We start from the raw sequence: 144,179 nt of genomic DNA, 5'->3' as shown, positions 1-144,179 counted from the left end.
AAAACTATTTAATGGAAATAAAAATATGGAAAATATTGCTCAACTGCAAAACATGCTTCTTTAGATCCATGTTTTGCTCATGTACATTTGAAAAATGCATAAAACACTTGGAGCCCCTAAGAAAAGAATGCCTATGGCCAACTAAGTTGGGGGAGCGGAAGGGGGAATAGTATACTGGAAAAAAACAACATATCAGGGAAAAACAGGGGATTGAGAAGATATTATGCTAATGTAGTTATGTCTATGTTTATGATGTATTCATCCTATTTGACATGTGCTTATATAAGTTTTGTGTTCTATATTGCTGAACGTTGTTTGCATACTAATATTACTCTGGCTCAGATCAACATATTTATCAAGAATATTATGAATGAGCAGCGCCTGGTATGTGAATAATACTGAGAGCAGCATGCTATGGGAAACAGCTGATATGCAGGGTCCTAACACTTGCCAAACAACTGTTTGAAGATACTGTGGTGCTTTTGCGAGCTCCATGATCCTTTCACTATTTACCCCGCAAAGTATCTGTTTTATAATGACCATGCAATGTTTTGCTCCACAATGGCCCCTCACACAGTATTGCAGGCTCCACAGTGGCTCCCATGCGACACCTGGGGCCCTATCACAGGTCCCAGTACTGACGTCTGGTGTGCGTGACCTCAGTCACAGGTCGGAAGAGCCACTTAAAAGATGCTGAGTCCAGATGAGGTGAGTATAAGTATTTTTTTATTTTTAGTCACCTCCCCTGGGCTGACATCTATTGGAGGGGCCTGATGACATGCTGTGCCTCTTTCCATTAACAATATGTATAGAGTTTGGGGAACCGGGCTTTCCCCGATCGCTATCATGGTGGTCCAGGGCTCTGGCCATTTCCAGCTAGCTGTAGGCCCAGTACCCCTCCAGGCCCGGTCTATGCGTCACTGCTCCCTATTGAGTTCCAGCTCACTTATTGCATACTCAACATGGAAGCTTTCCAGTAGAGGCACAAAGCTCTGTGGTGCACAAAGATATGATTGATGGGAGGAGGAGCATGGAGCAATGCCAGTTTTGTCTCTTCAAGTATATAAATACATGCCAATCTGAGGCCACTTTGATTTTTCTCAGGAGCTGAAATCCTGGGGGTATTGGATATAAAAGTAATCTGGTTCCAAGAATCAGCTACACATGGGGAGATTCCTGTCCTATGCCCAAATGCTTCATAACACAAGGTACAGGTAAGGGAGCAGTGTCTCGTCTGTATAGAAAATTACAGCTGACAACATTAGAAAAAAACAAAATCCCAGCTGTTAAAAAAATGGGCAGATGTACTCCAAGACCCAAAATTGTCCATAACAACGAAAGAGGCTTATCGATAAACAATGGAGCGAATTATATTTTCATTTTCTACATAACACTCTCTATGCATTTATCCTTCCTTATCCCAATGCCTGTTTGCTTGACAGCATGGTACAAGTTTTATTTCAGAAAAGCAGAGTTATTACATTGTATTTGGCAATACCAAATAATAAGCAACTTTTGTAATTAAATGGGTAGATTAATTCTGGATATATGGAAAATATAATACCCTTAGTAGATCTGCCATCTACCACAATGATACTCATTGTTACAGTGACTCTACTGGTTGCCAAATGTTGTGTTTTAAAATGGTGGCTCTTGTTCTCTCCTCCAATTTTAATAAGAGGTTCATGGAAAGGAACGACTAACGGTTCTAAAAATAAAGGAACACTTAGTAAAAGTGTTTTTCAAAATGTGGGGTTCCTTCATAACCCATGCTAATAACAGGGAAGAGATCATTAGAATGGTAACATAATTTAAATTGAGTGATATCTGGAGTCTTTCCTATGGGGAGATTTAGGAGACCTTTGGGTATAAGGAGAAATCGAGAGAACGAAAATCCCCCCATTTCTCCTTTATAATGACTCACCTGCTTACACTTAAAGGGGTTATCTAGTTTTTACTATTGATGGTTATCCTTAGACTAGGCCATCAATATAAGAACTCAGGAACTCTGCAGTTCATCTATACTGAGTGTGGTTCTCTGTAATATTTACAATTTGTAAGCTGTACTGCTCACTTGCCATATAAATTGCAGCAATGGCTGTATTACATCTAATCCTGCAAAAAAACAAGCCTTCGTATACCTACATAAGGAAAAAAACTAGCTTGTACATTGTGACAAGAAAAAAAAATTGCTGCATTAGTACAAATCTGGCTGTGGACAGTATATGTACAGTCCCTGACAAAAGTTCTGTCGCTTATCCATGTTGTGGAATCAAAAGCTTATAAACTGACTTTAAATTCATCCATTGGTTTTAGAAATGACGCATATGAAAGCTGAAACCCGCCCAAATGAGTTTTTTTTTGTTAAGAAAATAGATTGGCTTCACCGCTGAAATATTGATCATTTAATGAACACAGAAAGGTCAGATTTTGGCAAGACAAAAGTTTTGTCGCCCACATGAAATAATGTGAAAATCAAACCAATAATTGAGTTCAATTACAAAGATATGTTTCCTAACATTGGAGAATTAAGTTGTGGTGCTATTAGAGCCATATCTAATATTTTGTGTGACTTTCATGAGCTTGAAGGACGGCATCCATGCGTTTCAATAATGATTCATACAATTTATTGATGAAGTCACCAGGAATAGCACAGAATGCAGTCTTACAGCCTCCCAGATGTCTGCCAAGCTTCCTCTTTCAGCCTACCCCAAACATGCTCAATGATGTTCATGTCTGGTGCCTGGGCTGGCCAGTCCTGGAGCACTTTCATCTTCTTTGCCTTGAGGAACTTTAATGTAGAGATGGATGTATGAGATGGAGCACCATCCTGCGGCAAAATGTGACCCCATTTATGATTGGGAATGTAAGAGGAAGCTAATACTTCATGATATTTTAGGCTATTGATATTGCCTTCCACCTTGCAAATGTTTCGCACCCCATACTGAATAACTCCAGACCATGATCTTTCCACCACCCAAAATTAACTGTTTTCTGGGTGCATCTTGGATCCATACGGGCTCCAGTAGGTCTTCTGCAGTATTTGTGGCGGCTGTGGTGTAATTCAACTGAAGATTCATCTGAGAAATCCACCTTCTGCCACTTTTCCAGCGTCCATCCGTTTAGCAGGCTGTGGGTTTTTAATTACCTTTTGTTTAGTGATGGCTTCTGGGCACTGATTCCACCATGGAGGACATTTTGAGACAGAATCCTACAAACTGTTCTAGTTGACACAGGGACTTGAAGTGACCAGGCCTGCTGGAGCTCTGGTGCAGTGGAAGAGGGGCTGGTTTTTGATTTTCTAACCAACAAACGTTCCTCCTGAGCAGTTGTCTTGCAGGGTCTGCTGGACCTGGGCTTGCCAAAAACATTTCTAGTCTTTTCAAATCTTTTTGTAATTCTTTGTACTTGACACTGAGACACATTAAAGGTCCCAGCCACCTCTGCAGTGGATCTGGTCTTCAGCCTCTTGATAATCAAGGCTTTGGTCGCAGGGTTGATTTTTGGCATGTTGTCAGGGGGGAAGTTGCAGTTCAAGTGAAGATCTGGGGTGCTGGAGTTCTTCTTATTCACGCCCACTAATTAACCGATCAATTAGTGAGCACCGGTGAGGCTGTAAACTAGGATTGGGGGCATTATATGACAAGGCGACAAAACTTTTGTCTTGCCAAAATCTGACCTTTCTTTGTTCATTAAATGATTAACCCCTTCCCGACATGCGCCGTAATAGTACGGCGCATGTCGGGTCTGTAACTATGGCGACCGCCCGGGAGCCGGACGGCCGCCATAGCCGCCGGGTGTCTACTGCTTTAAGCAGTAGACAACCGGCTCTAATGCCTCCGATCGGTCCCCGGACCGATCGGAGGCATTAACCCCTCCGGCGCCGCGGTCAAAGGCGCTGGAGGCGCCATTTTCCCGGCGGCGCATGGGCGCCGCCATTTTGCCCGGGATCGCTGGCTCCTGGAGCATGCTCCAGGGCCGACGTCATGTTGCCATGACAGCCGGGAGCCTGTACAAGGCTCCCAGGCTTGTCTGCAAATTCTCTCTTTTGCAGGCTGGTCTATGCAGCCTGCAAAAGAGAGGATGATTTTTTGCAGTGCATTGCATTAGTGATCAGACCCCCTGGGGTTCAACACCCTAGGGGGTCTAATAAATGCAAAAAAATAAATAAAAAAAAAAAAGTAAAAAAAAATATAAAAAGTATTAAAAGTTCAAATCACCCCCCTTTCGTCCGAAATCGCCCGCTCTACAAATCTATAAAAATATTTTTCCTGTTCGGTAAACGCCGTAGCGGGAAAAATAGTCAAAAGTGCCAAACCGCCATTTTTTCACTGTTTTGATTCTGATAAAAATTTGAATAAAAAGTGATCAAAGCAATAACATTTCCCGAAAATGGTAGAACTAAAAAGTACACCCGGCCCCGCAAAAAAAAACGCCCTATGCATCCCCGTACACTTACGTATAAAAAAGTTACGGCCGTCGGAATATGGCGACTTTTAGAAAATAAAATTTTTAACACAGTTTTGGATTTTTTTTAAGGGGTCAAAATGTAAATAAAACCATATAAATTTGGTATCCCTGGAACCGTACCGAAACACAGAATATAGGGGACATGTCATTTTGGCTGCACAGTGAATGCCGTAAAACCAAAGCCCGTAAGAAAGTTGCAGAAATGCATTTTTTCTTCAAATCCACCCCATTCTGAATTTTTTTTCCTGCTTCCCAATACATTATATAGAATAATTAATGGTGGCATCATGAAGAAAAATTTGTCCTGCAAAAATTAAGACCTCATATGGCTCTGGGAGCGGAGAAATAAAAAAGTTATGGGGTTTAGAAGGAGGGGAGTCAAAAACAAAAAACGAAAATCAAAAAATGCCATCAGCGGGAAGGAGTTAATATTTCGTCATTGAAGCCAATTTATTTTCTTAATAAAAAAAACACATTTGGGCGGGTTTCAGCTTTCATATAAGTCATTTCTTAAACCAATATATGACTTTAAAGTCAGTTTATAAGCTTTTGATTCCACAATGTGGATAAGCGACAGAACTTTTGTCAGGGACTGTATGTGCTGTGTGAGCCTGTATCATGGTACACCATATACTTAGAGTTTATGAGAGAAAAGACCACCCAGGATGCCCCTTCCCAGACATAGGAGCTAGCTTATATATTCACTTCTAGGAAACTAATGCTCACTACAGCCCTTTATAAATTCCATAAGGGGTACAGTTTTAAGAATTGGGTTACTTTCTGGAGGATTCCACTTTACTGGCGCTTCCGGCTCAAAAACTCAGACCATCTAAATCCGGCCTCTAAAAGCCTAAGGGTGCATTCACACGGAGGAAAATAGTGAGGAATCTGGTGTGGAATTACAGAAAAAGGAACCCATTGAAGCAATGGGAGGCTTGTTTTTCAGCACTGAAATTCCACACCAAATTCCTCACCATTTTCCTCCATGTGAATGGACAGGTTTCCGTCTCCTGCTCTGTTTTATGCAGGAAACGGAAACCTGTATGAACGGAGACCGGACGCAAATGTGAATAAACCCTTACAGTGAAATCTCTGGACATGTGATCCCAGTTTGCAAACTATATGCCTCATTTTTATCTTCTCCAAGTGTTTCTTTCATTTATTTTCAAGGAATTCAAAGACCAGCTGATGGAGAAAAACAGTGAAAAATACTAATTTTCCAGAAATATGTGATCTTCGTGTGAAATATGTTGTGCCCAGCTTGTGTCAGAGACAAACACTCCAAAAGCTGTTGCACCCGGGATAACCTGCTTATCGTTTTTTTGAGTGTGCGTCTCTGCTGACTAAAACAGAGCACAGCATGCTGCATACTGAAATTGTCTGTGTCTGGAAAATTACAACTTTTCACGACATATTCATTTCTGGAAATTAATATAATAATTGAATGGTAAAAATGCTTGCTAATACCCTTGATTTATTTCTTGGGGAGTTTAGGTTACAAAATGTGGCCACTTCTTAGGGAATTCTACTTTAGACCGGGGTCCCACATGGTCTAAACACCATGGAAAAAACATATGGCATTTTACAGTCACAGCAAAGAATGGAGAAATTTACTTTTTAGCAAATAAAAAAGAACTTCAGCGTGCGTACACATAATATGTACGCACACAGCCACAATATTTTAAAGTGTAACACTAAGCTTTTTAACTTTTGGTTTTCAAGCAGCATATGTGTTATAATAATATAATGTTGAGATTTGGCCCTGAAGGAAACACTGCGGGAAAAAAACTCTAAAGAAATATTTTATTGCAAAAAAATGTATTTTTAATTTTCACTGCCTAATGTTAATACAATTTATGAAAGGGGTATAGTATTCAAAATGGGGTCACTTTCGAGTCTCATGTACCCACACATGATCATGACCACATATAGGGGATTGTGGTGGTCAAAAAGAATTTTATTACAAACATGGGGTACTTATTTCCTAAACCCCTTTTGCAAATGAGAAATTTGGAGCTAAAACAACATATGATTAGTAAAACAATTAACTTTTCGTTTTCAGTCCCAATGGTAATAAATTCTCTGAAACAGCTGTGGGGTCAAAATACAAAATACCCCTTTGAGGGGTGTAGTTTCCAAAACTGGTTCATTTGTGGTACCGCAGGGGTTCTGCAAATGTGACAAGGCAGCTGGAACTAATTCCAGCAATATCTGTGAAAGGCCTGTAGGGATCCTTTAGGGATCTAGTGTCCATAAAGAGATCACCTTTAAGAGGTTTCCACTGTTCCTGGCACCTCAGCGCTCACCTCAGCCCAAATAGTTTTCTTTTCGCATTTGAGCCCTGCCATGTGCCAGTACAGGTTTTCCGACCACATATGAGGTATTGCCATGTTCAGGAGAGATTGTTATGAACTGTGGGATGCTTTTTCTCTTTTCACACCATTTTTAAGATGAAAAATGTGGTAATAGATGTTTTATTGGAAAAAAATGAATTTCTGACTTTCCTATCCTTTAACAATGGTAATAAAATCGGTGAAAAACCTGTTGGCTCAAAATACTCACTATAGCACCATTCCTTGAGGGATTTATTTCCAAAATAGGGTCACTTTTTGGAGGTTTCCACTGTCCAGGCACCTCAGAGGCTCTACCATTACAACATGGTGCCTGAAACTGATTCTAGAAAAATCTGCCCTCCAAAAGGAGGTCATTGTCAGGCCTTTCCCTCTGCATCCTGCTGTGTTTCCATCCATTAGTTATTTCCACATGTGGGGTATTTTAGTAATACATTTTTGGATACATTTTCTCCTTTAGCCGCTCGTAATGTATAAATTCTAGGGCTTATTTAATGTCTTAGAGAGACTAAAGGAAGGAAAAGCTTCACTTGTGTTTGGACCATTTTTACCATTCCTCCTATTTTCAGGCTCGTACAATAATTCCCGGTTTATATTACCTGGTTGTGGGAGTGTCCAGGCAACTCCTAGCAGTTTTTCTTTCATGCCCAGTAGTATACCTACTTACCTTATATATGTATTTATTAATTTATACACTATATATATATATATATATATATATATATATATATATATGTATATGTGTGTGTGTGTGTGTATATGTACATTGCTCAAAAAAATAAAGGGAATACATAAGCAACACAATGTAACTCCAAGCAACACTAACTGACAATCAATTTCACATGCTGTTGTGCAAATGGAATAGACAACGGATGGAAATCATTGGCAATTATCGAGACACACTCAATAAAGGAAGGTTCTGCAGGTGGGGACCACAGACCATATCTCAGTACCAATGCTTTCAGGCAGATGTTTTGGTCACTTTTGAATGTTAGTTGTGCTTTCTCACTTGTGGTAGCATGAGACGGACTCTACAACCCACACACGTGGCTCAGGCAGTGCAGCTCATCCAGGATGGCACATCAATGCTAGCTGCGGCAAGAAGGTTTGCTGTGTCTGTCAGCGTAGTGTACAGAGGCTGGAGGCACTACTAGGAGACAGGCCAGTACACCAGGAGACGTGGAGGCGGCCATAGGAGGGCAACAACCCAGAAGCAGGACTGCTACCTCCACCTTTAGGCAAGGAGGAACAGGAGGAGCACTGCCAGAGCCCTGTGTCTGCACAAACGGTTAGAAATTGACTCCATGAGGATGGTATGAGGGCTCGACGTCCACAGATGAGGGTTGTGCTTACAGCCCAACACCGTGCAGGATGCTTGGCATTTGCCACAGAACACCAGGATTGGCAACTTCGCCACTGGGCCATGTGCTCTCCACAGATGAAAGCAGGCTCACACTGAGCACATGTGACAGATGTGACAGAGTCTGGAGATGCCGTGGAGAGCGATTTGCTGCCTGCAACATCCTTCATCCTGACTGGTTTGGCAGTGGGTCAGTAATGATGTGGGGTGGCATTTCTTTGGAGGTCCACACAGCCCTCCATGTGCTCCCCAGAAGTAGCCTGACTGCCATTAGGTACCAAGATGAAATCCTCAGACCCCTTGTGAGACCATATGCTGGTGCAGGATGATGCCAGACCTCATGTGGCTGGAGTGTGCCAGCAGTCCCTGCAAGATAAAGGCATTGAAGCTATGGACTGGACCGCTTGTTCACCCAGCCCTGAATCCGATTGAGCACACCTGGAACATCATGTCTCTCTTCAGCCACCAACGTCACATTGCACCACAGACTGTCCAGAAGTTGGCAGATGCTTTAGTCGAGGTCTGGGAGGAGATCCCTCAGAAGACCATCCACAACCTCATCAGGGGCATGCCCAGGCATTGTAGGGAGGTCATACAGGCACGTGGAGGCCACACACACTACTGAGCCTCATTTTGACATGTTTTAAGGACATTACATCAAAGTTGGATCAGCCTGTAGTGTGTTTTTCCACTTTAATTTTGGGGGTGACTCCAAATCCAGGCCTCCATTGGTTAATAAATTTGATTTCCATTGATGATTTTTGTGTGATTTTGTTATTGCATTCAACTTTGTACAGAGCAAAGTATTCAATGAGACGATTTCATTCATTCAGAAGTGTTATTTGAGTGTGCCTTTTATTTTTCTTGAGCAATCTATCTGTCTATCTATCTATCTACACTCACCGGCCACTTTATTAGGTACACCTGTCCAACTGCTCGTTAACACTTAATTTCTAATCAGCCAATCACATGGCGGCAACTCAGTGCATTTAGGCATGTAGACATGTCAAGACAATCTCCTGCAGTTCAAACCGAGCATCAGTATGGGGAAGAAAGGTGATTTGAGTGCCTTTGAACGTGGCATGGTTGTTGGTGCCAGAAGGGCTGGTCTGAGTATTTCAGAAACTGCTGAACTACTGGGATTTTCACGCACAACCATCTCTAGGGTTTACAGAGAATGGTCCGAAAAAGAAAAAACATCCAGTGAGCGGCAGTTCTGTGGGCGGAAATGCGTTGTTGATGCCAGAGGTCAGAGGAGAATGGTCAGACTGGTTTGAGCTGATAGAAAGGCAACAGTGACTCAAATAGCCACCCGTTACAACCAAGGTAGCCAGAAGAGCATCTCTGAACGCACAGTACGTCCAACTTTGAGGCAGATGGGCTACAGCAGCAGCAGACCACACCGGGTGCCACTCCTTTCAGCTAAGAACAGGAAACTGAGGCTACAATTTGCACAAGCTGATCGAAATTGGACAACTGAAGATTGGAAAAACGTTGCCTGGTCTGATGAGTCTCGATTTCTGCTGCGACATTCGGATGGTAGGGTCAGAATTTGGCGTCAACAACATGAAAGCATGGATCCATCCTGCCTTGTATCAACGGTTCAGGCTGGTGGTGGTGGTGTCATGGTGTGGGGAATATTTTCTTGGCACTCTTTGGGCCCCTTGGTACCAATTGAGCATCGTTGCAACGCCAAAGCCTACCTGAGTATTGTTGCTGACCATGTCCATCCCTTTATGACCACAATGTACCCAACATCTGATGGCTACTTTCAGCAGGATAATGCGCCATGTCATAAAGCTGGAATCATCTCAGACTGGTTTCTTGAACATGACAATGAGTTCACTGTACTCCAATGGCCTCCACAGTCACCAGATCTCACAGTCACCGCATCTTTGGGATGTGGTGGAACGGGAGATTCGCATCATGGATGTGCAGCCGACAAATCTGCGGCAACTGTGTGATGCCATCATGTCAATATGGACCAAAATCTCTGAGGAATGCTTCCAGCACCTTGTTGAATCTATGCCACGAAGAATTGAGGCAGTTCTGAAGGCAAAAGGGGGTCCAACCCGTTACTAGCATGGTGTACCTAATAAAGTGGCCGGTGAGTGTATATATTTGCAGGAGTACCCGGCTTCGCATGGGTATATTTAATTTTTTGTTTGTGTAGTGGCCCCATAAGAATTGTCCAGTTTTGTACCAGTGTGTTTTGTATATCATTTGTGTGTGTCCATAAGTATCATGTGATCATGTGTATCACATTTCGGATTTCAGTGAAAAACCTGCGATCGGTTGTTATGGAGACCTGGAGTAAAGCTGTGTGTATGTGACCTTGTGTAACAGTGTCATCCACAGCGCTCTGCCCCTTTAAGGCTGACATAAAGTAGTGAAGAAAAATGGCTGGGTTGCTATGGAAACCTGGAGTATAACTCTAATATGTGCAGGGCCGTGTATCTAATCCTCCGGCGTGTGGTACTGTATGCTAACGCACGTATCTATTCCACTGGCATGTGGTACTGTGTGGAGTGGTGCATATCTAATCCTCCCCTGTGTGGTATTGTGTGCATTGGTGCATATCTAATTCTCTGGCGAGTGGTATTGTGTGCAGTGGCGTATCCAATCCTCCGGCGTGTGGTATTGTGGGCAGTGGCGCATATCTAATCCTCTGGCGTGTGGATTTGTGTGAAGATGCGTGCATCTAATCCTCCAGCTTGTGGTACTGTGTGCAGACATGTGTATTTAATCCTCCGGCATGTGGTACTGTGTGCTGACTTGTGTATCTAATTCTCCAGCGAGTGGTACTATGCGCAGACGTGCATATCTAATCTTCCGGCATGTGGTATTGTATGCTGACCTGTGTATCTAATCCTCTGGCATGTGGAACTGTGCAGACGCGCATATCTAATCTTTAGCCATGTGGTACTTTGTACAGTCATGCGTATATAATCTTCCGGCGTGTGGTACTGTGTGAAGACGCACGTATCTAATCCTCTGGTGTGTGATATTGTGTGCTGACCTGTGTATTTAATCCTTCAGCGTGTAGTACTTTGTGCAGATGCGCGTATCTAATCCTCTAGCATTTGGAACTGTGTGCAGACGCACGTATCTAATCTTTCGGCGTGTGGTACTTTGTGCAGATGCGCGTATCTAATCCTCTGGCATGTGGAACTGTGTGCAGAAGTGCGTATCTAATCTTTAGCCATGTGGTACTTTGTGCAGACACGCGTATCTAACCCTTCAGTGTGTGGAATTGTGTGCAGAAGCGCATATTTAATCCTCTGGTGTGTGGGACTGTGTGCAGATGCACGTATCTAATCTTCCTTCGTGTGATACTGTGAGCTGACCTGTGTATCTAATCCTTCGGTGTGTGGTACCATGTGCAGACGTACGGATCTAATCCTTTGGGTTGTGGAACCATGTGCAGACGTGCATATCTAATCCTCTGGCGTGTGACACTGTGTGCTGACCTGTGTATCTAATCCTTCAGCGTGTGGTACTTTCAGCAGACACACGTATCTAATCTTCTGGCATGTGGAACTGTGTGCAAACGCGCATATCTAATCCTCTGGCATGTGGAACTGTGTGCAGATGCGCCTATCTAATCCTTTGGTTTGTGGAACTGTGTGCAGATGCGCCTATCTAATCCTTCGGTTTGTGGAACTGTGTGCAGATGCACATATCTAATCCTCTGGCATGTGATACTAGGTACTTATCTGTATATCTAATCCTCTGATGACTGGGTGTATTGCAGTTGGAATATGAGTGAAAGACTTGCAAGTTTGTATTGGCTAATGGGGGGGTCAGGGTGTTGGGAAAGCTGTATATCCGGAACAGTACGTCCGAGTGAGTTGGGGCCTCATCTTAAACCTTCCCGACACCTGAAGTATCTGTGTGCCAAATTTGGTGAAGATCGATCCAGTCGTTTGATTGTGCACAGAGAACAGACAGACAAGAATTCATTTTTCTCTCTATATTATAAAAATGAATTTCTATCTGTCTGTCTGTCTGTCTGTCCTCAATGCGTGACCAAACGACTGGACCGATCTTCACCAAATTTGGTACAGAGATACTTCAGGTATCCAGGAAGGTGTAAGATGAGACTCCAACTCACTCGGACGTACTGTTGCTGAGATACAGCATTCCCAACACAATGCTCCCCCCTTAGCCAATACAAACCTGCAAGTCTTTCACTTATATTCCAACTGCAATACACATGGTCACTCCACATGTACAATACAACACTGATATCCAAACTGAGATACACGCATCAGAGGATTAAATACACAGATCAGCACACAGTATCACACGAAGGAAGATTAGATACGTGCATCTGCACACAGTCCCACACACCAGAGGATTAAATATGCGCTTCTGCACACAATTCCACACACTGAAGGGTTAGATACGTGTGTCTGCACACAGTTCCACATGCCAAAGGATTAGATACGCGCCTATTCACACAATAACACACAGGGAGAATTAGATACGTGCATCTGCACACAGTTCCACACATCAGAGGATTAGATATGCGCATCTTCACACAGTTCTACACGCCAGAGGATTAGATACACGCGTCTGCACACAGTACCACATGCCGTAGGATTAGATACGTGTGTCTACACACAGTTCCACACGCCATAGGATTAGATACACGCCTCTTCACACAGTACCACACAGGGGAGGATTAGATACGTGCATCTGCACACAGTACCACACGACCGAGGATTAGATATGTGTGTCTGCACACAGTCCCACACTCTGAAGGATTAGATATGGGTGTCTGCACATAGTACCACACAGGGGAGGATTAGATACGCACGTCTGCACACAGTTCAACACACCGGAGGAATAGATACGCGTGTCTACACACAGTTCTACACACCGTAGGATTAGATACACGCCTCTTCACACAATACCACACAGGGGAGGATTAGATACGCGCGTCTGCACACAGTACCACACGACCGAGGATTAGATATGCGGGTCTGCACACAGTCCCACACTCTGAAGAATTAGATATGGGTGTCTGGGCATAGTACCACACGGGGGAGGATTAGATACGCACGTCTGCACACAGATCAACACGCCGGAAGATTAGATACGCACATCTGCACACAGTACCACATGCCGTAGGATTAGATACGCACATCTGCACACAGTTCCACACACCAGAGGATTAGATACGTTCATTTGCACACAGTTCTACACACCAGAGGATTAGATACACGCGTCTGCACACAGTACCACATGCCGTAGGATTAGATACGCGTGTCTACACACAGTTCCACATGCTGTAGGATTAGATACGCACCTCTTCACACAATACCACACAGGGGAGGATTAGATACGTGCATCTGCACACAGTACCACACTTTGGAGGATTAGATTCATGTCTCTGCATACAGTACCACATCCCAGAGAATTAGATACGCATCTCAGCACACAGTACCACACGGGGAGGATTAGATACATGCGTCTGCATGCAGTACCACATGGGGAGGATTAGACATGCGCATCTGCACACAGTACCACACACCAGAGGATTGGATAAGCACATCTTCACACAGTTCGTCACACCAGAAGATTAGAAACGCACGTCTGTTGTAATATTAGATACGCGCGTCTGCACACAGTTTTACATGCGGGAGGATTAGATAATCGCGTCTGCACACAGTATCACATGCCGGAGGATTGGATATGTGCATCTGCACACAGTTCCACACACCAGAGGATTAGATACGCACGTCTGCACACAGTACCACATGCCGTAGGATTAGATATGCGCATCTGCACACAGGTCCACATGCCAGAGGATTAGATACGCGCGTCTGCAAACATAACCACACGCCGGTGGATTGGATACGTGCATCTTCACACAATACCACACACCAGAGGATTAGATACATGCCAATGCACACCATACCATATGGGAGAGGATTAGATATGTGCCTCTGCACACAAAACCACACGCCAGACAATTAGATACGCATCTCAGCACACAGTACCACACGCCAGAGGATTAAATACGCGCGTCTGCACACAGTTTCACTTGCCAGAGGATTAGATATGCGCCTCTTCACACAATAACACATAGGGAGGATTAGATATACACGTCTGCACACAATACCACACGGGGGAGGATTAGATACATGCCTCGGCACACAGTACCACACGCTGTAGGATTAGATACGTGCCTCAGCACAGAGTACCACATGCCGTTGGATTAGATAAACGGCTCTGCACAGAGTACCACACATTAGAGTTTTACTCCAGGTTTCCATAGCAACCCAGTCATTTTACTTCACTGTTGTATGTCAGCTTTAAAGAAGCAGGGCACTGTGGATGACACTGTTACACAAGGTCACATTCACACAACTGATCACAGGCTTTTCACTGATATCCAAAATGAGATACAGAGACAAACAAACATGGCAAAATAAGGGGAAACTAAAACATTAAGTCATCATAAGTTCCCCCGGAAGAAAGCAGTGCGCCGAAACGCGCGTCGGGGACTATCACTTGAATGTACTCTTCTGTCCTGACTTAGTCTGGGAGTCTCTTTCGGCCACAGTGCTTGTTCCTCCACTAGAGGGAGCTGGTGTATCATTATAACACTATACCTTGATGTCTTTTTATTTGCAGTATTGCTATAATTGTACTCTGGCATTTATATGTCTTGTTTTACAGTCCATTCATGACAACTTTGTCAATTTTGCATCTGCTGTGCTAATTTGTATATATTGGCCTATTTCTGAGTCTCCTTGTTTTACATTTCTGATGTAACTTGTCACATTCGTGATATTTTGTGATACTTATTGCAGCGATTTTGCTCATCTAGCACCTTTGTGCCCACTGTCATCTGGTGGTTTTGTGATGTTAGTCACCTTTTAACTTATTATTTAATTATTTATCTATATATGTGTGTTGTTCCTTAATAAAATTTATATTTTGTATCTTTATCCTGTGGTTCGTTTCTTCGGTTTTCTGTCCAAAATGAGATACACATAATCACATGACGCTTATGGACACACACACAAACAACATACAAAATACACCAGTGCAAAATTGGACAATTCTCATGGGGCCACTACACAAACAAAAAATGTAATATACCCATGCGAAGCCAGGTCCTCCTGCTAGTATAATATATCTCTCTATCTTATAAAAATGATTTTCTGTTTGTCTGTCTATATGTCTGTCTGTTCTTTATGCGCGACCAAACGACTGAACCGATCTTCACCAAATTTGGCACACAGATACTTCAGGTGTCCGGGACGGTTCAAGAGGAGAACCCAACTCACTTGGACGTACCGTTCCGAAGATACAGCTTTCCCAAAACCCTGACCCCCCATTAGCCAAAACAAACCTGCAAGTCTTTCACTCATATTCCAGGTTTCACTCATATATACATAGTCACTCCACATGTACAATCCAACACTGATATCCAAACTGAGATACACCCATCAGAGGATTAGATACACAGGTCAGCACACAGTATCACTTGTCAGAGGATTAGATACGCGCGTCTGCATAAAGTTCCACAAGCTGAAAGATTAGATAAGCGCGTCTGCACATATTTCCACAAGGTGAAGGATTAGATACGCACGTCTGCACACAGTTGCACATGCCAGAGGATTAGATACATGCGTCGCAAAGTACCACACGCTGGAGGATTACATACACAGGTCAGCACACAGTATCTCATGGCAGAGGATTAGATACACGCGTCTGCACACAGTTCTACACACTAGCGGATTAGATGCGCGCGTTTGCACAAAGTAACACACGCCAAAAGGTTAGATACGCGTGTCTGCACACAGTTCCAAATGCCAGAGGATTAGATACATACGTCTGCACAAAGTACCACACGCTGGAGGATTAGATACACAGGTCAGCACCAGGGTCGGACTGGCCCACCGGGGAACCGGTGAATCCCCTGGTGGGCCCCGAGCCCTGACTGTTAAGTCCTCATTTTACCAAAGCAGATGTACTGGACAGGGGCCCGATCAGGCTCCTGTCCAATGCATTTGCCTCAACACACAGTGGCCATTAGCTGATGCTGAAGCTGTACATGGTGTCCTCCCGATATATAGGGAAAGTACATATTGGGAGGACGCCATGTGCTCCTTCAGCATCAGCTAATGGCCGCTTGTAATCCTGCTCTTAGCTGCTTCCCTATGAGGACCTGCTGTGCTGCCCGGACTTCCTCCCTCCCTCCGCCTCCTCCTCACAGTGAGTTCTCTCACATCGTAGCATATGGGGAAGACAGGAAGACGTCTGGTTACAATGGTTCAGTGCTGGAAAATGTGAGTATATTCTTTTGGTAAATTCTGTATAATATATATATATATATATATATATATATGTGTGTGCATTTGTGTAAAATATGTGTCTTGTATATTATTTGAGTACTGTATGTTTGTATACAGGTGTATGTGAGTATATACAGTATGCTATAATTATGTGTATGTGTGAGTGTATGTATATATGTGAGTGTATATAGTATTCATACATTCATATAAGTATATATATGACATATATGGTATGTGAATGTATATAAATGTATATGTGTTTATATATGCTTATAAACACATAATTTATATACATTCACATACCATATATGTCATATATATACTTATACGAATGTATGAATACTATATATACTCACATATATACATACACATTAGTATAGCATACAGTATATACTCACATATACCTGTATACAAACATACAGTACTCAAACAATAATAATGTATATGTATGAGTATATATGCTATAATAATCTATATGTGTAATGTGTAATAATTTTATATGTGTGAGTAGATATGGTATATGCATTAGACCTGGTTCACATCTGCGTTCGGTAATCCGTTTGGGGAGTCCGAATGCATTCGCAAACGGTGAGCAGTGAGAGCACATGGACCCCATAGACTATAATGGAGTCCGTTTACTCTCACTGCACATCGCTTGCTAATGCGTTTGGTAGTCCATTTGGGGGGGGGGGTCCCCAGATCGATTATCAAACGCAGATGTAAACAGGCCTGAGTGTGTAGGTAAATGGTGTGTGTAATCCCATCCACACATTGCAGAAAAATACATGCAGCGGACACACTGCAATTTCCAAAACTGTTGCGTTTTTGAAAATCGCAGCATGCCACTTATACCTACAGAAACATCTGCGGTTTCCCTATAGGTATAATGGAAGCAGAGAGTCCTCAGAGGAAACCTCTGTGGAGTTTCTGCAATAAGTACGGTGAGAAAAACTGATGTGTTGCTGCCGGGGTTTTTCCCGCAGCGCTTTTTCCTGTGAGATGCTACATGGGGCCTCATCCTTATAGTGTAGTACACAGTATATTGAGATGATCAGGATGAGACGCAACTCAAAAACCCTGTGGAATAAATAGCAGTGAATCTCAATGTATTTTTTCCACAGTGTTTTTCATTGAGTATTTGATGCATTTTCTCCCGATTGCACAGCTGAAAGTAACCGGCCTTGTTTTTAGAAGAGCTTGCATTTTAGAGGTTGCGACTGTTCCACATTTTTTTTCCTGCAATGTGTGGATGAGGTCAATTCTGGTTCTGTACAACACAAATTTTTTTTGCTGTAGTAGACAAAGATGTGTTTCTGCAATGTGCGGTTTCAGGTATTTCTGGGCTATACTGAGCATAGGCCATAAGAAAGATTAACCCTGGACAACCTCTTTAGTATGCCCCACACAGTTTAACGTCCCCCTTCTGCACAGGATGTTACCCCATCACTGCTCCAACACAATATAATGGCCCCATCACTATTCTCCATACATTATGGGGGACCAGTGAAGAGGCCAGTGTATGGGGGGGACCAGTGGAGTGGCCATAAAAAACTTGGCCCAGACATTCCCTTAAAAGAGGTTAGGGGGATATAGTCACTCCATAGGGAGAGACCACCATTTAGGTGTGTGGACTCTTATTAAGCCATTAGCGCTCCACTGTGCAAGGGAACATGGGAAGAATATGCAAATTTGTTTTCCATGATGTAATTAGCAAGTCAGTGCCTCAGTCATGCAGTCCAATAGAGGGCGCTCCCTGAGGATATGCAAGTCTGTCTTCCATGATGTAATTAGGAAGACAGAGTCTCTTAAAATAGGTTGTTTATAAACTGGAGTGATCACTGTGGTGGCCGCCAGGGAGGTGTAAAAATAAAAAAATAAATAAAAAGTATACTCACCTGTCCCCAGCACCCCGTTGTCCCACACCTGTGTCTGTTCGGTCTCACAGTCTCATTTCTGGAAATCCTATACCTAATTGGTCTCAGCGATCACATGAGGTGCAGGACTCCCAGCAAGGAGACTGAAAGGACACTGGCAGCGGACAACGGTGCGCCGAGGACAGAAGAATATTCTTTTTTATTTATTTGTTTTTTATTTTACACCTCCCGCCCGGAACATGAGTTACTCCAATTCCTGGACAACCGCTACTTCACACGGAGGAAGTTGGCAGCGGATTTTGATGCGGAATCCGCATCAAAATCAGCTGCCAAAAATGGCTCCTATTGACTTCAGTGGGAGCCGCTTGATTTTTTTTAGCTAGTTGCGAAAAAAGAAGCAAGCTGCCCTATCTTGCCACAGACTCTGTGGCTGAATCAGTCGCTGCAGCACGAGGCTTCGGCCCATTCATTTGGGCCTAATCCAGAGCATTCCGCGACATTCATGTAACTCCATGTGAACTAGGCCTAAAGAATTTATCCATCTTTCTACTATTGATGGTATGTCCTCAGGATAGACCATCAATATTACATCTACAATGATACAACAGCCAGGACCTCTGCAGATCAGCTTTTTCCAGGACAGAGCAGCAACAGGTAATAGTATCATTTCTAGGAGCCATGCTGTTCACTTGCCATACAACGTGTAGCAGTAGGTTTAGGTAGTTCGCAAGGTATAGTGGGTGAGCAGCATGGCTCCTGACATGTTATTACCTTTAGCCATCATGTCTCGGACCGCTGATCTGCAGGGTCCTGGTGGTGGGCCCCTAGAAACAATTCCACTGGTGGGCCCTAGACATCCCAGTCCGACACTGGTCAGCACACATTAACACACGCCAGAGGATTAGATACTCATGTCTGCACAAAGTACCACACTACGGAGGATTAAATATGCATGTCTGCACACAGTTCCACATGCCAGAAGATTAGATATGCGTGTGTGCACAAAGAATCACATGCTGGAGGATTAGATGAACAAGTCAGCACACAGTACCACATGTCAGTGGATTAGATACACGTGTCTGCACACAGTTCAACATGCCAAAGGATTAGATACGAGCGTTTGCACACAGTTCCACAAGCCAGAGAATTAGATACGCACGTCTGCACAAAGTACCACACACCAGAGGATTAAATACACAAGTCATTATATACAGGTGACTAAAACACTGGGAATAGTTGCAGTGGGAAAGGGTCCCAATCCGTCTCCGTAAGGTTTAAAAAGATCCCACTGATGTTTGGATGCAATCAAAATTTATTTGAGACAATTGTAGAATTCACAACAGATGGTGTACACCATTGATTGCATCCAAACATCAGTGGGATCTTTTTAAACCTTAAATACACAAGTCAGCACACAGTATCAGACGCCAGAGAATTCGATACACGCATCTTCACACAGTACCATTTGCCGGCAGATGATTAGATATGTACATCTGCATACAGTACCACACGCTGGAGGATTAGATACACATGTCTTCACACAGTACCACATGCCCGAGGATTAGATACGCACCACTGCACACAATACCACATGCAGGAGGATTAGATACGCACATCTGCACACAGTTCCACACGCCACAGGATTAGCTATGCGCAACTGCAGACAATACCACATGCTGGAGGATTGGATACGCGCCAATGCACACAGTGACACACGCCACCGGATTAGATACGCACATCTACACACAATTCTACATGTCGGAGGATTAGATACATGCTTCTTAACACAGTTTTACACACCAGAGGATTAGATTTGTGCATCTAAACACAGTTACACATACCGCAGGATAAGATACGCACGTCTTTACACAATACCACGTGTTGCAGGATTAGATATGCAAGTCTGTGCACAGTTCCACATGCCGCAGGATTAGATACACACGTCTTTACACAATACCACACAATGGAGGATTAGATACACACCTCTGCAAACAATACCACACGGTAGAGGATTAGATACGCACTACTGCACACAATACAACACAGAAAGGGTTAGATACACTTGTCTGCACACAGTACCTCATGCCAGATGATTAGATACGCATGTCAGCACACAGTACCACACACCGGAGGATTAGATACGTGCATCTATACACAGTTACACATGCCAAAGGATTAGATACACACGTCTGTATACACTTCCAAATGCCGGAGGATTAGATACGTATGTCTTTACACAATACCACACGATGGAGGATTAGATACGTGCCACTGTACACAATACCACCCGCCGAAGGATTAGATACACGCTACTGCGCACAATACCGCACGGGAAGGGTTAAATACACGCGTCTTCACACAATTCCACATGCCAGAGGATTAGAAACGCACCACTGCACACAATACCACACACCGGAGGATTAGATACACGGCTCTGCACAGAGTACCACATATTAGAGTTTTACTCCAGGTTTCCATAGCAACCCAGCCATTTTTTTTCACTGCCTTATGTCAGCTTTAAAGGGGCAGGGCACTGTGGATGACACTGTCACACAAGGTCACATACACACAGCTTAACTCCAGTTCTCCATAACAACCAATCGCAGGTTTTTCACTCATAACTGAATTGAGATGCTTATGGAAACACACAAACGATATACAAAATACACCAGTGCAAAACTGGACAATTCTTATGGGGCCACTACACAAAAAAAAATTAAATATACCCGTGCAAAGCCGGGTCCTCCTGCTAGTATATATATACAGCATATGTATGTACAGTATATAAATAGATAAGGAACAGGCAGCACTCCAAATTGATGAATAAAAAGTCATGTATGGATTTATTCCAACTGCAGCGTTTCGGTTCTACATACACAGATCCTTTCTCAAGCAAGTCCATAGTACAAATGCAAACTCCATATAGTGAAACACAGTACAGTTCACATAAATTAGGTAATTACAAAAATGAATGTTTTTTTTTTTATCAGAAAATGAAATGTGTTTTTAAATAATGATTATTTTTGACCCCCCCCCCCCTATTTTTCTTTAAAAAAGATCATAGATTGTTCATAAACGCTTGTAGTTTGCCCTGCATGATGCTAATTATAAAGCATTCACATCTTTTGCACATGTTGCTTATCTCCTTCACTCTCCATATGTGAGTACCATGCTGCAAGTCCTTCAGTATCTATGAAACCCTCTAACCATTCAAGGAAGAATGCCAGTCTGATGGAGACAGGGGAGACGCTAGAAAATGTACTTTACATGCTGTGATCATATGTGTGAACCAAGCACCACCTGCTCCTGGCTGCTCTGGTAGTCAAGAAAGTTTAGTCAAATGCTGCATTCATCAGTAATGACATCACGCTCATGGTGGCTGTGTCTAACAACTGAATACATGTGCACAATGAATGGCACATCATAAAAAACAATAATGAAATCATTTTAACAGAGACTGTTGCTCACACATTTCTTCACAATAGTAAAAAACTTTAATTTGATCTAATTTAGTAAAATTCATGTAGAAATTATATATTTCTTAATGCCCCTTTAAATTTATAAATTTATCCTCTAATTACCATGATATGAAAGAGTTAACAGACTTGGTATGTTGTTTTGACTTAAAGGGGTTTTTAGCTGCACCCAAAAACGTTTAGCAGTGTTTTGAGTGATTTCTGGCTTTCTGTAGGAGCTCCTGGTGTCCTCTGCATCTTGTTTACACAGGTAGCTTCCTGCTGTCTTATCCTACAACTACCTTGATGCATTGCAGTTCACTCAGATCCCCCCTTCTCACTTCCTTCTTCACCACCCCACCATTACCCTAGCTAGCCCGCGGACTACCAGCCCTACCTACCAAGCTAACTAACTCAGTCCCCCTTCCCCCTCCCCACCCCATCATACTTACCTGTCTTGTCCTGGAGATGACTTTCGTTGGTGCCGATGTTCCCTCTTCTTCCCTCACCTGGGAGCTGGAGCCTGCACAATAAAATGCCGAAAGAAGCAAATATAAGCAGAGAGCCTACCATGTATGTGCTTTGGATCTCCTTTAACGGGTGCAGTTTTGAAAATGGGTTTATTCATGTGTCTTTCAAATCTCATTCAGAACTCAATTAGTACCTTGAAAAATGGGTTTTGGAAATGTTTTTGAAAATTTGGAAAAATGTTTAATTTCTAAGCCTTATAATTGCCTGAAAAAAATGACGAAAGGATGTTTAAAGGGGCTCTATCAGCATAATCATGCTGATAGAGCCCCACATATGCGTGAATAGCCTTTAAAAAGGCTATTCAGGCACCGTTATATTAAACTACCCCTCGTTTTAAAATAATACCCTAAAAAAGAATGTGATCTACTTACTCATCGTGCACGCTGGGCGGGCATTCAGGGTGCGCCGTCTTCTTCATCCATGCCTCTTCTTCCTCCGCATGATTTTGCTGATAGAGCCCCTTTAAAGTTTGATGACAAAGTAAGGCAGAGATATAGTACATTACATTTTGAACTAATTTCGGTGCTTTGCCTATCTGTAAGAAAAGCAGATAATTTCAAACATTTTAAGTTGCATATGTTTCTAAATTTTTGTCAATTTTTTTCATAATTAAACACAAAACAAATCCAATAGAATTTAACACAACACTAACACATAGTACAATGTATCACAAATAAATTAACAATCCTTGGAATCTTGTGCTTCTGTCTCCTGCATAGGTTTCAGCTTTCAAAGCTGCCTGGAACAATTAAGTTTAAGATTAAGATTAAGTTTAAGATTAATTGCAGTCAAAAATAACGGATAGACTAGGGATTTTCTGTTTGGAATCGCAATTGGAAATATTTCTGCATATTTCACTACCAGCAAAGTTGATAAAGCTTAAATATATCATCTACACCTTGGAGGAAAAAAAAAATCCACAATAGAAATTGTCCTGTGGGGTTGACTTTAAATTTACAGCATGTCAGCGTATGCTGTGGATCTGAAGCAAAATCCACAATGAAAAAGTAGTCTATGCAGATGTATGTTTGACATCTATAGGCATTTTAATCAAATTGTCTTACTTGCCTATAGCAACCAATCCTAGCAGAAGATGAAATGAAAGCTACTGTGTGATTGGGCGCTTACGCAACAAAGTGTTTTTCTTTTAGTCAATTTGATAAATTTCACTGTATCAAAGTACTATACATTAACAGATGGCTCTAAGGAAACTACCAGCCTTGTATCTTTGTTGTCATACAGCACCATCTGATGGTAAATTATGAAACTGCATATTACCAAAAGGCATTGCATATCGCTTCCAAAACACCATAACAACAATGAGGCTTGGACATGGAAACATCATGGTGTGAGGCTGTTTTTCATCATATGGCACTTGAAAAGTTCATATAACTGAGGGAAGGATGAATGGACAAATGTATAGACACATGCTTGAAAAAATCTGCTGCCAACTACAAGGATAATGATGAATAAGGATGAAACAAGGGTGGACACTTCAGCAAGACAATGATTCCAAACACAGTGTTACGGTTCTGTGTATATATATATATATATATATATATATATATATATATATATATATATATATAATATTCAAAGCAACAGAACCTCTAGTCTGCAAGACACTGCAGCGAGGTCCACAGGCCCAATGGTGAGCGGCTGTATGTCTGATTAGTCCTCTACCAGTTAAGCTGCACTGGCAGATATGTGACACGATACTTAATGTGAACACGCTGCAAGAAAGCCCTGCCAGTTAACCTCACTGGGAAGGTGCAACAGTACAGCTAACACAGCAAGGCTGCCAAGGGTTAACAGTCACCCCAGGTCAGCAACTAAACATGCTCCTGCAACAGCCAGGAGAGTAAAGGAAGTTTGACAGTATAGAGGGGCTATCTGAAAGACCAAACCTGCTGCAACTCTACAGGCTGGAACAATGTCTATTGCTCCTAGCCCTGGGTTAAAGCTGGCAGTTCAGGATTTACTGGTAAAAGAGGATAAGGAAAACCCCACAGAGAGGCCTAGTCTGACACCTGCCTGAATACTGGAGCTAGCCCTAACCTACTGTACTGTACTGAACAAACTTCATTCAATCTGATTCAAAGTGTGAGCGCTGGGCGGGCGTTGGCTCACACTTTTTAAAGGGAAGTCCCCGCCCAGTAGGGGCGGTGGTAATAACCTCACTGCTCATGCCCAGTGGGTGAGAAATGGCACTTAGCCTGTGAGCGGCTCCAATAGGTCTGAGCATGCTCAGTAGGCCGAAAGCTGGACTTACACTCTAGACACCTCACTACATGAGGCCGAGGGTTAGATTGATCCGCAGGTGTTGTGTGCAGAGAGTGAACCCTGCGGGACCCAATCCTAACACACAGCCAAGGAAACTTTCAATTGGTTTCAGAGAAAGAAAATAAAGCTGCTAGAATGGCCCGGACAATCACGTGACCTGAATTCAATAGGTAACACTGGTCAACAGCCAAAATGTTTTGGGCATCAAACCAGTTGTTCTTAACTAATTTTGGGGTGCTCAGATTGAAATTGATGCTAAAATTTTAAAATTGGCTTTACTTTTCATGATATAGACGTGCATTTTATATTTCTATTTATATTTGGTTAAGAAAGCCTACCACCTGTATTTTGGCTGCAAAATAGGCAACCAGGAAACGAGTTGGGCTCCACACATATGCTGTAATACATGTTCTTCAAATCTCAGACAGTGGTTGAACCGAAAGAGACAGTCTATGCCGTTTGCAGTGCCAATGGTCTGGAGAGAGCCATCTGACCATGGTGACAATTGCTACTTTTGCAAGGTGCCTCCAATTGGGAAAGGAATTTCAAAAAGAAAGAAGTGGACTTTACAGTATCCGAATATTCCATCTGCGATACGCCCAGTAGCTCATTCTGAAGAATTGCCAGTTCCAAATGCTCCAGAAACATTCTCGCTCGATTCCACTGACGAGGAAGAAGGAGTTTGTCATGAACCATCTACCTCGTCAGATCCAGACTTTCCTGCATCACTCTCCACTGAACCGCACCTTATATCGCAAAGTGAACTTAACGATCTTGTTAGAGATCTAGACCTGCCCAAGAGTAAGGCCGAGCTCTTAGGTTCCAGACTTCAACAGTGGAATCTGTTGGCAGATGATGTTCGAATTTCTTTCTTTAGGAACCGTCAACAGTCTCTTGTCCAATTCTTCTTCATGGAGGGTGATCTTGTTGTATGCAGTAACGTTTGTAGTTTAATGGATGCTCTCAAAATCAGCTATAACCCCGATGAGTGGAGGCTATTTACCGATTCATCAAAGCTAAGTCTTAAAGCTGTCTTACTTCACAATGGCAATGCACTACCATCAGTTCCAATTGGTTATGCTGTTCACATGAAGGAAACCTATAACAACATGAAAGAGCTCTTGAGATGCATAAACTATGATCAACATCTGCGGTGCCTCTGTGGTGACTTGAAGGTGGTAGCGCTAGTGCTTGGTCTACAGGGAGGATACACCAAGTACTGCTGCTTCCTATGTGAGTGGGACAGTCGTGCAAGATCAGAACACTACAAGAAAAGAGACTGGCCACTCAGAAAGTCACTGCAGCCAGGGACTAAAAATGTGATGCATCCAGCACTTGTTCAAGCAGGAAAGATTCTGTTACCTCCTTTACGTATCAAGCTTGGTCTTATGAAGAATTTTGTAAAGGCAATGGATAGAAATGAAGAGGCATTCAAATATTTCCTCTGTAAGTTTCCAAGGTTGAGTGAAGCGAAGATAAAAGCAGGAGTCTTTATTGGTCCTCAGATTCGTATGCTTCTTCAAGATGACAAGTTTTACCATTTGCTGCGTGGCAAAGAAAAGACTGCATGGGAAGCATTCAAGTTAGTCGTGACTAATTTCTTGGGAAACACCAAAGCAGATAATTATGAAGAGTTGGTTGAAAATCTCCTGAAGGCATATAAAAACCTGGGATATAACATGTCTTTAAAGATTCATTTCTTACACTCTCATCTAGACTTTTTTGCACCAAACTGTGGAGCGGTGAGCGATGAACATGGTGAACGATTTTATCAGGAAATTGCGACTATGGAAAAGAGATATCAGGGTAAATGGAACCCATCAATGCTTGCAGACTACTGCTGGACAATTATCAGAGACAATCCCATGTCTGAATACAAGAGACGTGTGTAAAGGAGCCGAATAGCAATTCAATAAGGATCTATGTTCCAAAGTTCAATAAACATACTTCATTTGTAAAAAAATTCTTAGATATGACTATAAATTATAGTTGATTTTAGATAGAACTAAGTTTCCTAAGAATATATTTCCAAAATTTTAAAAGCAGTAAACTTGCACCTCTATTATTGCAGAAGTAATAAATATGTATCATATTCTATACAATTCACAAAACAGTAAAATGAGAACCCTTCGATATCATAGAAACTAGAGCCAAATGACAGGTTTCCTTGTGATATTTGAATTCAGCACATAAAAATCATTAGGGAATGACTCATTTTATTTCAGAAACAAACAACTTTTGAAAATTTGTTGACCAGTGTAATCTATAGAAGGAACTAAGTCTGTGTTCATAGAAAGAGCCCACTGAACCTTCAGGATTGAAGAGTGTTTGTGTGGAAGAATGGGCTAAAGTGGTAAATAACTTTTAGTCAGTGTGTTGAATACTTTTATCATGTGTCATTTCTCATTATTACACATAACTTAATTTATGGACATCTATGGTTTGATTTCTTTGCCTGTGTCGATTGGATGGGTCGTTACCGTTATCTGGTGAGAATTAGCTCCTTTAGAAAATTGTCAATATGTTCAATACTTATTTTACCCACTGTATGCTACTTTTGGAGAAATACATAGGCTAGGCTTCTAATCCTGGGAGCACTGCCCTTAGGGCTCGTTCACATCTGCGTTGTCCTCTCCGTTCTGCAGGTTTCCGTTTCCTGCATAAAACAGAGCAGGATACAGAAACCTGCAGGAGACTTTCTCACCCATTCATTTGAATGGGTGAGAAAGCTGTCCGGCCGTGAGCAGCGGTGAGCGTTTTATGCTCTCTGCTGCGAAACCGGGTTTTTTAATCTGGACACAGAGTCGGACATGCAGTACTCAGTGTCCGGATTAAAAAATCCGGTTTCGCGGTGGAGAGCGCAAAACGCTCACCGCCGCTCACGGCCGGACCCGGTCTGCGCTTTGCGTCTTCTGGCATGCAGAAGACGGAAAGCACAGAATGGAAGGCTGAACGCAGGTGTGAACCTAGCGTTACTGCTCAAGCTGGATATTTGATGTAGCAGTGAAAGGATCAACTTTTCTTGCATGGGGTAGAGCAGGCAGGAGATGGTAGGGGTCTGAATGGCAAGAGCAGTGTTTCATGTACCTAACAGCCCTCCTTCAGTGCACCAACTGCATTATTTACAAAACACTTCAAATGGGCTGGCACAGACTGTACGCTACCAAACAGCCTTCAGTATTGGACACTGGAAGGCTGGGGGTACATAACATAATCTACTTTAGTGGCCCCTCCAGTATAATGCCCTTCCACACAATATAATGCCCTTTAGTGACCCCACCATACACTATAAAGTCCCACAGTGGCCCTCATACAGTTTAATTTCTCACAGTGGACCCTCCACACAGTATGTCAGACAATGGCCCCCATACAGTATAATATCACATAGTAGCCCCTCTACACTATAATGGATGATTATGTAGATAATCTGTTTTCCCATAGTCCAAACAACAGCACAACAGATGGGGTATTCCTGTCCCTGCGTGCAATCAGGACAGATGGAACTTTTGCTCAATCAAAGAACCTCCCCTATAAGAGGTCACCAGACCTCCCCCCCTTGTGTTAGTTATAAAGTAGAGATTTCCGAAACCCTTCAGAAAATTTAACAAAACAAAAATACAGGGAGGGAGCTTTGTGCTGCTGTTTGGACTATGGGAAAACAGATTATCTACATAATCCTCCATTCCCCATACGTCCAACACAGCAGCACAACAGATGGGGAGATAGCAAGAAACCCCCCCTAGGGTGGGACTTCCTGACAAACTGATGTCAATACCGAGCGCCCGAAGGCAGCCGCCTCCGCGCTAAAATCGTCCAAACTATCATGTCTGACAAAGTTAAGTGAGAACTCCAGGTTGCTGCCGCACAACTCTGGTCCAGGGAGATGGAATATCTCTCCACACATGTCGCAGCAACTGCACAAGTAGAATGTGCCCTTACAAACTCAGGCGGAAGTAGGCCCTCAGTACTGAATGCTTGAGAGATGGCCCCCTTGATCCATCTCGCCAATGTTGCCTTAGAGGCTCTACACCCTTTGTATTTACCGGAAAAACTTACCCGAAGGCTTTCAGCTCTCCTGAACGTTCTAGTGCATTCCAGATAGATTTGTAAGCCCCTTTGGAAAGAATAGTAAATACGGCTCAGAGGCTGCTAAAGCCTGCAGTTCTCCAGTACGCTTAGCTGATGTGACGGCTAAGAGGAATTCCACTTTGCAGAAGAGGAACTATAGTCCTACCTCTTGTAGTGGTTCAAAAGGGGGGCCCACAGAGCCCCTGCAGTACCATAGCTAAATCCCATTGGGGGATTGAGACTTGGATGGTGGGTCGGAGCCTAGCGGCCCCTCTTAAGGATTGACTTACCAACGGATCTTGAGACAATTTTATCCCTAATACGGCTGAAAGGGCAGCTACATGCACTTTTAATGTCACCGGGGTGAGGCCTTTCTCCAGCCCGCTTTACAAAACCTCCAATACCGACCCAATAACCGGTATTGCACGTTGATTCTCCATGCACCATTGCTGGTAAATTCTGCCAATCCTCATGTAGCTTCTATTCATAGAATCTGCCCTTGAGCAGGCCAGTGTTGTCTACATGGCCTGTGACAATCCCCCATGTCCGTATAGGGTGCGGTCAACCTCCAGGCTGTCAGGTTGAACCTCTTCAAGTCCTAGCATAGCCACTTGTTTTGGGTTACCAGGTTGTGAAGAAGTGGAAGCCTCCAGTAATTCCCTCGACTCATCTGTATGAGGTGGGTAAATCATGCCTTTTTCGGCCAGAACGGTACGATGGCAATCGCCAATACCTGGTCTTGTCTGTTCTTGGCCAATACCTTCGAAACCATGGGAAGTGGAGGGAAGATGTATGCCAGCCTGAACCTCCAAGGTATTGATAGGGCATCTACTGCGAAGGGGTTGTCCTCCTGGTAGAGGAAACAGAACCTCTCCACCTTGGCATTGTACTAGGTGGCCATCAGATCCACCTCGGGGAGACCCCACATCCGAGTCAACTGACAAAAGACCTCCTGGTTGAGGGACCACTCGCTCGACATTGCTTCTCCCCTGCTGAGCTGGTCTGCCAGCACGTTCAGATGTCCCCTTATGTGCACCACACTGAGGTGGCTTAGATTTTCCTCCGCCCAGGAAAAAAATCTGATCTGTTAGCTTGAGCAGGGAGGAGGACCTCGTCCCTCCCTGCTTGTTCAGGTAGAGGACCACTGTGACGTTGTCCGTCCTGACTCTGACCGCCTTGCCGCGTAGATCCCGGGTGAAGTATAGTAGGGTTCGATACACTGCACATAACTCACGCCAATTCGATGACTGAGAAGTCTCCAGTTGGCTCCATGTCCCTTGTGCCAGGGTCTCCCCAGATGCGCTCCCCAGCCATGGAGGGAGGCATCCGTTGTCAACAGGGTCCAGTCGGGCTGGACTGTGGACATCCCTTCCTTCAATAGGGACCACCATTGCAGTGATCGACGGGTACTGATGGACAACTGGATAGGCTTCTTCAGCACTGAGGGGCTACAGCTCCAAACCTTGAGGATCTTGCTCTGTAGTGGTCGCATATGCCATTGTGCCCATGGAACTGCATCCGCAGCTGCTGACATTAAATCTAGGACCTTCATTGCGGTTTTTACCCGAACCTCCCGCGTAACCGCCAGATGTTGCAACACCCGACAAATCTTCTCCTTCCAATTGTGAGGAAGAGATATCCACAATGAACCAAAGAACTGGATTCTGGTGATGGGGACGACTGCTGAGTTTTGACAATTGATCAGCCCGCCTAACTCTTCTAGGAAGGCGATAGTGATCCTTAGGTGGGCCGCGAGAACCTCTGTTGAGTGGGCCTTTAACAGCCAATCGTCTAGGTACGGTATGATGAATATACCTTGGAGCCGAAGAGCTGCAACGACCGGGGCCACAACCTTTGTAAAGGTGGGGGGGGGCTGAGGATATTCCGAACGGAAGAGCTGTGAACTGCAGATGACACAGAGTACCGTTCAGCACAACCCCAATCCTCAAGAACCTTCTGTGTGGCGGAAATATCGGGATGTGTAAATATGCGTCCCTTAAATCTAGGGTGACAAACCTGTCTCCTCGGTACCGAAAAGGTATCACTGACCTGATAGTTTCCATCCGGAAACGGCTCTTGAGGACGTATAGGTTGAGAAATCTTAAATCGACCACCATTCTCCAGACTCCTGATGTTTTGGGTGCCAAAAACACTGGAGAGTATATTCCGGTCGATTGCTCTGCCAGAGGAACTGGCTCTAGAGCGCCATTGTCCAGGTATTCCTGAACAGCGTTCTCCAGAAGGATCTGCTTTTGACCACATAAGACGCTGGTTTTCACAAATTGGTCGGGTGGGTGAGACGTGAACTTTATTTTGTAGCCCAAATACACGAGCTGGAGACCCATGGGTCCTGAATGTGATGGCTCCACGCCGCCGAGAAGTGGGAAAGCCGACCTTCCACTGGCAAAAGTATACAACGGTAGGGGGTAGGGGGGTGTAGACGTCAGAAGGTAGTTTTCTCCTTCTCAGGCTCCCAGATGGTGCGTCAATTTATTCCTCTGCCCTGAGCTCCAGGGAGCCTCTGAAAGGAACCTCTTGATCCATATGTTCTGGAGAATCCTCTCCCTCTGTATGACGGACCAGCCCTCCATCTAGAACTCTGGGGAGACCTCTTCCCCTTACTATCCGCTAACCCCTCCATAATGGTATCCAGCTCTTTCCCAAAGAGCCTGCCCGGCTTAAACGGAAGTGTGCCCAAGTTGTATTTGGAAGTATTATCTGCCCTCCAGGGCTTCAGCCACAGGGGGCGTCTTGTGGCTGTGGCTAATGAGATAGCCTTCGCCGCAATCTTCACTTGATACAACGCTGCTTCTGCCAAATAATCCACTGCTACGGAGGTGGAGGATAGGAACACCAGAAGGTCCTCACAGGGAACGCCTGCATCGATATCTCTACGCAGATTAGATATATTACCTCACAGGAACTAAACGACTTCTCCTGTTGAACTCCCCACGGAGGCCTGCGCAGATGCCGCAATATAAATTCGGCGCAGGGAACCCTCTGCGCGCCTGTATATCGCATCCTGGAGATTTGAGCCATCTTCTGATGGCACTACCGTGCGCCTCGATAATTTAGAGACAGCCATATCGACTCTTGGGGGAGGGCCCCAGCAATCAATTTTGTAGTCAAGCCGACACAGTAGGCGTTAGTCAGGCAACCCACAGGCAGATAGCGCAGATGGCAGAAGGCAGATCTAGCCTTCGGGTAGAGTACAAACAGTATAGAACTCTAGACCCGGTGCACTTAACATAAAAGTCTGTTTCCTTACAGACAGCAACACAAAAAACTCCCCAAACTCACTCACAAAAGTAGTCTTGGTGGACCTTCAGCTTACCTCACCAGAGCTGTGGGAGTTGCTGGACATAGGCTGCTGTTCCCATTAGCTGCGCTTTAGGGCAGCGGGTGAAGCCTGGCCAGATAGGTGCGGTAAAGCCATAGCAATCGCACAGGCCATCACAATAGACATGCACAAACTATGCACTAAGCATAAAAGGAGCAGAGGCTGACACACAAATTCCATGCCTGACTGTAACACAGGCAGGTACATACAGTGCATTGCAATAGACATAAGTGCTTAGACTATGCACTAAGCATAAAGGGAAAGGTGGAAGCTCCCACCATTTCCATGCCTGTGCCTGTAACACAGCCAGGCACCTACAGACCACAGTAATAGACATAAGTGCTCACACTATGCACTAAGCATGAAGAGAAGCAAAGGCTCCCACACAAATTCCATGCCTGACTGTAACACAGACAGGCACATACTGGCCACAGCAATAGACATAAGTGCTCACACTATGCACTAATCATGAAGGGAGCTAAGGCTCCCACACAAATTCCAAGCCTGACTGTAACACCCACAGCAATAGACATAACAGAGTGACCATAGCAAAAAGTATCAGTGCTTTTAGTTTGCACTAAACATAGAGGAAAGCTAGGACTCAGCTTACCTTACTGGGCAGTGAATGAGCTGTGCACAGCTGAACAATCAGACACCCTGTAAAGCAGGTAAGACAAAACCTAAATCTTTCTCTCAGAAGGAAAGAAAAGGAAAATAAGAATGGGTTAACAGACACCTTCTTCCAACCCCTGCCGGAGGCCACAGGCCTCCTCACCACCTGTCCGGACACACAGGACAGAAAAAAACACGAGGGTGGGGAAGTCTGGTGACCTCTTATAAGGGAGGTTCTTTGATTGAGCAAAAGTTCCACTTGTCCTGATTGCAGGCAGGGGCAGGAATACCCCATCTGTTGTGCTGCTGTGTTGGACGTATGTGGAATGCTCTATACTGCCCTATAGAGGCCCATTTGTTTTTTAAGAATTTTCCAAAAATTTTTGGTTCGAACTATTATTATACTCTGGGATCTCTTCAGAGACCCAGAGGAGAGGATTAAACATAAAAAACAGTGTTACAGAACTGCTAATTCACAGTTGGTCAATCACCATCTAATCCGTAGAATTCACAGTGAAATGGTGTTTAAAAACACAAGACAATAAAATTTCACTTTTAACCAATAAGCTATAAAATCGTGTCATGTGGACATCAACTAACACATAAAAACAGGTACATGGGTAATCATGTCCCTTAATAAGAAATGTAAGCAATGGGTTCCACTAAACACACTTGTGTTAGGTAGGGTGTGGCACTGACTCTTTGAGTGGGCTTGATTCTACCACCCTGTATCTAATAACTGCTATCACCCTACAGCTATATTGTGGCCTCACCCCAACTGAAATGCCCCAGGATATAGTAATAATCACCATTGGCCTAACAACTCAGTCTCCTAACAATAAATAAGGGCCAAGTAGTGCGGACATATTAGGTTTTCTATATACACACTAACCACTAAATATTGCAGTATCATCAAACATTACAGATACTAAAGTCCGTGAGGGGCTCTCCCATTCAATAATCAAATAAATTGACCATGTAAGATAAAATCATGGTCTTTCTTAAACCAAGTCTACACGTTTCCCCCCTTCAAATTAATGTCAGGGTTCATTAGGAGTAAATAGAATTGTCACTGCCCCTCTCCTCATATTGTGGACGAAAATGATACCAAAGATATTGCAGGCCCTGATAGAGAAAATACAAAGCCTGCAGTTAAAAGACTCCAGTGGTTAGCCCTGGTACTATCAGTTAGAGACTTCAGTCCAGAACCCTGACAAATTAGATTAAGTGAGATGTCTGACATACTTAAAAACAGATGGTATCACACTAAAGTCCTAACACAAACCATTAAAACCTATGACCCAAGTGTCACCACAGATGGTTCTGTCCCAAATCCCTCACCAAATCCCAAGACAATCCTGTTCATTCATCATTCATTCTATCACTGGTCACTGGTGCACAATCGTGCTAAAAATCTAACTGCAATAATGTGAACAGTAGCCTATAAGGAAATCTGCAAAGTCTGAATATATTGCAGTAAAGGCTGGAAGAAGTGCCGGTAGGATATTATGTGTGACCTGAGTATTATCATTCATTCTTTTCCAAACTTGCACAAATTGTCTGAAAGCAGTGGCCAGCACTACTGAGGGCACTCTCAACAGAAGAATTTAAAATGCCCCACTCATTTGCTACAAAAGATACATCAATATAAGGGACAAATTGGTAAAAGACTCCTGAGTATAATAATCGGAGCCCTGGGGGAGGTGAAAGAACATAATAAACAGTGTTACTCACCTCTCCGGGATCCGATGTTAATCCTAGCAGACTTCGGGCCTGTATGGTAATGTGTCAGACATCATGTGGTCTTGGATATTACCATATAGACACAAAGCCTATACCATATAGGCCCAAAGCCTGTGCTAGTAGTAATAGCCTGTTACTGCTAGCACAGGCTTTGGGCCTGAATGGCAACAGGCTGTTACTGCTAGCACAGCCTTTGGGCCTGAATGGCAACAGACTGTTACTGCTAGCACAGGCTTTGGGCTTATATGGTAATATCCCATACCAAATAACATCTGGGACATTATCATATAGGCCCAAAGCCTGCTAGGATTAACATCGGATCCCGGAGAGGTGAGTACAATAAACATTGTTTATTATGTTCCCTCACCTCCCCTGGGGCTCTGATTATTATACTCAGGGGTCTTAAAAGATATAATAATATAATATAATAATAGTTCATGGGTGTGCAACTGTGGGGCATAATAGAGTTTGAAGGGTCCACTGTGGCCCCTGTAACCTCTATTATGCCCCAAACCGCCCCCCCCCCCTTGCAACCTCCATTATGCCCCAGAGTCTATTGTGCCACTCTGGGGCATAATATAGGCTGCAGGGGCCGCTGTGGAGAAGTGAGGAGTCAGACGTGTCTGTGTTGAAACTTTACATAGTCAAGTCACAGCTGGAAGAAGTGGTCATGGCAGTCCAAAGGGAAGAGACGGGAAATATGGGAAGACGTGTCCTGTGAGTACTACTGCACAAAATATTACTGCATTGTATATTTTGTATTGTTACCGCTAGCACCCTCAACCCCCCCCCCGCTGCCTGAGGCAGATGGGGAGGGGGCGTCTTTTGATCGTCTGCCTCAGGCAGCAGAGAGGCTAGGCATATCACTGGCTCCAGTATGTCACATTATGGGCATGGCAATACTTGATATGTCTATTATGTTTTTGGTTAATGCTGCGGTTCAGTGGCCTCTCTGTTTTTACTACCACGTCTTAGTCTAGTGAGTTGAATATCAACTAGAAAAACTAGAAAGTGTGTCACTGGTGCACAATCATGCTAAAAATCTGACTGCAATAATGTGAAAAGTAGCCTATAAAGAAATCTGCTAAGTCTGAATATATTACAGTAAAGGCTGGGAGAAGTGCTAGTAGAGTATTATGTGTGACCTGAGTGTCATAACGCAGTAGTAGCCATTAGAGGTGAATGTTGCAATACTGCAGGCTATAGTGTTTCAATGCAGGGAAAATGCAGTTGTGACCAAGATAGTTAAGAACCTTCTAGGCATGGGCTACTTACTTGTTCTTAGTTTTAGACTGCTTTATTTATCCTAATAGTGAGCAACTGGGAGTTGTTTATACACATCTACCTGTCTGGATTAAGGGTGCAATTTGAGTGTAAATGCTCTAATCATCCCTTTACTGAAATATATTCAGACATAGCAGATTTCTTTATAGGCTCTAATTCACATTATTGTAGTTAGATTTTTAGCACGATTGTGCACCAGTGACACATTTTCTAGTTTGTTCTAATTTAAATGTTAAATTTTAGTCCACTTCAGTTTTTTTGTTTTGATGGTTTTGAGTTTGAAGTGACAGACCTTAAAATATACTACTATTAGAGATGAGCGAACACTAAAATGTTCGAGGTTCGAAATTCGATTCGAACAGCCGCTCACTGTTCGAGTGTTCGAACGGGTTTCGAACCCCATTATAGTCTATGGGGAACATATACTCGTTAAGGGGGAAACCCAAATCCGTTTCTGGAGGGTCACCAAGTCCACTATGACACCCCAGGAAATGATACCAACACCCTGGATTGACACTGGGACAGCAGGGGAAGCATGTCTGGGGGCATAAAAGTCACTTTATTTCATGGAAATCCCTGTCAGCTTGCGATTTTCGCAAGCTAACTTTTCCCCATAGGAATGCATTGGACAGCGCTGATTGGCCAGAGTACGGAATTCGACCAATCAGCGCTGGCTCTACTGGAGGAGGCGGAGTCTAAGATCGCTCCACACCAGTCTCCATTCAGGTCCAACCTTAGACTCCGCCTCCTCCGGCAGAGCCAGCGCTGATTGGCCGAAGGCTGGCCAATGCATTCCTATGGGTATGCACAGACTTAGCAGTTCTGAGTCAGTTCTGCTCAACTACACCGTGTGCCGGTCAGCCCATCTGATATAGCAGAGCCGAGTGTGCATAAGGGTTCTAGTGCACCCTCGGCTCTGCTACATCTGATGTAGCAGAGCCGAGTGTGCATAAGGGTTCTAGTGCACCCTCGGCTCTGCTACATCTGATGTAGCAGAGCCGAGTGTGCACACTCGGCTCTACTATATCAGATGGGCTGACCGGCACATGGTGTAGTTGAGCAGAACTGGCTCAGCACTGCTAAGTCTGTGCATACCCATAGGAATGCATTGGCCAGCCTTCGGCCAATCAGCGCTGGCTCTGCCGGAGGAGGCGGAGTCTAAGGTCGGACCTGAATGGAGACTGGTGTGGAGCGATCTTAGACTCCGCCTCCTCCAGCAGAGCCAGCGCTGATTGGTCGAATTCCGTACTCTGGCCAATCAGCGCTGTCCAATGCATTCCTATGGGAAAAAGTTTATCTCACAAAAATCACAATTACACACCCGATAGAGCCCCAAAAAGTTATTTTTAATAACATTCCTACCTAAATAAAGGTTATCCCTAGCTATCCCTGCCTGTACAGCTATCCCTGTCTCTTAGTCACAAAGTTCACATTCTCATATGACCCGGATTTGAAATCCACTATTCGTCTAAAATGGAGGTCACCTGATTTCGGCAGCCAATGACTTTTTCCGATTTTTTTCGATGCCTCCCGTGTCGTAGTTCCTGTCCCACCTCCCCTGCGCTGTTATTGGTGCAAAAAAAGCGCCAGGGAAGGTGGGAGGGGAATCAAATTTTTTTGGAGTTTGCCACGTGATGTTCGATTCGAATCGAACACATCGAAAAGCCTGATATCTGATCGAACATGTGTTCGATAGAACACTGTTCGCTCATCTCTAACTACTATCTATCTAGTGAGTTAAATAGCACTAAAGATTAACTCCTTCCCGACATCCGCCATAATGGTATTTAAAGGGATTCTACCATTAAACTACCTTTTTTTCTAATGAACACATCAGAATAGCCTTAAGAAAGGCTATTCGTCTCCTACGTTTAGACGTGGTCTCTGCCGCGCTGTTCCGTAGAAATACCGGTTTTAACCGGTATGCAAATGAGCTCTCCGCAGCAATGAGGGCGGGCCCCAGCGCTGAAAGGCCGATAAGCGCATCCCCATTGCTGCCCGAGAGCTCTTTCCTGCGCCGCCTCCTTCTTCTGCAGCAACTCCGCCTCTTCTGGCTTCTCTTGCTCTTGTAGTTCTATACAGGCCATTTTTGGGTAGCCGCTCTTGCAGTTCAATACAGGAGCTGGCCGGCGGCCATTTTGGGGTAGCCGCTCTTGCAGTTCAATACAGGAGCTGGCTGGCGGCCATTTTGGGGTGGCCTCTCTATGCTCCTGTATAGAACTACAAGAGCAAGAGAAGCCAGAAGAGGCGGAGTTGCTGCAGAACAAGGAGGCGGCGCAGGAAAGAGCTCTCGGGCAGCAATGGGGATGCGCTCATAGGTGTTTCAGCACTGGGGCCCGCCCTCATTGCTGCAGAGAGCTCATTTGCATACCGGTTAAAACCGGTTAAAACCGGTATTTCTATGGAACGGCGCGGCGGAGACCACGTCTAAAGGTAGGAGACGAATAGCCTTTCTTAAGGCTATTCTGATGTGTTCATTAGAAAAAAAGGTAGTTTAATGGTAGAATCCCTTTAAATATGTTGTTTCCGCCTGCTTTTTTGGCCCTGCATGGTCGCATTGCTTGCATATAAGTCTTGTTCCCCCCCCTTCCCTATAGTTCCATTATTTTGTGTATCTGTTTTACCCCTTATTGCAAAAAATTTCAATAAAATCTTATTACACCTAAATATGTTGTTTCGCCTCAAATGGAGGGGCGGAGGTACATCAGCAGGTAAGCGTTGCACTGCTGCTGATAACTTTGAAAGAAATGTGGATAAAAGTTTTGAAATTTAAAATCTATCAGCAGCATTGCAACATTTACCTCCTGATGTGCCTCTACCCTTGGGTGAGAGGTGAAATGTGCTGAGGGTTTAGGGTAACATATCACCATTTGGGTTTTTTTTGTTGCATGGTCTGAATAGTATTATCTGACTTTGAGACACCTCACACCATCTCATGATTTTGCTCTTCTTTTCTCTTATATCATAATTACAGAGCATGGAAAATAAATTAAAAGCAGCGTAGTCCTCTCTATGGTAACAGCCATGTTTTTCCTCCTTCCCTCTCCCCTCTAATGCTAAGTGCATGTGAGGTCTAGGAGAAGTGGGCAGGGTTTAGGCTTTTTGTCTATAAAGTAAGTGCTTTTCTATGTCTTTTTTAATCAATAATTTAAGTTTAATGTGATTTTAATTTTTTTTGTATTTTTTTTATTACTTTTTTGTATTTCTAGCAAAAAAAAAAAAAAAGGGGGTGGGGGCAAGATATAATAGCCCAATATGGAGAGGAAATACAGCCTGCAGAGCTGATCTGAGTCTGTTAGGACCTAGCAGCTCCTGCAAATACTCAGTACCAGGCAATCACATGACCACTGGGACCAAGGTAGCAAGCTACATGGCTTCTCATTGAGCACTATGTATACAACAATCAGGAGGATACCGTATACACAGTTGGGAATTTAGCTGTTTCTGATGCTATGAGTAAAGCTATATTAGTGAATAGTGGCCGCATATTTTAACAGATGTTAAAGGGGTTCTCCCACCTCAGTCTTTCAGCGAGGCTGCCTGCAGTATCTGCTTCTCACTTCCTGTATTTCAGCTAATTGCAGCAACCTACAATTAGCTGCACAGATTGTCCTGCCAGCACTGAGTAAGTGACGTCACTTGTCCTTTCTCCCAGGTCCATGGTTATAGCAACCCTGTGTAATCAATGGAAGGAATAAGGTCACATTGCAGGCAAAGAAAGCAGAATTTATAAAGCAATATATTTAGGAAAAGTCTACATAAGCTACCAGTATAGCTAGGATCCTTGAGATGGGACAACCCCTTTCATTCAATGTCTGTGAATGGGGGCTATGTGTACTGTGAAAATATACAGTACAGACCAAAAGTTTGGACACACCTTCTCATTCAAAGACTTTTCTGTATTTTCATGACTATGAAAATTGAAGATTCACACTGAAGGCATCAAGACTATGAAGTAACACATATGGAATTATATACTTAACAAAAAAAGGTGAAACAACTGAAAATATGTCTTATATTCTAGGTTTTTCAAAGTAGCCACCTTTTGCTTTAATTCCTGCTTTGCACACTCTTGGCATTCTCTTGATGAGCTTCAAGAGGTAGTCACCGGAAATGATCTCCCAACAGTCTTGAAGGAGTTCCCAGAGATGCTTAGAGCTTGTTGGCCCTTTTGCCTTCACTCTGCGCTCAAGCTCACCCCAAACCATCTAGATTGGGTTCAGGTCTGTTGACTGTGGAGGCCAAGTCATCTGGTGTAGCACCCCATCATTCTCCTTCTTGGTCAAGTATCCATTACACAGCCTAGAGGTGTGTTTGGGGTCATTGTCCTTTGAAAAATAAATGATGGTCCAACTAAACGCAAAGCGGATGGAATAGCATGCTGGTGCAAGATGCTGTGGAAGCCATGCTGGTTCAGTATGCCTGCAATTTTGGCAAGAAATCCCACTTATTAAACCTGGCAGGGCACACCTGTGAAGTGAAAAACATTTCCGTTGACTACCTCTTGAAGCTTATCAAGAGACTGCCAAGAGTGTGCAAAGCAGGAATCAAAGAAAAAGGTGGCTACTTTAAAAAACCTAGAATACATATTTTCAGTTGTTTCACCCTTTTTTGTTAAGTATATAATTCCACATGTGTTAATTCATAGTTTTGATGCCTTCAGTGTGAATCTACAATTTTTATAGTCATGAAAATACAGAAAACTCTTTGAATGAGAAGGTTTGTCCAAACTTTTGGTCATGTCCTATTTTTGTCTGTTTCCACAGATCTCTCCAAACACTGAAATTTATGGGGGACCCATGAAAACAGTGCTTCTCGGAGGCCATGTTCCCTCTAAGCCCTGGAAGCTGCTGAGCGGAACAGTTAGTGAGCTGGACAAGGTTCCGTCAATGATGGGCGACCTGATGGCCAAACAGTACCACCAGTAGTAAACAAGAAAATGCTAATCTATTGTATAGATAGTATAATGATCCTTCCTTAGTCACCCCCTCACCCACACACAGATTGGTGCTGAGGAAAGTGACGGGCCGACCCGGCACTCAGGAGGACAGACAGCAATATGGCAGGTGCCATATTAAACAACCGTTGGTTGCTGCCTGTCATCCTGAGTGCATACCTCCCAACTTTTGAAAAGTCGAAAGAGGGACAAAATTTATGCCGCGTGCAGCTCGCCGCGGCAAATTTAGCTCCGCCTACTTTTATGTTGACTCCACCCATTCTTATTCATTTTTCACGTGCTCCCTCACAGTATAATCCTCCTACAGTCACCCGTAAATTATATGTCCCCCCTCTATCTCTCCCCCAGTTTCATATACACCCTTCATCTGCCCCTAGTTTCATGTTCCCCCTCCATCTCTGCCCCCAGTTTCATGTCCCCCCATCTCTGCCCCCAGATTCATGTCCCCCATCTCTTCCCCCAGATTCATGCCCCCATCTCTGCCCCTAGATTCATGTTCCCCATCTCTGCCCCCAGATTCATGTCCCCTCCATCTCTGCCCCCAGATTCATGTCCCTCCATCTCTGCCCCCAGATTCATGTCCCCCCATCTCTGCCCCCAGATTCATGTCCCCTCCATCTCTGCCCCCAGATTCATGTCCCTCCATCTCTGCCTCCAGATTCATGTCCCTTCCATCTCTTCCCCCAGATTCATGTCCCCTCCATCTCTACCCCCAGAAACATGTCCCCTCATCTCTGCCCCCAGATTCATGTCCCCCCATCTCTGCCCCCAGATTCATGTCCCCCTCCATCTCTTCCCCCAGAATCATGTCCTCTCCATCTCTGCCCCCAGATGCATGTCCCTCCATCTCTGCCCCCATATTCATGTCCCCCCTCCATCTCTGCCCCCAGATTCATGTCCCCCCTCCATCTCTGCCCCCAGATTCATGTCCCCCTCCATCTCTGTCCCCAGATTCATGTCCTCTCCATCTCTGTCCCCAGATTCATGTCCTCTCCATCTCTGCCCCCAGATTCATGTCCTCTCCATCTCTGCCCCCAGATTCATGTCCTCTCCATCTCTGCCCCCAGTGTCATGCCGTCCCCTTTTCACGTTCTGCCCCCAGTTTCACGTTCTAAACTTACCCCTGCCGCTCTCTCCGCGCCTCTCTCTCGCACACAGTTGTAGGGTCCTTGCTTTAGTCGCATCTGTATTCAACTCAGATCTGCGTCCTCTGGACGCAGATCTGAGTTAAGTGCATGGGCATTAATTCTGGCTGAGCGGGGCGGCTGCAATAGGTGAGTGGCTGCCCATGCGCGCACGCTATTGGGAACAGTGCTTGGGGGCATGAAGGCCATGAAAAACAGAACATATACAACGCAGAGCATATTCCCCCTTACTATACTGTATGTCTAACAATCCACCAGTAACCATTAACCATGAAGTTTGAACATAGACATTTACCTGCAGTCAAATAGGCAACACAAAGCAGTTGTTGAGGTGATAGGGCCCCCTGACCTACTGGGCCCCTATGAAGCTACACAAGCACCAATGGACAAGACATCCATGGTTTGTCTGACTTGAAAAGGGAACAGAATCCAGCAATCAGATATGTTAGGTGACCATCAAAGTTGAGGAAAACTTCTATCATTATCTTGATATTCCCTGATCCAAGGTCTATTCCACTATGCTCTAATGTTGTGTGGGCTCCCTTTAAGCGTACACCCAGAATCTGCAGATAATAAGCCTCTCCATGACAGGAGTGCTGCCACCTTTATAAGAAGGGCATTGGAATGTATGCCACCCTGTTGTAATTGTTCAGAAATGTATTCTAATTTCCTTCCCCTGAATGGACTGGTAAAAATGTATATGGGCTATTCTGACTGCTCTCATCTTCTACTAAGTGTAAGTTCATATGGTTCATATGCTCACAGGCACGGCACAATTTTCAGGCTTTTTCTACTGTCCGGAGAAGTTGGGGACAGTATACTATCCTTTGCAGCCATTGGTATGTCTTATCCGGTCCAAAGTGGGCCCCCTTCTCATGAGCTGCATTCCATTTTCTGCGGTATCGCCACCTGCCATCGCTCCTCTAGATTGGCCGCTAAGTACATTTTCTGATACAACAGCCCCTCTTGCATAGACAACTTCTCCCACTGGCTCAGAATCTGGAGAGTCTTGTGCGTTAATTCTTCCCATACCTTCTTGCTTGGTTTCCTCTGTTGAGTCACCCATTCCCTCACCCTGATTAACTCTGGGTCGGAAGACTGCACTTTGATCCATTCTTCTCTGGATTGGCCCAGTAACCATGAAGATATTCCTGTTGTTATTTCCAAAATCGGAGCCTCTACGACTTTTGAGGTGAACTTGCGGAAATCTGGAATTTCATCTTCTTCCAATTGTTCATCTATTTCCCCCACAGGAACTTCTGATGTGACTCGAGAGAGCGCGTAAGCATCTTGGTTTTCATGTTTTGAATGGTACTGTACATGGTAGTCGTACTTGGATAAACGTGCTGTCCACCTTTGTTCCATGGCCCCCAACTTGGCAGTCGCGATGTGCGCCAGGGGATTGTTGTCTGTGTATACTTCAATCCGGGCTCCTGTTAGGTACTCGGCAAACCTTTTAGTGATTGCCCACACTAACTGTCACGAACTGAATTCACTGGGTCTTGAACCCATGACTTCCTGGCTATGTTCTGCAGCCTTAACCATTGCACTATTTGGAAACCTGTTTTGTTCTGTGCTTTACCTTGTCTGGTCTCTTCTGTTGGAGTAATTGGTTATTAAGATCACCTGTTCTGTGGCCAATCACAGTTTAGTCCGTCCTATATGAACTCACAGCTCACTCCATCCTGTGCCTGATTATTCTGGCTGTCTGCTTCCTGTTGCCCTGAACCTCACCACTACCTTGCCGCTCTTGTGTACCGAACCTTGCTAACGCCTGACTACGATTGATCTGCTCCTCCCGTGTACCGAACCTTGCTAACGCCTGACTACGATTGATCTGCTCCTCCTGTGCACCGAATCTTGCTAACGCCTGACTACGATTGATCTGCTCCTCCTGTGTACCGAACCTTGCTAACGTCTGACCACGGTTTCTTCTACTTCTGAGGTACTTATCCTTCATTTATTACTATTTAAGTACTGTACCATTTGCCCCACCATTTGGACTCCAAATCTGATAACCAGAATCGTTACATAATAATCAGGCCCAACATGGAGGCCGGAGGGGCGGAGTCTGCTTTGTCACAGCATGCCTTCCAGATCTCGGAATTGCATAACCTTGTGTATGGCCTTCAAGGACAATTAAATGAAATTAAAAGTCAAGTCACTGAATTACAACAACAAGTAAATGAATTGCGTGCAAATTCTGCTGCTGTCAGTGCCACTTCTCAAGTTTACCGGATTCCACTACCAGAAAAATTTGGTGGAAAGAGACACTTGTACCGAGGATTCCTTAATCATTGCCGGATGATTTTTTCTACGCATTCCTCACAGTTCCCTACTGATAGGTCCAAAGTTGTGTTCATCATTGCCCTGCTAATAGACGATGCACAAGCATGGGCATCACCTTATTTGGAACAGGATGATGAGATTTTGGACAATCTGAAGGACTTTCTTGCAGCAATGGACTTAGTATTTGATGACCCCAATCGTTGCGCCACTGCTGAGGGGGCTCTGCGGGATCTTCGCCAGGGAAGACGCTCTGTTGCGGAATATGCTGCAGAGTTTCGGCGCTGGGCTTCTGATGTTTCCTGGAACACCTCCGCACTAAAATGGCGGTTCTATGGAGGACTTTCTGAATCTGTTAAAGATGAACTTGTTAAGGTAGAACTTTGAGGAGTATATACGGTTATGCGTCCGTATTGATCAAAGACTCCTGGAAAGGAAGCGAGAAAGACGAGGGTATTATGATGCAGGCACCTTCTCTCATTTACCTGAGGGACGGTTTCTCCCAAAGATGCAGACACCTTCTCAAACAGGTTCGGCCCCAGAACCTATGCAAGTAGATGCCATCCGGGGACCAATTTCAACTGCTGAAAAACGTCGCCGCCTTGCTGAAAGATTATGCCTTTATTGTGGACAACCTGGACATTATGTTCTTGACTGCCCTAAGAAACCTCAACGGGCAGTTGCGGCAACTGAGATTCGACCAAATTTGGAATCTTGTCCCCACTGTGCTTCTCTTAGTCTGGTGACACAGCCTCTGTTTTCCACCACATCTTGTCCTGACAATATGACCTCTAACCGACCTCATTTCACCTTACCAGTTCAGCTTTCATATGGTTCCTACAAGTTGTCCACTACAGCAATGTTGGATTCCGGTGCAGCTGGAAATTTTATGGACATTAAGTTTGCATTTGATAATCATATTGAGCACAGTGCAAGATCTTCACCAGTTGAATTAGTAACTGTTGATGGGTCACCTTTAAATTCTGGTCCGGTTACTCATGAAACTACTGAACTGGAAGTATTGATTGATCCCGGTCATCAGGAGAGGATTAGTTTCCAGTTAATCTCTTCACCAAAATTTCCAGTAATTTTGGGCATACCATGGCTTAGCATCCACAATCCTTCAGTAGACTGGAAGTCAGGAAATGTAACTTTCACTTCTGAATATTGTCAACAAAATTGTCAACTGAAGCAGCCTATTCTTTCCCAGGTGGGAGCTACTGAAAGATCCAGCACTATCGCTGTCGAATTACCTGAACCTAATAAGGAATTTAAAGATGTTTGTGACAAAAGGAATGCCGACCAGCTACCCCCTCACCGCACGTATGATTGTCCTATTGAACTTTTACCAGGTGCATCCATACCTTATGGACGCATCTATCCACTTGCAGAGATGGAGCTGAAGGTCCTGGATGAGTACATCAAAGAAAATCTGGCCAAAGGATTTATACGGCATTCCACTTCTCCGGCAGGAGCACCTATATTCTTTGTACCAAAGAAAGATGGCACATTACGTCCTTGTATTGACTACAGAGAACTAAATCAAATAACTGTTAAAAATCGTTATCCTCTTCCGCTTATTCCAGAGTTACTCGAGAGATTACGGTCAGCAAAGATCTTTACTAAGTTGGATCTACGAGGGGCATACAATCTTGTCCGTATACGACCTGGGGACGAGTGGAAGACAGCATTCCGAACACGCTATGGCCATTTTGAATCCCTTGTTATGCCATTTGGACTTTGCAATGCCCCAGCAACTTTTCAACATTTTATTAATGATGTCTTCCGAGATCTGCTGGATCAATTTGTGGTGGCGTATTTGGATGACATATTAATATACTCTGAGAACCTTGAAGAACATCGTAAGCAGGTTACCATGGTTTTGAGCCGTCTAAGAGAGAACCAACTATATATTAAACTGGAAAAATGTGAATTTGAAAAGACAGAAATTCAGTTTTTGGGGTACATCATTTCTACAGAAGGATTGCGCATGGACCCTAGTAAGATCCAAGCTATTTTAGACTGGCCTTCTCCCAAGAATGTCAAGGAGATCCAAAGATTTGTCGGCTTTGCAAACTTCTACCGCAAATTTATTAGGAATTTCTCAAAAGTTATTAGTCCGATAACAAAATTAACCCAGAAAGGAATTCCTTTTAAATGGTCTTCAAGTGCCAATGAAGCATTTAACCAATTAAAGACACTTTTTACTTCTGCTCCTATCTTAGTTCATCCTAATCCAGACCTCCCATTTATAGTTGAAGTGGATGCTTCAGATTCAGCAGTAGGAGCAGTGTTGTCCCAAAGAGTTGGAGATAAACAGTTGCTTCATCCTTGTGCTTTTTTTTCTTGCCTGATGTCTCCTCCGGAAAGAAACTATGACATTGGGAATAAAGAATTACTTGCAATTAAGAAAGCATTCACAGAATGGAGGCATCTACTTGAAGGAGCATCTCATGTGGTTCAGGTTCTTACAGATCACCGAAATCTAGAATTTATTAGATCAGCCAAGAGACTTTCTGGTAGACAGGCTAGATGGTCTTTATTTTTTTCAAGATTTAATTTCATTATTTCCTACAGACCGGGATCCCGCAATGGAAAAGCAGACGCCCTATCCCGGATGTGTTCTGAAATAACACAAGATGACACATCCGAAACCACCATCTTACCTGCTAAGAATTTTGTAGGGGCAATCATTTCCAAGGATATACTTCAGAAGATCAAAGAAGGTTATAATGGAGATCCCTTCCTTAATCATCCCCCCACAGATATTGATTTGGTGTTTAGAGATGGGGTTTGGACTCTTGATCAGTGTGTATGTGTTCCTGAGACTACTCGATTGGAAATTTTGCGCCTTGTTCACGACTCTAAACCCGCAGGTCACATGGGAGTCGAAAAGACCAAAGAACTTTTGTCTCGTTCATTTTGGTGGCCCAAATATCAAGTGGATGTAAAGAAGTATGTTTCTTCCTGTCAAACCTGTGCTAGGAATAAGACCCCTCGATCCTCACCAGTGGGATTACTTCAACCCCTTCCTATTCCATCTCGTCCTTGGGGTTCTGTTTCCATGGATTTTATTGTTGAACTACCATCTTCAAGAGATATGCGTACAATTCTGGTAGTGGTAGACCGTCTGACCAAAATGGCTCATTTTATACCAACAAAGGGGGTACCCTCTGCTGAAGAGACTGCAGAATTAGTCATCCGAGAAGTTTTCCGCCTACATGGCATACCCGACAATGTAGTTTCTGACCGTGGGGTACAATTTACCTCAAAGTTCTGGAAGAGTTTTTGTGCCACTCTAGGAATTGAAGTAAACTTATCTTCTGCCTTTCATCCACAATCTAATGGGCAAACTGAGCGCACTAACCAAACCCTTGAACAGTATTTGCGGTGTTACACAAGTTATCTCCAGGATGACTGGGTTAATTTCCTTCCTACAGCGGAATTTGCTTATAACAACTCCCAGCATTCTTCTACATCTCAGAGTCCATTTTTTGCCAATATGGGTTTCCATCCTACATTCATTCCCAACCTTCCAATTTCTTCTTCAGTTCCTGCTGTCTCCGACAGACTGTCTACTTTGAAGCAAGTTCAAGAAAAATTGACAAACGCTCTGCATGAAGCTCAAGATCGCTATAAGAAGACTGCTGATAGACATCGCAAGTCTTCTCCTTCCTTTGGTATAGGAGATAAGGTATGGCTCTCTACAAGGAATTTGAAGCTCAAGGTACCTTCAGCCAAGCTAGGTCAGAAATTTATTGGAACATTTGAGATTGTGGCTCAAATTAATCCTGTAGCATTTCGTTTAAAACTCCCAGAATCTATGCGGATTCACCCTGTTTTTCATTCCTCTCTTCTCAAGCCTTTTGTGGAAAATCCATTCCCGGGACGTAACTTGCCTCCACCTGACCCAGTTATTGTTGAGGGAGAAGAGGAATATCTAGTAGAGGCTATTTTGGATTCTCGTATTCATCGAAATCAGTTACAGTACTTGATAAAGTGGCAAGGGTATGGTCCTGAAGACAATTCATGGGAACCCGTAAACAACATCCATGCTCCACAACTGGTAAGAGAATTTCATCAGCGCTATCCAGAAAAGCCAAGCCAAGTACCGTTCCTGGAGACGCTCCTGGAGAAGGGGGAGTAATGTCACGAACTGAATTCACTGGGTCTTGAACCCATGACTTCCTGGCTATGTTCTGCGGCCTTAACCATTGCACTATTTGGAAACCTGTTTTGTTCTGTGCTTTACCTTGTCTGGTCTCTTCTGTTGGAGTAATTGGTTATTAAGATCACCTGTTCTGTGGCCAATCACAGTTTAGTCCGTCCTATATGAACTCACAGCTCACTCCATCCTGTGCCTGATTATTCTGGCTGTCTGCTTCCTGTTGCCCTGAACCTCACCACTACCTTGCCGCTCTTGTGTACCGAACCTTGCTAACGCCTGACTACGATTGATCTGCTCCTCCCGTGTACCGAACCTTGCTAACGCCTGACTACGATTGATCTGCTCCTCCTGTGCACCGAATCTTGCTAACGCCTGACTACGATTGATCTGCTCCTCCTGTGTACCGAACCTTGCTAACGTCTGACCACGGTTTCTTCTACTTCTGAGGTACTTATCCTTCATTTATTACTATTTAAGTACTGTACCATTTGCCCCACCATTTGGACTCCAAATCTGATAACCAGAATCGTTACACTAACATCAGCAGTTCCAAGGAAAAAGAGCTGTAATTCACAGGATTACATTCTGTTTCTCGTAACGTACGGCTGCCGTAAGCAATTACATGTTCAACGCCCTCTTGTACTTGTAATAGTACTGTGCCTAGTCCGTAAAGGCTTGGGTCGGTGTATAACTGGAAGGGAAGATTGTAGTCTGCATATGCGAGGATAGGGGCGCTGGTCAAGGCTTCTTTTATTTTGCCCATAGCTTCCGCTTGTCGAGGTCCCCAGTTGATCCTTTGTGTTTTTGGCCCTCTCGCAGTCCCTCTGAGTAATTTGTGCAAGGGTTCTGCATAAGGGTTTGCCAACTTCGCAAAGTGCTTGATAAAGCGGTGGTAATGACCCGCTAGCCCAAGAAACGCACAAACTTTCCTCAATGTGGTCGGCGTGGGCCATTGTTGCATTACTCTCACTTTGTCATTCGAAGGTTGTATTCCGGCTTTGGACACTTTGTGCCCCAGATATTCAATTTCTCTCTGAAAGATTTGACACTTCTTGGGATTGAGTTTAAGCCCATGTCCCCGCAGGCATCGGAACACTTGGCCTAACTGGTCTAGATGTTGTGTAAAGCTTGCAGAATACACCATGATGTCATCCAGGTATATCAAGGTAGCTTCAAAGTTCATGTCTCCTAGACAGCTTTTCCATGAGGTGCTGAAAGGTCCCCAGGGCATTACTCAGTCCAAACGGCATTCGGTTGAACTCAAAGAGCCCCAAGGGCACAATGAATGTAGTCTTGGCTTTGTCTTTTTCTGCCACAGGGACCTGCCAATACCCACTAGCCAAGTCCAGAGAGGAGAAGTAACAGGCTTTTCCCAAGGCAGTCAGTGACTCCTCTATATGGGGTAGCAGGTAAGAATCTTGGACTGTGCAACTGTTCAGTTTGCAGTAATCGACACAAAAACGAGAGGACCCATCCTTTTTCTTAACTAGCACAATCGGGGCAGCCCAAGGGCTCTGACTTTCTCGTATTACCCCATTCTTCAGCATCTGTGCAAGCAATTCCTTTACTTCCTGATAGTACTTTGGGGGTATCTGTTGGTATCTCTCTCTGCTAGGGGGAGCCTCCCCGGTGGGTATCTCGTGTTGAATTTTATCGGTACAACCGAAGTCCTCCTTGTGTCGAGAGAACGTGGCCTGATTTTCCCAGATAAAAATTTTCTATAGTTTTGGTCTCTACGGGAGTAAAGGGTGTGAGGTCTGCTCCCATCTGTTCTAGGATAATGCGGCTGTTCCACTGTTCAGTGGGATTCTCTCTTTCATCAAGGGATATGGACAAGGCCCCGGCTTCTCCCTCTATTGGTTTCAGCTCAATTGTTTCGGTACTTGCTCCTTCTTCAGGCACCAAGTAAACATGTCCCAAGATGACACCCGGTATGACCGTGAGGGCTTGATCACTTGTATTCACACACCTCACGGAGACTCTTCCATCGCTCACTGTGGCTAAAGTTCGTGCCACCAATGGATCAACTCTATCCTCTTTGGGGAATATGGGCTTAAAAAAGAGAAGAGAAGGACACCAAGCGCCCCATAGCGTAATACAATCAGATGCACAAAGGTGAGTAGAACGATTAGGAAATCTCACCTGGATGGGTAGTGGAAAACCACAACACCTGAAATGAACATCAAAAACCAATCGGAGGATAAGTTCCCTTCTGTTGTGGCATGCAGCTGTTTATTCGGGGAATATGGGCTCCACCAAGACTTCTATACCATCTACAGTAGCATCCGGTGCGCCCCAACAGGCAACATGAGGACAGTCTCTCGATTTGATGGTAAAGTTATTTTGGTCCGCCTTGGTACTCGGATCTTTCCTACTGGATATCGATTCCCGTCTTTCCTCCTCAAACCGCTGTTGCGGATAAGGTGCTGGAAAACTTTCTGCGTGGGTCTGTCATTAGCAGTCTGCTTCCAGTAATCAGGTCTTTCTTTGTTGAAAAGCAGCTGATCCAGCTCATTCAAAATATTCATGCCCATGATGGCTGGCACCACCCTGTTGTACTGTCCTTCCGCCATCCACATGACTCCCATCACTGGAATAAGAAGATTGCTAGCGGCCAACAGCTTGATATGGGCTCTCTTGTCAATGGACATGGTCCGTCCAAAACATCTCAACATCAGCATCTCAACAGGCATCTCACCTTCTTCCCTTCAAATTCAGCCATAATCATTGGGGTGTTTGCAACTATATCTTCAGGGCATTTATCTCCAATACTGTCCGTTCGTCCTCCCGCCATATGCCCAACTATGGAGGGAGGCTCTAGTTTAACGTCAGAGCCCCCTGGGGTTCCTTCTTCTCAGGATAGCGACTTGCCACGTGGCCCCACCTTCTACAGTCCCAACACTGACATTCTCTGGTGGGTCTCTATCGCCTTCGATCAAACCGGTCTCTCTCTTCTTGATCTGATGCTATGCGAGCATTTGGTCGTGCGGCCGCTGGTCTTGTTGCTACCACTTCAGTCATTGGTGTTCTGGTTTGTATTTGCATAAGCTTCAGCTGCTCTTGTAGGGCTAATACGGTCTCTTGCAGACGATCTACTAGTTTTTCCAGCCGACTTGGCTCTCCAGGCCCCTCACTCGGGTCTACCCTATGCATCTGAACCACACTCCATCTATTCAGTGGGTCGTGGTCTTCAGCCTGTGTACGTGAGACTGCCTCTTCTAATATCTCCTGGAAAGTCATTTTGTTCTCTGAAGAAACAAGAAAAGTCAATTTCCGCTCACCATATCTGTAGTACTTTCCTGGGAGACAAGAAAACTGGAGGGACTTCAACCAGTAAGTATGTAGACGAAAACTGTAGACCATAAAAATCAGCTCCAACCAGGAAAAGTATAAATCCAAAGTCCGAAAAGTAGATAAAAACTTGAATCTTTATTGTCAATCCATTAAAAATAGGTCCATGAAGACCATAAAAATAGCAAGGTAAAGTCCAATTTTGCTACTCGTTTCGGTGCAAACGCACCTTCTTCACGGCATGAACTAACCACTGCAACAGATTGCTTTAATAAGAAACACCGGACTACCTAGCTCCACCTCTTTCTATTAACCCCTTGATCAAGCATAAGAAAAAATATACATTTCATACATAATACAAAAATAATCATTTAGCATATAAATAACAGTATCCATAAACAAATATGCAACTTTTCGGACAAATATCAACAGTGATTTACAGACTACACATATGTATTAATATTAGCATGCCTCCTCCAATGTAAGTAACATGAGATACAGTCCTATGAAAAAGTTTGGGCACCCCTATTAATCTTAATCATTTTTAGTTCTAAATATTTTGGTGTTTGCAACAGCCATTTCAGTTTGATATATCTAATAACTGATGGACACAGTAATATTTCAGGATTGAAATGAGGTTTATTGTACTAACAGAAAATGTGCAATATGCATTAAACCAAAATTTGACCGGTGCAAAAGTATGGGCACCTCAACAGAAAAGTGATATTAATATTTAGTACATCCTCCTTTTGCAAAGATAACAGCCTCTAGTCGCTTCCTGTAGCTCTTAATCAGTTCCTGGATCCTGGATGAAGGGATTTTGGACCATTCCTCTTTACAAAATAATTCAAGTTCCATTAAGTTTGATGGTCGCCGAGCATGGACAGCCCACTTCAAATCATCCCACAGATGTTCAATGATATTCAGGTCTGGGGACTGGGATGGCCATTCCAGAACATTGTAATTGTTCCTCTGCATGAATGCAGAGTCGATTTGGAGCACTGTTTTGGATCATTGTCTTGCTGAAATATCCATCCCCGGCGTAACTTCAACTTCGTCACTGATTCTTGAACATTATTCTCAAGAATCTGCTGATACTGAGTGGAATCCATGCGACCCTCAACTTTAACAAGGTTCCTGGTGCCGGCATTGGCCACACAGCCTCAAAGCATGATGGAACCTCCACCAAATTTTACAGTGGGTAGCAAGTGTTTTTCGTGTAATGCTGGTTTTTTTGGATGCCATGCATAACGCCTTTTTGTATGACCAAACAACTCAATCTTTGTTTCATCAGTCCACAGGACCTTCTTCCAAAATGAAGCTGGCTTGTCCAAATGTGCATTTGCATACCTCAGGTGACTCTGTTTGTGGCGTGCTTGCAGAAACAGCTTCTTTCTCATCACTCTCTAATACAGCTTCTGATTGTGCAAAGTGCGCTCTATTGTTGACTGATGCACAGTGACACCATCTGCAGCAAGATGATGCTGAAGCTCTTTGGAGGTGGTCTGTGGATTGTCCTTGACTGTTCTCTCCATTCTTCTTCTCTGCCTTTCTGATATTTTTCTTGGCCTGCCACTTCTGGGCTTAACAAGAACTGTCCCTGTGGTCTTCCATTTCCTTACTATGTTCCTCACAGTGGAAACTGACAGGTTAAATCTCTGAGACAACTTTTTGTGTCCTTCCCCTGAATAACTATGTTGAACAATCTTTGTTTTCAGATCATTTGAGAGTTGTTTTGAGTAGCCCATGATGCCACTCTTCAGAGGAAATTCAAATAGGAGAACAACTTTCAATTGGCCACCTTAAATATCTTTTCTCATGATTGGATACACCTGGTTATGAAGTTCAAAGCTCAGTGAGGTTACAAAACCAATTTTGTGCTTCAGTAAGTCAGTAAAAAGTAGTTAGGAGTATTCAAATCAATAAAATGATAAGGGTGCCCATACTTTTGCACTAGTCAAATTTTGGTTTAATGCATATTGCACATTTTCTGTTAGTACAATAAACCTCATTTCAATCCTGAAATATTACTGTGTCCATCAGTTATTAGATATATCAAACTGAAATTGCTGTTGCAAACACCAAAATTTTTAGAACTAAAAATGATTAAGATTAATAGGGGTGCCCAAACTTTTTCATAGGACTGTATTAACCATAATATTTTCCTAGTTATCCGTGTATATACCTTAATAAAGATGGATCATCCTTAACATACAAATAGTATGTACCAGTTATAGTACCAAAGATATGTAAGACTCTGTCGAACATTATTATATATGGATACTAAACTACATATCCCATCATGCTTGGTTTCCTTTCTATGGAAGCCTACATAGTTCAACCCAAAGCAGAAGCAAATCTAAGATGAGATTTAAGAGTCCTAGACTACAGATCCCATTACGCTCACCTCTTTTACTACGGAAGCCTGCATAGTCCAATTCAAAATAGAAAAAAATAAAATAGAAAGGACTACAAGCCTCCAATAATTCACAAAATACCGCACAAAACCGGGATACCACACAAGCATGCAATAAGAATAACATAAGTCAATATATGAAGGAGAGGTCCGATCTTATATTTAAACCCTTAGGGCATCGTGTATCTAGACGCATTATCCAAAATGCTTCTCTTAGGAGGAGTTTCTTCCTCCGGTCACCTCCTCTCTCCGGCTCCGTTACCTGTTCAATTGCATAGAAATTCAGACTTGATGTATTACCCCCGTGAATTTGCGAAAAGTGCTTCGATGCATTAGAAGTGTTCTCCTTCATTTTATTACTATCACATGCTCCAAAATTCTATGTTTGAGCGCGCTGACCGAACAGCCAACATACAGTTTGTCACATATATTGCATTCAATAATGTAAACTGTATGATCGCTATTGCAATTTAAGAAAGAATTAATCTCATAGGTTTTAGAATGATTAGCATCACAAAAGGTCTTACTTTTTTTAGCGAATCTGCACATAGTGCAACAACTTAAGCCACACTTGTAAAAACCCTTCAAATCAAGCCATGTTTGACTGGTAGTTTTTTCTGTATTGCGATACATACTAGGTGATAAAAGATCTACAGTGTGGCCTCTTTTTGCTACAAACCTCACACCTCCTCGTAAAATATCCTTAGTAATAGGATCCTGATGTAAGATTGCTATGTTGCGTTTAAAAATCTTTACTATTTCCGCATATTGCTGACTATAAGGTGTGGAAAACACTATCTGTCTTTCCCCTGTATCTGTTTGTTGTCTATTTGTAGATTTAGTTAAAAGTGATGCCTGTGATTTAGCTTCCACTATTGTAACAGCTCGTTTAAGAGTCCACACTGGGTAGCCCCGGGCTCGTAGCCTATTAAGAGTTGCTTTTTTTTTTAATCTCATATTGTGAAGCAGATGAACAAGCTCTGCGGGTTCTGTACAATTCACCTACGGGCACTGCTTTCAAAGTATGTTTGGGGTGTTGACTCGATGCCAGTAATACCGCATTCCCTGCTGTTGGCTTCCTAAACAAGCTGGTTTCAACCATCTCTAAATCCACATTTCCTGAAAGAGAAATATCAAGAAATGAAATGTCCCTAGCCTCATGGGAAAAAGTAAACCTTAAATTGAATCCATTGGAGTTTAAATAATCGACAAACTCTGGTACGGCCGCTACATCACCAGACAATAAGAATATCGTCTATGTAGCGGCCGTACCAGAGCAAATAGTCACCAAATAGATTATTCCCCGAAAAAATGTATGATTCCTCCCACCAAGAGAAGAACAAATTGGCGAGGGACAGTGGATTGTATAGTCCTCTAAGAAATTGATCCCACAGGGTGCAATCGGCATATCTGGGAATTTGTGCTAGCTCTGGCTCTGCGGCAAGAATTTGGATCATAACTCTCTATAGTGTATTGGTATACAGTCATGGCCAAAAGTTTTGAGAATGACACAAATATTATATTTTCACATGATCTGCTGCCCTCTGGTTTTTATGTGTGTTTGTCAGATGTTTTTATCACATACAGAAATATAATTGTAATCATATTATGAGTAACAAAAGCTTATATTGACAGTTAGAATGAGTTAATGCAGCAAGTCAATATTTGCAGTGTTGACCCTTCTTCTTCAGGACCTCTGCAATTCTCCCTGGCATGCTCTCAATCAACTTCTGGACCAAATCCTGACTGATAGCGGTCCATTCTTGCACAATCAATTCTTGCATTTTGTCAGAATTTGTAGGTTTTTGTTTGTCCACCCGTCTCTTGATGGTTGACCACAAGTTGTCAATGGGATTAAGATCTGGGGAGTTTCCAGGCCATGGACCCAAAATCTCTCTGTTTTGTTCCCTGAGCCATTTAGTTATCACCTTTGCTTTATGGCAAGGTGCTCCATCATGCTGGAAAAGGCATTGTTGATCGCCAAACTGCTCTTGGACGGTTGGGAGAAGTTGATCTTGGAGGACATTCTGGTACTATTCTTTATTCATGGCTGTGTTTTTTGGCAAGACTGTGAGAGAGCCGATTCCCTTGGCTGAGAAGCAACCCCACACATGAATGGTTTCAGGATGCTTTACAGTTGGCATGAGACAAGACTGGTGGTAGCGCTCACCTCGTCTTCTCCGAATAAGCTGTTTTCCAGATGTCCCAAACAATCGAAAAGGGGATTCATCAGAGAAAATGACTTTACCCCAGTCCTCAGCAGTCCACTCCCTGTACTTTTTGCAGAATATCAGTCTGTCCCTGATGTTTTTTCTGGAGAGAAGTAGCTTCTTTGCTGCCTTCCTTGAGACCAGGCCTTGATCCAAGAGTTTCCACCTCACAGTGCGTGCAGATGCACTCACACCTGCCTGCTGCCTTTCCTCAGCAAGCTCTGCACTGCTGGTAGCCCGATCCCACAGCTGAAACACTTTTAAGAGACGGTCCTGGCGCTTGCTGGTCTTTCTTGGGCGCCCTGGAGCCTTTTTGCCAACAATGGAACCTCTCTCCTTGAAGTTCTTGATGATGCGATAGATTGTTGACTGAGGTGCAATCTTTCTAGCTGTGATACTCTTCCCTGTTAGGCCATTTTTGTGCAGTGCAATGATGACTGCACGTGTTTCTTTAGAGATAACCATGGTTAACAGAAGAGAAACAATGATGCCAAGCACCAGCCTCCTTTTAAAGTGTCCAGTGGTGTCATTCTTACTTAATCATGACAGATTGATCTCCAGCCCTGTCCTCATCAACACCCACACCTGTGTTAATGGAGCAATCACTGAAACGATGTTAGCTGGTCCTTTTAAGGCAGGGCTGCAATGATGTTGAAATGTGTTTTGGGGGATAAAGTTCATTTTCTAGGCAAATATTGACTTTGCAAGTAATTGCTGTTAAGCTGATCACTCTTTATAACATTCTGGAGTATATGCAAATTGCCATTAGAAAAACTGAAGCAGTAGACTTTTGTAAAAATTTATATTTCTATCAGTCTCAAACTTTTGGCCATGATTGTACTGTGGCAACTCTTCCACCTTACATTGTAATCTATGAAACAATTGTGCCTGCAAATCACCTGTTTCAGGTCTCCCACCATACCCTCTCAAGAATCTTCACCACCTGCTCCAGTGTCCTCCTTTCACTTTCAGGACGCAGCAATACGGTATCTTGAGCATGCCCCTCTAGGGCCATCAGCAGTTTTTCACCTTGATTTTCTGCATTTACTCCTGCCACCTTTAACATGCCTTTCATACTCTGTGCCCATTAATGCAGAGGTATATTATCTCTGTTAAATTTGGGTATATGGGTCAACATTGCACCCAGAGATAAAGGTCTCACTTTTATTCCTCCATCTGGTTGCCTTGGTGCATCCCCTTCTGGTTGCACTGGAGCACTCCCATCTGCAGCATTCCCCCCGTCTTTCCATGCTCAATACAGACTGCGTATCCTGTCGACTACGCCAGAAATGTAATGGGGAGCAGGTGATAATATACGCAGTAACTGCACGGAGCCACGGAACAACGATATAACACAGTTTAATAAAGAAAGGAGAGGAGGGGGATGAGAGCAGGAGAGAAAGTAAGAAATAAGTATACAGGAGCTAAGCAAAATGTATAACTTCAATATGACAGTGCGCACAACAGATTGTGGTAGTTACCCCTCTAGTGTCCTTAGTTAGAATCTGCAGCATTGACTAGGAGAGGCCTCTCTTAAAGTAAGTCAGTGACATGGTGCACCGTATCAACCTTCCAGGCAGGGGCCTGCTTTGTCTTCCAGCACACAAGGCTGCTTTAAAGCTTGACCTGTATGGCCCCTTCACTCTACTCACGCTCCCACGTACCTCTGTTTACAAGCTGACATAAAGCAGGAATAGTGAAGTCTCTCAGGGTCCTTGCTTAGCCAAGGAAAGTCATTAGTGGGCACAGCAACCTGCAGCAGGTCCTCTCTGCATGACATGTGCCTACTTCTGCCTGCAGCTTCCTGTATTCACACGCTTTTCCTCCCGGGAACATACTATTTTTCTCTGAGGTGTAGGGGGGTTCTTTTGTGAATAGTTTTGCCCTGCAATTTAGTCTTTCAGCAGTAGATGGCAGCAGAAGATCAGACAAATTTATTTAGTTATTCCATAAGCCCCTTACACAGCCACCAGCAACACCTCACTGGCATATGGCCTCATTGCTACTCTTCTGCTGTTAGTGGTGTCCATAATGTACACACTGGCTCTCTCTCTGTTTTAAATGGCAAGTACACACTAATAAATGTGTCCCCAAACAATCCCTGCTGAAACCTCCTCCTGCATAAAAGTGTGCTCAGCCCATTGCTTGGTGTCTGCAGAATAAGTTTCTTAGTGTGCTAGACTTCCTGTAAGGTATTCATGTTACTTGACCTTACCTGTGATTTCACCCTTAGCTTGTTCCAGACTATATAACTCAACTCTGTGCCTGGCTTAGGCCTGATCTCTTCACCTTTGCCATCTGCACGGACCATTCTCTAACCCAGGGGTAGGGAACGTACGGCTCTCCAGCTGTTGCAAAACTACAATTCCCAGCATGCATACTTGCTCTGCTGTTCTTGGAACTCACATGGAAGTGAGTGGAGCATGTTGGGAGTTGTAGTTTCACAGCAGCTGGAGAGCCAAAGGTTCCCTATCCCTGCTCTAACCTAATCCCTAGCGCCCATTGCCAGACCCTGACACATGCTACTGTAACACACTGAAAATTCCCCATGATGGGACTATAAAAGGACTATCTTATCTTATTACATTGATAAATAACATAACATTGAAATGTATGTCACTTTTGTAGATAAAAAAAACAATGAAGTCCTATGCAAATTAGGATATTGGTGCACTGGGGGTGAGACTACAGCCCTGGGAGCACTGTTTTTGTTGCTCAAGTGTGATTAGGATTATCAATTGTTACTGTACAGGGTGGTAAAGGGAGAAGGTAGGGGTCTGAGTGGCAAGAACAGTCAAGTGCTCCAGGGGGCTGAGGTACCAACTACCTCCTTTACATAAGACTTCAAAGTAGGTTTTTCCAAATCTACCAAAGTGACATACAAAGGTAATTTGCTTATCACTGCAATGTCTGCCCTATAACACAAAGTTGCCGTCTGATTAAATTTGGTGAGGTGGTAGACTCTGTTTAATATTAAAAAAAAAACAAAAAAAAACAACAACTTTTTTTTAGGATAAAAATGAAGTGAACAGGTAGTAAAAATGAATTTGCAAGTCTGTTTCCATCCTTGACATATCCATGATTTGTGAGCTCCAGTTTATTCTTAGTAGCAGCTGGTGACACTTGATACTTCTTATCATAACTTTTTCTTTACACGTTTGGCGCTTAGTCATATAAGTAAGTAGCCAAATTTATGTACGGTAGTAAAACATAGCAATACTCATGTATAGAGATGAGCGACCACCGTTTGATCGAATAGGTATTTGATCAAATATCAGGCCATTTAAGATATTCATTCCCAATCGAATACCATGCGGCATACGCAGTAAAAATTCGAATCCCCTCCCACCTTCCCTGGCGCATTTTTTGCACCAATAACTGTGCAGGGGAGGTGGGAGAGAAACTATGACAACAAAGGCAGTGAAAAAAATTTTAAAAACCCATTGGCTGCCGAAAACATGTGACCTCCCATTTATAAGAATGGCCGCTGCCAGATTTGCGGTCAGAGATAGGGAGAGAAAGATATCTGTTAAGAGCTAGATAGGCATTAGCTTCAGGTAAGCAGGGAAAAACCGAAGAACAACAACAGCTCTTCTCAGAGCTATACACGGCAGGGACAGGAGTCCAGCTTTCCACGGACGGTGGAAAACAGGGATACAGAACAGTTACTTGTTGTTATATACGTGCACACCAGCTTTTGTTAGGGGTGTCCCCACACAAAATAGCAGGAATCCACAGCAGTTACTTCTTGCTATATACGTGCAAACCAGCTTTTCTTTGGGGGGGTCCCCTACAAATTTGCAGGAATAGAGTAGTTACCTCCTGCTATAAACGTGCAAACCAGCTTTTCTTTGGGGTGTCCCCCCCCCCACAAATTTGCAGGAATACAGATGTTACCTTCTGCTATATACGTGCAAAACAGCTTTTCTTTGGGGTGTCCCCCCTCCTACAAATTTGCAGAAATCCGGAGCAGTTACCTCCTGCTATATACGTGCAAACCAGCTATTATTAGGGATGTCCCCCACAAAATAGCAGGAATCCACAGCAGTTACTTCTTGCTATATACGTGCAAACCAGCTTTTCATTGGGGTGTCCCTTCCCCCACAAATTTGCAGGAATAGAGTAGTTACCTCCTGCTATAAACGTGCAAACCAGCTTTTATTAGAAGTGTCCCCCACAAAATAGCAGGAATCCATAGCAGTTATTTCTTGCTATATATGTTCCAACCAGTTTTTATTAGGGGTGTCCCCCCCCCCCACAAAATAGCAGGAATACAGAGCAGTTAGTTCTTGCTTTATACGTGCAAAGCAGCTTTTCATGCAGTGTGTAACCCCAAAACAGGGATACAGAGCAATTAGGTCTGGTTATGTAAGCTCAATCCAGATATCCAGGGTGTGTACCCCCAAAACCTAAGTAGGAGAAAGCCGTTCATTCAGTCAGGGCAAGTAGGCTCAACCCTGTTTTTAATGCTGTATCCCCCAAAGATGAGTGGGATACACAGCAATTCAGTCAGTATATATATATGCGACATCCAGCTTTCCACATGCTGTACCCCCCAATGCTAAGTGGGAGACAGTCCTTCATTCAGTCATTCCATATCCGCAACATCCAGCTTTCCTCGGTGTATACCCCAAAAAAACTGTAAACGCTGCTGTGGCAAGTCACAAGTGGAAAAAAGGGGATAAAGAATGCTTAATGGGGGTGGTAGGGCTGAATTGGCACATAGGGGCACGCGACAAAAATCTCTGCTTGTCGCCTAACGCAAAGAGAATAGGACGTGTCTTCTACTCGGCACAAGATGTTAGTACGTAGGGTTTGCATCACATGCAAAGCCATGAGAACATCAGAGAGTTGGCGTATATGAGGACTGCTGGACTTCCCATTGCAATGTCCAGGGGCTAGTGGTTTAAATTAGAATAAAAATAAATAAATCACAAATTCTAAAAACTGTTTTATTTGTTCACAAGCAGTTCCTTTCATTAAGCTGTCAGCTTGGATCTGTGTTTCTGTAGAGCTCAAGTACAGCGTCTCCAGGATTTTATCAAGAAATCAGGTCTAAAGCTGCGGAAGATTCATAGAGGATCATGAGGGAGACGGCCAGAATAGTCAATGTCAGTACAGACATTTCCATTTTAGTTGAACCATTATGGACTTTGGGTCGGCCATTAAGCAGATTTCAGAAACATGACAAAGGTATTGCCAATAGGTTCATGTTTCTCATACTGAATACCTGAAATAAAGACTTGAACACAAGTGTTTGGATTAATTGGCCACAGCAGCCGTTTATTGAAAATAACAAATAATTGAAATAACAAAAAAAAAACACAAAAATGCCAACATTCCCCTTAAGCTACGAGGGAGGTCCTCGAGGCCCCAAAACCCAATATATGCCAAAATCCCAATGATTAGCACCGGCAAGTTACCCCCAGCTGTTCCGCACCAGCTTGGGGGCACCAAGTTAAAGCGCCTTGGTGCTATGTTCCAAACCTCTGGCCAAAACAGGCCATCACCTTTAATCCCATTACCTGTCCCCCAACCAGGTTACCACCAAAACCTGCTAATGGTCTTGGGGAGTCCAGCCCCTACCATGGGGTCCTCCCCCACCAAAAGCATTCCCAGATACCAACCTCGAGGACCCCCACCCCACCGCCACGGCCACCACGACAAGATACTACCTCCCATGTAAGATAAAATAACCTGATTGATCCCCCACCCAAAAAAAAGGGCGGGTGGGCGGGAGCTTCTTTCTTCAGATAACAGATCCGAAATGGCGGGAAGATTCCCACCTGCAGGTTATAAACCCCCCTCCCCCTCCTACGTCATTCCTACCAACTGTCACAATCATTAACCCCTGCTTTGCCTGTTTCTTCGCCTCATGGCATCCCGTCATGCAGGCCTCCCTTTTAGCATCTTCGCAGCTTGTCCAGCCTTTCTTGACAAAGGTATTGCCAATTTGGTTCATGCTTCTCATACTGAATACCTGAAATAAAGACTCGACCACAGGTGTTTGGATCAATCGGCCACAGCAGCCGTTTATTGAAGATAACAAATAATTGTAATAACAAAAAATTAACATTCCCCTTAAGCTACGAGGGAGGTCCTCGAGGCCCCAAAGCCCAATATATGCCAAAATCCCAATGATTAGCACCGGCAAGTTACCTCCAGCCGTTCCGCACCAGCTCGGGGGCACCAAGTTAAAACGCCTTGGTGCTATGTTCCAAACCTCTGTCCAAAACGGACCATCGCCTTTAATCCCATTACCTGTCCCCAACAAGGTTACCACCAAAACCTGCTAATGGTCTTGGGGAGTCCAGCCCCTACCATGGGGCCTTCCCCCACCAAAAGCATTCCCAGATACTAACCTCGAGAACCCCCACCACCACAACGCCCCACCTGTGACACCTTACTGGTGGGCGTCCCTCCACACTCTAATTGTGGTTTCAATGCCCGATTGCAGGCCCAAGCACCACATGTCTATACCAACTGCATTTAAATGCACTCCGTCCGCTCTCCAGAAAGCGCCTTCCCCATTCTCCAAATCCATGTGCCTGACCGCCACAGCACCATTTCTAGCCATGAATTTACCAATATCCCTGTTTACTTTGATCCGCGGCTTATTAATGCGCTCCACGGACCGAGCATCCCGCCATGACCTACGAGGAACAATGTCTGACCATACAGTGATTATATGGAGAAACATGGCCCACATGCGCAGAAGGTCAAACTTAACTCCCGAAACGACCTAATCCCCAAATCATTACCCCCCACATGCAGTACTAATACATCTGGAGGTCTGTCCAGACAAGCATACCTATTAAATTCGGTCAAAACTTTGCCCCATAGCATACCTCGCATCCCAAGCCACCGAATAACCACTTTGTTCCTGTTGAACCCCTGCTGGCCGCCGTCTGGTCGTACCGACACCCGCAAGGCACCCCAAAACACAAACGAGTGTCCTAACAACCACACCAGGCATGGGGCGGCACCTGAAAAACAGCAGCAACAACAACAACACAACCGTCAACAATCAGATCCAAAAACCTAACCCATCCATTACACGTCCATGCCCAAACGAACATAAGATCGAAACCTAACGGACTCCCATTGCCCTATCCGACGTACTAGCAGGGGTAGGGAACCTTCGACTCTCCAGCTGCTGTGAAACTACAACTCCCAACATGCTCCATTCACTTCCATGGGAGTTCCAAGAACAGCAGAGCATGTATGCATGCTGGGAGTTGTAGTTTTGCAACAGCTGGAGAGCCGTACGTTCCCTACCCCTGGTCTAAAGGAAACCAGGCGCTAGCCACCCGGAATCTCCTCCACCCTCTCAACGCTTGCCGAATAAAGAAAGATTTTGTAAAATCAGGCAACCCCCTACACTTACAACCAAACGCTATACCCGCGATGCAACTACTCATCCTGGAAACTGACCACCCTTCCTCTCTGCAATGCCCAATAAATAGCATTAACTGAATTGCCCTATCATCATCCCCCAAACCCAACGACGCCACCCAATCCTCCCATAACGTCCAAGCCCTCCCGTAAGCCGCCCAAGTACCATCAACCAATGACGAGCAGATCAGCTGCTCTGCAGATCAACCGGCACGTTCCACCACACCTGTGGCCAGTTGGTGCCATGGTTGTCCGCCTCTGGTGCCAACGTCCGAAACCGCTCCCACTACGAACGAGATGCATCCGCAATGTCGTTACATACCCCAGGAACATGAACGGCAGACACAGCAGCGTTTAATTTCAAACACTCCAATACCATTTGTTGCAAAATATTAACAACGGGGGGGAAGAGACAGATAGACTGTTAATAGCCATAACCACCCCCATATTATCACAGTGAAACCTAACCCTCCTATTTTCAAAAACTGACCCCCAAACCTTAACGGCCACTAAAATGGGAAAAATCTCTAACAGCGCTAAATTCCTCGTAAACCCCTCTTCCACCCACCTAACCGGCCACTGACCTACACACCAATGCCCCTGAAAAAACGCCCCAAACCCCCCCGCTCCTGGCCGCATCCGTGTAAAGTTCCCAATCCACCGCATCAACGGTTTCTGCCATCCACAAAGACCTCCCATTATACCTATCCAAAAACCCATCCCAAACTACCGGATCCCCCCTCAACCGAATAAAATGAGATGGGTGCGACTCCCCGGCTGTAGCCACCGCCAGGCGCCGCGCAAACACCCTGCCCTGCCAGCATAATGCGACAAGCAAAATTTAATTTACCCAAAAGAGATTGTAACTCCTGCAATCGCAACTTCCTTAACCTCACTGCCCTCCTAACCTCCAAACGCAACCCTTTCAATTTGTCTTCGGGCAACCTGCATTCCATCATAACTGTATCTATAACTATCCCTAAAAAACTTAAAACCGTGGTTGGGCCCTCAGTCTTACCCGGAGCCAATGGAACCCCAAAATCCTCCGCCATTCTCTCAACCGTATGCAGTAACATCGAACAAACCGAAGAATCCCTAGGCCCCATACACAAAAAGTCATCCAGGTAATGGATGACAGACTGACACCCCAACACATCCTGCAACACCCATTCCAGAAAGGTACTAAACTTTTCAAAGAAAGAACACGATAACAAACACCCCATGGGTAAATAGCAGTCCACAAAATAAGATCCCTCCCAAAAACACCCCAACAAATGCAGGCTATCTGGGTGAACCGGCAGTAGCCGGAACGCCGCCTCTATATCTGATTTTGCTAATAAAGCCCCTTGCCCGAGACGACAAACACAACAAATTGCCGCATCAAATGACGTATAGACCACCGAATATAACTCGGGGTCTATCCCATCATTCACCGACAATCCCTCCGGATAAGACAGATGGTGAATTAACCTAAATTTGTTGGGTTCCTTTTTAGGAACTACCCCCAGGGGGAAACCCGCAACCCTGGTAAGAGGGGTTTCTCAAAAGGCCCAGCCATACGCCCTAGCACCACTTCTTTTTCCAACTTTTCGCTGACCACCCCAGGATGCTCTAAAGCAGACCTAAGATTCTTTAACCATTACACTAGGAACATCAACAAAAGGAATTTTAAATCCAAAACTAAAACCCTCCCACAACAACTGCGCCGCAGCCCTATCCAAGTATCTACTTAGATACGGTTCCATCCCTCCCAGAAGTACCAGAGTCGTCCCCTTTTCCAGCCGCATCAGATCCCTTTCTTTTATTTTTTAAACATTTATTGGCTCCATGTGAGCCCCCGCACGAGGTGCACTTGTGTTTGGACTTATATTTGGAGCCAAATTTGCAGCTCCCTTCGTTGAAAATAAAACACAATACTTTTTAGGAGGCGACCGAGTGCCCTGAGGACTCCCTTCCCTCAGCCTCATCCAATGTGCAGTCCCATGTAACTACGTCACCCCTTCCCTCAGCCTCATCCAACGTGCAGTCCCATGTAACTACATTCACTCTCTCTCCTCAGCCTCATCCAACGTGCAGTCCCATGTAACTACGTCACTCTCTCTCCTCAGCCTCATCCAACGTGCAGTCCCATGTAACTACGTCACTCTCTCCCCTCAACCTCATCCAACATGCAGTCCCATGTAACTACATCACTCCTTCCCTCAGCCTCATCCAACGTGCAGTCCCATGTAACTACGTCACTCTCTCTCCTCAGCCTCATCCAACGTGCAGTCCCATGTAACTACGTCACTCTCTCCCCTCAGCCTCATCCAACATGCAGTCCCATGTAACTACATCACTCTCTCTCCTCAGGCTCCTCCAATGTGCAGTCCCATGTAACTACATCACTCCCCCCTCAGCCTCCTCCAACATGCAGTCCCATGTAACTACATCACTCCCCCCTTAGCCTCCTCCAACGTGCAGTCCCATGTAACTACATCACTCCCCCCTCAGCCTCCTCCAACATGCAGTCCCATGTAACTACATCACTCCTTCCCTCAGCCTCATCCAACGTGCAGTCCCATGTAACTATGTCACTCTCTCTCCTCAGCCTCATCCAACATGCAGTCCCATGTAACTACATCACTCTCTCTCCTCAGCCTCATCCAATGTGCAGTCCCATGTAACTACATCACTCTCTCCCCTCAGCCTCATCCAACATGCAGTCCCATGTAACTACATCACTCTCTCCTCAGCCTCCTCCAACGTGCAGTCCCATGTAACTACATCACTCTCTCCCCTCAGCCTCATCAAACATGCAGTCCCATGTAACCATGTCACTCTCTCTCCTCAGGCTCCTCCAATGTGCAGTCCCATGTAACTACATCACTCCCCCCTCAGCCTCCTCCAACGTGCAGTCCCATGTAACTACATCACTCCTTCCTTCAGCCTCATCCAACGTGCAGTCCCATGTAACTACGTCACTCTCTCTCCTCAGGCTCATCCAACGTGCAGTCCCATGTAACTACGTCACTCTCTCTCCTCAGGCTCCTCCAATGTGCAGTCCCATGTAACTATGTTACTCTCTCTCTCTCCTCAGCCTCTTCCAACGTGCAGTCCCATGTAACATCACTCTCTCTCCTCAGCCTCATCCAACATGCAGTCCCATGTAATTACGTCACTCTCTCCCCTCAGCCTCATCCAACATGCAGTCCCATGTAACTACATCACTCTCTCCTCAGCCTCATCCAACGTGCAGTCCCATGTAACTACGTCACTCTCTCTCCTCAGCCTCATCCAACGTGCCGTCCCATGTAACTACATCACTCCTTCCCTCAGCCTCATCCAACGTGCAGTCCCATGTAACTACAGCACTCCCCCCCTCAGCCATTTCCAACATGCAGTCCCATGTAACTACGTCACTCTCTCCTCAGCCTCATCCAACGTGCAGTCCCATGTAACTACGTCACTCTCTCCTCAGACTCATCCAACATGCCGTCTCATGTAAAACAAACCTGTCTCTCCCCTTCCATCCTCCCTCCATTACCACAAGACAATCCTCTCTGCTTTCTGTTCTCCAGCTACATATGCTCGGCTCCGGCTTCCTCTATACAGCACACAGCAGTGATGGCCGAAACTCCGCCCTCCTCTGAGAGACCACGCCCTTCCTGTGACATCATACCTACCAGGAGCAACTCCACTCTAGTCACGACCCTGTGTGTCTGGCTCCCGGGGTGCAAGTGATCTGGAGGGGCACAGCATGGCCGCAAAGGTAAGCAGAACTCTCTGCAGGGGACGGCTGGTGACTGGGGTCGTGGACAGTCTGTGTGCAGGGCGCAGGAAAAGCGGGAGCAGCTATATGGAGACCGGGAGGAGGGAAGAGACAGGCAGGGCAGCACAATAAGGGACACTGACAGAAACTGGAGTGGTCAGCAGCCAGAGACTGGCATAACAGAAAGCTGGCAGTGCCAGTGCCTGATGTGAGGCGGCAGGAATTGAGAGGAGGGGGTGAGGGGAAACCAGAGGAAGTCCAATGGGGGCAGAGGGAAAGTTGTACAGCCAGGTGGGCGGCGGGGGCACCAAACTGACCTGACACAGAAGTGAGTGGGAGAGAGCAGGGTAGAAAGATGGGTGAAGTGGGCACCCCCTGCCCTGCCCTCTTACATGACCATATCAGCCATGTCCCACACGAATGTGCCAGCTATAGTGCAGGCAGGCCCGGGGTCACTTGTCATAAGCCTGGAAATGGGAGGGGCCGGGGCAAAGAGCAGCTGAGTGTCACAGTAACGTTCACTCACTCCTTATACATCCATATGGGGGCTGTCAGTCCTTATACATCCATATGGGGGCTGTCAGTCCTTATACATCCATATGGGGGCTGTCAGTCCTCATACATCCATATGGGGGCTGTCAGTCCTTATACATCCATATGGGGGCTGTCAGTCCTCATACATCCATATGGGGGCTGTCAGTCCTCATACATCCATATGGGGGCTGTCAGTCCTCATACATCCATATGGGGGCTGTCAGTCCTCATACATCCATATGGGGGCTGTCACTCCTTATACATCCATATGGAGGCTGGCAGTCCTTATACATCCATGTGGAGGCTGGCAGTCCTTATACATCCATGTGGGGGCTGGCAGTCCTTATACATCCATGTGGGGGCTGGCAGTCCTTATACATCCATGTGGGGGCTGTCACTCCTTATACATCCATGTGGGGGCTGTCACTCCTTATACATCCATGTGGGGGCTGTCACTCCTTATACATCCATGTGGGGGCTGTCACTCCTTATACATCCATGTGGGGGCTGTCACTCCTTATACATCCATGTGGGGGCTGTCACTCCTTATACATCCATGTGGGGGCTGTCACTCCTTATACATCCATGTGGGGGCTGTCACTCCTTATACATCCATGTGGGGGCTGTCACTCCTTATACATCCATGTGGGGGCTGTCACTCCTTATACATCCATGTGGGGGCTGTCACTCCTTCTACATCCATGTGGGGGCTGTCACTCCTTCTACATCCATATGGGGGCTGTCACTCCTTCTACATCCATATGGGGGCTGTCACTCCTTCTACATCCATATGGGGGCTGTCAGTCCTTCTACATCCATATGGGGGCTGTCAGTCCTTATACATCCATATGGGGGCTGTCACTCCTTATACATCCATATGGGGGCTGTCACTCCTTATACATCCATATGGGGGCTGTCAGTCCTTATACATCCAGATGGGGGCTGTCAGTCCTTCTACATCCAGATGGGGGCTGTCAGTCCTTCTACATCCATATGGGGGCTGTCAGTCCTTATACATCCATATGGGGGCTGTCAGTCCTTATACATCCATATGGGGGCTGTCACTCCTTATACATCCATATGGGGGCTGTCACTCCTTATACATCCATATGGGGGCTGTCAGTCCTTATACATCCAGATGGGGGCTGTCAGTCCTTACACATGACTGTGGGAGCTGTCAGTCCTTACACATGACTGTGGGAGCTGTGAGTCCTTACACATGACTGTGGGAGCTGTGAGTCCTTACACATGACTGTGGGAGCTGTCAGTCCTTACACATGACTGTGGGAGCTGTCAGTCCTTACACATGACTGTGGGAGCTGTCAGTCCTTACACATGACTGTGGGAGCTGTCAGTCCTTACACATGACTGTGGGAGCTGTCAGTCCTTACACATGACTGTGGGAGCTGTCAGTCCTTACACATGACTGTGGGAGCTGTCAGTCCTTACACATGACTGTGGGAGCTGTCAGTCCTTACACATGACTGTGGGAGCTGTCAGTCCTTACACATGACTGTGGGAGCTGTCAGTCCTTACACATGACTGTGGGGGCTGTCAGTCCTTATACATCCATATGGGGGCTGTCAGTCCTTATACATGACTGTGGGGGCTGTCAGTCCTTACACATCACTGTGGGGGCTGTCAGTCCTTACACATCACTGTGGGGGCTGTCAGTCCTTACACATGACTGTGGGAGCTGTCAGTCCTTACACATGACTGTGGGAGCTGTCAGTCCTTACACATGACTGTGGGAGCTGTCAGTCCTTACACATGACTGTGGGAGCTGTCAGTCCTTACACATGACTGTGGGGGCTGTCAGTCCTTATACATCCATATGGGGGCTGTCAGTCCTTATACATGACTGTGGGGGCTGTCAGTCCTTACACATCACTGTGGGGGCTGTCAGTCCTTACACATGACTGTGGGGGCTGTCAGTCCTTATACATCTCTATGGTGTTGGTGACTATCTGAGTGTACAACCTGAGGTGACGATATTGATCTTCTTCATCATTCAGTGTTTTTACGTGTGTGCGGCGTTGGTTCAGTGCACTGGATAGATTCTGGTGCATGTGTTTCTTTCTGTGGCCAGATGAGTATTATGTGTTACCTGTAGGTTTTATCTCTAATGAATTCTCATTTGATCACAAGCTTTACAAAGGGTGAAATCCACAATGAAAATCCGCAGAGAGATGTGACATGGAACATGCTCATGAGACATCTTATTTTCTTGGCTGGTTCTGTATTATGTTGCAGATTTCTTACACAGACGTCTGTGTTACAAGACCGCATGTAAATGGCAAATGTGCCTAGGCTCCAGCACTAGTGTGATTCACAGGAAACGACAGCTTGTCCTTGAAACTGCAGATGTTGTGTGTGAATGGGTTAGTGAATAACTTTCTACATCTAACAGGCTTTACTCCAATATGTGTGGCTTTTAATGTAATATGTATTGGAACCCTGTGGGGGCCCCCATGCTGTACAAAACATACATTTCTACATTTGTTTATATTTTTTTTATATCATGTAACTTTTGCAGTCTATGGGAAAACGATACAGATACAGACAAAGGTAGAACGCAACAGTTATTTTCCTATGGCAGGGCTGGGATCCTTCAGAATGACGGAACAGAATGGTTCCCATGATCTAGGCATCCGTGGTATCCTCAAACAACTGGGAAAGTGAAAGTAAACCTCCTTCTCAGTTACCCACGGTCACATCTGACCCCGACATCTGAGGGATTAATTGCCCACAAGCAGAGAGGTAAAACAACAGTGGTCCAACAGCTGTGGCACCCAGTCTGCTGCTCAGCGGGCGCCATATTTAAAGAGAGCACTTCTGCCCCTTAATGTGAGTGGCATTAAGCGGTTTATATGATAACTTTCTCTACTCGCTGGTAGCAGAAGTAATTGGGGAGATGTTAAGACTACTAAGAAGTTTTTAGCACCAGTTTTGTTGTTAGTTATAATAAATGTGCCAACCACAAAAGTCCTTGCCCATTCCTGCTCATGTTTTAAAAGAAGTGGCATAGAAACTCAAAAAAAAAAAAAAAAAGTGCAATTTTTAGTGGAAAAATGCACCTTTTCTATACCAGAAAACTGCCATAAATACAGAGATACGTAATGTTTTATCCCATAATGTTGGAGAGCTGAGTAAACTACAACTAGTGCTTCACAAACATGGAAACGTGCCATTAGTTTGAGTGAGCACTATGTTAAAGGGATTCTACCACTAAAACACTTTTTTTTCTAGTTACCACGTCGGAATAGCCTTTAAAAAGGCTATTCGTCTCTTACCTGTGGAAGTGCTCTCCGCCGCGCCGTTCGTTCAAAATACCGGTTTGTACCGGTATGCTAATGAGTTCTCTCGCGGCGATGGGGGCGTCCCCATTGCAGCTCAAAAACTGACCGCAGCGCCGCCTCTCTGGTCTTCGGTGTCCTCCCCTTGCTTCTTCAGCGTACTGTCGGACGCCTGCGCAGTACGCTCTGTTCGACGAAGATTGCCGAACGTACTGCGCATGCGCGAAATTGCGATCCCAGCCATAGTGCGGGCACCGAACTTTCGCGCATGCGCAGTACGTTCGGCAATCTTCGCCGAACAGAGAGCATACTGCGCAGGCGTCCGACAGACGCTGAAGAGGCAAGGGGAGGACACCGAAGACCGGAGAGGCGGCGCTGTGGTGAGTTTTCGAGCTGCAATGGGGACGCCCCCATCGCTGCTCCTGCGATGGGGACGCCCCCATCGCTGCGAGAGAACTAATTAGCATACCGGTACAAACCGGTATTTTGAACGAACGGCGCGGCGGAGAGCACTTCCACAGGTAAGAGACGAATAGCCTTTTTAAAGGCTATTCTGACGTGGTAACTAGAAAAAAGTGTTTTAGTGGTAGAATCCCTTTAAGCTATGTTCACTTCTTTTGTTCTGTCTGTTGTTCTGATCCATCATAGGATATATTTGTATCCTGTATCATTCATTCTACTATTGAGAGAAAAAAATACTGTAGAAAAAAATAGACGGAAGCTTTTCAACAGAAAGTCCTGTGTACAGTGTGAACTTTGCTTTTCCTTTGATGGTGCTTCAAGCAAACTGAATGCTTGTTGTCTGGTTTTCTTAGAGATTACTGCTATTAACCGTTGGTTTTAGCAGAGAAACACTGTGTGATCAGTGTTTTTTTTTTTTTTTTTTTAAAGGAGCCATCTTTCAAGTAGGGATTATAAAAAAGAGGGAAGCCCCTTTAGGCCAGGGCTTCACGTCGCATAAAAGCTGCAGTTTGGCCACAGTGAAAACGCCGTAGAAAAAAAAGTGACGTTTTACAGTCCCTGCAAAGTGGATGGGATTCTAGTTTTTGCTGTTAAGTGGCGCCTTAGCCTTTAAGAGATTTTCCATTAAAGCGTAAACAACTTTTGGTTTTATGTCAGCATGTTTTTTTAATAAATCTTGTAATATACATTATTAACAAGTTTTGGCTCTTTTCTGTGGAATTCTGCATTTGTTTATTCCCTATCTTCCCTGTTGAGGGGTATCACTGCTTGTTACTGTGTACGGGCTTGTGTGTGTAATGAGTAGAAAATTAAGGGGAGGGTCACTTTGGACAGTTCTATTTAAAGGGGTTTTTTTCCCCATCCTCCTGTGTTCAGCAGCTTTGCCTGCTATGTCACTTCCTGTATTCCTTATGAAACAGTCAAAGACACCTCCCCCCAGCTTGCTGAACTGGACGCTGTGAAGTATAACAAAACTTATTATGATTGCTAGAAATCTAATAGAAATGCAGATCAGATAATATGCAGATGATTCTAGAGAAAGGACTCAGTGTTATCTGTGTGTTTACATAGAGAGATAACAGACATGACTTTATGAGCAAATTGCAATTAGCTGAACAGCAGAGCTGTAGATAACAGTGAGAGCAGTAGAGTGATTTCAGGATGGGCTATGAAAACCCCGTGTAAACATTAGGAGATATAATTTCACATAGCAGGAAAACAAAGCAGTATTGTTAAAGCAGTATACTCTTCAAATTACATAAGCTAGCAGTACAGGTAGGATTCTTGAAATGGGAATACCCCTTTAAGGCAATATAAAACATAGAAACTTGCTTCTGGTGTCAAATGAAGGATGAGATTCTCATATGACGCTAAGGCTGCAGTTCTAACTGTATTATTTCCAGAGATATCACTGAAAACTGTCAGGATTGGGATATTTATATGCAGCTGCATCAACCTTAGTTTCATATGAAAGTTGAGCGTTTCCTCTTTCATACGACACCAAATTCACATTCCTACATTTTATGTTGCCTGAGATATAACTGTCTGAAGTGACCTTCCTCTCATTTTCTCTTCTGTACACACACACAAGGTCCGTACAGCATACACAGTGTTATAGGAGCGGTGCTACATTTTCCAGAAACCACTGTTAGGGTGCATGCACACTACGTAACGCCGGGGTGTATGAGAGCCGTACACGCCGGCATTACGGCAGACTGCCGAACACTTCCCATTCACTTCAATGGGAGCGCTCGTAACAGCGGCGTTTACGTGCGCTCCCATTGAAGTGAATGGGAAGTGTTCGGCAGCCCTGCTGTAACGCCGGCGTGTACGGCTCTCATACACGCCCGGCGTTACGTAGTGTGCATGCACCCTTAGGGTGCATTCACACTACGTTTCCTGAAGCTTATTCTGACCGTAAAACACGTTCAGAATAGGCGGCGTATAAAGCAGCTCCATTCATTTCTATGGGAGTCGGCATACGAGCGCTCCCCATAGAAATGAATGGGCTGCTTCTTTCACTGCGAGCAGTCCCATTCACTTCAATGGGACTGCTCGCAGTGAAAGAAGCAGCCCATTCATTTCTATGGGGAGCGCTCGTATGCCGGCTCCCATAGAAATGAATGGAGCTGCTTTATACGCCGCCTATTCTGAACGTGTTTTACGGTCAGAATAAGCTTCAGGAAACGTCGTGTGAATGCACCCTTATGCAATGATTTTCACAGTCCTGTCTGGGCCGCATCAGATCGGACAGGTCCTATTCCCGTGTACCCTGAGAGCAGCCCGTGCCTTTAAATCACGGCAGGCTGGTTGCAGCACGGTTGTCTACAACCGGCCTTAATGACACAAATGCTGCTGGAAAATCAAAAGTTCAAAAATGTAGTTACACTTTAACATATTGTGGCATTTTTTTTATTTTTTTTTTTGTGAGCGTCGCCTTATTTCCAAGGACATAAAATTACATTAATCTCAGATCTGCTGTTGGAAGGGACCATAGCACTCAATTAGTTCGGATATAGGATGTGGCTTTTTAGATATATCCAAGTAACAGAAATGAAAATAGGTAAGACAACTTTTATTGTCTATGTTAAATGTAAATACATGCATAATAAGGAGACACTCTAGGAATAAATCATGTGGGGTAGAGGACTCCGTAATCTTATTGTGTCAAGTCAATTGTATGGAGATCGCCCTTATTAGTTAGTATTGAACACACTATATGGCGTGTAGTGTCTACTTACGGAAGTCTCGTACAGTGGATTTATAATTTGAGTTCTGCTGAAGTAGATGTTGGGGTCTACATCACCCACGCTCCTAGTTAAAAGGCTCATCCCAGATTCATTCCAGACTGACACCTATAAGAGGTAAGCAAACTTTCCCTCACATAAGGTAGTTATAATAAAAAAGGTCTCTACTAGAGATGAGCGAGTAGTATTCGATCAAGTAGGTATTTGATCAAATACTATGGTATTCGAAATATTCGTACTCGATCGAATACTACTAGCTATTCGCAGTAAATATTCAATTCAGAGCCAGCGTTGATTGGCCAAATGCTATACAGTGTATAGCATTCGGCAAATCAACGCTGGTTCTGCAGCAGGCTCGTCCTTGCTAGTCGGGAGAGCTGGCAGCTTGCTGTTACGAGGGAGCTGACTTTTTCTCATAGGAATGAATTGACCAGCGTTGATTGGCCAGTGTACAGCAGTCTCCATTGTGGTCTGATGGTGCACTGTACACCTGCATGCCATACATCTACTAGTCGCTTCACTAAAAATTTCTACCTTGTCCGATTAATACAACAAGCTCAGGTGCATTTTACCACATCCTAAGGCCTTTGAGATCGGTAAAACAAAGTGAAAGGCCTTGTTTCAGTCATGCACCCAAAAACAGTGACTATTTGCTGTAAATAAAAATCACAGTTCCATAGTAATTGACCATGCAGAAAAAAAGACTGTGGTAGACTGTGGGTAAATGTCCTAAAGGGATCCTACCCGCTCACATGTCATGCAAATTGTAGTAAATAAAAGCAATAAACAAGTAGCGTAGTGAGCACCATATTGCGTCTCTTTTTGGATCCTGTTCCAGTTTGGCTTTATAAATATAATACAAATCAGTGGGCAGTGCCGTCCCATCCTTTAGGTCATATACCACTAAGCTTCACTAAAACAGAAACCATTGCTCAAGATTGGGCCAAGAACAGTAAGGGACTAGAGAAAAAATCCAACCGCATAGGAATCAGTAGACAGGCACCTATTGAAGGATGTAAAGGTGGTGAACGGTCCACTTTAATATAACTAAAAAGTAAAAAATAAACAAATAAAAGGATTACATTTTAAAGCTATTGCAGTAGAAAATATATATATATATATATATATATATATATATATATTTAATTTTTATAAAATTATAGTTGAAAATTATTTGACTATGGTGTCTGGTAGGAAATAGTGTTTGATAAAGCAGGCCTCGCCTATCCCTATGCTTACATGGTTTCCACCACTGGGTCCAGTCACCGGTTGATGCGTATTTTCTGGGCATTACCTTTTACATATGGATATATTTCTCCATTTATTTAGTTATTTTTTCACACACAAGGTGAACGAGTCTCTTGCATTTGCAGATGTATACAGCGGACTTACATATGCACACAATCTGCTGTTGTGACAACATCCCTATAAAAGAGAAAAACCACTGTACTATTAATGCACTTAGTCCATCTGGCTTTGGATAAACATTAGACAATACCAAATAAGATCCAGACTGCCAGGTGACGTGTTGAGTGCTAGACATAGAATTCCGGGATTACTTCTAATAGTTAATAATATTGTTCCTGTGTACATACTAAATATTTAACTGTGTGTTTCCAGTTAGTAGGATAAGGTCATTGCTGTATAGCTTCATCTGCACACGCAAACTCATAGCCCAAATGTTATTTAGTACCAGTTATGATGTAATAGACGCTGTATTTTGGATGCTCATACTGCTGCCTATGTCTGTTTCGTTGCAGCACATGTCATTGTATATATTATCTGTACTGCGTAAAGACCCTTTTACACAACTGGCTATTACTATAAGCAGTCAATGGTATCATTGCTGTAAGTGCCATATTTGTGATTGCCAGCATTTGAGAGCCCTTATAGGGGCTCAGGGCATTTTCATAAATCCCAGGTAGGGCCTGACTAAACTTCTTATCTCTCCCACTAATACCCCAATACCAATAACATGGTTTCTGCAATGTCCAGCAAAACCAACATGAGCGGATAAAATATATTTCTAGAATTTCGATTGTTGTATATCTGTTTCTGTGGTCTGAGATTGCTGACTTTTTGCATTGTTGAATCTGACCAATTAGCTTCTTATGTAAGTGGGCATTAAAGGGCTATAAGCAAATTTTCCAGTAGAAGACAGAAGGATCTGCATCACTTGGATGTATTTAATACATAACTTTTAATCCATCAAAAAAATTCTTTAAAATTGCAATAGACAGCGACCCAAACAAATTAGAAAAAAAACACAGTGAATAGAAATAAAAAATGTGATTAAAAACGCAGTAACTGATGCGTTTCGGGACTTCAATGTCCCTTACTCATAGCGAGCCCTGTGTCTGAACTGCGACTATACCCAATATATATATGAACTCCTTATTTACTGCCTCTAAACAGGTGAGCCATTAATCAGTTAATTATCCACACCTGATTGTTCTAATGGTCACTATTACTTTTTGTCAATAAAGTTTGTTTAATATTATTAGTTACTATAGTTAAATTCGAAATTTTTGATGTCAGATTTAAAAATTCACCTTTAAAGGACATATAAATTTGGCGTAAAAACTGCCAGGGTTAGGATATTATAACAGAAGGTACAGTGTATAAATGCATGTACTAAGAAGAATCTCAACATAAGTATCTTGCTAGTCCTTTGACCTTTTTATCCCCTATATTGAACCATATATAGATGTAGTTGTTCCGAGCAAAACTCCAATGATGTCAACTGTGAAGCACGAGGTAATTAACTTGCGGCAGTCAGTCCTATGATAGTCCTATGTTTAAAGTTCAGCTTTGAAGAGTCAGGAGCCCAGATCGTGCACCTTGGGATGTTCTTTCGATGGGATTGGTGAGCTACTGCAAACTCTTTTAGTTTTGTATGATTAAAGAGCTATACCTCTCTCATTTGTTGAATAAAAAAATAAACAAAGCTCTAAAACTTAAAATACATTATAAAACCTCATATAACCCCCATGGTTGGTATGCCCGTAGTATTATTTGTACAATAAATATATACAATTATTATCGGTCAATGATGAACATAAAAGGAAACCAACATGGTTGTACGGCATTATTTTGCTGGTCTCCCTAAAATTAAAGGGATTGTCCAGGCAGTGAAAAAAAAAGAAAAGAAAAAAAGGCATACTCCCATTGTACCAGGGTCTGTCTGCGCGTCCTGGTTCTTCTGCTCTGGTGGTGTCTTCAGGGTCTCTCCCAGTGGACCGATGAAGCTGCTGATTGGCGTCAGCATTCACATGACCGCAGTGGTCTCAGCAGGCCTCTGGAAGAGGACCTGTGATGTCATAGGTAGTGACATTGCAGGCCCTTCACTGATTGGTCTCAGCGGAAAATGAACTCTGGAGGATGCCCCCCAGAGTAGAAGTACCAGGACGCATGGGAGGACACCGGAGCAACGGGCACAGGTGAGTGTGCTTTTTTTAATTTTTTTCTTATTCACTGCCTCCAGTTGATTTAAACGTTATAAGTAGAGATGAGCGAACACTAAAATGTTCGAGGTTCGAAATTCGATTCGAACAGCCGCTCACTGTTCGAGTGTTCGAATGGGTTTCGAACCCCATTATAGTCTATGGGGAACATAAACTCGTTAAGGGGGAAACCCAAATTCGTGTCTGGAGGGTCACCAAGTCCACTATGACACCCCAGGAAATGATACCAACACCCTGGAATGACACTGGGACAGCAGGGGAAGCATGTCTGGGGGCATAAAAGTCACTTTATTTCATGGAAATCCCTGTCAGTTTGCGATTTTCGCAAGCTAACTTTTCCCCATAGAAATGCATTGGCCAGTGCTGATTGGCCAGAGTACGGAACTCGACCAATCAGCGCTGGCTCTGCTGGAGGAGGCGGAGTCTAAGATAGCTCCACACCAGTCTCCATTCAGGTCCGACCTTAGACTCCGCCTCCTCCGGCAGAGCCAGCGCTGATTGGCCGAAGGCTGGCCAATGCATTCCTATGCGAATGCAGACTTAGCAGTGCTGAGTCAGTTTTGCTCAACTACACATCTGATGCACACTCGACACTGCTACATCAGATGTAGCAATCTGATGTAGCAGAGCCGAGGGTGCACTAGAACCCCTGTGCAAACTCAGTTCACGCTAATAGAATGCATTGGCCAGCGCTGATTGGCCAATGCATTCTATTAGCCCGATGAAGTAGAGCTGAATGTGTGTGCTAAGCACACTCATTCAGCACTGCTTCATCACGCCAATACAATGCATTAGCCAGTGCTGATTGGCCAGAGTACGGAATTCGGCCAATCAGCGCTGGCTCTGCTGGAGGAGGCGGAGTCTAAGGTCGGACCTGAATGGAGACTGGTGTGGAGCGATCTTAGACTCCGCCTCCTCCAGCAGAGCCAGCGCTGATTGGCCGAATTCCGTACTCTGGCCAATCAGCGCTGGCCAATGCATTCTATTAGCTTGATGAAGCAGAGTGTGCACAAGGGTTCAAGCGCACCCTCGGCTCTGATGTAGCAGAGCTGAGGCTGCACAAGGGTTCAAGCGCACCCTCGGCTCTGATGTAGGAGAGCCGAGGGTGCACTTGAACCCTTGTGCACCCTCAGCTCTGCTACATCAGAGCCGAGGGTGCGCTTGAACCCTTGTGCACACTCTGCTTCATCAAGCTAATAGAATGCATTGGCCAGCGCTGATTGGCCAATGTATTCTATTAGCCTGATGAAGTAGAGCTGAATGTGTGTGCTAAGCACACACATTCAGCTCTACTTCATCGGGCTAATAGAATGCATTGGCCAGCGCTGATTGGCCAGAGTACGGAACTCGACCAATCAGCGCTGGCTCTGCTGGAGGAGGCGGAGTCTAAGATCGCTCCACACCAGTCTCCATTCAGGTCCGACCTTAGACTCCGCCTCCTCCAGCAGAGCCAGCGCTGATTGGCCGAATTCCGTACTCTGGCCAATCAGCACTGGCTAATGCATTGTATTGGCGTGATGAAGCAGTGCTGAATGTGTGTGCTTAGCACACACATTCAGCTCTACTTCATCGGGCTAATAGAATGCATTGGCCAATCAGCGCTGGCCAATGCATTCTATTAGCGTGAACTGAGTTTGCACAGGGGTTCTAGTGCACCCTCGGCTCTGCTACATCAGATTGCTACATCTGATGTAGCAGTGCCGAGTGTGCATCAGATGTGTAGTTGAGCAAAACTGACTCAGCACTGCTAAGTCTGCATTCGCATAGGAATGCATTGGCCAGCCTTCGGCCAATCAGCGCTGGCTCTGCCGGAGGAGGCGGAGTCTAAGGTCGGACCTGAATGGAGACTGGTGTGGAGCGATCTTAGACTCCGCCTCCTCCAGCAGAGCCAGCGCTGATTGGTCGAGTTCCGTACTCTGGCCAATCAGCGCTGGCCAATGCATTCTATTAGCTTGATGAAGCAGAGTGTGCACAAGGGTTCAAGTGCACCCTCGGCTCTCCTACATCAGAGCCGAGGGTGCGCTTGAACCCTTGTGCAGCCTCGGCTCTGCTACATCAGAGCCGAGGGTGCGCTTGAACCCTTGTGCACACTCTGCTTCATCAAGCTAATAGAATGCATTGGCCAGCACTGATTGGCCAGAGTACGGAATTCGGCCAATCAGCGCTGGCCAATGCATCCCTATGGGAAAAAGTTTATCTCACAAAAATCACAATTACACACCCGATAGAGCCCCAAAAAGTTATTTTTAATAACATTCCCCCCTAAATAAAGGTTATCCCTAGCTATCCCTGCCTGTACAGCTATCCCTGTCTCATAGTCACAAAGTTCACATTCTCATATGACCCGGATTTGAAATCCACTATTCGTCTAAAATGGAGGTCACCTGATTTCGGCAGCCAATGACTTTTTCCAATTTTTTTCAATGCCCCCGGTGTCGTAGTTCCTGTCCCACCTCCCCTGCGCTGTTATTGGTGCAAAAAAGGCGCCAGGGAAGGTGGGAGGGGAATCGAATTTTGGCGCACTTTACCACGTGGTGTTCGATTCGATTCGAACATGGCGAACACCCTGATATCCGATCGAACATGTGTTCGATAGAACACTGTTCGCTCATCTCTAGTTATAAGGGTTGTCCATTTTTGCCTGGGCACCCCCTTTAAGTTAATAAAAATGTAATGTACCCCAAAAGGATATGTGTAGAAAAAAAAAATTGTTCTAAGAAAACCAAGAAAATACAGTATATTGATGTGTTGATGAATGATGTCATTAGTTTTGGGGTGGTTAAGTGAAACATCCCAAAAATTTTGTGTAATCTTCAGGGTTGAAAAATTTCCTGGTCCCTAAGGGGTTAAAAATCAAGAGGAGAAGTAAAGGTGGTCTGACAAGTTCTGTTTGTGGCACAGAGACAGCTTCTTTTTATAATATATATATATATATATCTCCTACTAATATTATAAGTGTGAAAGTTTGTGTTTTTGGATGTTTGTGAGTTTGGATGTTTGTTCCTCAATCACGCTAAAACGCCTGGACGGATTTGCGTGCAATTTTCCACAAACATAGTTTTCCCTTAGGATTGAGTCACAGGCTACTTTTGGTGCCACTAAACAACATGGCTTCCTAGCAGGAGACTCACAAAAGCAGGACTCCTAGCCCCAGCTATAGACTCACACACACTGCCTAGCATTTCCTGCCTCAACCTGCCTGCACACTGTCACCTCAGGAGGAGCCCTCACTCTACTCACTCACATTTACATATAACAGATCACATTGTCTGTATCACTACATACACAATACAACACATCACATTGTCTGTATCACTACATACACAATACAACACATCACATTGTAGGGTGCCACTAAACAACATGGCTTCCTAGCAGGAGACTCACAAAAGCAGGACTCCTAGCCCCAGCTATAGACTCACACACACTGCCTGGCATTTCCTGCCTCAACCTGCCTGCACACTCCTTACTGTCACCTCAGGAGTAGCCCTCACTCTACTCACTCACATTTACATATAGCTTTCCACTATATAACAGATCACATTGTCTGTATCACTACATACACAATAGAACACATCACATTGTCTGTATCACTACATACACAATGCAACACATCACATTGTCTGTATCACTACATACACAATGCAACACATCACATTGTCTGTATCACTACATACACAATGCAACACATCACATTGTCTGTATCACTACATACACAATGCAACACATCACATTGTCTGTATCACTACATACACAATGCAACACATCACATCACATTTGCTAGCCCACCAAACTTTTTAAAGCAATATTTTTATATGGATTTTCCACAGTGCAGACAGTGAAAGTGTTATCGCTTGAACCCAGTTAAGATTTGCAATAGTATGCGTGATTTTTTTAAAATTATTTATTATTATAGGTCATCCATATGTGATCAGTAGGGATCTGACACTCAGGACCCCCATAGATCAGCTGCATGAACAGGCTGCAGCCGCTTTTTTTGTGTGCTGATAACATCATGGTCATCACTCACATGGTACAGCAGTAGCTCCGTTCCAGTGAGTGAGCTGCAATACAAAGCACAGCCCCACTCAATGTACAGGACTTTGGTATTTATTAACAAGATGTAGCGCTCAATTGAAACCTCTTCTAGCAACTGATTTGTGAGGGTCCTAGGTGTCGCAACCCTACTGATCGCATATTGATAACCTTTCCTAAGGATAAGACATGCATATATAAGTCCTGGAAAACCACTTAAATGGACATGAAAACTTTCAGGGATTCCCTTGTAACACATAGATAAGCAATTGCATACATACGTGTTGTAGTTGTTCTGCAAGTGGAAGAATACAAGTAACTTCGCCTCATATTTTTCTCTTGCAACACAAAGTTCCACCCTTTGTAGTGTACTTAATAATTAATAGATGAGAACACTTTGCTAACAATGCTAGGAGATGGTTTAGATTCAGTTTCAGATGTTTTTGTTTGTTTAATGGGTATTTGTTTCTAGTTACGAAATTGGTTCTGGTTTTTTTGTTCTGTTTTGTTTTATAATGAACTGAACTTTATTAGATTTGGTCCTGGCTGGCTGCATGTAATCCTATATGAGCTTGAGTCATGGTAACTAAAATCATATAACAGTCAAATACATAGAGCTGTGACATGTATGGCATATCCACAGGAGGAAGGATCATCTATTCCTATAGAAGTGAATAGAGAGAGTGCAGCCATGTGACAGTATGGATTCTGTGACCCTCTCAATTCCTGAGATAGGCGCGGGCCTCACTGCGCCAGTAGTCCCTGCTAGTCTCTATCTAGCCTCTGCTGTGATGCCGACAGGTATGGCACACGAGCCTAGAGGCCAGTCATATTAGTGGTGAATGTGATATAACCACCAATGGGGACCACTAAAGAGATGACGCTGGATCTGGGAATTCAAGTGGATAGTGTGGATTCTGTTCTAATTTTTACACTAAATTTTTGTAAATGTCAGAAATAATTAGTTCAAAGCAAGGACCACTGTTAAGTAGTAGGTTGTTTTTTGTGACATTTCGCTGTTTCTGAGCTCTTCACATCTCTGGGGAATGTAATTTCTGCCTACACTTCCTCTTGCTTAGACTTTGCTCAAGTTCAGTGGCCATCCTAGCGTTGAGGGGCGTAGGATGAAAACTATGAAAAGGAAAATGTAACTAAGCTTCTGTCATTTGAAATATATATTCAGAAATACTTAAAGTATATATACCATTACTGGCTCTTTCCATTGACTAATGGGCCCTTACAACTGTTCATTGCTCATTAAATAAAGGGGTTTTCGTGTTTCACAGAGTAAGTGGCCACAGGCAGGTGATGTGTTAAAATAACAAAGAGAGCAGTACTTACCCCCTGAATTCCTCATAACTATAGACGTGATGTGTCTGCTGCAGCCCTTAACTGGCCTTACCGCTGAGGCCAAAAAGTGGATGCGGCGGTCACGTTCTGTCAATATGATATCACGACTGCAGCCCAAAAAACTGTGCTGAGGTTGTATGGGATTCAGAAAGTGAATAATACTTCATTTTGTATGTATTTGAATATTTTTTTTTATGAAACTGGACAACCCCTTTAAATCAATTTAACCGAAATTTCAAATGTATTTAGGTAATCTTGCTTTCCCCAAAAACTAGCAATAAAAAGTGAACAAAAAAATCATACTTAACTAACATTGGTACCAATAAAAAGTACAACTTGCCCTGCAAATAAACAGCCCTGACATATCTCCGTCATCAAAACAGTAAATAACTTATAGGTGTCAGAGTAGGATGAACCCCCAAGAAAATCCTTCATGTTCAAAAAGTGACATTTTATTTGTAAAAGTAATAAAACATAAAAAAGCAATATAAATATGGTATCATTGTAATTCTAATAACCCACTGGACAAAGTTGCCATGTAATTTTTAATGTAGAGTGAACATCAAGAAATCAAAATGCAAAAAAGGATGATAGTTGTGGGATTTTTTTTACTTGCCCCCCCCCCACCACCTCAAAAACGTTAAACGACTCAAAAATGTATATGCACCCCAAATCAGTGCCAAATTAAAGTACAACCCGACACGCTGAGAATAAGCCCTCACTTAGCTAGATCAACAGGAAAATAAAAAAAAGTTATGAACTTTTCACAACTCCCACCAATCAGCTGCTTAATGTGGCCTTTCCATTGATTTCCATGCCCAATACATACATTTCAGGGCCCATTCACACAGAGTAAACGCGCATGTATTTTGGCAAAAAACACGTGTAAAAATAAGACTCCCATTGACTTCAATGACATTTTACACATGGATTTTGACGTGTATTTTGACGTGTTTTGTTCTTTGTATTTTTTTTTTTACACGTGTAAAAAAAAAAAAAAAAAAAGTCATTGAAGTCAATGGGAGTCTTATTTTTACACGTGTATTTTGCCAAAATACACGCGTGTTTGCTCCGTGTGAACAGGCTCTTATACTGGCTGTGCTGGTACTACAGCTTACTGCCTCTTCGTTCCATTCAAGTGATTGTGCACCATGCACAGCTATTACAGAATATATGACATTATGCTCTCCTGAATTCTAAAGCCCTTTCAATCAGTCTATTAGGAGGGATGCGTTCAGGATAGGCCATTCATTAAATGTCAAAAAACCCATTATATTACAATCAACACTGTGGGGCTTACAATGTACCACATTCATCACAGGGGCTGAAGCTGAGTGATAAATCTGGTGCATCTTCAGACTATCTAGTCTGTGTATTCCACCATTTGACTTGCATTGAGTCTGCATTCAACTTTGTCTGACAAGGTGAAAAAATGGTCTGAAACACATAGATACTGCCAGATAAAATGGAAGTGGTTGCTGATATGACTTTACCATTTGTGACATATTCGTACATGGGAGGGGGGAAACATTTGAGGCTGGGTGACGCCCATGGTGGCCATCTGCAAAGGCACCATTGTGGATTCAACGTCAAACACATGGTCACATCAAACATATGGAGAATTGCACCAGAAAAACAATGCTGTGCTAATTTTTAACGTAGCTTTATCCATTATCGATTTATTCACATGTTTGTGACATGGAACAAATTCAACGCGCCAGTCCAGATCATCCTTGGTGAGATGTAGAAGCTGGCTCTTGTAAGGGTGCCATCTGTGTGTAGCCAGTATCCATTGAATGGACGTTCAACTGATGCCACGCTCCAGGGACATACGGCGAGTGCTACGCTGTGGGTTCTTGGTAAATGCTGCCAGGACAGCCACTGATGTTTCCTCATTGGTGACAGTTTTCATACGTCCTGATTTGGGCTTATCCAACACCGAACCAGTTGCATGAAATTTGGTGAGGAGTTTGCTAACTGTGCCATGGGAGATGGGTTTCTTGCATTGAAGTACTGCGTTTACCAGACATCAACACAATGTCTGTCCGCTCCTCATCGGTTAACCTCTGCGACATGTCAGTGGCTGTAACAATAAGAAATGTGTCAATAACTCGATAATGGATAAAGCTACGTTAAAAATGAGCACACCATTTCTTTTCTTGTGCAATTCTCCATATGTTTGATGTGTCACATGACCCCCCTTCCCATTGAAAAAAGTAAAGTTGAATCCAAAATGGTGGCTATGCAGATGGTCGCCATGGGTGTCACCTGGCCTCAAATGTTTCTCACCCTCCCATGTACTAATATGCCACAAATGGTAAGGTGATATTAGCAACTACTTCCATTGTATTTTGGTGCTTCCATACTTATGGCCCATCCTGCACATACATAACATCCATGCAGATCCGTGTTTATGTGAAATCAGTCTCAATAGGAGAGATTTATCATTAGGAAAATTTTTAAAGTGCATTTTGCTGGAGTGACAAATTTGCACCAAATTTATCAAACATCGCACAATGTTTACATAGACTCAGGGCATCTCTATACTTAAAGAGGACCTTTCATCAGATTGGGCACAGGCAGTTATACTATATACTGCTGGAAAGCCCACAGTGCGCTGAATTCAGCGCACTATCGGCTTTCCCGATCTGTGCTCCGGGTAAAGCGCTATCGGTCCCGGTACCGTAGCGCTTTACAGTAAGAAGGGTGTTTCTGACAGTCAGTCAGGAACGTCCTTCTCTACAGCAGTGCCTATAGCGCTGTACAGTGTGAGCGGGGAGGAACGCCCTTCTGACTGTAAAGCGCTACGGTACCGGGACCGATAGCGCTTTACCCGGAGCACAGATCGGGAAAGCCGATAGTGCTTTCCAGCAGTATATAGTATAACTGCCTGTGCCCGATCTGATGAAAGGTCCTCTTTAACACTTCTGTCCTGAGACTTTAGGCTTGCAGGTCTAAAATATCTTTCCGTAACATCTTAAGTTTTAACCAAGCACACACAGTTGGGAAATATTCATGCCTTTTGGGAAAGATTTCTGGGCAAAGTAGAAATGTAAGATTTTGATGCAGTTTACTGTGAATGCTCCAGCAGGGGACTGGAAATGTCACATTCATTGTTCTTGCTGGAGTCTGCATCTGTGACCTGTTTATTACATTACTAACCTCTAAAATTCATCAAATATCCGACGGCATCCAAGTAGAATCACTAGCAGGAAACCACAGTCTACTGAATACAGCAGGAAAATATTCCTTTGTAATATTAAAAGGCAGTCTGGTTCAACTTAAGTACAGTGATAATGTCATGATTTGGCCGTAATGTCCTTATTGCCTGCTGAAGTAATATTGGCTATATATATTCCTGAGTTTAACCTTTTAACAATCAGGCTGGGAAAGATCTATCAAGAATTGTAATAACTAGCCATGTTACATAGAGCAACCAATTAGACCTTATATTTCTAAGAGAGTATATCATCACAAAAGAATATTAAAGAGGACATATCACCACCTCCAAGTCCTATGCATCACTTACTAGGCGCTAACCAGCGTTCCCAGACATATGATTGCTGTCAGTTATGGTGCCTAATATTTAGGGCTCTTTACTTTCAGCAGGGCGGTGTCACGGCAGGAACAGGCAAGGGGTATGATTCTTATCTCTGACGTGGTCTGCCCCTGGTTGGAGCTCCTGCCTGACACTGCCCACCTGACAGTAGAGAGCTTAAGTAGCATCAGGCATCAAAACTAACTGCACTTGTTGCTTGGGAATGGTGGAGGATAGTGAGAAATTCCACCTGCACTGGAATCAATGGAGCAGAACTTGAATTGGTGGAGGCAGTGAAAGGTCCCCTTTACGCAATAGACAGCAAGTGGATTATCAAAGCTTTAATAACACAATTGAAGTCATGCAAAATAACGCTAGGCTCACACAGTACGAGACTCTGTCCCTCATTCCTCCTTGCAGGACTTTTCTCTTTGCTGTTTTTGTCAGAAACCTGGCGGACCCCGTTATAGTCTATGTAACCGTTTTTAACTCGGAAGAAGACGACCCAGTAATGATCATCAGGGGGTAGAGTCAGTTCCTTCTGTGGTGCTCACATCCCAAAAAAAACTTCAGGCTATATTAATTCTTGTGGTAAAAACATCAGTTTAGGGAGGTAAGAACAACCAGGGTCTGGGCAATGGCCACACAAGCGCGAAACTGCTGTTGCCCAGACGTTGCGACCCCCTCCCTACACATGCAGCTGTTTGTACCACAAGAATGAGTAAAGCCTTAAGATTTAAGGTTCCTGGTGAGTGCCCTTCCTTCCTTCTCCTACATAATTATTTATTACATTTGAAATCATGACACCCTCCCCCGCCCACACACACAGAAAGGTTATGCTTTGCATTTTACACAAACGCTGGGAAACTTGTGCGTGTCCTAAATGTAGAAGTTACTTTTTTCCACGTGGGGTCACTTTGTGCTGAATATTGCAGTTTCTTTTCAGTACAGTGACTGTGACTACCTTGTCCCTTGGCGTAGGTGAGATGAATGAGGCCCTGTGGATGCCTTTGCCGCATGCTATCCCCTGTTGTATACTGTGGAGTAGTTTACATTGTGTATAGCAGGCAGGCTGGCTGAAGGCTTTCCACTGACTTCACTGCTCCTATTATGCGTCAGTACACAGCTACTATCTGTCCTGGCTAGTGCCGCTGTGTGTATAGACATTGGTAGACAAACAAGCAAGGTCTGAAATATGACGTACATCGGTACATTTTTTTTTTTTTACTTAGTATTTGCTTAAAACCAGTTGCAGATTTATTGCCAGAATAAACCCATTCCATTCATGTCAGTATGTGTTTTTTTTTTTTTGTTTGTTTGTTTTTTGATCTCAGTAAAAACACATTGAGGTTAATAGAACAGCCAGAGAACCTTCTACTTTTATTTATTTTTTTATTATTTCTTTTATAGTCTGTATAGACGTTCCCTGAGACATCAGATACAGGGAGGATCCATGTGTAACATTTTTTTCAGAACTTTGCAGCTCTTGGTCTCCTTATCTTGTGTATTTCTGAGCAGCAGCCATTAAAAATAGCAGCAGTGAAGCACATGGGTTTGGCAGTACTTTACTAGGAAGAGACACTTTCATAATTTTCCGGCACATAGGATACACCCATATAATGTTAAGCTACTGCAAGGGCTCGTCCACATTCATTTGCAATTGGTTCTTTGCTCGGTGTCTTCAAGACACACACTTCCTAAAGTGTACATGGTGAGTAACATTTGTGTCATTTCTCATTAACTGTTCGGTTATATTTTAGAGCAGTGAACTGGCTATTACATTTAAGTGAATATTAGGCATTTCCAGTATTAACCACTTAATGACACAGCCGGTTTTTGACAAGGCATACTTCTTTTTTCCTTTTGTCATCTCTGTTGTAAGAGCCTCATCTTTTTATTTTTCCATTGCCATAGCCGTAGGACGGCTTTGAGACTGTTCAGTTGTATCTTGAAATGGAACCATTTTGGAGTGTATATTATGCGTTAAAAAAATCTGTATTTTTTGGAGGGGAGGCAAAAAACAAATAGCAGTGCATTTAATTTTTTTTTCTTTTTTTACATTGTTCACCATACTGCATAAGTGATATGTTAATTTAATTCTGTGGGTGACGGGTCAGTACAATTGCAGCAATACCCATTTATAAAGTATGTTTATGCCTTACTTCTTTTGCACAATAAATACACATTTTTATTTAATTTTTTTAATAACTATTTTATTTTAACATCACTGTTTTCTAAGAGCCATAACTTCAGCTGTTTTAAGGGCATATTTTTTGTGGGATGAGCTGTAGTTTTCATCTATATTCTTTTGGAGTGCATTAAAATTTTTCATCACCTTTTATTAAATTTTTGGAGGTGAAATTATAATATCAATTTTTATGTTGTTTTTTTTTTTTTTAGTTTTATTTTTCTTACGGTGTTCACTGTGTGGGTTATACATCATGCCGTATCATTTTAGTGCTGGTTGCTTTGTGCTTATTCCACCCATGTGCCAACTTTATTTATTATTTATTTTTAAAGTAGTAAAGCACGTAGTTAGGGAAAATTACAATGAAAGTCCAGGGGGGCGAGGGGTTAACAATGAGCATGCCTTTCCTTATGTCAGGGTTAAATTGCTAGGGATCATAGTTGTAGAACTGACTGTGTGTGTCAGCTGGGCTCTTGCCAGTGATCACAATGAAAAATATATTTGTCATGGAGCATCAAATCCCCTGTGCTCATGACGAATATATTTGTCATAGAATGTGATGGGTTAACTATATGGGAAGAATATGCAAATCTGACTTCCATGATGTAATTAGGATGTCAGTGCCTCAAGTGTGCACACCAATAGAGGGCGCTGACTGAGAATGTGCAAGTCTATCTCCCATGATGTCATTAGGAAGACAGAGTCTCAGTCAAACAACCCTATAGAGGGCGCTCCCTTTAACATCATGTCGACCTCCTCAGAGGCCTTTGTTTGCAATGATGTTGGGATTATACCAGATACAGTCTTCTCAGCCAAGGACAGCCGTTTCGATGTATTTGCATCTCATCAGCTTGGCGTAGAGAGGACTGACCTGGCAGAGGTGAGAGGCTTAGACAGGGTTGAGGGGATAGCGTCATGAAAGATAGACTTCCACATTCTCAGTCAGCGCCCTCTATTGGTGTGCATACCTGAGGCACTGACATCCTAATTACATCATGGAAGTCAGATTTGCATATTCTTCCCATCTTCCTTTGCACAGTGGAGCTCTCATGGCTTGATAAGACTCCACACACCTTAATGGTGGTTCTCTCCTTATGGGTTAACTATGTCATTGTTCTATGTACTGTTTTAAAACATTTAATGTAAATGCTTTGACAGAACTCTAATGTATATATGTAGTTTGTTTACATGAGAATTAATGCTATTTCTGGCCTTGCAGGACATATGTAGAGGCGCACTGATATGTTATGAATAATGAATAATTTGCCATGAGAGAAATTTACAATATTGATCAACATTGGATGGATTATTGATAAAACATAAATTGTTTGACAAGTTAGTTAACATTTAGAGGCGTTGTGCAGTTTATTAAATGTTATTGTTTATATAATGAAAAGTTATACATTTTTCCATTCTAGTTCCTTATGGTTTTCTAGATCCGTTGCCTGTCATTCATTGTATATTAGCAATAGATAACAACCAGTCCATGGTCATGTGCTGTCACATGGGTGCACAGCTTGTCACCACACACTAATCAGAGCTGTGTGCTTGTGTGTCATCACATGATCGGGGACTGTCCATGACATCACCATGGACTGACTTCTATCCACTGAAAGTATAAAATGAATGACAGCATGCAGATATGCAGAATACTAGGAAGAATTTTATACAGAAAGTATATTGGAAAATTGTTTAACTAGTCATTATACAAACAATAACCATTATTTACTGAAACTGTACAACCCCTATAATGCACATGTGGGATATTTAAGAACCCTCCCCAGCAGCCCTACAGTATTTTCAGATTATTACTTCTGCATGATATATCATAAATATGTTCAGACTGTTATTATGCAGTTGCCCTAGTATAATTTGTAGTGATTGAAGCATAGTTCAGCCTCGCTTTACTGCCACAGGTTTCACAGGGCTGTAAGACCACCCCAAAATCTGCTCTGAAATTCTCCATGTCAATATTCTCTATAGGCCATGACTCCTCAGCTGAAAAATGTGAGAACCTAATAGAATTTCTAGCTGTCTAATTTTAATACATATATACTGTTCATATAATAAAGTAAAGACTCTGCAAGACTCTGTGCACACAGGGAAATCACTGGAATTTCCCTTCCAGTCAGGAGGAGTCTTTGCATCATTGTGATCTGCTATGGGAATCTCTGCCTGCAGCGTCACTGTTCTACACTGTATATACAGCAGACAGTAGAGCCAGGAGGAGCCAGAGACCCTCAGCATCAGAGATCACTATGATATAAGGAATCCTACAGACTGGATTTTTATGTGTGAATGGGGCCTTAGGGTGCTTGCCCTCTGTACAGTTGATTGTATTTAAAACTGCAGTCAAAGAAAACATCAGGTTTTTTTTTTTAAATGGATTGTGAGCTCCATATAGGGATCATGATGTACATTTTTCTTTTTTCTCCTATCAGTATGTCTTTGTAGAATGGGAGGAAATCCACGCAAACACAGGGAGAACATACAAACTCCTTGCAGATAATGTCCTTGGCAGGATTCAAACCCAGACTCCAGCGCTGCAAGGCTGCAGTGCTAACCACTGAGCCACCGTGTTGCCCCCAAAAACATCAGTTTTGGTTAAGGGTCCATTCACACAGAGGAAAATGTTGAGGACTTTGGTGTGGAATTTCAGCGCGGAAAAAAAAAGCCTCCCATTGATTTCAATGGGAGGCTTCTTTTTTTTTTCAGCGCTGAAATTACACACTAAATTCCTCCCCATTTTCCTCCGCATGAATGGACCCTAAGTTTGTTAATTTTACAGGTAAAACACGTTAAATGAATGTATTTCACCTGTAAAAAAACAGTCTGCATCAAAGCTGCATGCATTTTTTTGCAGCAGTTTTAATTGCCCCCAACTGCACTTCAAGCAAGCCATGGTGCTTTTCTGCATAAAAACTCACACAAAAATGTATTTGTACAGAAAAACACCATGGAAACCCAGCTCTAGGCTGGCTTAACAAGGGTGGGTTTCATCCCTGAAATATTTCCCAGACTCTCAGCAACAAAGTCATCTATAATGGTATGAGTCCCTGCTTCCTGTGGCTCCACTGTCTTGTACTGAAAGCGTCATTACAATATGGGACAGTACTGGTGGATGGAGGCAGGATGACTATTATGCTGGACATCTAGCTCCAGTTCAGCGTTCTGTCTGTACATATGACCGATACCTGATCTGTATGTTACAGATCAAACCTGCCCATGTGAAGCTGGCCTTAGGTTGGACCTACATACGATGCCTATCACATAACCAATTTCAGATATGGTAATTTATTTTTTTGAGTAAAATACAGGAGAAAGGGGTTATTTTTTATGTGTTTAGGGGGTTAAGGACCCCGCTAATTATCATACCATGTTGCAGAGCCCATGACCAGACAAGTTCATACTGCCATGTTTTCAAAGGAGGTCACCATCCCCTCAGAGCTACTCTCAAAGGGCAAAAACAGTCTAACTGCAAGAAGAACCCCAACCTCAGACCTCACTACTAGGTTAGTCACCCCCCACTCAGTACAATCAGTATGGTATGCCCCTTCCCTCCAGGCTGCACCCTCCTTACCCTCCTGTGATACACTTGCCCTTCTTCACCCCTGCAGGACGTTCCTTTCTCCTCCTCACTCCCCAACTAAAAAGTCTGCTGACCGACCATTGTTCATGTAGGTGGGACCCACAGCTATCAGACATTTATTGTATATCCTGTGGGTATGCCATTAATACTTCAGATGGGAAAACAGAATACTTGCCAAGCTTCAGTTTTGGTCAGATTTTTCCCTTTAAAATAAAATGTCAATATGCTGACTGGGGAAAATGGTTTGAAAACAAGTAACATTGTGCAACTCCGCACGTGATCTGAGCTGCTGGCCTCTGGTGAGCTGTAATAATTTCCAGAGTGAAAACTGTCTGAGGACAAATCCTTTCTTCTGTTTCACATGCTCTTCTTAAAATATTGTGAACAGGGTATAAGTATGTAGATGTGGCTGCTTGCCCTGTTTTATATTCTTTTCTTTAGTGCATTACTATATTTGTGGATTAAATTTTTCTCCAAAATGCACACGTTTTAGAAATAATATTTAGCTATTGTGTCCCTCCTTACATTGTTCTGCCTCTTTTTGTCTCATTGTTTGTTACTTGACCTACTGGACGTTTCTCCGTTGTTCAAGTCCGCATGGAGATCTCAATGTCGGAGAGCACGTCTGCAAAAAAAAAAAATAAATAAATAAAGTGGTTACCCGTGGACAATCATGGACCCCATAAACTATAATGAGGTCTGCCAGGTGTCTGCTAGTTTAATACTGAAACCGAAGTAGAGTAAAAGTGCTCCATGTAAGAATTTTCTCTTTGACAATTTTAGAAGCAAAGTTTTTACTACAGAGACTCCAACCTAGATGTGAACCTAGCCTGAGGAATATATTTGAGCTTTATAGGAAAGCTAATTTGCTTCCATAACCTCACTGACTTCTTTACACTCTTCTATGCCTTTTAGAAAAGAGCTGTAAATGAGGGAAGGATTGAGCAATACCAAGGATGTTTGGAAAACTCTTTTGTTAGAAGTAAATGTATATTTACTACTGCTTACGCCATGTTCACATCTTTGCTTTGATTTCCACTTATCTGGTCCATCGGAGGACCAGGAGAATGGACAAAAGTGGTTCCTGACAATGACTGACATGAACAGTGTACGAGGGACCCTATAACTGATATCACAGGGTGACAGACTCAGTAACTTTTCGTTACATTCGAGCCTGCGCTTCAGATGTGAATGTATCCTTATAGACCATCAAAATATGCCACAGGCAAACCCCTTACTTACCCCTGTATACAGCAAATTCATTCCCTATCCTAAACAGTGAAAGATACATCCTGGGAGTGGTAACCTTTCATTTCTCCTAAACATAATATACATTATCTGCCTTTTCTCTGTATGCTTCTTTCCCTTCAGCTTTACAGTCCCAAGATGGCATCTGTCAGACTGAGCCGTCTACTTTGCAGTAAATCTCTCTAATATCAGTGGTAACTTGTCATTTGTTTTCATGCTTCGTAAAATGTACAGTCCCCGGCCACTTTCTACGCCGCCTTCTCTTTATGAACCCTTATGTCAGACGTAATAAACATAGCCCTTTATCCTGGGAGTGAAGAGGTTTCTCTATATACAGCTGTATTGTTATGATATGTAAATATGCCTTAGAGATGACTACGGTAAAAGCAAACCCTGTAAATTGAAAAGACTTTTTAATTAATTTATAAAATATTGAATATATTTTATAGTGATAATATTGTCGCTACTGTAATACAGAGTCATAGATATGAGCTTTACACCTGTATACAAGGAAATGCATTAAAAAACCAGACTGCTTAGTACATGAGTCAGCGCCTGCTGAGCAGAGGACAATGGCCGCTGTTTGCTCTATCAGGGGACTGACTCGTGTTCTCTAGGTACAGAGATGACTTGGTTGTTAAGATACATCATTACACTTTGTAAGTGCCACCGGGTCTTGTTTACTGGATCTTTACATTGATCAAGCAATGTAATGTACAAATATACCGGTGCGTACGAAATCCTTTATGATCTCACCTGCCAAGTATGTAATAGTTACAACAAACCTGAAATGCTTGTTCCCGGGTGATGACGTAACCATTAGTTTATCCATTGAAACCCACAATCTGAGCCATATGAATACAAGATGACGGCTTTGGTGCTTTCCCATTAGATGTGTCATTAGAAAAAGATATAAGTAATACATACAGTAATAAAAGGAAACCTATTCTAGATGAATTTCAGCAGCTTTTATTTGTTCACACATTTGCCACATTTATTATGTTTGAGTCACTTTTATGCCTCAATAGGGAGAGGTCAGATAGGGACATAAAATTCACCAGATATGTTCAGGATGTCATATGTAGACATTAGCCATATGTGAACTCATCCTAAATGCAGAATTATAGTAAATTTACCAGAAACTACATTTATCATACAGAAAAATTCCTTTTGTGTTTTACAGTTGGTTTTCTACTAAATATCTCATTTATTCCCAATACTCTCAGGATTTTGGCAATTGGGGGAAATGCATCTAAAAAGCCATATAATAGATTGAAGGGACAGTTACTAAAATAGACACTAAAAAAAGACACTGATGTTTAATATATATATTTTTGTTTCTTTTTCATTGTTTGTTGTGTGCTTTGTTCTGCCTCCCTTTGTCATGTAGGAACATTGCAGCAGATTGACTTACAGCAGTGACTTACTGACAGCATTCAAAGATCTTAATGTCCTTTCTACGGTGTCATAATTCATCTTTTATTTGGTTGAGGGTGTATTTCATACAGAAGTTCTTTTCTCTAATAACATCAGTCTGTATTTTGTCTTCTTTAGTTTCTTCCTCCTTGCTAGATGTACACAGTAGAGTTTGGCCTCCTGCTATATCTATAGTATATAACTATGCTTTACTGCTGTGAACATTGTAGTGAGCTAGTAAAGATAGCGTGGATTTATCAGCAGGAAGTCCAAAAGTATTAATATACTTCACCTTCCATATTAATGGATAATAATAATGGATATAATGTTTTGTCCTAGAAAGATTACCACTTGTGTTTCTCTAAGCATTAAGTCTCTGCGATTACCATTTTTTCCTCCTGGTTAATGAAGATTCCCTTCTTACCTTAAAGTAGTCGACCTGATTCATGCGTAGGCTTCTAAATGAGTTGCCTAAACAGACAAGTCATTGCTAAGATAAGTGTTTTCATTTGTTTAGGGCCCAGTGAGAGGTGAAGCTGCTTTGGATGACAGAAATCTTACTGATAGGCTGCAAAATGACGTTAATAGTGATATTTGAAAATGTTAAAAAATAAAAAAAATATGTATAAAAAAAATTATTTAAACTGTTCTTTTTTTAAGCTAAATTGCTTTTAGGCCAGGTTCAGATGGGGTTTTTCATTCCGGAATTTGACGCGGAGGCCGCCTTCGATTCTGGACCAAAAACCGGCTAGCTGGTATCCAGTCGCGGCATTCCACTCCAGATTATGTCCAAAGGAATGGGCCTAGTCGGGAAGGAGTGTCACGAGGTGGACATCCGTGGCAGAATGAGCTGCAGAATCCGCCTGAAGAATGGGCATGTCACTTCTTTTTTCCGCGAGCGGGAACAAACCGTCAAAATCCGGCCCAAAAAACCCCATATGACCTCAACCTTACGATCCATAAAAAGAACACTTAGGTCCTGTTCACACATGGGTTTAAAATTCTGTTTATCATGGGTTTCAGTCTATGGGGTCCGTGTGCTTTCACTGCACACCACTTGCCAATGCGTTCGGTAGCCATTTTTGGGGGGTAGCCATGTGGACTCCCCCAAATAGATTACCGACGCAGATGTGAACGAGGCCTAAGGCTAGGTACACATGCCACATTTTTTAAAGCTGATTTATTTTTATCTCAAAGTCTGTTCCAAATTCTGGCTGGAATCTGTCTCCCATTGTTTTTTCAGTGCAGAATTAGGCTTCATTGTGTCTGGGGGTAATCGGCAAGCAGAAAGCCAAAGTTCTGTTTCAGCGTCCTACCACGGGGTCCACTGGACCAAAATTTAGAGAGGAATGTGAATACAGTATCAAATTCCTCTCCAAGTTACCGTACACAGTGTGAACCTAGACTTAGTGTATATCTTGTTCCATTCTGAAGAAGAAATCAGTTCACTTTGCTAAATGTTTGTTGAATGGATCCAATATAGAAGTACCAGTGTAAACAGTGCATGTAACCTTCATGAGGGTTCCTGATTTACCGTGCAATGTACCAGAATAGAGCGCACAGACGCTGATGAGCAGATATGACTCGGTAGGTATTTTTAGTTCAAATCGATACCAGAAGTGAAAAAAAAAAATAATTATGTTTCTGTTATATTTCCAGGCTAAAGTTTTGTACGATTTTGTTGCTGAACCTGGAAATAATGAGCTAACCGTGAAAGAAGGGGAAACTATCACAATAACCAATAAGGTGAGAAAAATAATTATAGTATAGTATAATAATAAGTATTCTTGTTATTGTTTTATCATTTGTGCTTTACACAGTTTTAGAAAACTTCAATTTTTCTGCTTTTAATACATATTTACACATACATATATACATATATATATATACATATTTAATGTCTCAAATGTACTTTAAAATGAAAGCATAGAAGCAAATAAGTTAAATTCTCATCTCTAGGATCCTAGGTTATGTAATTTCAAAAGTTTTTCCTAAATACTTTGTCAAGCAACCTGGCCTGGTATCGCGCCTTATCTATTATTATAGGACAGATGACATGACGCACTGCTTTGTAGGGGAGGGGGGCTGAGTTCTCGGGATCACTCTTGCACTTGCTGTTATCTTCTGCTCTTCAGTCTGGGCAATCAGGTCACCTAGTTACAGTTTGCTCATACAGATTTGGACAGTGATGGTTATCTCTATATTAAACCTATAGAAACAAGGGTGTATATCAGCATATTACTATACTCTTGCAAATATTTTTTTTCTTAAAAAAAAAAAAAAAAAAAAAAAAAGCGTGTGAATGACTGTATTCACCATAGTGGGTCTGTTTTCTGTAAACTCACCATCCTTTTTTTATTTTTTCATGGACAGCACACTGATAGAAAAATCATTCATTACAGACCCACAAGTAAATCCTGGTATTTCTCATGAAATAGCAACTCTGACTGGTCTGTTGTGAGATTTTTGCATTGTCATGTTCCTCTGTTATTCCTCTTGGAAATACAGTTTATAAATTCATAACGTTTGTTACTATTGTCTTTGTCAATGTGTCGTGTTCTTACATATATACTGTACTATTAGTGCGCATATCGTCAGACTTCGTATAGACACACACTATTGAGATGATAAAATGTAAGCCTGAAGTGTCAGTTTATACCTACAGAAGGGATATAGAGGAACAGCACAATGCACATTCGCTTCTTCGTTTTTGTCATGTGCAGAATGCTAATATTTACGAAGAGCGACATGTTAGAAGAGCTGGAAGATCCTCTTTAAAATAACATTTATATATTGCTGAAAATAACTACAGTTTGAAAGAGGGAAAGGGAAGTCTTATTGTTCCTGGAATAACTTTTCAGTTAAGGAAAGTCATTTTCACTAAATTCTAGTTTCTATATCAGTAACTTAAAATAATCTTCAATATCTCACGTGGTATGATGGGGGCCTTTCTCTTACTGTTCCTCTGTTTCAAGGCTAAAAATATTTAGGTTTTTGCTGTCCGCTTGAAAAATTGGACATCTTAAGGACAGACACAGACTGTAAAAGAACGCACATGATGTCCATTAAATCAATGCAAAATGTAACAGACACAGCTAGTGTCCGATGCTAATGTCAACATTAGCATCGGACACTAGCTGTAGGACACCGACACTAGTGTGAACACCCCCTATGGCTGGGTTCACATCTGCTTCGGAGTCTTCATTGGAAACCCCATTGCAGAACCCTCCAAAATTCATTGGTGGAAAAAAAGTCCTGCACAAAGGATTCTTCTGTTTGACACTTTAAGTTTGAAAACGATGGAGTCCTGAAGGATACCCAGTGGACCACATTACAGTCAGTGGGGTCCGCTGTGTCCATGTGTAACCGCTGTTTTAACGGTCTGGCTCGTTGTCATTTGGGTCTCTCAGCAGACTCGAACGATGGAGAGCCACAGCACTAGAGTGAACATAATGTGTATTCCTGATGAAATATCAATGCTGGGGCACTTTTACTTACAACTCAACAATGATTTTGGTTGTACCCACAGGGATAACACACATAGTATTTTTATAGTACAGACAATACAAACAGTGATGTCATACTACCAGGATAATATACACAGTAATCTCCTAGTACTGTGATGTCATAGTACTGGGATAATGCACACTGTGATGTCATAGTACTGGGATAATACATACTGTGATGTTTTATTAACCGCTATAATGTAAACAGTGATGTCATAGTACAGAGGTAATAATCACAATGATGTCACAGTAAAGGGATAATGTCCACATCATAGCAGAGGAATAACGATCAATGTGTACATTACAGCGTATAAAGAAAGCAATGGTAATGATGTCATATCCTATTCCTAATGATGCCCTATTTAAAGTAATTTAGATGCATTCAGAATGCCATAACTGTTTTTTTTATTTTTTTTTTATTTATGCCAGCGTAGGTGTTTGAGGACTTGAAGGCTTAGTGGCGAGCACGTCAATCCTGCCTTTGCTTTGTGGAGTGTCACACTGCTCTAACTGCTGGTGTCATGATTTTTCTTTTGACAATGAGTATACAAAATTATTTATTTATTTTTACGGGAGAAATATATTTCTGCACCATATTCTACAGTAGAGACACAAGATAAAAACTGAGAGTCTTCAGTAATTGATACCTTTTGATAGCTAAATGTAAATATGATGGAAAATGGCAAGCTTTCAAGACTAGTTAGGTTTCTTCACCAGACATGGTGTTTAGCTTGGTATTTGTCATTATCTTTTCATTTAGCCTTTAAAGGTATCAACTACTGATACATTTTTACTTTTGCAATGGATGGACCAACCTGTTTGGGATACAGGCCGAAGAACAGCGCTCACCCGGACATACCAGAAACTTCTTTATTATTGGAATGAGGACTTGTCACAAAGCGTTTCGGACCACTGATGGTCCTTTCTCAAGTGCGCAATTGCTTAAAATGACACAAATAAATACATCATAATTAAAAACCCTCCATTCTCTAAAACATTTGTACAGTAAGTGACATTTTTACTTTTGTCTGGAACCCACATACATTACTAGACACTGGGGCTTTCCTGCACTTGTCAATGTATTTCTTTGGTGCGTTTTTCTCCTTAATAGTGTCTAATCTGCATAGACATAGATATTAGCAATTCATATCCCAAAAATTGCAGAAGTCAGAAAAGGTTGAAATTCTACCAAACACAAACCCCAACGTAAAAATATGGCTTCATTTTAACCAGTTAATTGCAGTAATGTATGGTGTAACAATTTTGTTAATCTAAAGAAGGGAACATGCAGCCATAAATGTATCACAACATCAGTAGACAAGCTGTACCTTAGAAATGTGCCACCTTTGATAAATGTAGGCCATGAGTATGTATGGGATATCTTATTGATGGTTTTTTTCCGATTCCTCTGCCTTTTAGTTCCTGCTTCATCTTCAGTTTTGACTTCAGGAAGTGAAATGAACACCCGTTTCAATTAGGGTCAGGTGATCAACTCGGCCATTGAACAATGCACATTTTGCCTTTAAAAAAAATTCATGAGTCACTTTCACAGTAAGTTGACACATAACAGATACATTGCAGCATTCCCATCCAGTAAGTGCATATTGGAAAGCGTAACTAAAACATGCATGCAGGGTTTTTCTGTCCGCTTGAGAAGTCGGACATCTTCTCTTGCGGACAGGGAAGGACGGGCACGGAGTGCAAAAGAACGCACCCGATGCCCATTCAAGTGAATGACAGGTGTCACGGACACATCTAGTGTCCGTTCCTAGTGTCCGTGACAGATTTTGAGCGGACACTACATGTCGGACACCGACGGTAGTGTGAACGCCCCCTAAGCCAGAATCTCATCCACTTTGCAGATAATTTAAAATGCACCATTTTCCCATCTCAGGATTTCAGCTGCCGTCCACTCCCCAACTTGTAGTAAAGGGCAGACTCAGTTCTCTCTGAATGTACATACACAGGTAACAGAAGCACAGCTCAAAAATCCTTGACTAGCCCTTACCAGAGCTCCGAAACTGAAAGCTATATGCAGAGAGAGGGAAAGAAGGGAAAATGTGTTGCTGACAGCATGGACTGAGTCAGCATTCTGACCTGAGCACAGATCTGTAACATAGGCAAGCAGCTGTAAACATTGACAAACAGAGCAAGATAGATAAAGCTACAAATCAGAATATTTCCTTGACATTGGAATACGTCTTTAATACATTTAATATACTTTAATTAGCTCATTTTGGCACCTGTACTAAAACGTACTTTCTGTCTTATTTGTTCTCCTGTTTCTCTGTTGTCAGCTGGAATCACTGGAGTACAGGTCATGTATACTACAGGAAAGTTTAGGCTAGAGGAGTGGGTCACTTCAGATGGATATACCTTGGGCATTTTAAAGCCCGGATCAGGTTCTGGTGTCAAATGAATTATGTGATTCTCTACTTTCATATAACTCCACATTCACAGTGCCACCTCTACTATTTCCAGAGCTATTACCAGTTAACTTTCTCAAACAAAATCTGGGTGTAGGAGAAAAGGAGCTTTGGACATGATGAATACTTTACACAATATATACAGTAGCTACATCCAGAAAAAATTGGGCAGTGAACAAGTTTTGGCATTTTAGCTGTTTACCAAAGCATATTCAAGATACAGTTATATCACCAATATGGACTTGGGGTGCAGCTTTAATTTGAGGGTATTCACCTCCTAATTGCAAGAAGGGTTTATGAATTACAGCTCTGTAATATGCTGCTGCGACTTTTTCAAGAGACCAAAGATAATTGTTCAATTATTTCAAAAGCTGTTGCTGCGAACTCACAACATACAGTGAAGGAAATTTTCAATGGGAATGAAACAAACCGTCAATAGGCTGAAAAAAAAGGAAATATCCAGAAGTGGCCATAAACAACAGTTTGGTACATTCTGGGGAAACCCAAAAAAAGCGCTCTGGTGATCTCAGGAATTCTACAAGGCCTTGATATCCACAGAAAACGATAGTAGTAGATGATTGCAGATTCCTTTCCATGGTAAAGGAAAGACCCCTTCACAACATCCACCCAAGTGAAGAACACTCTCCAGGAAGTAGGTGTCTCAATATCTAAATCTACCATATAGTGAAGACTTCATGAAAGCAAATACAGAGGTTTCACCACAAGGTACAAACCAAACATTCTTTGGATAGATTTAACTAAGATCCACCTGTACCAGAATGATTGGAAAAAGAAAATATGGAGAAAACTCAATGCTCATGATACAAGGCACACCACATCCTGTGTAAAACATGGTGGAGGCAGTGTGATGGCATAGGTTACAATGGCCCTGGGTCACTAGTGTTTATTATTGATGTGGCACAAAACAGAAGCAGCCAGATGAAATCTGAAGTTTACATGGATATACTTTCTGCTCAGATTCAACCAAATGCATCAAGTTTGATTGGACAGCTCTTCACAGTACAGATGGACAATGGCCCAGAGCATCCTGCAAAAGCAACCTAGGAGTTTTTTAAGGCAAAGAATATTCTGCAATAGCAGAGTCAATCACCATCTTTTCAACCTCATTGTGCATGCCTTTCACTTGCTTAAAGCCAAACTTTAAAGGGGTTTTCCAGGCAAAAAAATCTTTTTTTTTTTTTTTTTTTTTTTTTTTTTTTAATGGAATAATAAGTACACACATATACCTTTTAGCAGTGATTTCTGCACTTTTTTACATGGTAAATGTTTCTGCTGTGTAGCTTCCACACTACCTACCTCTCAGTCCCCCCTTCCTCTCTCACTCCCTCACACACCCTCACTGTCTCCCTAGCTATCCCGCCCACTGCTATCCCTTCAAAACTAACTAATTCAGCCCAACCCCCCACCACATCATACTTACAAGTCTAGACTTCCCTTCAGGAACGGCTTCTCGTTTTCTTTCACTGCCCTGGCTGTGCACAGGCTTGAGACACCTGCGCAGTAGAGACAGCACCTCTGAAGGTGCGTGCACAGAGTAGAAGTGCCTCTGATGCCTGCGCAGTAGAGATGCCGTGCCTGCAAAGAATTCTCTATAAAGTATTAAAAATCATTTTATTTATGGTAATGTTAATTTGTCCAATTACTTTTGAGCCCTTGAAATGAGGAGGCTTTGTAGAAAATGGTTGCACTTCCTAAATGTTTGACAGAATATTTTTGTTCAACCTCTTGCATGAAACCTGAAAGTATGTTCTTCAGTTGCACTCAATTGTTTCATTTTAAAGCCAATGTGGTGGCTGCCGAGCCCAAATCATGAAGATGGTGTCACTGTCCAAATATTTCTGAACCTAACTGCGAATTGTCCAATAAACTGAACTGACAATTTGAATCACTAAAGACCGTGTGCGGTGGATTCTTCCCTCAATAGAGATATAGTGATTTCTAATAATCACAGCAAAAAACAAACAAACAGTGAAACTAATGGGTTTTTTGGGGGGTTTTTTTTCGCCTTTTCTCCTCCCAAAATAAGTTTGGTTGCACCAAACCAAAGAATGTAAGGATATGTAGTGAATGCCATAAAAAAAAAAAAATGAAACTCTTCCGTTTGAAATTCAGTTTTTCTCTAATTCCATTCATTTCTGATTTTTTTTTCCTAGCTCCCTAGTACATTATGTGGAATATTATATGGTATCATTATGAAAAACGATCTGTCCTACAAAATAAGCTTTCATATGGCTCTCTGAACTGAAAATAAAAAAATTGGTTTGTCTTTTGGAAGGTGGGGAGGGAGTTGTAATTTTATGTCTGCTTTCATGAGACAGGATATTGCTGCATTGTCCTCCTGATGCAAGGATTTCAGTGAAACCTTCTCAGGAATGATATGTTGCACAAACCTCTAACATTGTGTAATTGGAGTTTCCTGTTTTAGCTTACTGACCCTAACTAAATTGTAAATTGCAATTCTGGTCTTCTTATTGCAGTTGTACATTGCAGGACAGTGGATTGTGGTTACCATTACCATTAATGGTGGATCAGTGACTACTATACATACATTGCAGCACTGGGTGTAATCCAACCAAGGACATGACCTTCATGTATGCTTACAGTATACATTCTCTCAGAGTTTGTACTGGTTTCCTCTCTGATTCCAAAAACATACTGACTATGAACCTGATGGGGAACAGAGAGTAATTTTGATGAACGTGCTGCAGAATATGTTGGCATTATGTAAGAATTGGGAAATAAAAATAAATAAGTGAAGGAAATAAAAATAATAAATTTTACTCTAATTTTGAAAACTTACCTTACCTACTGACAGACAATGGCACAGCCTTTCAGTGTCCAAATTTGCGTATATATTGCCTGTATTCAGTAACCAAACAATAGTGTCTGATGGTCTAGGGTAGTGAAGCGGATAAATGAACACTAAATTTAGAGTTCACAAAAGAAATCTAAGAAACAGTGTCTCAGCAATTCACCCCTTATAATTCTCCCTTCATCTGTTACACTTTTGTTACTTTATATTAAATATTTTTTCTGAGGAAACCTGTTATTTTCACCCTTTTTCACCTCAGTAAGATAAAAGGTTGCATCCGTTTCTTCCAAGGAATAACTAGGAAAGACTGGGCCTCATAGAAAGCTTTTGACTGAGCATCCCCCCTCCCAGCCTCCACACGGTTTAACGTCCCCTTCACAGATCTATTCCCACACAGTATATTGCTTTCTTTTATTGACCTTCATACAATCCTTATTACAGGCCTCCATACATAATACTGTCCCTGATAAGGGCCCCTGTAAGAGCTCCTTTTACAGACCCCTATAAAATAAGGGGGGGGGACCCTGAAGGTCTTAGGCCCCATAGCGGCCACTATGAATACCAAGGGATGGCAAATAATAGCACTAATATCTCTAAGGATTTTTTTTTTCCTTAATAACTGACATGCTACTGCGTGTACTTATTGCCGGGTTTTTTTTGATTGATGGCATAACCATTCACTCCTTAAACATCATTGAGCGTGGGGGCCATTAATTGTGGGAGGCACTATAGGGTTCATTATTTTATATGTGGAGCTCACTATATTACATGTGGACCACTAAAGTGTGAGGGCCATTATACTACATGTGTGGACACTGAAGGGCCATTATACTAGATGTGGGGGTACTGAGGGGGTTAACAAAGGCTCCAAATGAAGCATTATTTTATTAATATTTATAAGTGATCACTACTTTGCGTCCGAGTTTGGAAGCATGTGTGCGAAATTCACTAGACGAAAAAGTCTGACTTTTTAGTTTTATAGAACGGACACCCAACAGATCCTATTATAATGAACGAGGTCCGTCGAACTCTGTATGTGACCGCTGTTGTATTGGTCCGCCTATCCATGGTTCTTGACTTCCAACGACTACGAAAAGGCCGACACTGGTGTGGACATAGTGTCAGATCGCTGTCCATCCCCTGCACTGATCATACAGATCATTGCTGAGCAGGAGATGACTGTGGGGCAGATTTGCTTAGCTAACTGCCCCAGAATTCTTGACTTAATTTTTGCCACAAAACACTGATTTACATGCTATGCACCATATGTATAATGTGTTTTAAACAGAGGCCATACTTTACGTAAAAGCTGTGTTTGCTGCTGCAAATTTTACTGCTATGACGCTAGGCTATAAGGCTGCCCTTCTGACAGTGGGGAGATGTTGGTGCCAAAATTAACGGCACTGGTATCTCCAGCACTAGGGTTCAAACACTATGCTGAATTCAGTGCACTGTCAGCTTTCTAGTGCTATACAATACCTCACATCAATGAGGATGTGATAGGTCCTCTTTAAATACTAGTCATGAACTTCCTCTGACTCAGAAAAGTTTGAAAAATACGTCACATTGGCTAAAAATAGGATGTCGTGTGATTCACTTATAGCACGGTTAGCATCATTCCTTGACCAGAAATCTTATCTCTGGTAGTTGCTACAGTACTAGAAAGTTCACAGTTCAATTATTTTATTACTATCTCTGAGCCTCCATGCACACTACTCTGTGCTTTGCCAATGTGCTAGCCGTGTTTTCAACTGATGGCACACTGATACATTATTTTCTTATGGCCCCGCATTATCACGGTTCCGCGTAGAGAGCAGTGAGTCTGGGACAATATTCCGCATAGGTCCTATTCATGTCTGCTTTGTGACCCAGGCTCTTTATTGAAATCTATGAGTCTATGCAGGTAACAAATGGCACTCAGATATCATCTATGTGCCATCTGGGGCATTTTCTCATGGACTCACACAGGCACATGTGCATGTAGGCTTAAGAGGGTAAGATTTCCCTGCTCCTGTACTTGTACAAATCCTTTATGGAGTAGTCATTTCTGCTTTGTTGAGAAAATCCAGAAGGGCATGTATGTATTGTTTAGAATAGACAACTTTGTTCTGCAGTTCTGTCTACTTAGGCTGGATTCACATCTGCCGCATTTGGTCCGGAGTCGGACACTAAAGATTCTGCTTATATGACAGATACCACCACAGGCCAGCAGATCTCATTACTTATAATGTGTTCTTACTGTGTATCTGTGATGATATTTGACCTGTTGCCAAATTCAAAAATTCCTCCATATCACGTGGGAACTTTGACTGAACTTGCACCAAAGGCTCTTGATGGAAATACTGCCACATCTGTGACTGTCGCTATAAGGGCTTGTTTCTTGTAATTATAGAGTTCTTATTGCTTTTCCACAAGAGTCCTTTAGTAAAATTCCCCTCATAATTGAATAGGCAAATGCATATCATAGAAAGATATTGAGTTTCTTTACCATGTTGCGGAAAACCTGCTTTTCTTGTTGCAGTTTTTGCTGCCTTTTTTATAGGACAAATCCAATATTTTGATGGCCTGTTGTAACTGTCAAAACATAGGCCATACTCTTTTTGTCAGTTTTAACAGATCCCTCCAAAATTTTAGTATTGCTAGGAGTTTTCTGTGTTTCTTTTAATCATTTAATGAAATATATAGGATAAAAACTGAAAAAAAACACCAAGAAAAATCTAAATGTAATGTATTTAACCTGTAAGCTCTAACTACAGTGTGTTTGGGCAAAAAAAAAAAAAAAAACACAACTAAAAATTCCCCCATCCAGTCTTTACCAGGCATATTAGCTGAATGGAATATTTTTGTCTGCTGTGCTAAATAATGGTTTACACAAATTTTCTTTTTACCAGACTGTTCCACTTTGTTCTTAACCTTGCACATACTACGGTAGACAAAGCATGTAAAACCAGACTCACCCAAGAGATAGTAGCTGTAGTAACGTTGTATGTCCTTCCCATGTAGTCCTAAGGTTTGTGCATGAATTTCACACTGTATATCATGTAATCTCTTGCAGGACATTGGTGGAGGATGGATAGAAGCAAAAAATAGCCAAGGTGAAAGAGGGCTTGTACCTACAGATTATGTGGAGGTAAGTGGATTTTTACTTTCAATATATTTCCAAACCAATCCTTGAAAATAGATTCTGTTTTAGACAATAAAGAAAAATACCCACACAGTAGTCACAGTAGTCACCTCAGTAATGTCACTAGAGCACCTGTTTGTTCCACCCAATTGTTCATCACCAAATAGAATGATTGGATTTAGAAATGGGGAATGAGAAAAGTATATGCAGTAGGTAGATGAGAGTGTATTTGAGATCTTTCATTTTTCTAAAATGTATAATTTACAGTACTCCACAAAGGGCAAAGGGGTTGTCCAGGAAAAAAAATGGACAACCATTTTAATGTTTAAAGGCCCGTTCATACAGGCACAGAGGGGGCGAATTATGGCACGGAATCCACATCATAATCTGCCCCCTCACAATGGTGGTCTATGGAGACCGCTAGCGTTCATGCCGCTGGCGGAAAAAAGAAGCGAGCTGCCCTTTCTTCAGGTGGAATCAGCGGCTGATTTAGCCACGGCTTCTGCCTTGTGGCAGCACGCTCCGAGGCCCATTCATTTGGGACTACGCCGGACCGGAGTGCCGCGACTGTCGGAAGTCGCGGCAGGCGGATTTTGACCATATTCTGACGCGGTTTCCCGCCAAAATCCACCCGTACTCCCCCTGTGTGAAATAAGCCTTAATAAGCTGGGGACAGTGAAAATAAAAATGCATAGGCAAAACAATTAAATGAAGTACCGGTCCCATTGAAATGAATAGGAGGCATTTTTGGAGGTGTTTTTGGAGGCGGATTCCACATCAAAATACTTTCCAAAAAACTGTGTGTAGACAACCGTGAATGTTGCAAGATTAGTTTCTCAGTGCTGCAGTTTTTAAAAATCTAAACTAAATAGATGTGCACATTCACAGCATACATACAGAGTGGACCATGGAGAACAAATTCTACTGCCCAGAAATCTACTAATCCAAATAAGTAGTTAAACCACAGCAGAGGTGTGAGATAAAATACAATAGAGAACCTTCTATCCCATTATGTCTGAGAAAGAATGGGTCATTTTATTACATAGGATTTTTACATCTTAAAGGCAAAAAATGGACTACCTTTTTAATGTTTAAATAAGTTGGGGGCAGTGTAAAATAGTATAAAAAAAATGCATATCCACCTGTCCCCTTTGCTCGGGTGTCCCATGCCTCCCAATTAATCTGCCCCGGCGGGTCTCTTCCCAAGTTGTGCTGAAGCTGCTGATTGGCCTCAGCAGTCATATGATCACTGAGGCCAATCAGAGAAGGGCCATAATGCCATTACCTGTATCCTCCCTTTGAGGTCTGTAAGGCCATTGATCAGCAGCATCAGCACAACTCCGGAAGAGACCAGTCAGAGCAGAAGAACCGGGAGGCGCGGGAGGACACCGGAGTGATAGGGACAGTAAACTCAGATCGGGTTGCTGATGATCTAGCCAGCAGAAGTTTATTAGCCACTGACATTGCAGAGTCTTCTTTGAACATCAAAAAATATATATTTTTATTATCTTATTTAGCATTTTTATATAGGTATTGGTTATTACAATTCTTGACTTTGTGAATAGGAACAGTTGTTTTTGTTTTTTTTAGATAACTTTGATTCATTTCTTTTTAGTTTGTGTCAGACGGTGCTCCTTCCGGTAATGCATCAGCAGATTTGGCCTTTTTTGATTCCCTTTCTGGAAGTACTGCTCAGAATGTTCCAGCCAATAACGGTGAACAGGTATGTTTGTAGCCAGAACCTTATCATGACAAGTTATTGTCACGAGGTGCTTTAAACGCCTAATAATTCTGTCAGTATGTCACCATGCACTTCTCATGACTTTATATATTTATACTCTATTTGCTTTTATTCTTTAGATTTATAAACTCGAATTTGGAAAAATTCCATGTACTTAGAGTAGTGAAGTCCAGCAGTCATTTGTCAAAGGCTATACTCGTATGCTTTTGCAGTTTGACACATTCCTTCTAGTTTTCAATAAACATTGGCTCAAATGCTATAAGCATTTAATTTATAGAGAAAGTGATTTAAGGGTATGTTCACACGGTGGAAACCTTTTCCGCCCTGTGAATTCTCTGTGCGGTATGCAGTGCACTGGCATCCTGTCACAGCATCCCGCTCCTTATTAGGCCTAAATGAATGGGCCTAATTGGGAGTGAGTCTCGCGCTGCAGACGCTGCGGTTGTCTCAGCCACAGAATCCGCGGAAAGAAAGGGCATGTTGCTTTTTTTTCCCACTAGCGATTTTTTTTTTTTTTCAAATGAATGGGAGTCTTTTTTGCAGGCAGATTTTTAGGCGGATTCCACGTCAAAATCTGCTTGCAAAAATCTCCATGTGAACTGACCTTTAACAATGTTTGTAATATTTTATTACAGAATTCATAGTATGTGAGCAGGTTGAGAAGCATACCTCAGCTTGTATTATACAGTCATGGCCAAAAGTTTTGAGAATGACACAAATACTATATTTTCACATGATCTGCTGCCCTCTGGTTTTTATGTGTGTTTGTCAGATGTTTTTATCACATACAGAAATAAAATTGCAATCATATTATGAGTAGCCAAAGCTTATATTGACAGTTAGAATGAGTTAATGCAGCAAGTCAATATTTGCAGTGTTGACCCTTCTTCTTGAGGACCTCTGCAATTCTCCCTGGCATGCTCTCAATCAACTTCTGGACCAAATCCTGACTGATAGCGGTCCATTCTTGCACAATCAATGCTTGCATTTTGTCAGAATTTGTAGGTTTTTGTTTGTCTACCCGTCTCTTGATGATTGACCACAAGTTCTCAATGGGATTAAGGTCTGTGGGGTTTCCAGGCCATGGACCCAAAATCTGTATGTTTTGTTCCCTGAGCCATTTAGTTATCACCTTTGCTTTATGGCAAGGTGCTCCATCATGCTGGAAAAGGCATTGTTGGAGCTCTTGGCACTGCTCTTGGACGGTTGGGAGAAGTTGATCTTGGAGGACATTCTGGTACCATTCTTTATTCATGGCTGTGTTTTTAGGCAAGACTGTGAGAGGGCCGATTCCCTTGGCTGAGAAGCAATCCCACACATGAATGGTTTCAGGATGCTTTACAGTCGGCATGAGACAAGACTGGTGGTAGCGCTCACCTCGTCTTCTCCGAATATGCTGTTTTCCAGATTTCCCAAACAATCGAAAAGGGGATTCATCAGAGAAAATGACTTTACCCCAGTCCTCAGCAGTTCACTCCCTGTTCCTTTTGCATAAGATCAGTTTGTCCCTGATGTTTTTTCTGGAGAGAAGTGGCTTCTTTGCTGCCAACAATGGAACCTCTCTCCTTGAAGTTCTTGATGATACGATAGATTGTTGACTGAGGTGCAATCTTTCTAGCTGCGATACTCTGCTAGGCCATTTTTGTGCAGTGCAGTGATGACTGCACGTGTTTCTTTAGAGATAACCATGGTTAACAGAAGAGAAACATTAATGCCAAGCACCAGCCTCCTTTTAAAGTGTCCAGTGGTGTCATTCTTAATCATGACAGATTGATCTCCAGCCCTGACCTCATCAACACCCACACCTGTGTTAATGGAGCAATCACTGAAACGATGTTAGCTGGTCCTTTTAAGGCAGGGCTGCAATGATGTTGAAATGTGTTTTGGGTGATAAAGTTCATTTTCTAGGCAAATATTGACTTTGCAACTAATTGCTGTTAAGCTGATCACTCTTTATAACATTCTGGAGTATATGCAAATTGCCATTAGAAAAACTGAAGCAGTAGACTTTGTAAAAATTAATATTTGTATCATTTTCAAAACTTTTGGCCATGACTGTATTCAGACAGTCTTTGCTGCTGTAATGGAGGACCACTAGTGAGGTACATAGATATCATTGTAACCCTTTGGTCACTGACCACAAACAAAGCCTTGTGTAGTTTAAACCTGAATATAATTCTAACTTACTCCTTAGTAGAGATGAGCGAACAGCGTTTGATCGAATACATGTTCGATCGGATATCAGTCTGTTCAATTCCAGTTGACCACCACGTGGCAAACTTGCTAAAAATTCGATTCCCCCCCCACCTTCCCTGGAACTACGACAACGGAGGCATCGGAAAAAAAATCGGAAAAAGTAATTGGCTGGCTAAATGCAGCAGGGGTCACATGTCTGGTGTAGCAGTGCTGGCCGTGCGCTCAGCTCGGCTGCATCTCCGGTGTAGTCGAGTTGAGCGCACGGCCAGCACTGCTACATCTCAGCATAGGAATGCATTGACCAGCGTTGATTGGTCGAATGCCATTCTGCCGGAGGAGGAGGAGTCTAAGATCGGTCCACAGCAGTCTCCATTCTGGTCCGATATCAGACTCTGCCTCCTCACAGACGAGCCCCTGGCAGAACCAGAGTTGATTGGCCAAATGATGTACTCTGTATGGCATTCGGCCAATCAACGCTGGTCAATGCATTCCTATGAGAAAAAGTCAGCTCCCGCATATCGCAAGCTGACAGGGATCCCGACGTAATACAGTGACTTGGGCATATTAGGTGCCCCCAGACATGCTTCCCCTGCTGTCCCAGTTGCATTCCAGGGTGTTGGCATCATTTCCTGGGGTGTGATAGTGGACTTGGTGACCCTCCTGAGTCAAATGGTGATTTCCCCTTTTAACGAGTATTTTTTCCCCATAGACGATAATGGGGTTCAATATTCGATCGAACAGTCGAGCATTGAGCGGCTACTAGCATCAAATTTCGAACTTCGAACATTTCACTGTTCGCTCGTCTCTACTCCTTAGTCATCTTTTGTCAGTACAGGTCATATATTCCTACATGCATGTTATCTATACCTGAGGAGACTTGTGACTTGTATTGCCATGTCCATATGAGATAAAGAGCTTTGAGAAAAAGATGAGAGCATAGTTCACAGAGAAATCTCACTGAGTTTACCCACAAGCAGGCATGAAAGTGAAAGAAGCGATTCAGTATGTGAGATCTGTAGCTTAAAGTGACCGTTAATAAGAGCTTATTTTTAACTTACATTTATAAAACCCAGTGAACCAGAAAAGCAGAAATTAAAGCAATAAGTGCCAGAAGTTACCGTAAAGGGAGGATGAAAAAAATAAAATAAACCTATAAATAAATGATCTCTGTAGGTGAAAGAAATATGATTAAACACAGTTCAGATTCTACATTTGAGAAAGAAGGTGCAGGACATGAAGGAGACTTTCCAATCTAATGGCTAGAACTCCACTGATAGCTCTGCTATTACATTCTTATCTGTAAAGGCAAAGCTAGTTTTAGATAACTGCTCATACCTCAGCGCTAAGTCAAGGTTGTACTTTTATTTGATGGATATGATAGCAAAAATATGTCTCCTCTAAAAATAGTTTGGCAGTAAGTAAAGGCTTTTATGGCAAATGTTCAAACTCTGTATAGTCTTTGGTTTTTTAAAAACTTTTTTTTTGTCTTTAAAGTAACACAGATGGTTATAAGGTCAGTAGTACGTACAAAGACATGCAGAGACCCTGTACCATAGAGCTGTAGACACTGTATCATAGAGCGGTAGAGCTGTGTACTGCCATTATGACATGTTTATCCTTTTCTAATGTTTTAGGTTTTATACATGCTTTTGAATAATATCACAACAACTGCACTGTCACATTAGATATTAAAAAAAAAAAAAAAAACAGCATACAATGTAAAGGGAAAATGAACAAACAAAAAAGAGGAGAAATATAATAATATAAAGATAGACAAGGACCAGACATTGCAGCATCCAAAATAATTAAAGGGGCTCTATCATTGGGAAAAGTCATTTTTAGCTGAGCACATACTTGCATAGCGTTTAGAAAGGCTATTTCACACCTACCTTTTGTATGTAAATCGCCTCAGTAGTTCTTGAATAAATCAGTTTTTATTCATATGCTAATTAGCCTTCTCCGTGCACTCCGGAAGTGTCTGTGAGCACAGTCTGCTATTCTCTATGTGTATGTACAGCATAGAGGCTGCTCTGCGGATGGCTCCTCTCTCTGCTCTCATACACAGAGAATAGCAGATGGTGCTCACAGACACTCCTGGAGTGCACGAAGAAGGCTAATTAGCATCTGAATAAAGACTGACTTATTCAAAAACGACTGAGGCAATTTACATACAAAAAGTAGGTGTGGAATAGCCTTTTTTTTTAATTTTTTTTATGTAGATTGTGAGCCCCACATAGAGCTCACAATGTACATTTTTCCCTATCATTATGTCTTTTTTGGAATATGGAATAGCCTTTTTGAAGTCTATGCAAGTATGTGCTTAGCTAAAAATGACACTTCCCAATGATGGAGCCCCTTTTATATTGAGTCACACACCATTCATACCCACCATACCATCCAGAGATGCGTCCCATCAATTAGTGGTATCAGACATCTCCAGCCAATGTGACCATATTTTGTCAAACTTGTAGGAACATTTCCTACTTAGGTATAATTGATAAAGTTCAGAGATTTCCATGCCACAATGTCAATCAACCTAGCACAAAGGAGAGTAAAACTAAAAAAATATTTTGTCATAGTAGCCATCTACAATATCATTTAGTATACCTAGGAGACAAAACTGGGGAGCAAGTTTCAGAGGCAAGGCAAAATAGTCATACAGGAATGACAGAACTGCCGAACAAAAGGGGAAGACTTTAGGACAGGACCGTACAAAGTGTAGAAAAGTGCCTAATCAAGCTTGGCTACAGAAGCAATTCACAGCATACATTCTATGTAGCCCGATAGGGCTATAGTAAATTTGATGGAAGAAGCAGAAGCTTTATTGTATCGGTATAGACTCACAGACTATAATAAATTGTAAGACTGGGTTAGAGGCTTTGGGAGATCAGGGGTCCTGGGAGTGAAAGAGCCAAATTGAGCTATAAAAGCACCATGCAATTGAAGGAAAGTATGCATGTTGCATGGCGCTCCACCAAGTCCACGAAGGAAAGGAGGAAAGGTATCAGTAGACAAAAGTTGGCCCAGGAATCTTACCCAGACCCTCCTTCACAGCATGGCCCCCAGCAGACTCTGGAAGTGTGACAAATGAGGATTCAGCCAGAGAAAGGTCCTTGGGAATGGCAGAGAGGTAGAGTGCCCTTTTAGAATGGCATGGGCTACATGCCAAACTTGGTCCAATCTTAATCGTTAACAATTCTTTGCAGGGAGATTTATATTTATTTCTAGCAATGCTTCTGCTTGAGATTGCCTCCATAATACTGTACAATAATATGAAATTCAGCAAAAAATACTTTAAAGGAAAATTGAACCATGCAAAAATATAGTAAGGTTCCATGCACTCATAAGGGCCCTGTCTTATAACAAGTTGGTGGTCATAAAGGGGCCATAATATGATATGTATTCCCTCTAGCTTTTTTGTTTACATCTATCTGATTATTTTGTATTTCAACTTTTAAGGTACAAGCTACAAATGACCCCTGGTCCAGCTGGAATCCACCTAAGCCTTCAGCGACCAACAATTTTAATGATCCTTGGGGTGAAAGCCAGAAAAATTCCTCATCCAACAACTTTGATACTGCATTTGGTCATCCGCAGGCATACCAGGGTCCAGGTAAGATAATGTGTTCAATTAATAACAACATGTTGGTAAATTGCTTTGAACTCTATATCTGTATAGCGTTACACTTGTCTCTGAGGCAAGTTACTGTATTTTTCGGACTATAAGACGCACTTTTTTTTCCCCAAATTTGGGAGGAAAAGAAGGGTGCGTCTTATAGGCCGAATGTGGCGCCTGGCATCCGCTGTAATAGAGAGGCGGAAGCCGGCAAGTGATAGACGCCATTACAGGTGCCGGGGCCTGAGACATCGCTGCCCTGCCCTGTATGAAGCCAGCAGCGGGAGGAGTGATGCTATTCCGCTCCTCCGTCCCCCCGCCGCTGGCTTCATGCAGGGCAGGGCAGCGATGTCTCAGGCCCCGGCGTCTATCCCTCCCCGGCATCCGCCTCTCTAGTACAGCGGATGCCGGGTCAGTATCAGCGGCCCCTTCTCCCCCGGGGCCGGTCCCCACCGGCCCCGTACCTGTAAAGTTGCAGGCCGGCTCCTGCGTGGCGATATCGCAGGAGCCGACCTGTTCGGGTGACAGCCGGGAGCCTAATGAGGCTCCCAGGCCTGTCACTGCTGTATTAGTATTGCGGCTGGTCTCTATGACCAGCCGTAATACTAATAGACAGAATGTCCCATAGACGGCAATACAGTTGTATTGCCGTCTATGGGACTTGCGATCAAGTGACCGCAGGTTTAAGCCCCCGGGGGCAATAAAATAGTAAAAAAAAAAAAAAAAAAAAAGCTTTAAAAATATATAATAAAAATATGAAATAAATAAAAGTTCTAAATCACCTCCTGTCCCTAGAATATATATATAAAAGTAGAAAATCATATATCATAAACCACCGTTTTTTGTTTTTTTTCAATAAAAGGTGATCTAAGCAATAGATATTCCCCAAAATGGTATAACTAAAAAGTACTTCTGGCCCCGCAAAAAAAAACACTATGTGTCCCCGTACAGCTGCAGGGTCACCTGTCAATGTGGCCTTGCAACTGTTGCAAAACTACAACTCCCATATATTAAATATTTTACCAGTTTTTGCTTCAAAATTTTTTTTCCCTATTTTCCTCCTCTAAAACCTGGGTGCGTCTTATAGTCCAGTGCGTCTTATAGTCCAAAAAATACGGTATATGATTTTTGTGTTTAACTGGCTCTTGACCAGTGACAAAAAGTCTAGTTCCCATTTTCATTATACTGGTCTTGCAAGTGCTTTCAGTGTGTTTGCACCACATTACCATAGCTATGGTCATGACAGAAATACAACATTATTCTTTTGCCTAAATACATGTATTAAAGGGGTATTCTAGTTAGAGTAAGTTGCCCCCATCCAAGGATTATGAGGTAACATTGCTGGGATACCCACTGATCTCGAGACCTGGGGAATTTTAAATGAGGGCTGGTGGAGATAGACGCGGGATTAATTGACTTGCTCGAATTAGAATGTCCCTCTAAGTGAGTGCAAAGAAACTGCATTTATTTCTTAGGAGCTGTTGATGATGATGAGTGGGATGATGACTGGGATGACCCAAAATCCTCTCCCCCTGGTTACCTTGGCTACAAAGATTCAGAGACCTCAGATGCAGGAGTGGCTCAAAGAGGAGGAGGGAAGCAAAGCTCTATGAAGATACCTCTTAACAAGTAACTACTTTTAAATCTTGTACAAAATGCTAAGATTTTTTTTTTTTTTTACTTTCCATATGTAAATATTAGAGATTAGTTACAAACCAGAAACATAAGGTCAGTGATCATGTGTTTAGTCATGTCATAGTAGAAAATATTTCACTGACTCTCTCTGGAACTTATCAATGTACAGTGTCTTGCAAAAGTATTCACGTCCCTTGAACTTTTTCACATTTTCTCACCTTACCACCACAAAGTTAAATGTGTTTTTATTGAGATTTTAAGTGATACAACTGGTAGGATTGCAGTTGTAGAATACTTTTTCCATTTTTGGATGATGGATTGAATAGTGCTCATTGAGATACTTAAAGCTTGAGTTATTTAGGGGGCATACACACAGAGTAAAGTGGTGCTGATTCTGCCACGATAACTTGCGGCAGAATAAGCACTGATTAAAAGACTCCCATTGATTTCAATGGGTTCAGCGCATTAAACAGAACCTTGAAGTCAATGGGAGTCTTTTTATCAGTGTTGATTCTGCCGCAAGTTATCGTGGCAGAATCAGTGCCACTTTACTCCGTGTGAATGCCCCCGTAGGGGTACAGGGAGCTGAATAATTTTGCATGTCACACTTTTCAGGTTATTATTTGATTAAAATTTTGAAAACCATGTATCATCTTCATTCCACTTTACAATTATCTGTTACTTTGTGTTGATCTATCACTTAAAATCTCAATAGAATGCAATATTAATTGTGTTTGTAAGGTGACAAAATGTGAATACTTTTGCAAGGTACTCTATGTACACCAGTTTTCTGACATAGAAAGTCCTGGTTTGTGCAGAATTTCCCATTTTCGCCCCTTTCATGTTGCACTCCCAGTTGTCTGGGATAGGCTGACATTACACAGCCTGGCAAAGTTAACATTAAATTAAACACCAAAAAGTGTAAATAATAGCTGAGATGTAGCTGAAATTTAGCTTGTGGCACATAGACCACTCAAGAGGTGGCAAAAAGATCAAGAGGTGTATGTTACTTGAAGAATAGGTCATCAATTGAAGATCAGGAGTCCGACAGTTGGTACCACATAGAGATGAGCGAGTACTATTTGAAACGGTAGTTTCGAATAGCATGCTCCCTTAGGAATGAATGGGAGCGTCCGGCGCGCAGGGGGTTAAGCTGCAGGACGCCGGCCCCAGTTGCGTGCTGGCTGCGTCCATTCATTCCTATGGGAGAATGCTATTCGAAACTACCCTTTCAAATGGTACTCTCTCATCTCTAATACCACAGCTAGGCAATAAACTGAGCTGCGATACCAAGCATATTCTCTGTTTTCTCTCAAGATACCACATTGCTCACCCAAACCCCGTGGCTCCTTCACACAGCTGACCAATGGAGGTCCTGGGTGTCAGACCTCCACACTGTTCAGTTAATAACCTATTCTGAAAAAAACCCTTTAATAATTCTGCACCAGTTGGACTGGTTAAAAATAGCCTATTACATGCCAGTCTTAAAGCATACCTCCAATTATACTCATTCACAAGAAAAGTAAAGCACTAAGAAGGAGATGTTGGAATTTAATGGAGCTTTTCTGTTTTAGGTGTAAATGCACTGATTTTATATATATATATATATATATATATATATATATATATACACACACACATACAGTATACATCAAGTGATTGCACTATTGAAGTGAAAGGATAACTTTATTGGGGAAAATTGTACAATAGAAAAGCAATTCTAGTTCCCTGTTAACCACTTCTAGCATGGATACAGTAGGAGACATAGTTGGGCATAGATTCATACAGGTTCCTGTATCCTCAGGCGTGTTTGTCCACAGATGTTGCAGCTGGACCTGTAGATTCTGCTCACTCATAGGTTGGCTAAGCTGTCATCCCAGTTGCTTCCATAAATGCTCAATTGATAAATCTGTTGACTGGGTGGGACAAGGAACTCTCGCAATTTGGTGAAGACATTTAAGGGAAATTCTTGCAGTGTGTGGACGAACAATATCCAGGTAGTATTACAGTCTATAGCAATAATTGCAGGTTCAATGTCCTATGGCAGTGATGGCAAACCTTTTAGACACAGAGTGCCCAAACTGCAAACCAAAACTCACTAATCTATCACAAAGTGCCAACACTGCAATTTAACTGCATAATGTCCTATGTTTTCTGCGGTTTGAACAGCGGCATGCACAGCGGGCCTCTCTCTATTAATGATACGTATAGCAGTTGGGGAACCAGGCTTTCCCCAACTACTATCATACTGCTGTGCGGCCCCGACCATCTCCAACTGGCCGCAGGCTCCATACCCTTCCGGGCCTGGTCCATATATATACCTGAGTTCCACGGTTCCAGGATTATATTGGATTTATGTTAAGATGTTAAAACGTAACAAAAGCTATGTGAATTTTGTATCTCCATAATCGTAACAACCCACACTTGACTTGTCATTGGCTGCACAATGAATGCCATGAAAACAAAACTCCATTCTGTATTTTTTTGCAGCTTTCCAGTGTATCATACGGGATGTTGAATGATACAACTATGAAGTACAATCTGTCCCACAAAAATACAGCTCTGTGGAAAATGGAAAAGTAGAAAAAGAGTTACGAAAAATGGCTGCAGAGGGAAAAGATTAAAGGGAACCTGTCAAGTGAATTTTGGACACTAAACCATGAACTGGCCCTTTTGAACCTGTGGTTTTATGTCCAAATATCAAACCTGTCTTTGCCCAGGGTGTTTTTAAAAACTGCTTTCTACCCACCGAGAGATGATTCCGATGTCTTCTACTCAAGTGCACAGTTCTTCAGTGAAGACTGGGCACTTCCGCTCAGCTCCATTGGGGTATGTACCAGACATTAGGCACATGTGCAGTGAGGACAAGGTGTATAGCCCTGGCTTCATTGCATGCGCCAGGTACACCCTTTCACCCAGGAAGTAAAGGGTTTTGGTTTTTTTGGTTTAACACCCCTGACACAGACAGGAACTTAGGACACTAAACTTCTGGTTCTAGGAACTACAGTAAATGCCTGCAACAGGTTCGCTTTAAGATCCAAGATATTTAGTTTAGTTTTTTGTTGTAGTTGTTTTTTTTAGATAGTTTTCCTTTTTTTTTAATAAATCATATAATGTTATTCTAGTGTTTTCAAGATTAATGTACATTTTACCAATGAAAAAAACCTTAAACCTAGGCTTTCCGTTGTTTTAGATTTCCAGGTTTTGGAAAGTCTGGAGTTGAACAGTATCTGTTGTCCAAACAGACAGCGAAAACCAAAGAAAAAATCCCCATTATTGTAAGTTTCATCTATTTGTGTGTAGTGTTACAGAACACTGGAAGTATTGAAGTATAAGGTTGAGGTTTGTTTCATTTTTTCCAACACCTTTTTACACCTGGTAGTTTGGTCACATTACTTATGGTAAATCTGGAGCAGAAAATGCAGTGACTTTTCAGAACTGCTTTCATCATGGTTTGGTATATTCTTGTTGGTTTTGCAGAAGAAAAGTCTCAAAAGTTCCACTTACACATTGATCAAACAGTGGCTTCTATGTTTATTACAAAACTAACTGCGGCATATTTATGAAGAATGGCATTAGTTACACCAGTCTTCATAGCCCCGGTGGACATTGCGCCTTGGCGGAATATATGACAACTCATAGCTGGTGTATATTTCCTCAGTCATATACACCAGATTTATGGCATGTAGTCCTGCCTTCCTTTGCTGCTTCCCCTTTTTGGGAAAGTACCAAAGGCAATTCAGATTTTAAAAAGGTCACAATTTTTTGTGCTAAACCAGGCTTTGCACAAAAAATTGTGACTTTATATGCTTTATTGGATGTAGGGATACAGTTGCTGTCCCGTTGGTGGAGATAGGGTCCCACCCCATCTTACAGGTAAGTAATAGAGCTCCACACACACAGAATGTGTTCAAACTGGTGATTTATTGTAGGGTATAAGTAAGTACTTTCGGTCTTTTTTGACCTTCCTCAGACTCTACATACAACATATAAAATAAAATAAAGAGGACAGTTTGTCATGAAAATTCCAACATGTTATAACAGCACATGCTGTAGAAACAAGGTGTCAACACATACATATTAATACAGAATATATACAAAAAGCCATGTATAATCAAAGGCTGGGTGTTCATCAGCAGTAGAGTTAAAGCCTGGGTCCCATTTGCAGTATTTAGCAGTCAAGGATAATTTGTCAAGAGAAGATGTTAAACATCAGCAAATGTATTATTTATATGCCAGAAAACTGGCGAACAAGACATGATAAATCTGCTCCATTTTACCTTGACTGCACACAGGTGAAGTTTGGCTAACTATGTGGCTTCAGTGATGATTTGAGGTGTGGGGTGAATATGCCTTCAGATAGGTTTCCTGTTCACACAGAAATCTGTGCTCAGCATCTGAAAACCTGCACCAAACGTCACACATTTTTCATGGTGCTCACTGAGTAGTTATTGCAGCTACAATTTCAAAATGTCGACGTGTCAAATGTTATGTCTTACACATGTTTGCAGTGAAAGGGTTAAATCTGAAAATTTAACATGGCTAAATTTGTTTTATTTTTCTAGATAGGAGATTATGGGCCAATGTGGGTCTACCCAACTGCAACGTTTGACTGTGTTGTAGCTGATCCACGTAAGGGAACCAAAATGTACGGTCTGAAGAGTTATATAGAATACCAGCTAACACCAACGGTAAGTAAGCTGTATCTTGTACATTAAGAAATGGATATCTCAAACTGATTATTATTATACACCAATAAAAATACAGGTTCCTGATGACATATACCTAAATATTATAACAGGTAAGTGTTGTGATATCGGTCAAAATAAATATAGGCAAATTGCAGCCTAACATTCTCAAGGCCTCCTTTCACATTCTCTGAAGGCTTTGATTTTAGTAATTATGCTCTTTTGTTTATGGCACATTCTTTATCTCTCCTAGAACACAAACCGGGCAGTAAACCACAGATATAAGCACTTTGATTGGCTGTATGAGCGACTCTTGGTGAAGTTTGGTTTAGCTATTCCCATTCCATCTCTTCCAGACAAACAAGTCACAGGTAAACAGCATTACAATCGTGTGATATAAAATGACAAGTATGGGGGCCACACGGTGGCTCAGTGGTTAGCACTGCAGCCTTGCAGCGCTGGAGCCCTGGTGTTCAAATCCCACCAAGGGCAAAAAAACCATCTGCAAGGAGTTTGTATGTTCTCCCCGTGTTTGCATGAATTTCCATCCCATATTCCAAAGACATACTGATAGGGAAAAATGTACATTGTGAGCTCTATATGGGGCTCACAATCTACATTTAAAAAAAAATAAAATAAAATAAAATGACAAGTATGGTGTGTTCTCATCCAGCAGATTTACAGCAAATTAAAAATCCGTGTTGTAAATCTGAATGGGGTTGTATGCTATAAAAACATCTAAAAAGGCAAATGCTATTGATGACCTATCATTTGGGTAAATCATCAATACTATCTAAACCCGCCATTTAGTTGTCAGTAGCCACTATACAGAGAACAGAGCAGAGCAGAACAGAGCTGGAAGGAGATAACTTTGTTCTCCGTGTTGTGGCTGTGTTACCGCAGTTCAGCTCCTTTATGAGTGCCGAAATTCACTTTGATGTAGTGAGGAGGTATGAGAGGAGACAGTAAAAAGAAGGCAATCATAGGGTGGTATGTATAAGGTTGTGTTCACTTCTGCATTGGATGACTCTATCAGTGTGTTTTGTAAATCATCAGACGAAAAAGTCCTGTAAGTCTGACTTTTTCAGCTGCCAGTTTGTTTTCAAGAAAGGACACCCGACAGATCCCTTTATACAGTAGTTAATGGGGTCTATCTGGCTCTGTATGGGACTAATGTTGTAGCAGTCCTCCAACAGACCAGAACAACAATGCTAGTGTGAACTTAGCCTAACACTGATGATAAACACTTAATCCAATTTGAAGAGGCTCACCTTTAAAGGCATTGTCCAGGAATCGGACAAATCACTTGAGGTGTCCATGGAAAGTGTAATATTAAAATAAATAAATAAATCATGCTCTCCTATCCCCGGTGCTCTAGTGTCCTCTGCTGCTTTCCATTTGGGCATTCGCTGTACCTTTGCCACCAGAAGTCCTGTTTCACGCGTTACCACTAGAGTGGTGGCTGGAAAAGACCCGTGATGTAACTCACATAGTCCATGGGTCACGCATAGTGCAGCACTTCTGGTACCTAAATGGACATCAGCGTACAGCAGCGGAGCTCCAGGGACTGGAGAATGTGTTAAACTTTCCCCAGCCTCCTCTGTGATTTGTCCAAATCCTGGACATACAAAAACTTATGTGAGCGGCCCAGAAAGAAGAAGACTGAATATAACAAAAACAAATCCAGCAGAATTAGGAGTATGCAAACAAGTATGGCCAAAGCTGGTGACATCGGAATGGATCTGCAGACTCAAGTCACTGAGATTAGGAAATATATCAGTGAAACACCTCTGGCTTTCTGTGTAAGGATAGCCCAGAGTTGGATAAGTAAGAGTAAACTTCCTTTTTTGTCTTTTCTTTTTTTTTTTTTTTTTTGTCTTGAAAAAATTTATACAAGTTGCAAACATTGTCACAATACAAGGATGTTAACAAAATGTAATCTTAACTTAAGGAAATCCCTTTCCTGGTTGTTTCACACTATAGTTGATAGCTCATCATTTTTGGATATGTGCTTTTCATTTTGTTCCTTTTATTAGTTGGGGAAAAGAGACCGAGGCTATATTTTAATCCTAACCCATAACTCACTAACTGTGTGGTGAAAATGTATGCTGTTTTTATGTGTACTTTGTGAATCAGCTCTTGGTCATTTTCACAATCTGTAAACCTGAAAAAAAGAATATGTGGTGTGTCAATGTAGTCGCATAACTAGGACAGATTTTTATTTTTATTTATTTTTTTAATCTGGTAGAAATGGAGTTTTCTGTTAAATAATTAAGTCCTGAAAACCCTACCGTTGCCTATGAGAACCATGAGGAATATGAATAGGAATACCAAGAGCTTGCATTCTTCTTTCAGACCCTTTATAGGAGTTTGGAGGAATATTCAACTTTTGCAATTGCACCAGCTTGCATGGTTCAGTTAGGTTATTTATTAAAGGGGTGGTCCAATGACTGTAAATTTACTCCCTGTACCGAGTTATTCGAGGTGACGGACCCAGAGGTTCTGGCCACATCATGACTCCCAAGTTATGTGAATCTGAATTGACCTTCAGCTCACTCTGCTCCTCCAGTGATTTTACATAATTACCTGTAAGATTGGTGGATGGGAGGCCGAGCAAACTCAGAGGCTGAAGGCCCCTTCGGATGATATGACCTGGGGGATGGTAACATGACTTCTTCACTAGTCAACCTCTGTCAACCAGAATTTTCACTATGGAGGATTGATGGGATGATTACTCAGTGGCCATTATGTATACTGGCCACATTGTTGCCAGAATCACTTGATTTTCCAGGACCTCTGGTGACCCCTTCACCTACTACATTCATTCCTTGGTACTGTATTCTTTTTTACTTTTGCGTCTGACTGCTAAGTGCTATGCTATGCTAATGATCCCTAGTTTTCATAACAAAGCAAAGGGGTTTTTTATGTGTGACGTGCAAAACCCAAGCGTAATAACATGGCTGTAGTGTCTGTGCTGACTCCCTTTCACAGTGAAGCCTGAGATGTTTTGGGTGTATATTATGGAACCATGGACAAAAAACACATACAGTGTTATGCAAAAGTTTGGGCACCCCTGACCAAAATTAATGCTACTGTGAACAGTTAAGCAAGTTGAAGATGAAATGATCTCCAAAAGACATAAAATTAAACGAAACACACTTTTGAACATTTTAAGCAATATCATTGTATTATTTGGGTTTTGTACAATGAAAAAGGAAAGCAGGATGTTGCAAAAGTATGGGAACCCTAGGAGATTTGAGTGCTCTGATAACTTTGACCGAGGCCTCAGGCCTTAATTAGACTGCTAGAGTCGTGGCTCCTTCACAATGATTGTTAAAAAAGGCTTTACAAAAAGCAACCATGGGTTCTTCTAAGACAGGGATCAGCAACCTTCAGCACTCCAGCTGCTGTGAAATTGCAACTCCCAACATTCTCCATTCACTTCCATGGGAGTTAGAAGAATAGCAGAGTTAGTATGCATGCTGGGAGTTGTAATTTTACAGCAGCTGGAGTGCCAAAGGTTGCTGACCCCTGTTCTATGAAGTGGCCTAGCTCTCTGAAACTGAAAATGGTCCACAAAGCAGTAGAAGGCTACTTGTGACATCCGGTGTCCTGAGGCCCCTGACTGACCTTACTAAATGGTCACATGTGGCAGGGACTTCCGCCAAAACAAGACACAGGAGCAAACCTTTATCCTGGACAACCTCGTTAACCCTTTCCTGGCTGAGTGGCTGCCATAGCCGATGGATCTTTTCTACGTTAGCTAGCAGTGCATTACCCCCAGGGGTTCAAAACCCATAGTGAGGTCTAATAAATAAAAGAGAAAACAACTGTGAAAAAATACACATTACTTGTGTCCTAAAACACCCAGTCTGCAAACTTATAAAAATATTTTTGGGGGTATGGTGAATACCATAGAAGGAAAAATTTAAAATTTAAAAAAAATTATGAAAGCCCATTTTTCGCTGTTTCGTCCCCGATTTAAAAAAAAAAAAAGTTATCAAAGTAATACACCTTCCCCAAAATGGTATAACTAAAATTATATATGGCCATTGAAATATAAAAAAGTTACAGGTGTCAGAATATGGTGACTCTAATATAAATAAATAAAAAAAAATTTTGCAACGTTTTTGATTTTTTTTTTAGGGGTTGAATTGTGAATAAAATTATATAAATTTGTTATCCCCAGAATCATACCGAAATATAGAATACAGGTGACATGTTATTTTGTCTGTGCAGTGAATGCCTTAAAAGGATTCTATCATTAAAAACTTCTCTCCTACCTTTAAATGTATTCTCCGCGCCACCGTTCGGTTAAAATACTGTTTTCCGCCAGCATGCAAATGAGTTCTCTCGCAGGACTGGGAGTGTCCCCAATGCTGCGAGAGAACTCTCCAGCGCTGCCTCCATCTTCTTCAGCAACGTCCTCTTCACCACATCTTCTTCCGGGGGTTGGCTTCAAACTTCAAGGCCTCGGGTCTGGGGCAAAGCAGACTGTGTATGCCTGCCGTACACAAGAAAATGGCCACTTACAATATTGTGTAAGCGGCCATTTTCTCGTAGCCGGCGGGCATGCGCAGTCGACTTTGCCCTAGACCTGAGGCCTAGAAGTCTGAAGCTTGCACCGGAAGAAGATAAAGAGGACGCTTCTGACGAAGATGGAGGTGGCGCTGGAGACAGTTCTCTCGCAGCATTGGGGACGCCCCCAGTGCCGCAAGAGAACTCATTTGCATATCGACAAAAAAACAGGATTTCAAGTGAACGGTGGCACGGAAAAGACAACGAAAGGTAGGAGAGAAATAGCCTTTCTTAAAGAGGACCTTTCATGGTCTGGGGCACAGGCAGTTCTATATACTGCTGGAAAGCCGACAGTGAATTCAGCGCACTGTCGGCTTTCCTGATCTGTGCCCCGGGAAAAGAGCTATTGGTCCCGGTACCGTAGCTCTTTACAGTCAGAAGGGCTTTCCTGACAGTCAGTCAGGTACGTCCTTCTGCACAGTAGCGCCTATAGCGCTGTACAATGTAAGCGGGGAGGAACGCCCCCTCCCTCTGCTCACAGTGCTCGTCCATAGAGGACTATTATCAGGAGGGGAGGGGGTGTTCCTCCCCGCTCACACTGTACAGCGCGATAGGCTCTGCTGTGCAGAAGAACGTACCTGACTGACTGTCAGGAACACCCTTCTGACTGTAAAGCGCTACGGTATACGGCTTTCCAGCAGTATATAGAACTGCCTGTGCCCCAGACCATGTAAGGTCCTTTTTAAAGAGGACCTTTCACCATTTTGCCCATAGGCAGTTCTATATACTGCCGGAAAGCTGACAGTGCGCTGAGTTCAGCACACTGTCGGCTTTCCCGATCTGGGCCCGGTGTGAAGAGCTTACGGTCCCGGTACCGTAGCTCTTCTATGGTCAGAAGGGCATTTCTGACAGCCAGAGACGTCCTTCTTCACAGCACAGCCAATCGCGCTGTGCTGTGAGAGCCGGGAGGAACGCCCCCCTCCATCTGCTCGCAGTACTCGTCCATAGACGAGCATTATCAGGGAGGGAGGGGGGCGTTCCTCCCAGCTCTCACAGCACAGCGCGATTGGCTGTGCTGTGAAGAAGGACGTCTCTGGCTAACTGTCAGAAACGCCCTTCTGACCATAGAAGAGCTACGGTACCGGACCGTAAGCTCTTCACACCGGGCACAGATCGGGAAAGCCGACAGTGAGCTGAACTCAGCGCACTGTCAGCTTTTCGGCAGTATATAGAACTGCATGTGGGCAAAATGGTGAAAGGTCCTCTTTAAGGCTATTCCGACGTGTTAATGAGAAACATAAAGTGTTTGAATGATAGGATCCCTTTAATCATTTGTGATCACTGCTACAGAAGGACAGTATTTTGTATTATACTTACAAGGGCATAGTACTGCCAAAAATAAAGCCTGCCACCAGTAATAAAAATATAAAAAGTAACCATGAATATTGAATTAACAAAAATAACCTGTCTTCCGGTAGTGTCCCTTTCAAAGCTATGGGCACCTAGTATTTCTATTTTACAGCACAATGCATACTGCAAGCTGTTCAGTGATATCTACATCTGTCTGCTCTCCGGCTCCTTTTTTTTCCATATAGTTATTGTCTCCATTTTTGGAACCACTGCTTAGATAACTCACGTTAACAAGGTCTTGCTGGGAATGTGTTATGAGTAATAGTGAGCCACAGGTTGCATAAAACTAACATAATTTGATAGCGCAGCATGTGTTTTCTACATTATGTCTGGCTCAGAGGAATGTTTTTCCTATGGAGTCTATGCCAGATGACTCAGAAAGACCAGACCGGAAAAGAAGTCGCGGGACATATTCTGCTTTAGCAAGAGAAAAACTACAGCTATGACAGATACAGAAATCCAGTGTAAAATATGAAGCTCAGGAATAATTAACATAAACTATAACCTCTGGAAACAAAGCTGCTACTTATACTCATTGCATATTAGAGAGCTGCAATCGCTTTTACCCAAATGGCTCTGTGACTTGTGAAGAAAGCATTAACGCTTCTTATGGGACAGGGATTAGGTATGGTAATGTCAATAGGCACCTTTGCTTTCTCCAGACAGACTGACATTTACTGCAGTTTGGGTTCTATTTGTGTGCACACGCAGGAATTTGAGGAGGATTTCACCTCCAAAATCCTCCTCAAATTCTGCCTAAAATCTGTCTCCCATTCATTTCAATGGGAGGCATTAGGCGATTTTTTTTCAGCTAGCATCCTGCTGATTTTGTAGGCGGATTCCACCCAAGAACTTCTATTCAAAGTGAATGGGAGGCAGAAGATTTCTCATAATCTGCTTTGGGAATTTTACCCTGCCCAATATAAGCAAAACAGGAAAAATACAGTTTCACTCTTCTCCAAATTCCTCTTCAAATTCAGTGTCAAAATCTTCATTGGTTTTTGGCAGGCAGAAATCTGCTTCAAATTCCTAATGCAGGACATGACAAATTGAGCATCAAATGAATATGTGTGAACACTCCCTAATGAAGCTATTTGAGGCTTTTCTGACCTCCTAATCCACTGTTTTGATGTCCACCAATACAATTGATTGCTGTGTTGGGGCACAAGAATTTACTGGAAGTGAGTATTTTCTGCTTGAACCTAACAAGATATGCCTTGCGTATACTCGAAAGGTTTGCTTAGCAGTTTTGTTCGGTCGAAATACATCCAAACCAGAACTGCTATTATACTCTGAGGTCTCTTCAAACCAAATGACGTCAGGGACATGGGGCACGCCGGCATTATTATGTATAGATGCAAGCACCTGATATTCAGGAGGCCCGAAGAGGATAGGAACCTGCATTGGAGCCACTATGAGACATTATTCTGCCACAGAGATCTTCAATGTGAATTTTTTTTTTAAAAAGTACTTTGTGCAGTCCAGGGCTCATAGTGCCCATAATGATGTTGCCACTTGGCTGCAGATCCTGACTCAATAAGACCACTTCTCTAATCATTTACATATCTGCTTGCCAAATTTTGCATTCTGACTCTTCTATCTGGATGCGGTTTTTATTTATTTTTGTCTATGTGCGTGCATCTGTATATGTGTATATTTTAACTTCATATGCTTGAGGTTCTAACCTAAAACGAATCACCTTTTGCCCTATTGTAGATGAACAGAAACCTGTATATAAGTTATTCTTACTATTTATTCTCTATGTATTAGGTCGTTTTGAAGAAGAATTTATTAAGATGCGAATGGAGAGGTTACAAGCTTGGATGTCTCGAATGTGCCGCCATCCTGTTGTATCAGAGAGTGATGTTTTCCAGCAGTTTCTTGCTTTCAGAGATGAGAAGGTATGTGAATAATATGTTAATAAACTATATTAATTGTATGGCATTTCTTTGCTTGCTACTATGCATTGTCCCTATCTGGTGAGTGTAGGCTATATTATTGTTATTCTAGTTATGTAATATAACCAGGGTATGAACACTTAACGGGGATGGGTAATAGTTGTTAACAGATAAAGGTTATTGCTATACTGAGTGATAGGTTTGTTTTAATGTAATGAATGTTAAAATTCATTATCTCTGAAATAAATGGAAGAAGAAGCCCCTGTGTTCATGCATGCAGATTTAGCATTTTTCACAGACATCTATTGTTTACATTCAATATATTTTTTAAAAAATTCTGTCCAGACACTACAGTGTAAAAAAAAAAAAAAAAAAAAAAAAAAAAAGGGGGTTTTGAAGGATGCTTAGGTTATAGATAGGATGTTTCTTGCAGAAATGTATTCACTGACTTGGGGAAAATGCAGCCACAGTAAAAACCAAAATAGTTTCAATAGTATAATTTCCAGGAATTCACAAACATTACCTCTAGGTTACTGTATTATGTTCCATATAATGGAAGTGTTAGTATGAGGGAGATCAAAGACAAAGTAAAACCATTCCAATTTTTTACGGTACCTGCCGTCCTGATTTCTGTATATACAGAGCTCTATGTGTGCTATGTATAGAGTGCACGATGCTTCCTGCTGGATCTTAGGAGACCACATTGACTCTACCGTGTGCTGCAGAACGCTCTATTGCCTTCATAATGGTCACTAATATGCCGGTTACAGGAGAATGTCATGTTAAAATGACGCACATACGTTTTTAACCACTTTATCTTTGGGGGGCACAAAGTGTAGAATGGAAAGAAATACTAAAAAGAAAAAAGTGAAATACTAAAAAAAAAAAAAAAAAAAAAAAAAAGGGGTTATCCACCTTTCAAAAATTGATAGCCTATCAGACAAGCCATAAATTTTAGACTGGAGAGGAACCGACTGTTAGGACGCCCTACCATACCAGATCAGCTGTTGCCCAAAGCACACGGCTTTCAATACTGTTTACATCACCAGATACTTGATAACGGTTATTGTGAGTATTGCAGCCCTATTCCTTCCATGTTTATGGTACACTGGGCAGGACCGATAACCGCTACTATATAGAATATGCCATAGGGATGGGGTATGGGGCCCCATTCACATTTTACATCTGGGATCATAGGACTTTAGTTACGCCATTGGTTCTAGGTCATTGTGAGCAGAACATACTCTTCATGCTTTTGTTTTTTTAGGCCGGGTTCACACGATGTCTTTTGACACGTAATGTGATTTTGCGGCGGCCGCAAAATAGCGCCGCGTATACGGTACCGCCTCCCATTGAAAACAATGGGAGCGTATACGGCCCGCAAAAGATCCCGCGGCGTCTACGTGGCACATTACGTGCCAAAAGACATTGTGTGAACCCAGCCTTATAGTGTATATGTTACTTGAACATAATGGATGTTGTTAATGCCTGTGCTTTCATTTCATCTAAAAACTCAAACCAACTATAACAGCTTTGTAAAATAACTTGGTGCCCTGAATATAAGACTGAGTGATAATGGGTAATCTCATTTATATCTCTTCAAATTTGAAGGAGTGGAAGACTGGGAAGAGGAAAGCAGAGAAGGATGAATTAGTTGGCAGTATGATTTTTTCCACAATGGAACCAGAAGCTCCTGACTTGGATATGATAGAAGTGTAATGTTTTCATTCTTATTAAAATAACAATAAGAAATAAGAAAAATATTAGAATATTTACTTTCTCGGTATTGTGTTCACATAAATCAAAGCTTTTATCAGAACTGAAATTACTGTAAACTTTCAAGGTCTGACACTTCCCACATTTTTTTTTTTGAGCTGCTGTTTCTTTGTCTGTTGATCATACTAGGAAATGAACCTGCCCTAGAGATCAATGATGATCAGACCAATTATTTATATATATTTTTTTACCTTATATTTTATTATAATAAAAACACCGTAACTATCATTATTGTTACAGAATATTGTTACCAGTGTCATTATTTTTAAATTCCCACTCAGGGATTTCAGCTTACAGTTTCTTAATTGCATATATGTGAAATACATAGGGGAAATTTCATTATATATATGCACCAATTGTTTGTGGGGAAAAAAAGTGTCAAAAATATGCAAAAGCTTTTTCCACGTTTAGTAGTAGTAGTTTTTGTTTTAAAAATGGACATGGATGAAATCTTGTAGAAGTGATTCTACAATGCCCAAATATGCCTGTTGGGACAGTCCAACAGATTTACTGTAATTTATGCCTGGAACTTATCACAAATGCAACACATATCTATGCCAACCCATAGCTTACTAAGAAGACACACCAACTTGATAGGTCACTAATATCAGATGGATGCCTAATACCTGAACTGATACACAGAGTATGTAGCAGGAAGCAGACTGCTCTATTCCCTGTGTAGTGGCCAAATCAGGTACTGCAACTCAGCTCCCATAAAATTTTATCTTTAGGCTGGGGGTAGTAAAAAAATTTTTAAAAGAAGTATACTCACCTGTCCCTGGTGCTCCAGCGCCTCCCTACTCGGTCCAGTCCTGCAGCTCCAGGTTATGCAGCGGAAGTACCTGATTCATTCCCGGTTCTCTTCCTGTGGCTGCTGATTTTGGCCTCAGCAGTCACGTGACCACTGAGGCCTTCCAGCAGTCTCAAAAAGGGATTCAGAGATGTCACTAACTGGTGACCTTCTTGAGGCCGCTGATTTGGCCTCAGCGGTCACTTAACTGCTGAGGCCAGTCAGCAGCCTCAGGAGGAGAACCAGGGATGTCACAGGTAGTCACGTGCAGCCTTCTTGAGGCCACTCAGCGGAAGGGAATTGGGATGTCACAGCCAGAGAGAAATTCATCAGCAAGAAGGCAGCTGGCCTCAGTGTTTTTTTGTTTTTTTTTTTTACTTCCCCTGGCCTAATGCTAAAATATTTTTTAGCTTGGACAATCTCTTTAAGCTGCAGTGATTCCACTGTGTGTACCACCAATCTGGTATTGATGATCTATCCTTAGTAAATAACCAATACAATGTTAAATATTTGCAAGTCATAGAGAATGCATACTTATGTGGGTTTTTTTTTTTTGGTTTTTTTTTGTGTTAAGCATTTTACATCACATAGTGAGTTAATGTTCTAGATTATAGGAAACTGAACAGTCATTTGTCACTGGACTTAAAATTACAGAGAATACCAGGATTTCCTGTTTGGTGTGTTTGCATTTGGCATCACTAACAAGCTATAAATCATAACTGTTTACTATAAGGGTGTCTTTCCTCACAACTCCTAGGTCATCACTAGTAGAAAGCTAGATCATGAATCTGCTATGCAGTAAGCAGCGTGCAGGACAGTAAAAATACAAAAAAGTACATTCTAAAGAAAGCGTCTTTTCTGCTTTCTGAAATTCGTGCTTTTATGTTTGGAAGTAACTGCATCTGACAGCTGTGGGAGGAATTAAATGACACAGTGTTCTTGTGGAGTGTCTTCTCCCCATACTAATGAGCCAAGCTTGTTGTGGTGCATTAGTGTTTCTACGACTTTTTTTTTTTTTTTTTTTGCAGACGCACCTGATAATTGGAAATGTGTCAGGATAAAAAGCTTTCCCAGTTTAACATTTTATTAAGAAATGTATGAGTGGTATTCTAAATGTGCTTTTATTATTCCAGGGAACAGAAGTGTGAAGCAGTGAGCAGGTTCACCAGAGCAATGGATGATGGTGTGAAGGATTTACTTAACGTAGGCCAGGAGCACTGGAAGCGATGCACAGGACGTAAGTGGATCATACACAGATTCAAGATAGTTGGGGTTAAACACTTTATTATAATTTTTGCTAAAATGCATTAGCAGTAAACCAACTAGTTTGTCATTTGTAGTTTAGCACTGTTTTATTTCTCTGTAAAGTGCCATGGCTGCAACCCTTTTTTTCATTGCACCCTAGTCCTTAATATGGCCCCTGATGGAGAGGCTTCTGACCAGACCTGTCCTTCAGTGGCCTTCATTGGAAAAGTCTGTGCATTGCATTGGAGTCGTTTACCATACTGTGCATTGTATTAATTTGTGCATAGCATAATTTCATGGTGGCCCCTGATGTATGGGTGGTAAGAGGTCTTTACTGAGTTTTTTTTTTTGTCTTTCAGTATGCTGGCCATTTTTCTTCAACACTGTTTTGTTACTTACATAGCTTATGGGATATGAAATTGAACTAGAACAGTGCTAACATTCATAAAATACAACTTGAGGGTATATACCATATTTTACAGACTATAAGATGCACTTTTTAGCAAGGAAATCACTTGCTAAAAAGTCCCTGCATCTTATAGTCTAAAGTTAAGGGGGGGTCAGCAGTGCCAGACCCTTTAGCCTTCTTCCTCAGTGATCTAGAACCAGTAAGTGCACATGTGTAAGCAGCAGGGATGATTACTGAACCCAAGGAGATGTGCTGTGCTAGCTGTTATGGGAGGACAGTGTCTAACAATTATGGGAGGTTTGCATCTAAGGCCTGGGTCACATCTGCGTTCGGCATCCGAAGCGGACTCCCCGAACGGAATACCAAACACATTGACAAGCGGTGAGCTTATGAAAGCACACAGACCCCATAGAATATAATGGGGTCCGTGTGTTTTCCGTGCAGTGTCTGCACACTTTCTTCTCCACATGACTCGTGTCTGCTTGTCAATGCATGCAGTATTCAGTATTCCATTCGGGGGGTCCCCAAGCGGACTCCCAGAATCGAATACCAAACGCAGATGTGAACTAGGCCTAACTATTATGAGGTATAGACTGGGACTAGATATTACATAGGGACTATTTTTTTCCCCGCTAGTGGGGAAAAAAAAGTGAGGGAATCCCATTGAAATGAATGGGAGACGTATTTTGAGGCAGATTCCTGCAAAATACTTCCTGTGAGCATACCCTAACACAGTTGTTATTTTCTATTTGAGCCTACTGTGAATGCTGCAGAGGGCCAAACGTTTCAGTAGTATAGGATCATCATAAATCTCTCTCTCTCTGTAGAACCTGGAATTTCTATACATTATGCAGTCTTATTTCCCCTGTGGTCGTGCTATAAGGAAATTTCATACCAGTTGTCAGATATACAACAGCTTACAACTTTGCCATGGGGACTGGTCAGCAAGTTCCTTGTGATCAGCTTATTGTCAGAGAACCCTAGAAAGACCCCGTATAACTGACTGCCATTTCCGAGTTTGTTATGGAGATCCAACTTTACTATTTTACACAGAAATTCAGTTCAGCCCAGTTTGGATATAAATACCCACAATACCCTTAGTACATTTTTAGAAATTTTCTTGTTTTTGTTATTCCTAAAAATGCAAGTTTATTTGTTGAAACCTGTTTTGTGGTTCTCGTTCTATATAGCATTACCCAAGGAGTATCAGAAGATTGGAAAAGCATTACAGAATTTGTCGCTAGTTTTCAGCTCTAGTGGCTACCAAGGTATATTCCTAAATATACATCTCTTGCATATTGTTTTTTTAGGATGAAGTTTTACAGAAGTTTCATAAAAAATAGTGGATAAGACATCAACAAATTGCAAATCTACAATTTCTATTTAATGAATTATTACTAGTTTCGACTGCGTAGCCCAGTGTATCAATGATTTGGCTGTAAACAATGCAAAAAGCCTAAAACAAATATGGTGCAAAGCAAGAATACCCTTTCATTAGTAAATTTACCCTAATACTGTACGGTCTTCTATCTAGTTTACTGTAACAGTTTCAGTAGACCTGTCTTTTGCTCCTTAGGTGAAACTGATTTAAACAATGCTATCACAGAGGCTGGAAAAACCTATGAAGCAATAGCCAACCTGGTGGAAGAGCAGGTAAATTATATGCAAGATATGCTGTATGAACCTTGTATTTACATAGCCTGTCCCCTCATTTCAGCATACATGAAGACATATGACAATATTTTATAGTATAAAAAAGTTTAAGTATCCTATTGAGATTAAAATAAAATATTAACAATAATACATTGAAATACCTTCAACCATTCAAACACTTTTTCTATCATTGTTTGAATACTTGAACCTGAAGTTTTCTGTTGTTTTTTCCTAGCATTTTCCGCATTCTATAGGGCATCTTATGGGACAAACGCTTTAAAAAGACCACAACCCAAAATTCTTTGTATGTAGTTCTATAGTGTAATTTACCATACCATAAAAAGTTGTTTCTCCCCAAAATGCTGCATGAAACTAGCCTAACAATAACAGAGATAACACCACAAAGAGAACAAATACATTTTTGTAAATAAATTGTTGGTTATTAACCCCTTCCCGACATGCGCCGTAATAGTACGGCGCGTGTCGGGTCTGTAACTATGGCGACCGCCCGGGAGCCGGGCGGCCGTCATAGCCGCCGGGTGTCTACTGCTTTAAGCAGTAGACAACCGGCTCTGATGCCTCCGATCGGTCCCCGGACCGATCGGAGGCATTAACCCCTCCGGCGCTGCTGTCAAAGGCGCCGGAGGCGCCATTTTCCCGGCGGCGCATGGGCGCCGCCATTTTGGCAGGGATCGCCAGCTCCTGGAATAGGAGCCGTCGGAATATGGCGACTTTTAGAAAAAAAAAATTTTAACACCGTTTTGGAATTTTTTTTAGGGGTCAAAATGTAAATAAAACCATATAAATTTGGTATCCCTGGAACCGTACCGAAACACAGAATATAGGGGACATGTCATTTTGGCTGCACAGTGAACGCCGTAAAACCAAAACCCGTAAGAAAGTCGCAGAAATGCATTTTTTCTTCAAATCCACCCCATTCTGAATTTTTTTCCTGCTTCCCAGTACATTATATAGAATAATTAATGGTGGCATCATGAAGAAAAAATTGTCCCGCAAAAATTAAGACCTCATATGACTCTGGGAGCGGAGAAATAAAAAAGTTATGGGGTTTAGAAGGAGGGGAGTCAAAAACGAAAAACGAAAATCAAAAAATGCCATCGAGGGGAAGGGGTTAAATAAAGTATACATATTTGGCATCTTTTTTTCTTGAAATAATCCTTACAATTAAGTCATCACATCTACTGAGATATAAATAATAGCGGAATACATAAAATTAGCGGATTGTTTCTTGCGACCCAGGACTTGCAGCGGCACGTTGCACACCCAAACACATAGCAGTGGCAGACACCGGAGGGTAGGGGATAGGTTAGTATGGTATGTTTTTTATGTTACATTTTCCCCGCTTTCCTGTACAACCTCTTTAAGGGATAATCCCACTGTATTCATCTAGTCAGTATTTCTCTATAGTATACAATGACCATACGCATTTGAGTAAAAGATAATGGCTTAAGTATGGCGATTCTCTTCTACTGTCTGTGTGCTGTCTATAGCAGATTGCACACCACAATGCAGAATACAGATCATATAATTGCCAAAAATAGAGTTACTCCTCCACAAACTGTATTACTTTGTTATTGAACATTTGATGAAAGCTTAGGTCAGGGGTGCTCACACTTTTTCAGCATGTGAGCTACTTTATAAACTGACCAAGGGATAAGATCTACTACCCACTTCTTTTGGGCGGGGCCTGTTGATGGGGGCAGGGCCTGTGGGCAGGGCAAGAGTGAGAGCAGGAGACAGTTCTCCGGTGTCTGCTTGTTCACAGCGCAGGCTGAGAATCATCTCAGGGCTGCGGCGGCCCTGCCTGCAAGTGTCCGGAGATTACTCTCAGCCTGCACTGTGAACAAGCAGCTCCCTGCATCCCTAAGAGAGGGGAGCGCGTCATCCCCCGGAGCTGCTGCTGCCCGGCCTGCAAGTGTCCGGAGTGCTTGTTCTCGCGAGTGTCTGGGGATCCCTGGCTGTATCCCACGATCGACCCATACGTCCTTCGCAATCGACTGGTAGATCACAATCGACGTATTGGGCACCTCTGGCTTAGGTAAACTTTAACTTCCATTTATGGTATAACCAAAGGGATTATCTAAGCTTTTAAAATTGATGGCCATCAGTTTTAGATTTTTGGGGATCCTGGTGAAAAAGCTGTTTTGAAAGGGCCAAGTCACTTATTCAAGCATTAGAGTCTCTTCATTGTCTGCGTCCTCAGAATGTCATATATTTTATTATCTTCAACAGCCCTTTACAGAGATCTTGTCAGTATTGTCACAAATAGGGCACACAATCTAAATTCCCTATCAATTTGTATTTCTCTATCATTAGTACCTTTGTGCTTTTAGGTTACATTTAAGTGTGTGGTTTCATTTTCTACTGTTTCATATTGATATTTTCTCCAATGTGTGTATCATGGAAGGTGCATACAACAGTGTTTATGTTTAGCTCTGTCCTTATATTAAGAGAAAAATAAAGATCTGTGTACATCTATTTATTTTTCATACAAAAATTGTTGTACATTTATTTACTGCTTTATTTGTTTGTTTGTTTTCCAGCCAAAAAAAGATCTTCATTACCTGATGGAGACCAATCACGAGTACAAGGGGTTTTTGAGTTGCTTTCCAGACATTATCTCTGCTCACAAGGTATTTTTTTTTAGCATTTAATAGAATTATCAGACACTTATTCAATAACCGTGATTTATTTTAATTAAAAAAAAAAAAGATTTTTGTGTAATGTGACCTGTTAGGGTAGAGTTATCATGTATATGATGTCCAATAAGCCTTCTATCACAATTGTTCTTTATTGCTACAAGGACTCAGTATTGCTCATAAATAGCAATAGTGAAGTCTAATGTCATAAACATATAAGTACAGTACTTTTTCACTTTGCTCTTGACATACAGGAGCCACAGTTACTACAGTTCATGTGAATAGAAGAAACATTGTAATATATCTTATCAAAGGAAAATGCTTATATTTTCACCTATTTGTCAGCTCCTTCAGCTGCGCTCTTAGAAGAGCCCGGACTAAGAAAGAACCAAGCACAGACCCATGCTGTCTACAATAACAGCAAAGGTGAACAAAGCTCCAATAATATAGAAATCTTACAGTGCTCTGTCAGCACTGAAGACAGGACTCGGCAGTGAATTGAATAGTCCAAGCACAGACCCATGCTGTCTACGATAAGAAGTGAGATAGAAATCTTACAATAATCTGCTTCAGGATGTCTGTGTCTCTCTCCCTCTCAATCACTCACACCCCCCATTGAGTTATAAGAACTAAGCCTTGACGGCAGTGAAGACAGGACTCAGCAGTGAATGGAACAGTTTAGCAGGCAGAATAGGATCTGATTACAGGAGACAGAAGCATTTTCTCTGCTAAGATATGACATAGTTTCTTATATTTATCTGAACTATTATTTCACAAAAAAAAGACAGTTCTTTTAACATGCAGATGCAATGCCAACAGCAATGTAAGTGTATGAAAAAAAAAAGACAGGAAAAAAAAATCATTGCTTTGAACCCCTCCCAATGTATATACGTTGTGTAAATTTAAGTACAAACTATATCTGCTTGCTATATTGTCAATTCGTGCTCATATTGGTAAAAATCTATCATGTTAAAGCCTTTAGCCGTTGCCTCATTAAATCTTTAGTCACAGGACCGCTGTCCATATGTATAGCATCATTTGTTTGTAATTGTGATGCTTTTTTTCCCCTGAATTAATGTAAACATAGGCTAAAAATAATTTTGGAACTGAGAGGTTGTAGTATTCACATGAACTTAACTAGTTTTGACTTGTAAATTCGATTTACTTCATAGCATCAGAAAATACATAAGCTTAAAGCTTAAGTATACATTTCGGTATATTCTGTTAAGGCTTTTATACATAAAGCAATGGTGCCCCAGGTTAGCAGGGCAGTGATCACAAGCAGACCCCAGTTTGTCAGCTGATTTAGATTCTTTATGTGGACGTAACATGCTTATTGTCTATGTAAACACTGAATGTTCATTCCACGTAGAGTTCCATGTTGGCCTTGTATTACCTACCACCTGAAGCCAATGGAACAAGCGCTCCTATGTACTCTTATATACATACCTGTACTATCAGTCAGTCCATTATCGATGCCCATGCAGTGTGGTCATATTCTGTATAATGGAAAGGCTCTTATTGCAGATATGTGCCTGTTCTTTCAAATATTGTACTGTTTTTTAACATTGCAGGCAGGCATTGACAAAGTGAAAGAAAGTGATAAATTGGTGGCTACCAGTAAAATTACACAGCAGGACAAGCTAAACATGGTGAAGAGAGTGAGCACAATGTCATTTGCACTTCAAGGTAACATGCATGTATAACGGAGACAAGAGGCCTGTTGCATAATGTGTCAGCGACATGTCCATTTGTTTATCAATTTCCTGTGTTCTTTTTTGCCTCCAGCTGAAATGAATCATTTTCACTCCAATCGAATTTATGATTACAACAGCGTCATTCGCCTTTACCTGGAACAGCAGATACAGTTTTATGAAACCGTAAGATTTGCATTTTGTTTTTTTTGTAGCTTATTAAATACTAATGTTGTGCTACTAATGGCAGCTTTAAGGGTAATGGGGTAGATTTATTATGCCTTGTACGCCAGTTCTCTAGCCTATAAGGCTGCGATCACGTCAGTGTTTGGCTCTCCACAGGAAATCTGCTTTTGAAATGGATTTTGAACTGTTTGTTTTAAACCCCATTGATTTCAATTGGTTGTAAAAATCATCCGCAGGTGTGTATTTGGAGGTGTCTGGTATCCACTCTTTTGGGAAGAGAAAAAAGTCAGACTTGCAGTACTTTTTCTCCATCCAATTTTTATTTATTTATTTATTTTTAACATTGAGGTCTATGGAAGGCGGAAACAAGTAGAATCCATCTGTATGACGCTGACCTAAAACAAAGTATTCTTCTGTGGGATATTTATTATTAAAGGGGTTTTCCCACATATTCAAATTTGTAGGCACTGAAGTTGAACATTTATGCAAATATATATAGTTTAAAATTTTGTAGTGTTTTAAAGATTTTCTATAACCAACTTGGTGGTGACAGTATTTTGTCTTGATAGGTCACCAATGGAAGGAAATTTTTATGTCTTTACAGTTGTCAGAAACCCAGCCATGATTTACTTATTGTGGCCAAGTTATATTCTTGTGCATACATGATCCCTGGCATTTTGTGTTTCTGCAAGAGAAAATAGCCTGTCTTAGGCTAAGGTTTCTCTGCAGACTTTCTTCCATTATACCTATAAAGTGCCAGCGTATCCATAGATATAATTAACATGCTGCAATTTCCAAAACTGCAACACTTTTGGAAATCTCACCGCGTGTCCGCTGTGCTTTTTTTTTTTTTTTTCGCAAAAAACGCCAAGTTGGGCCCCAGCTTTAAAAAGGAAATCATGGCTGGTAATCTGAAAAGTGTCAGACTATAGAAAGTTCCTACAGTCATGTTTGTATCCATCGGACACCTACATTCAACATTGAAATTGCAACATTAAAGAGTCTTGGAAATATGGAAATTGCACGCTTGAGAGACATATTAACAGTATACAAATTATGAAAAAATGGAAACAAAATATTGAAAACATTTCAATTCATTCATTCATTCAACATTGGTTTTGTGCACCACACGCAAACATGCACCTACACACCTTGACAAGCTTTCCATGAGGCTATTAATGGTTTGTTTGAGGATTATTATGCCACACTGATTGCACTTGGGCACGCAAATCATCAAGAATGGTTGCTGTCAGCTCCCTCTGCAATTGTCGACCAATGACCTCTCAGATGTTCTCGATGTGAGACGCTGCAGGCCATGGTAACATGTTTAGGTTACACAAATTGCTGCACAGTAGCAGGACCATCATGCAGTCTGGCATTGTGTTGTTGAAAAACAGCCCTTGGGACACCTTGGAGAAATGACAGTAGCTCTGGTTCCACAACTAAATCAATGGGACATCAAGCTGTTAGTGTGCCTATAATGAAGACAAGAGGGGTCTGACTACCATTACATTGAAAAAAAAATTCCACAGGCTAACACGGTACAAGGATATTTTTTCTTATACCATTACATTGACACCCCACACTATAATTCTGAGAGTAGGAATGCTGTGTTGTTCCCTTATGGCATTGCCCAAGTGGTCTCCAAACCGATCTCCAGCACTCATTGCTGAAATGGTAGGGCCTCCAAAGCTATCTTGCTGTGCACAATGATGGCCTTTGAATCCAGTTGGTCACCTAGTTTGTAGGCTGATGTTGTGAGAATAAGGGCAGACTGGACAAGAGAAATTATACCCTGTAGTCTGCAAGTATAGTGTATATATGGAATATGAACCAATACTGAGAATTACTCCCATCATGAAAGAGTGTCCTTACTGTGCACACACTTACAACACATATATATATATATATATATATATATATACACAAACAACACACACATACACTTAATGTACACATATATACAGAATATATAATATATAACTTATATACACTCACTCTGCACATAAAGTGAGGAGTCTTCCTGTTCCTTTGACTCAAGGATGGTTATGTGATTGCTTTAGGCTGGGGCCACACAGACTGGAAATGCCGCAATCTGCCCGTGGCGGAAACGCCGCTGGAGAAATTGTGGCGTTTTACAGTACATGTAAAGTAGATGGGATTCTAATGAATCCCATGCCCACTTTGCGGTAAAAACCGCTTTGCGAACACGCCGTGATTCCCAAAACCGGTATGGTTTTTGAAATCACAGCATGTCAATTATATCTACAGAAACAGCGGCGGTTTCCTCATAGATATAACTGTATCAGAAAGTTCACAAGGAAAACTCTTCGTACTTTCTGTTTAAAGCATTGCGAGAAGAACTACTATGCGTTGTTGTTGCATTTTTTTCCAGCAGCCTTTATTGCTACGGGTCATCCCATGGGTCCTTAGCCTTATAAGCAATTCCCAGATCTACTGTATGTTGCAATTGCTACTTGAGCAATTCCCTGATATGGCTCAGGAAACAGATCAGTAAACAACTACCTATTTTCCAATACAGTTACCACAAGGCCAGTTTGACTTTAGCTGTGTCAGACCGCAGGTTGCCATGTCCAAACTTTCTGCTACATTTTTTATTTGCTTTCCAATTACCAATATTAAAAATAATCATCTTGTTACCTAATATTGATAAATGGATATTATATGGGAAAAAAAATGCTGTTCTAGTCATAAACGCCACATAATGTAATAACTTTGTATCATGTCTTTATTTCTTTATTTTCAGATTGCTGAGAAGCTAAAACAAGCCCTTGCCCGTTTTCCTGACATGTAAATAATCCAGTACTCATGTTTGAAGGATAATTGGAAGTGCCTTTCTATGTATTAATAGTGAACATTACAAATTAGCCCTTTGGACGCTGCCCACAGAGGATGAACTGGCAATTTAACCTTGCAGATGCAGAGGTTCTGTGCGTATTAACTGAAATGGTCAAGCTAAAGTCAGCTTTATTTGTCAGAAAAGAGCTTTTCCCAGTGGACTTAAATATAAAAGTATATTAAATGCATGTCCATGTTTAGTTAATATCACCACATCGTACATAACATCGCGGCCTTCTGCTTCTCAGCCTGGTCCCTGCGAAAGGACAAAGTTTCTTTAGAATATGAGGAATTGACACCAGAAGAAGCCTCAGGTCCCTTTTGTACCTTCTTGCCAATGACTACCACAGCTGCCTGTTTGATTGGAGCCTTGATTTTCTCTCTGAACTTTCTGAAATTCAAGAAGGTTAAATGTGTTCTATTCGCTAACACTAAGTGCGATTGGGATGAAAAATTTGTATATGCACAGCAAGTAATGATTTCTAGTTGTGCCGTATTCATTGTGCAATCTTTATTTGATACACACCATTGTCTTTGCCAGACTTGTTACAACTGCATTTTTCTTTGTTTAATTCAACTTGGTTGTGCAACTCAGGTTAAAAAAAAAAATGAAGAAAATAAAAAAAAGTTTCTTTTTTATTAATAAACAAGGGAAACTTATATTTCACCCATGAATTGTAAAATTATTTTTGAATGAACATTTGCACCTTTATAAATGGACAAAGTACACAGCCATAAGCATGTTTTATTATATTTGTGTCTACAGCTGGTCGTAGATGTGAGGTTTCCACTTGCTCGATAGATGGACGGCAGATTGGGTTGTACTTTAGGTAAACACTAGAGATGAGCGAACACTAAAATGTTCGAGGTTCGAAATTCGATTCGAACAGCCGCTCACTGTTCGAGTGTTCGAATGGGTTTCGAACCCCATTATAGTCTATGGGGAACATAAACTCGTTAAGGGGGAAACCCAAATTCGTGTCTGGAGGGTCACCAAGTCCACTATGACACCCCAGGAAATGATACCAACACCCTGGAATGACACTGGGACAGCAGGGGAAGCATGTCTGGGGGCATAAAAGTCACTTTATTTCATGGAAATCCCTGTCAGTTTGCGATTTTCGCAAGCTAACTTTTCCCCATAGAAATGCATTGGCCAGTGCTGATTGGCCAGAGTACGGAACTCGACCAATCAGCGCTGGCTCTGCTGGAGGAGGCGGAGTCTAAGATAGCTCCACACCAGTCTCCATTCAGGTCCGACCTTAGACTCCGCCTCCTCCGGCAGAGCCAGCGCTGATTGGCCGAAGGCTGGCCAATGCATTCCTATGCGAATGCAGACTTAGCAGTGCTGAGTCAGTTTTGCTCAACTACACATCTGATGCACACTCGGCACTGCTACATCAGATGTAGCAATCTGATGTAGCAGAGCCGAGGGTGCACTAGAACCCCTGTGCAAACTCAGTTCACGCTAATAGAATGCATTGGCCAGCGCTGATTGGCCAATGCATTCTATTAGCCCGATGAAGTAGAGCTGAATGTGTGTGCTAAGCACACACATTCAGCACTGCTTCATCACGCCAATACAATGCATTAGCCAGTGCTGATTGGCCAGAGTACGGAATTCGGCCAATCAGCGCTGGCTCTGCTGGAGGAGGCGGAGTCTAAGGTCGGACCTGAATGGAGACTGGTGTGGAGCGATCTTAGACTCCGCCTCCTCCAGCAGAGCCAGCGCTGATTGGCCGAATTCCGTACTCTGGCCAATCAGCGCTGGCCAATGCATTCTATTAGCTTGATGAAGCAGAGTGTGCACAAGGGTTCAAGCGCACCCTCGGCTCTGATGTAGCAGAGCTGAGGCTGCACAAGGGTTCAAGCGCACCCTCGGCTCTGATGTAGGAGAGCCGAGGGTGCACTTGAACCCTTGTGCACCCTCAGCTCTGCTACATCAGAGCCGAGGGTGCGCTTGAACCCTTGTGCACACTCTGCTTCATCAAGCTAATAGAATGCATTGGCCAGCGCTGATTGGCCAATGTATTCTATTAGCCTGATGAAGTAGAGCTGAATGTGTGTGCTAAGCACACACATTCAGCTCTACTTCATCGGGCTAATAGAATGCATTGGCCAGCGCTGATTGGCCAGAGTACGGA

The 144,179-nt window shown here is 42.5% G+C and overlaps 1 protein-coding gene across 1 annotated transcript; it reads left to right on the top strand.

The window, feature by feature from the left end:
* Positions 1-67,218: 67,218 nt before the first annotated feature.
* Positions 67,219-142,680, top strand: SNX9 (sorting nexin 9). Its single transcript, XM_075267703.1, has 18 exons — positions 67,219-67,305; positions 96,832-96,918; positions 106,993-107,067; positions 108,677-108,784; positions 114,458-114,611; positions 116,090-116,243; positions 119,443-119,527; positions 120,815-120,940; positions 121,191-121,308; positions 128,636-128,766; positions 130,375-130,478; positions 132,463-132,566; positions 134,174-134,251; positions 134,560-134,636; positions 137,201-137,290; positions 138,871-138,985; positions 139,085-139,176; positions 141,944-142,680. The coding sequence occupies exons 1-18, from the start codon at positions 67,294-67,296 to the stop codon at positions 141,989-141,991; spliced, it is 1,758 nt and encodes a 585-aa protein (XP_075123804.1). The 5' UTR covers positions 67,219-67,293; the 3' UTR covers positions 141,992-142,680.
* Positions 142,681-144,179: the final 1,499 nt, after the last annotated feature.

The sequence above is a fragment of the Leptodactylus fuscus genome, chromosome 3, assembly GCF_031893055.1.
Source record: "Leptodactylus fuscus isolate aLepFus1 chromosome 3, aLepFus1.hap2, whole genome shotgun sequence".
Classification (NCBI taxonomy): domain Eukaryota; kingdom Metazoa; phylum Chordata; class Amphibia; order Anura; family Leptodactylidae; genus Leptodactylus; species Leptodactylus fuscus.
The sequence above is the reverse complement of the archived record's forward strand: the minus strand, read 5'-3'. Positions and strand labels throughout refer to the sequence as shown.

What these genes read in the sequence shown, in the direction of transcription:
- SNX9 (XM_075267703.1), top strand. An exon ending in AAGAAAAAATCCCCATTATT is followed by an intron (nt 119,528 to 120,814) that starts GTAAGTTTCATC and finishes TTATTTTTCTAG; the next exon opens with ATAGGAGATTATGGGCCAAT. An exon ending in TTGCTTTCAGAGATGAGAAG is followed by an intron (nt 128,767 to 130,374) that starts GTATGTGAATAA and finishes TCAAATTTGAAG; the next exon opens with GAGTGGAAGACTGGGAAGAG.